This window comes from Dreissena polymorpha, chromosome 12 (genome assembly GCF_020536995.1).
Source record: "Dreissena polymorpha isolate Duluth1 chromosome 12, UMN_Dpol_1.0, whole genome shotgun sequence".
Taxonomy (NCBI): Eukaryota; Metazoa; Mollusca; class Bivalvia; order Myida; family Dreissenidae; genus Dreissena; species Dreissena polymorpha.
Window position 1 is genome coordinate 28,090,568 of NC_068366.1, and position 144,179 is coordinate 28,234,746.

At 35.9% G+C, this 144,179-nt stretch overlaps 4 protein-coding genes across 51 annotated transcripts in view; 2 read left to right on the forward strand and 2 right to left on the reverse strand.

The window, feature by feature from the left end:
* The first annotated feature begins 224 nt into the window (after positions 1-224).
* On the forward strand, positions 225-29,214 carry LOC127854261 (zinc finger protein 37-like). 36 transcript variants are annotated; one of them, XM_052389305.1, is made up of 7 exons: positions 432-470; positions 7,437-7,529; positions 8,061-8,217; positions 14,283-14,765; positions 24,147-25,029; positions 25,089-25,206; positions 25,265-26,099. In XM_052389305.1, exons 1-5 carry the CDS (start codon positions 447-449, stop codon positions 24,467-24,469), a joined length of 1,080 nt encoding a protein of 359 aa, XP_052245265.1. In that variant the 5' UTR covers positions 432-446; the 3' UTR covers positions 24,470-25,029; positions 25,089-25,206; positions 25,265-26,099. The 36 variants fall into 36 exon arrangements, with proteins under 36 accessions (XP_052245284.1, XP_052245285.1, XP_052245265.1 ...); XM_052389302.1 differs by having other exon boundaries at positions 25,089-25,147; XM_052389293.1 differs by having other exon boundaries at positions 24,147-24,970; positions 25,030-25,206.
* A 7,845-nt stretch (positions 29,215-37,059) lies between these two features.
* Positions 37,060-86,636, reverse strand: LOC127854262 (peroxisomal targeting signal 2 receptor-like). Of its 4 annotated transcripts, none has more exons than XM_052389327.1 (9): positions 86,413-86,635; positions 80,690-80,862; positions 79,734-79,769; positions 72,430-72,507; positions 70,298-70,406; positions 68,288-68,394; positions 61,520-61,633; positions 45,770-45,825; positions 37,060-40,034 (listed from the first exon to the last, which is right to left on the reverse strand). In XM_052389327.1, the coding sequence occupies exons 1-9, from the start codon at positions 86,519-86,521 to the stop codon at positions 39,881-39,883; spliced, it is 936 nt and encodes a 311-aa protein (XP_052245287.1). In that variant the 5' UTR covers positions 86,522-86,635; the 3' UTR covers positions 37,060-39,880. The 4 variants fall into 4 exon arrangements, 3 of the variants coding, with proteins under 3 accessions (XP_052245287.1, XP_052245288.1, XP_052245289.1); XR_008037003.1 differs by lacking the exons at positions 37,060-40,034; positions 45,770-45,825 and adding exons at positions 52,482-53,081; positions 53,239-53,534 and having other exon boundaries at positions 86,413-86,636; XM_052389328.1 differs by lacking the exon at positions 45,770-45,825 and having other exon boundaries at positions 86,413-86,636.
* A 332-nt stretch (positions 86,637-86,968) lies between these two features.
* On the forward strand, positions 86,969-121,415 carry LOC127852831 (uncharacterized). 3 transcript variants are annotated; one of them, XM_052386825.1, is made up of 12 exons: positions 86,969-87,109; positions 92,230-92,397; positions 94,050-94,637; positions 97,505-97,619; positions 99,345-99,429; positions 100,571-100,643; positions 104,699-104,829; positions 108,156-108,234; positions 110,018-110,107; positions 111,385-112,203; positions 113,332-116,608; positions 118,783-121,415. In XM_052386825.1, the coding sequence occupies exons 1-11, from the start codon at positions 87,067-87,069 to the stop codon at positions 113,529-113,531; spliced, it is 2,391 nt and encodes a 796-aa protein (XP_052242785.1). In that variant the 5' UTR covers positions 86,969-87,066; the 3' UTR covers positions 113,532-116,608; positions 118,783-121,415. The 3 variants fall into 3 exon arrangements, with proteins under 3 accessions (XP_052242785.1, XP_052242786.1, XP_052242784.1); XM_052386826.1 differs by having other exon boundaries at positions 97,508-97,619; XM_052386824.1 differs by lacking the exons at positions 86,969-87,109; positions 92,230-92,397; positions 94,050-94,637; ... (5 more) ...; positions 110,018-110,107; positions 111,385-112,203 and having other exon boundaries at positions 113,532-116,608.
* Positions 121,416-128,949: 7,534 nt separating this feature from the next.
* LOC127852832 (major facilitator superfamily domain-containing protein 9-like) overlaps positions 128,950-144,179 on the reverse strand; it is a 26,224-nt gene continuing 10,994 nt past the window's right edge. For 7 of the 8 annotated variants that reach the window (XM_052386831.1, XM_052386828.1, XM_052386832.1 and 4 more), the window contains 3 exons: positions 139,506-139,635; positions 136,652-136,861; positions 128,950-133,080 (listed from right to left, as the gene is read on the reverse strand). In XM_052386831.1, the coding sequence (XP_052242791.1) occupies positions 132,368-133,080; positions 136,652-136,861; positions 139,506-139,635 (1,053 nt within the window). In that variant the 3' untranslated portion in view covers positions 128,950-132,367. The remainder of the gene's footprint in view (positions 133,081-136,651; positions 136,862-139,505; positions 139,636-144,179) is intronic. The other variant, XR_008036283.1, reaches the window with a different exon arrangement.

The window sequence follows — 144,179 nt, forward strand, 5'->3', positions numbered from 1 at the left end:
AACAACAAGCGATATTTATAAGATTTACATACATCTGACAACCGGACTCGAGTTTCAGATTGTTTAGGTGTACCGGTATATGCCATTACACGGTTATCAGAGGATACTAGGATTCCCCATCTAGCACGAAACAACTTTTATACATTGTGTTTTCCTTTTCAAATCTTGTAATTTTGTAGCAAATTCAAAAAAGTTTCGTGTATTTTGATCTAAGGATACAGAAACAAGATTCAGTTATATGTAGCCTTTGTCACTTCCTGTCATTACTTTTATGCTTTCGTTTAACTTAACTTTTTTGGATGAGAACTTATTTTCTGAACTACAAACTTAATTGCTGTGTTATACTAGGTATATTTTTTGCATTTACATATCTGCTTTGCACAAAAAATGTTTTATCCATTAAATAACATGTAAATGATAAAATATCATATTGCTGGGTATTGAACATGTCTGACCCTATTAACTATTTGGTGAGTAATTTTCGGACAGTATCCTTCGGCTCCGGATACCGCGTATCGAGCGGTTAGGGAAACGAGTGAAAGAATTTCTGAATTAATTCAAACAATTCAGCAATAAACGATTCATCTTCACAGATTGATTTGATTCCCGTTAAATCCATGTCTAAGAAACTTTGAACAGAAAGTAAAAGATCTCCATGTTCTGTTTTTTACGATCTTATTATACAAAAATCAATACACGCACACTTTCTATGATGATGAACAGAGACACTGAGGCTTCAGAGTGTTGAGTTTACAGTAGAAGACTTCTATTTACCTTACATACTGAAAGATATGGACACAAATATATAATGTTGTTAAAATCATGGCTACATCCGCGGTGCACTCCTATTACAGTGTTTTTTTTCACCGTTTTGGGAATGGGGCCGGGTCCCTTTGGATTGGGTAAATTCATGTCGTCTTGACTAAAGTTGGGCAATTGGTGTTCTTTTGCTAAAAAATGCTTCAAAATTGAGGATACAAGTGTGCCTGGTATTATATTTACTAAGGTTGAACTTATTTGGATGGTAGATGAACAAAATATTGAGATCTAAATAAATTTTTTGTTCTTTCTTTTGAAATCTTCCATTGGGAATTTTTAGCTCCCATTTGGGAAAAATATATACTTTTTCTTATTGGGAATGTGTCTGGTTACCGGACCCGATTTTGAATGAAAAAAAACCCGGTATTAGTCTGATATAAGTAGAATGGTGACCAAGAAAAAGAGTCACGAACTAAACATAAACACTCTAAACACGCTGACGTGATTTTCACGGTTGGCCCATAAGGGCTGTTAATAAGACTAGGAATACAGATGATGTGAAGTTGTACATGTACAGGCCTTTTCCGCCCAATGCCACGGGTCCGAATATCGGCCACATTCCCAATGCAAATCTGGTTGTTTTTTCCCAATTGAAAAAAAATCCCAATTCCGAAAAAAAACAATTTATTTTTATTTTTTATAAACCTTTAAATTTATAAGCTAACCTTATCTGGTGTAGTAAAAAATAATATTGCATAATTGAATTATCTGTGCCTTGAATTCGTTTTAAAAACAGTAAAATATGTTAAATTTATTATTAAGACTTTCCTTATTTTCTTCAAAATCCGGCGATTTTTTCCGCCTCAAAAAGGCCAGGCCCTTTCCCCAAAATCAGATAAAAAAACCTGCACTTATGATTACACATGTTAATTATATTTTGTAAAATGTTAATAATATGTTATCAAAATAGTCGTTATTTATCAGTTAACGACTTCTTTAAAATATAAGAAACACTATTTACATGCGATTATTTTTCCCAATTGAGCCAGTTTTGCGATTTTTTTTTTCCCAAAATGGGATTTTTCATGACGCGAAATTCCAAAAATTTCAGTGTGACGCTTTTCCAAAATGGAGCGGAAAAGGCCTGATGTACGCATAATTTTGGTGTGCTTTTTATCAGGACAAAGGATAAACTTATGCCAAGTATCAAAGATGATACAAAGAATATTAAATAAAAAGATATATATCATACATGCCAGATCACTATCTCTGCGGGACAGTCCCAATATAAGAAAATTTGTCTAGTCATTCCCATGAATGTTTCAGATAAATTTACTTATATTATGTTTTAGACTGATTTTTATAAAATAGTCTGTACATATTGCACCAATCTAAATTTACAGGGGTCCTAGAAGCAGTGCTTGATGCGCACACATAGCATAGAACAATTTACACATGTTCCATTAAGGCCTAATTTGTCCCAATTGAATTTTTAATGGAGGCATGCCCAGCATTTCACTTTTCATGTAGCCTTATCAGGGATCAAGCTAGACTCCAATTTTTGGGAGAAGTCACTTCTCCCTCAGCTCTGGAGAGGGAGAAGTGAGGCAGTTTTAGGGAGAAGTGGATCTTTTGCGATCACCAATGGATCATTGTGAACCATGACCCAGGGGTTTCACTGGCCCAAAAATAGTTGTTGCCACTTTTTCGCAGTGTGAAAACTGTCTGTTATTCCAACCTTATTAATATGAACAATCACTTAGGACAATTATTAAAAGAAACCTTACTACATTACATTAATGTCATTGACTGTATTATCAGTTTAAAAAGTATGGTAATACATAAAAAACTATAAGTACCTTCATAAGTCATACCTTCATAAGTCTTAATAAGCTTTATTTGTATATAAATAACTTTTTTTCATCTTGATAAACAACACAGATAACCAAAATAATATAATAATGTTAACATCGATGTAACAGTATGCTGCATAAATGTTTCAAAATTAACTATTTAATTTTAAACATAGAATCACACCAATTTACATCATTTGAAAGGGAAAAAGAAAACATCAGAAAATAAAGCATCTCACTTCATATTGAAAAACAGTTATATTTGGTCATTTGGACATGATATACATCAGCTTTGACAGCTTCTGTTGTTAAAACGTTTTCTGTAAGTGGTGGATGATATCTAGGCTCAAATAATTGAATGTTTTTAACGCATATTTCTTGACAGAAAGGCCCAGATAATTGCCACCATCCATTCTAGTTGCCTGAAATATCATAAAACATAGTTTTACAAACTATCAACAACAAACCAACACATAAATGTCCGTATCTTTAAATGTCCGAATTTTTAACATATCCGAAATATAGTACAACGAGTGAATGGAATACTTTTTATTTCCGAAATTTTTGGTTTCTTAATCAAACTTCTCCTTTCCCAAAATATTATAATAATGAAACTATTACCGTAAATCTACGAATATAATACGCACTTTTTTACCTGCCGATTTTTTCTTCAAGTAGGGGGTGCGTATAATATACGAGTTTAGAGCAGAACAAAATTTTTCCTGTGCAAATTTTCAACTTAATCGCTGTTATTCACTTCGCGGCAGCCATTTTGAACTACACCATTACATCAAAGGGGTGCAACAGGGCTCGCGCTGCCGTTTGCCATTTGAGTCATTTGCGAAAATATTGAGAATTTGGCTCAATAAAAATCTTATTTGTGAAAATGCGAAAATCTAATAAAATTTCATTTAAAACATCTGCCATTTATATCGAACTGGTTTTCTATATTTGTCTCTTTGTTTTAATGAAAGTGTTCGCAATTCGAACAGTAAATGAAACCCTGTCTGTACCCGATTATGAGACATCGTTTGACCTTATTGTTATTGAAGTGCGCATGGTAGCTGGCCAATCAACACTTGGAATACTTTTTATTTCCGAAATTTTTGGTTTCTTAATCAAACTTTACCTTTCCCAACTATTACCGGTAAACAGAAATGCTCATAAATTCCTGTTGAAACAAGATTTCATGTGTTTTTGTGGAGAAATTGATTTTGTTAAATGCTTTTGCCAGGCCAGTGGTATTGACAGTCACTATTGATTAAATGGTAAAGAAATAGCGGCCCTAATAATCGTTCTAATTTTTATTGTGGTGAGAGTTTGTCACAGTGTTACTTTATTTATTGCTCACTATCATAAAGGCGCTGTTCATCCGATAATAACCCCCATAAAACTTGACAATAGCAGTACAAACACCGTTTGTAACACTTACACGCTTCATTGATTTCACTCTGCTTGGTCAAGAGATTCCTGCCAAATATCCGAATGACGAGCGCTGTGAATGGTTGCTTATCAATTTTCAATAGGTAATTTACTACGCCAGGGGGCGGAGTTTCTTCGATTCGGTCAGTTGATTAACTTTGGTGTGTATTCGGTAATAAACAGAAGCCACTTAGATAGCGCTGCAGATATGATAATTGCCAGATTTTAAGGCGAAGTGATATCGCCAGTGCTTTTGATCCGGGCGATTAAAGGGAAGCCACGGCGATATAATCGCCCAAATCGCCAGTTGCTTGATCCCTGCTTATGCATAGTGCACATGTGTGTTTACTTCCGGAAAAGGGAGAACATTTGTGTTCATGAAGTTTTTGAACAAATTTAGAATCAATATTTGCCAGAAATAGAGTTTTCATAAGTACTTTACTGATTACAAGGAGTTTTTCAGCACTTCAAAAGCAAACGGACCCGATCCCAAACCGAAATTATAAAAAAAAAATCCCAATTAAAAACAAACAAAAACAAAAAAAAACATTTTTTTTTTTTTAAGAATGAAGTGTCTTATAACTTGTGTGACTAACCAGTGTTTGTTTTGGTCAAAAATATCTGCTATAAGGTTTTTGACTGTTCAGTTCTTATCTCAGATTGTAACTGTAACTGAAAAACAAAACTGCAGTACTTGAATAAACGTTGAACATGCCCAATATTGCATCAGTCTGTTAATATAAAGAAGACAAAATAACAAATAAAAACAAATTTATTTGTTAACCACTGAATTATTTAAGCATGATAAATTCACAATTTTTTCCCAAATGAGCTGTTTCATCGAAGCAAAAATTCCCAAAATGGCCAATTTTGTCGATAAAAAATTCCCAATTTGGTCAGAATCCTTTTCCCAAAATAGGCAGAAAACCCCCTGGTTACTCACTACACTAAAGGTGGCATGATTGATCATTCAGGGGTTTTTCTGCCTATTTTGGGAAAAGGAGTCTGACCAAATTGGGAATTTTTTATCGACAAAATTGGCCAAATAATTCAGTGGTTTAACAAATACATTTGTTTTTATTTGTTATTTTGTGTTCTTTATATAAACAGATGCAATATTAGGCATGTTCAACGTTTATTAAAGTACTGCAGTTTTGTTTTTCAGTTACAGTTACACTCTGAGATAAGAACCAGCGCCCTCACACTATTTTGGGGGAAGGGGTTCGCAGCCCTTAAGAGTGGGAATTTTTTGTAAATGGGGGAATTTTTATAACAAAATACAACAACTGTATTGAACTGTTATAAACATATATTTCTATATACATGTATGTTAATGTCTATAGGACAAAAGGGTTGACTTTTACTCAATCTATATAACAGTAATCTTATTGAAAAGTCCAATATTTTGCGTTTGAAGGGGTTCAAAAATCAAGACCTTGATATATCCAGCGCGCGATATAAATTGTCAGGTTATTCATGCATGTTTATATATGCATTAGCATAGTTTGGCAATCTCAAAACATGCTATTTACCTACCTCATTGAAGTATGTGTTATATCCATATGTTATTAGTTGGTATAAAACAAAACATTATTCCAAGTAAGTGTTTTCAAATGCGTATAATTAAATTTGTTATCCGAAAACAATTGCCAAGTTTTATTGTTCAAGAAAGCATGCACAAATTAGACCCCAATGTACAAAATGACGTCATCTTATCCTCATGGAAAACATGGGCTTTATTAGTAGTGCATTTTGACAAACTGATGGAGCTTTACCTCTAAATTAAAAGCAAGTACATGTAGTTTACACTGTATCTTATGCGCTGAGATTGTTGAGATACACATGTAGGTCAGTATTGACTTGTGACATTTACAATTTTAATTGTATACACCTTCATGTGTACACTGGTGCGTTTCGGCAGTTCAAAGCAATTTCAAGAGAGAATGGTAACACACGAAATGATCGGTGATGTTTGGCGAGTGTTGTTATTGTTTATTGCAGTACACAGGTGTTACAGTGATGTACATGTACCATGAAACCAAACAATCTGGTCAAAACTTGATTATGAATGTCTGCTTAAACAGAAATTTTAAGTGGGTAAAAAAAGGGTAAAATACTAGCTTGTACCTGATTTTATCTGATTATGCTCGTCACATTTTTTTTGGGAGCCATAACCATAGCCAATTTGTGATATATTGGACAACGCAATATAACGGACAGTGATGTATTGGAGTCAATTTTGATAGATTGAGGGCCCTGAGAACTGAACAGTCAAAACCATATAGCAGATAAGATATTTTTTACCAAAACAAACACTGGTTAGTTACACAAGTTATAAGACACTTCATTCTTTAAAAAAAAATGTTTTTTTTGTTTTTTGGAAATTGGGATTTTTTAAAATTTTGGTTTGGGATCGGGTCCGTTTGCTTTGGGAGTGCCTCCGTTTTCCGGAGGCGCAGACAGTCCTGAAAAACCCCTGTCATTTAGCTGTCCCACTTTTTGGTCAAATGTCCCAACATTTCTTATGGATTGTCCCGATCAGGATTAAAAAATTATGGCATGTTTGTATTATATGTTTTAACAAATAAAGACTGAAAATTGAATTGCATTATTTTTACTTTAAATTTTTTTTATTTTAGTGCTCACATTATCAGAGACAAGAAACATTAAATTCAGTAAAACCAAGGCAGTCCAAACAATCAGTCCAGCATACAATCGGTGCTCCAGCTAGGATTTGAAAAGGGCAGGGGGGCTTTTTTTTCAAAAGGGCACTTTCGACGCGCAGTATTTTGTCAAAAGGGCACTTTCGACGCGCAGTATTTTGTGAAAAGGGCACATACGAGCGCGCTGGTGTTTCTGGAATGCTTCCTATTGCATGTTAATTTATATGTTATAAATAATTGTATTATTCCCATTATTATTAAACCATTTAAATATAATGTATACAATGCGGATTAAAGTAATTACAATGTAATAAGAGATTTATGAATAATCATATGTAAAAAAAAAAAAAAAAAATTTTAGGGGGTGGGAGGGGGGGGCAGGGCGGAGGTTGGGTGGGGGCAGGGCGGAGGTTCGGGAAGGCAGGGCGCGGCGCCCTTCGATTTAGGCCTAGCTGGAGCACTGTACAATTGTTATTGAGGCCAAATTAGTTCAGGATTTATAGAAAATAGCTAAGGCCAAACATGGTTTATGCTGAAATAGCCTGTTCCTTTGTAAACCCTGGTTTGTTCACATGAATTATTACAGTCAAAATAGTATTGGTTTATGTCGGTATGACCAAGTGGATTAGGCAATCCTTATTATTCTTCTCTTCATCAGAATGCACTTTGACCCACCCCACATTCTGTAGAGTGTCCATTTGCTCACAAATTTTGTAATGATTGTACTTTTCCTTTCCAGGAGAAAATGATGGATGAGTTTGCATCTGTTAAAAGCATCCCTGGGTATGAAGCGGTCCTGAAAACTGTCCTGAAGAGCCAGATAAAGCTGCTGGTCAGTACAGAACTGTACCATCATAATGCTATGCTAGCCTTACAATATTTGCAATTAACTGGTGAACCTTTGTAAGTTAGGGTATTAGAATTTTACAGTTGTGGACTTATGGACATCAAAGAACTGTCAAGGTTTTTATTGCTGTTTGACTGTTTTGCTTTAGGTTTAATGTTTATTTTTACACAAGTATGTTCTGTGACAACGATTTTTTCCCTTCTTTACAAAGTACCGATAAAAGTTACTTTCCCAATTGGGTTAAAAAATTACAAAAATTCCATATTGCTGCCTGAAAATCCCCCTTAAAATTCCCCCAAAAGAAGGAAAGATGCATCAATTTCATTCCAAAAGCGTATTATCTTCAAATGAACAAATAAAACAGCATGTAAAAAAACATTGAGATGGGTGTGTGCAATAAAGGGCCAAGCAATTTAATAGACCAATAGTTCCTAATATGAAGATTTCACAACGCACATTTGAGAGAATCTCCAACTCAAGTCTATTGTGTGTGATGTGTGCATATCCTGTATGCAGGTAGATCAGCTGACCGCCCAGACCGGGGAGGAGGTGATCATGCTTACAGCAAGCCTCCAGGACGGCTCCTTCACCAGCCTGGGGTCACAGGCTGGCAACATGTTCCTGGACAATAACACCAGCATCAAGACACAGTTCTATGGCTTCTGTATGAAAGGTAGCACAGATCACTTAGGATTAATTATGTCAATTTCTTATTAGCTCGGCTGTTTTCGGAGAAACCCCGAGGTATTGTCATAGTCAGCTCGTCCGTTGTCCGCCGCAGGCGTCGTGCTTAAACCTTAACATAGGCTCTAAAATCAAAGTGCTTCCACCTACAACTTTGAAACTTCATATGTAGATGCACCTTGATGAGTTCAACACACCACACCCATTTTTGGGTCACTAGGTCAAAGGTCAAGGTCACTGTGACCTCTAATATAAAACTTTAACATAGGCTCTAAAATCAAAGTGCTTCCACCTACAACTTTGAAACTTCATATGTAGATGCACCTTGATGAGTTCTACACACCACACCCATTTTTGGGTCACTAGGTCAAAGGTCAAGGTCACTGTGACCTCTAAAAAAAAAAAAAATTCTGACAAGCTTTCGCAGCCAAGCGTGGCACCCTTTATGCGGTGCTCTTGTTTTGATTATTACCAGGGATGAGTACACATCTATTCTGAAAAGTGGTAAGATGTCTGGATACTTGATAACTTGAAATATATTTACTGGTAGATACCAATCCTTATGCAACTCTTATTTCCCTTCTGTTTTACTTCTATGTATCTGCCATTTTTAAAATGTGGGTTGCAATATCTGTTTTGATCAATAATAGGCTGTATTTAAGTGTGGTTATAAATAACTTCTTTACTGGTACATTTTAATCATATATGACATGTATACACAGTTAAGAAAATACTTATTCAGGTTATAAACATGAGCTTTATTGAGGTTATTCAACAATCCGCAAACACTGATATGCAACATAAAATTATTAAATTTTTTGACAAAAACTTTGTCACTTGTTATATTTATGTGGGGCACATATTGTTTTTGCCCTGTCTGTTGGTTTGTGTGTTTGTTTGTTTGCCCCAACAATAACTTTTGCAATATTCAAGATAGCAACTTGATATTTGGCATGCATGTGTACCTCATGGAGCTGCACATTTTGAGTGGTGAAAGGTCAAGGTCATCTTTCAAGGTCAAACATATGGTCAAAATCACTCATTTAATGAATACTTGCAATATTGAAGATAGCAACTTGATATTTGGCATGCATGTGTATCTCATGGAGCTGCACATTTTGAGTGGTGAAAGGTCAAGGTCATCCTTCAAGATCAAAGGTCAAATATATAGCTTCAAAGCGGCGCAAAAGGGGAAAGGGGACAAAGTGTTTCTGACAAACACATATCTTGTTATTTCTATGTAATAGTGTGGCAAATTGTTATGAAATAAGGGGTTTGTCGTTATGAAATCGGAGGCAAATCGTTAAGAAGCAAACCATTTTTTTTGGGGGGGGGGGGGGGCGAGTGATCAATTGCGTTGTCTGTTGTGCGTGGTCAAGTTTTACCTAATAAAACTAGAGTACAGATTTATTGTCCAATCTGTATGAGACTGGTTAAGAACATTTGTCCCAATTATATCTTGGCTGAACTCTAAACTGGGTTATGTGATGTCAAAAAGAAGGTCTCTAGGTCAACTTAAAGTAAAAGCTTGATAACATTTTAAGTCATATTTACAGTGCAGTCTTCATGAATCTTGGTCAGAACATGAGTTCTTATGATATCTCAGGTGAGTTCGAAAAATGGGTACTGTCTTTTTAAAAACATAAAAACATTGTCACCATTGGTAGGGGCAGTGTTCCTAATATGGCTATAAACATGAGCTTTATTGAGGTTATTCAACAATCCGCAAACACTGATATGCAACATAAAATTATTAAATTTTTTGACAAAAACTTTGTCACTTGTTATATTTATGTGGGGCACATATTGTTTTTGCCCTGTCTGTTGGTTTGTGTGTCAAATCACTAATTAAATCAAATCTTTCACAAGAAGAACAAGTAGCTTTGAAATCTTTAAGCCAAGATGACAATATTGTGATTAAAAAATCTGACAAAGAATCCAAAATTGTAATAATGAACAGAGAAGATTACATTGCTGAGGCCCAACGGCAACTCAACAACAGCACATACTACGAGGTACTTAGTGAGAATCCACATGAACAGTTTCGAAAAGATATAGAGTATGTTGTAAAAACTATTGATTGCCAAGAAATTGATGTTAAAAATCTTTACCCATCTATAGAGAGCCGTACATCGCTCTTTTATTTATTACCTAAAGTTCATAAAGTGCATGATACTAAACTACAATTAGGCTTTCCAGGTAGACCAATTATATCAGGCTGTAATAGTTTAACTGAAAATATTTCATTCCATATTGACAAAATTTTAAAGCCTTACATGGAATGTTTACCATCTTATGTTAAAGACACTTCTGATTTTATTAAGAAATTACATAGTTTGCAAGGCTTAACAACCGATTCGTACTTAGTTACATTAGATGTATCTTCACAGTAATATCCCTCATGATGATGGTATAAAAGCATGTAACTATTTTTTACGAAAAAATAATAAATCTGAATCTTTTATTACTTCAGTATCAGAACTTATAAAACTAGTTTTAACCAAAAATCATTTTCAATTTAATGATGTTGATTATTTGCAAGTCTTAGGCACTGCCATGGGTACAAAAATGGCACCAAGTTATGCATCTTTATTTATGGGTCAATTCGAAGAAAATTTCTTAAAAAATTGCCAGTTTAAGCCTGTTATATGGCTAAGATTTCTTGATGACATTTTCATGATTTGGAACCATTCCGAAAAAGAGCTTGTAAATTTCCTCAGAGAAATTAATAGTTTTCATCAAACAATTAAATTTACATACAATTTTTCTAAGGAAAGTGCTGTTTTTTTAGATGTTAATATTTCTAAGGATGAAAATGGTTGCATTCATACATCAGTTCATGAAAAGAATACTAATTGTCATCAATATATTGAATATTCTTCATGCCATCCTATGTCTTGTAAAGCTAATATTCCATTTTCACAGGCTAAACGTTATAGAAGGATCACTTCTAATAATGATACCTATACAAAAGAACTGACTCATCTCAATGATATTTTTCTTGCACGTAATTATCCAAAAGAGGTAATAGACAAAGCGCTAAAAAAAGCGTCCATGCTATCTATGGAAGATGCACTAGAAGTTAGTGTTAAAAAGTCAGCTAATATGAAAATTATCCCATTTGTATGTACTTACAACCCTTCACTGCCCAACATTGGGAAAATTCTTAACAATTACTGGAATCTGCTTAAGTTATCTCTTAATGAGAGTGTGAAACAAGTATATAGTCATAAGCCATAAGTGGCGTTCAAAAGACCCAGAAACTTACAGGATATCTTAATACATACAAATCTTAATAATAATAAAAATAGAAAAATCCATTCAGTTATCTAGTGCAACAGAAAACGATGCACACATTGTAATTATATTACAAAAACAAATGGTTTTACCAGCTCTACATTGGGTAAACAATTTACTATTAAGAATAATTTAAATTGTGCTTCATCAAGTGTTATTTACTTGATAACGTGTAAAAAATGTCTAAAACAATACACTGTAACTCCAATATAGTGCGGTCCGTTATAACGCTGTGTCCAATATAACGCGGGGGGTCTTTGGATCCCGTTTTTTCTCCAACCTTCCATTTCTGATTCAAACCAATGTTATGCATCTTCATGTATTTTCAGAAAATTCAAAGATGGCGGCGATCACAGCCTGCTTGCTTTATCCGTCCGTTTAACCGATTTTAATCGATTAGAAGTTAAACGACACGAGAAAGCTAACTGGTGTTAATCTCTTGTGTAATGTCAATAAAGGTCAATAAAGGTGTGAAAACTTGCGAGTCAGTGTTTATTACATGTATTCTCTATCAGAGCGGCTCAGTGCGCTATTTTCAATAAGGTAAGTGCAAGTGGAATAATTATCAAATTAAAGTTATTCAAAACGATTAAAACATTTTTACTTTGATTTGATTGCAGTTTGTCCATATGAAAGGAGCGGCTGTGAAATATACTGCGCACAACTAGTATACTGCGCAGCCAGAGACTCGTACAAGCAGAGAAAGATGACGGAATATTTCACATTTCATAGCGAATAGATGAATTACCTGTTAATGTTTTGTATGTATCGTGTATTGTATAAACTTTGACAGTGTTATCGTTTATTATATGCTATACATGCTTGATAAATAAAAAGATCTTTGTTTATGTTTAATGTTTCTGTTGTTTCTGTACGTGTACGAATAATAAATTAAATAATCCTAACGATTTATTTACGTGCTAACGCAGTATACTTAACAGAGATTCACTTCAATTTTTGCCATTTATCAGAAAGTCCACGGAAAGCACGATTTTTACATGACGCGTATGATGCAATAAAACATTTCTTTGTACATGTGTCGTATTGCATTCAATCTAAATTGAAAGTCGCTCGCCCAATTAAAGCTCTGTCCCATAATGCACTGTACTCTTTTTCTGAAAATTGGCGTCGGCATATGGATGTGCTTATGAATCTCATATTTCTCGTCATAAATGTTAAAGATTATTTTTTTCGTAATTGATGTTGTAATTATATTGGATTATCGGATGCATGTGCACATTAGAAAAGCGGTATGTATTACGTTATCGTTCGATTCGGTTTATATGCAAGTATTTTCGGATGACAACAGAGCATGGCAATACACAGGACCTATATTATAGGCTATACTTTACCTGTTTTTATATCCCCCTGCAATAAATTAGCTCAAAACTTATAACGCTGTCCGTTTATAACGCGGTTGCGTGGCTTGGACCCCGTCATCCGCGTTATATTGGAGTTACAGTGTATGTTGGTCAAACTAATCAAAAATGTAGTCAAAGAATGAATAGCCATAAATTTGACATTAAACATTTTCCCGACTGTTTAACTAATGTCTCAGAACATTTGAATTCGGCTGGATATACCATTGATGATTTTTCTTTTGTTCCTATTGAACAAATACAAAATAACTGGAAACGCCTATTAAAAGAATGTACTTGGATGCATTACCTAGGAACTATAGCTCCCCTAGGTATGAATTCTAAAGTTCTCTTCTAATTTTCTAGTTTTAAGGTAGTTTTTACTGGTTCATTTAACATTTTCGCATTCAAACTGCATTTTTCCAGTAATTTTGTATCATAACTGATCCTACTTTAATAATCTAGTTAATTAGATAACATATACACTGTACATATATGAACTGTATGCTTTTTATAATGATGTTGTATATTATTTTGGTTATATGTTAATTTTAACGCCAAATAGTATGTAACACTTTGACGTTGTTGCAATTGACGTCATGTGATTGTGACATCATTTCCTTTATTTAATAACAAAATGTTTACTCCTGATGAAGGTCTAAATTGACCGAAACGTTGAGTGAATAGATTTTTAAAAAAACAAAGAAGTTGTTTCTCTGTTTTATATAATTATTAATATGGCTATAGTAAAACCTTGTTAACACTCTATAAGTCACATTAATTGTTCAATTTTCATGAAACTTGTTCAGAAGATTTGTTTTAATGATATGCCAGCTGAATTTTGAAATTAGTTCTTTTTCGTTGATGAACATGGCCAAAAAGGAGCAGGGCAATTTTCCTTACATGGTTATAATAAACCTTGTTAATATTGTAGAAGTCACATGTATGGTCCAATCTTCGTGAAACATGGTTGGACCATATGTTCTTTTGATATCTCATCTGAGTTCAACAAATGGTTCTGGTTTGTTGAAAAAAAAATGGCCACCAGGGATTGAGGCAACTTTTTATATTTATATATAGCTTTAGTAAAATAGTCCATTCTTCATGAAATGTTTGAATATTTTTTCTTATGATAGCTTGCTGAATTTAAAAAATAGCACTTAAAACAGTTTTTTTCAATGGTGGCACTTCAATAGTGGTCTATGATATCCATTAAATTATTTAGTACTAAGTCATTTAAAAAAGAGGGTTTATGCTCTTATCTGGCAGAAAGCCATTAAGGCCTGTGTTTTTGATCACTACTATTAAGGTAAACACCTTGATAAGAAAAAAAACTGTGTCCACCACTTGTGAGGAAATTCTCATAAGTGTTACATGTTATCTATTTGTTTCATTTTAGAGCAAGATAAAACTCATGGGAAAAGAAAGTCTGACTCCAAAGCGATACCAGTTATTAAAAAATTTAAAACTCCATTTGAAAGCAACAAAAAACAAACACCAGAAAAAAAAGACAAACCCCAAATTATCATTGTTCCTGTGCAGTCATCAACCCCCAGTGTTAAAGCCACTCAGCCACCTGCTGTGAGCCAGAGCTCGCAGCAGCCCTCGCCAGCACCCAATTCTAGCACAAGCACAGCCAGGTCTGACACAGGCACTCAACTCTCACAAACATTCTTGTACATTGATGACACACAAGGAGAGTCTGCATCCATTGTTCCTTTTGATGAGGACATTGGGGACGAGGGTCAGGATTTCTTAGGAATGTCAGACGATGAGGCTGGAGATCCAAACTACTTTGAAGGTCAAACACCGAAAGTCAAGGTAGTCAGAATCGAGGGCTCATCTGCTCAAGGAACAACTCCTGGGAAGTCACCCGATAAAAGTAAGCAATTCTCTTAGTATCAAATGTGATTTAGTTTTGTTAGGTTCCCACTGTCATGCAATCTGTAATAAACACAACTTTTTTTTAAAATTTAACTAATCTTTCTCATATATTTTAGACTTAGATATGATTTGATGAATGAACTTGGTTATGACAGTCAATGTTTTGAGCTTGTTTGCAATATGTTCACAATTTAACCAACTAAAAGTGCCAGGATCATTTTAACCCTCCTGAGCACAAAGCAATTGTGATTACCCTTTGTTTGTCAGATGGGTCAGATGCGTCTTAAAACAAGGTCACCACGTCAAATCTTGAAAAAAACAAACTTGTTACCACTCAAGGGCCACATTTTATGACTCTTTCTTGATGAATCAAAGTCAGCATAGTTATATTCACAATATAAAGTCGTGGTTCGAATCTGGGTAAAGTGTGGTCAAAACTAGATCGTCTGGTCAAGTCTTTAAAGTTTAACTAGTTATGTAGTCTGGTCAAGTCTTTAACTAGTTATGTCATCTGGTCAAGTGTTTAACTAGTTATGTCATCTGGTCAAGTGTTTAACTAGTTATGTAGTCTGGTCAAGTCTTTAACTAGTTATGTCATCTGGTCAAGTCTTTAACTAGTTATGTCATCTGGTCAAGTCTCTAACTAGTTATGTCATCTGGTCAAGTATTTAGCTAGTTATGTAGTCTGGTCAAGTGTTTAACTAGTTATGTCATCTGGTCAAGTCTTTAACTAGTTATGTTATCTGGTCAAGTCTTTAACTAGTTATGTCATCTGGTCAAGTCTTTAACTAGTTATGTCATCTGGTCAAGTCTTTAACTAGTTATGTCATCTGGTCAAGTGTTTAACTAGTTATGTCATCTGGTCAAGTGTTTAACTAGTTATGTAGTCTGGTCAAGTCTTTAACTAGTTATGTCATCTGGTCAAGTGTTTAACTAGTTATGTCATCTGGTCAAGTCTCTAACTAGTTATGTTGTCTGGTCAAGTATTTAGCTAGTTATGTAGTCTGGTCAAGTGTTTAACTAGTTATGTCATCTGGTCAAGTCTTTAACTAGTTATGTTATCTGGTCAAGTCTTTAACTAGTTATGTCATCTGGTCAAGTCTTTAACTAGTTATGTCATCTGGTCAAGTCTTTAACTAGTTATGTTATCTGGTCAAGTCTTTAACTAGTTATGTCATCTGGTCAAGTCTTTAACTAGTTATGTCGTCTGGTCAAGTCTTTAACTTGTTATGTCGTCTGGTCAAGGCTTTAACTAGTTATGTTGTCTGGTCAAGTCTTTAACTAGTTATGTCCGTGAACTCAGGTGAGTGCTTAAGGGCCATTATTGTTATTTTAAGCTCACCTCAGCCTTCTCAGCCAGGGAGTTGGGCATTTTTTATGGCTATTGTAAACCTTGTTAACTTTCTAGTTGATGTTTTGGCCAAGTTTCAAAATGGTTTCAAAAGCATCTAAAAAAATGCTAAGAGCAGAACAGTTCCCTGGAGTCTCAGGTGAGCGACCTTGGGCCGCTGACCCTCTTGTTTTCTTGCCTTAGATCGACTGTGATCACCACAATTTAAAAGTATTATTTGATATTTATTGTTTGTTTCAATGAAATAATGTATGATTTAATGATAATTATTGACAACTGATGCCAGTTGATCTTGTAAATTGTAGTAATTGTTTAATTGTAAAAAAGGTGGTCATGATAATCACTATTTCCACAATTGACTACTATCTGATTATACCTGATAACATCTAATAGGATCAATTGAATAACTTGACAATTAAGACCAGGATTACTATCATGGCCAGCCTTTTTTTTGGCAAAATTTGGAAAAGTAGCAGTTCTGGGCCTGTTTGGAAAAATTAACAGGTAAAAACCTGAAATTGGGAATTGAGAAAATTCTAATTGGGAAATCCTTGAATAGGGAATTATGGGTCTTTATAATTGCTTAGTTCATTGCTTATACCCTTATAAATATTCTTTCACATGCCTTTTGATGAAAGTTTCAGTTTTAGTCCTCATTTGGGGCGGACACCCATGATGGGAATAATATCATTTATGCAATAAACTGTGTTGCTTTGTGTTGCACTTCTAGAGCCTGTTTTGACACTGACTCAGACAACCTATCATCCACATGTAATGGCTGTTCTTTGAAAATAGAATGCATCCATTTGGCTTATGACCTCGTTTATTTTTTGTGTGTATAACTTTGTTCTTAGTAATGAATTTTATGTACCGAAATGCATTTCTGATAAGTACCGGTCGATGTAAAAAAATTACAACTATCGCAAAATCAATGAAAAATCAAACCAGCGATGACCTGATAGATCAAATGCCCTGTTTAATTTAACCGGATTTAATTAAGCAACGTTATGGTGGTTACACTCAACTAATCGATTTTACTTTTGTACTTAATGAAAATGTGATTTTGGAACCAAATAAACACATCTTTTCATATTTTTTTACATGAATTTGGGAAATTTGTTATTTATTATCTTTGATTTGGAAAGTGCCTTTTATCCGCACTTTATAGAGAAAGAAAAAATTGCGTATGGCATTATTGGTGACAGTGGGAATCTCACCCTAAACAGAGTGGTAGTGATGGGCATTCACGCAATAACTGTATCCTAGGTACCTGTGAGAGTGCTGTCAGGCTCCTGTCTTATGTATTTTATATTTTACAGCCCCAAGAAGTTTAAAAATAAATGCTTGACCATTTCTAATTTAAGAAATAACCATTCCTACTTTAAGAAAAAGGGAAAAACTTAGAATAATGCACTTTGCATATTTTTTATATATACAGATTAAGGCTGATACAGTCAGTTTTGTATAAAGAGATCACAAAAGGGAGTAACCAATAGTGTTCTCTTAATAAAGTAGTCTTTAAAAAAATAACGAATCTGAACTAAAGTAAATTCATCGTCAGTTTCAAATTCATAGACCGGTTGAACAAGATAGTTGTGTCAAAGAATCCGATTCTTTGACACAACTATCTTGTTGAACATTCATATTATATACAATAATCCAGAGATTAGTGTAGTTAAACATATTATTACCTTGCAATTTTATAACTAGTAATAATCCAACAAAACACTGTTGCCGTTTTTGACGATAAATGCGTTTTAAGAATTTCATAATAACAAACGTACGACATTTTTAGCTTGGCTGTTTTCGGAGAAAACCCGAGGTATTGTCATAGCCAGCTTGTCGTCAGCCGTCCGCCGTAGGCGTCGTGCTAAAACCTCTACATCGGCTCTAAAAATCAAAGTGCTTCCACCTACAACTTTGAAACTTCATATGTAGATGCACCTTGATGAGTTCTACACGCCACACCCATTTTTGGGTCACTAGGTCAAAGGTCAAGGTCACTGTGACCTCTAATATAAAACTTTCACAATAGCTCTTAAGTCAAAGTGCTTCCACCTACAACTTTGAAACTTCATATGTAGATGCACGTTGATGAGTTACACCCATTTTTGGGTCACTAGGTCAAAGGTCAAGGTCACTGTGACCTCTAATATAAAACTTTAACATAGGCTCTAAAATTAAAGTGCTTCCACCTACAACTTTGAAACTTCATTATGTAGATGCACCTTGATGAGTTCTACACGCCACACCCATTTTTGGGTACTAGGTCAAAGGTCAAGGTCACTGTGACCTAAAAAAACAAAAAATTCTTACAAGCTTTCACAGCCGAGCGTGGCAACCGTTATGCGGTGCTCTTGTTTGGAAATATACTGGAAGTTAGTATATCAAAACTACTTGCGGAAAGCCGAGACTAATGTATTCATTGTTTCGTAGCTTATGCCTTGTAATTACAATTGCAAATAATATTCAATATCAACACATTGGGTAGATCACTTAACAGTTAACCTTCGTTCTCAGTAAATCATTCAAAAGGGGGAGCTACATGTATGCATTACACGATTGGTTAAGCATGTTGAGTAAGACAAAGGAAGCCAATTTTATTGAGGAGAAAGTGTCGTTTTACGGCTTCTTGACAAGTAGCGGCTTTCATTTTATAACGCCAACATGACGATAAATTGTTGGTCAAGTTTGTCAACGATCAACAGATATTCAAATTTTACCAATTCGATCAATTTTTCCTACCGAACACCATCTTGTGTGCACATATAAAAGAAAACAATAGAGTCCTTTGTAGGTTTCATTTATATTTTTTATTGTCTTCTACCGGTTTCACCGGAGGGGACTTTTGGTTTGTGCTCTGTGAGTATGTCTGTCTGTCTGTCTGTCAAACTTTTCTGGTTCCTGCGATAACTTGATAAGTTCTTCATATTTTTTAATGAAACTTGAAACATGGATTTTTGCCAATGTGGACATTATGGACGTCATTTCATTTTGTTCCTATGTCAAAAATTCTGGTTGCTATTGTAAAAAAAAAGCTGACAAGGGTGGAACCGGTAGGGGACATATATTGCTTTGCAATAGTCTTGTTTCAAGTAATAGTTTTGCAATAGCTTAAGTCATATAATTCATTTTGGCTCTAATTCCAGATCCATTGATGACAAAATGTTAATCATTACTTGGTTAGATCTTTATTTCACACAAGAGAGATATAATATGCTTTTTAAAATTATTGGCTAGATAGAAAAAAAAATTGTCAAACCAATCTGTATCATTTCAGGCAGAGGGGTTACACCTCAATCAAAAGTCATAAAACCTGGATCTGGAATGAGCCCTTGTACGCTTCATGAACTTCTGAAAAACACTGTGTTTTCATGTGAAGTGTGTGGTCGTCTGTATAAAGACAAGGGAGATTACATCGGCCATGTAGCAAGGAAACACAGGGCGAACTCAGGGCCTCAGTTCCATTGTCCAACATGTGATCAGTCATTTGCAACAGCGAATGGTCTTAGAAAGCACAAACATTGCAAAACACACGATGATCAGTGATTTTTTACCATTTTTTACCATTCACCATTTTAAGTTTTGTATGAACATATTTACATGAATAATTTGCAATTAAATACAAGGACAGTGTCATTCTTATAAATGGTAATTATACTCCTTGTTTCATTATATCAAAACCAGAAAAGTTAAAATATGCATGTATTGCAAAGCTTGTTTGAAGCTTGCAACTTATAAGCTGAGCTATTAAATGTATTTTGTTCTCCAGAACACAACATGCACACTGTGAACTTTTGTGATCGCCTTTTGTCGATAGGTGGTTTTGCCTCATCAACATTTACCTTGTTTAAACTCTGTATATAAACAGTCTGCATTAATTGCCCTAATAATATATTGGCAGAGTTAAAAAAAACTGGATCAAGTGAGCTCACTGTAAATTTAAAAAAAAGCTTGTTAAAACTCTAAATGTCACATTCTAAGTCTCATTTCATGTTACTTGGGCAAAATATATTTTCTGTTGAGATCTGGGCTGAGTTAAAAAGTGAATCCAGCTCGATGAAAAAACATGGCCGCCAGGTTGCAGTGCTATTTTCCTTATATGGCTAGAGTAAAACCTTTTTAATTGTAGAGACCAAATTTTTTGTCCAATCTTCTTGAAATTTGTTCAGAATGATATTTTTACTGGGTCATGGTAGGTAAAAAACTATGTCACTTGATTCAATCTTGATTAAAATTTGTAAGAATGCTTATCTTAACAATATTGGGGCCGGGTCAAAATCTGGGTCATGTGCATTCAAAAAGTAGGTCATTAGGTCAAATCTTAGAAAAACCTTGTTGCATTCTATAAAAAAATATAACTCAATCTTGATGAAACTTGGTTAGAATGTTTATCTTTTCATTGTTTAGGCTGAGCTCAAATCAGGGTCATGTGCTTCTTAAAATAAGGTCATCAGGTCAAATCTAAGCAAACCCTTGTTCATACTCATTTTTGACATTTTTGACTCAATCTTGATGAAACTCGTCAGAATGTCTATCTTGGCAATATCTAGGCGGATTTTGAATTTGGTTCAAATGCATAAAAAACAAACAAGGAAACCAGATTAAATCTTATAAATGCCAAGAAACCAATCTAGACGCAACATTAATTACGTAATCTTGATGAAACATGGAAAGACTGTTTATTTTGATTATATCTATAACAAGTTTGAATCTGGGTTACATGTGTGACCTGGTCAAATCTTAAAAAGCCTTTTTATAAATCTAGAGGCTACATTGTTGACTCAATGTTCATTAATGTTTATCTTTGCAATATCTAAGCTGAGTTCCAATATGGGTCATATGTGTAAAAAGCTCAGTCCTAAAGTCAGATCTCAGAAATACAATGTTACCCTTGTGGACCAGGAGGCCACATTTATTGCTCAGTCTTGATAGAAATTGGTCAGAATATTGATCTTGACAAAATGAAGGTCACTTTAGATTCTGGATCAAGTGTGGTAAAAAAACTAGATCACCTGGTCAAGAATTTAATGATTGGTTTCCATGAACTCAGATGGGGGCCTGAGGGCCATCATGATGCTCTTAATTCTAATGATATATATGCAGAGTTCTGATTTCAGCCACCTGCTTAGCAGCCATAATCATAATATGTTGAGGAGACATCATTTTTATGCTAATTTAACCCTTTGCATGCTGGGAAATTTGTCTTCTGCTAAAATGTCGTCTGCTGAATTTCTAAAATTAGCATTTTCTTCGATTTTTTTCAAAGAATACTATCAGAATAGCAAACAGTTTGGATCCTGATGAGACGCCACGTTCTGTGGCGTCTCATCTGGATCCAAACTGTTTGCAAAGGCCTTCAAAATTTGGTTCCCGCACTGAAAGGGTTAAGAACCACATAATTACTTATAGCTTTCTGCAAAACTTACAGTTTATGCAATGCAGCAGATTGTAGTTTCTTTCATTTAAAGAGTTTCTTTTTTTGCCGAATAAACTTCTAAATATTCTTAAGGAACTTAGTAAATTTAAGATTGAGTTCATTATATTGTTTTTAAGTAATAACATACAGTCAATCTTGTGGATGTGACCACTTGAATTAAGCGACCTTTGTCTTATGCGACCACTTTGAATTCCCCTGAGCTTTTCACTATATTTTGATATTGTATTAAGCAACTTTTGTCTTACGAAACCAGCAAATGCTTATTTTCATTTAATTTGATGCCCAAATCTTGGATTTAGTAGCTATTTGCGGGTAATCCTTGAAAATCTGTTGACTGTTAAGGCATTAACTTGATCGACAATTTTTTTGTCAGTTTGACGTCATGATCAAAGGAAAGTAGGTTCCTGTCAAGAAAACATAATTCAATACTTTCTTGCTGATAAAAGGCTTCCATTGTCTAGCAATAAACATTCTAAATCAAGCATGTATAGCTCTGGTTTGGCACATCAAGGTTATAAAACATTTTTCTTATTTATGATAAGTTGTTTTACACTTGTTTAATTGTTTTTTTGCTCTTTCCTTGAATGAGTATGATACTAACAGATGACAATCTAACTCAATAGTGGTCACCAGACTAAAGCAGCCACCTGCCTATAGCAGCCATTTTGACCACTTCACTTAACCAGCTGATATACACAAGTTAACATAATGACTGTTAATTTGATAGGTTTTTTTAAATCAGAAGTTATTTATTTGTTTGACTAAAAAGCTACTATCAAAGAGAAACATTATTTGTATTAATAAAGTATTTTCTCTATAATTTTAGGTTTGGGATTTTTTGTTAAAGAATACTGAAAAAAAATTCCCATGTAACGCTAAAGTAGAGGTTTAGATATTCGTAGTATTTGTATGAATGATATATGCATTCAAGTTCGTTTTAAATCATTGCCACCAGGGGGCCTGAAGAAAGATTGGCAGTTGTCCTTATATGGCCATAGTGAATTCATGTGAATACAAGCTGTCTTATTTCCTCATGAAACTTGCTCAGCATATGTTTTTAAAGATATCTTAGCCAAGACTGAAAATTGTTTTGACCACCAGGAATTGAGACCATTTTCCCTTAAGGTTGTGAGCACTTTCCAACACTTAACAATCTAGATAAGCATGATACTGAATCGGAACATTTGTTCTTATGATGTCTTACATGTATCTTAGTTTAAAAATGGTACTGGACAAACTGGAAAACTGGAAAAATGCGAGTATGAAACCCCCATGCTTTGCACAAATATCACATAAGATGCGTATAACTGTCTCAGTTGAGTGACCTTAAACCTTTTGCCATCTCGTTATAAAGTAAACCACATACAGACATCAGACAGTGAATTAACATGCGCTATGTGGGCATTTACTGACAAGGAACATTAGAGTTTAACCCTTTGCATGCTGGGAAATATGTCGTCTGTTAAAATTTTGTCTGCTAAGTTTTCTAAAATTAGCATTTTCTTCGATTTTTTTCAAAGAATACTATAAGAATAGCAAACAGTATGGATCCTGATGTTCTGTGGCGTCTCATCTGGATTCATATTGTTTATATTGGGAACATCTGAGGGGAAAACAGTGTCATTAACATGAACCAAGTCCTGAGGGTCAAGGTCAAAATTCAAGGTCAAAGATCAAAATTAGGATCTTTGTACTTAACACATTGTCTTTAGCATAATATTGTTCAGCATGGATAGATTCTCATATGACTTTGAATAAGTCATCAGCGTGAAGAGACATAGAATTGCGTGCATGAACTGAATCCCAAAGTTCAAGGTCAAGTTTATAATTTAAGTTAGAGGCCAATTTACCTACAAAAGTGATCTGCATGGTGAAACTTAGTGTCTGACACAAAAAAGCAAGTCCCTAGGTCCAAGGCCTTTTATTAAGGTCCATACTTGAATTGCGGAAATACTTTGTTACGCTTATCTGGAGCATAAGTTTGTCAAGTATGGATGGATTCTCAAATAATTGTGTAAAAGGAATAAGCATGACGTATCATATGCAATATTCTTATCACTTGGTCTAAGGGAAGCGCCATGAATAAATGTCAAAAGTCAAAACATAGTCTTGAGCAAATTAATTATCTTAAAATAACAGTAGTAGTAACAAGCATCCTGAGTTGCTCCCAGAACATAATTTGAATATCGATGTCATAATTAAATGTCAAATGTGAAGTATGAAAAATCAGATTAGACTTTTAACAAATTTTTGTCTGGAACAATTACTGATGTGGGTATCTTTGTGACGATGGCACTTATTTTTTGTCCACTTAGTTAAATAAACCATTCCTCAATTTTATCAAATATACCTATTATATGTGGACAATGATTACAGTACAAAAGGAAAAAAAGGCAGTGTTGTATTGTGGCTTATTGTTGTCCATGAACATTTCTCATGTTATGTAAACAGCTGCAGTGGAAAGACTAGTTCATTGTCCAGTCATAGTTAACTTGGATAATACAGGAATCTATCCTTAGTGAAGTACCTCTTGAGCAGGCTGTGAGAAGCCTGACTATATTGATGAGGCCTTTGTGTGTACTTGGCAGGCCGCCGGGTCCATGACTACAAGTACAGGTACAAGAGCAAGGCCAAGCCCCTGCCACTCATGGAGCACCCCATCGCCCCAGCAGCCAGTCTGAGTGCATCACTGCAGGCAAAGCTGGACAGGCTACACAACACAAATAAGAACAGCTGTGAGAAATGTGGCAAACTGTTCCTGCGTGAAGATCAGCTGGAGATACACATGCGCTCTCATACTGCCGAGGCGCCATTCCAGTGCAAGCATTGTGGAATACAGTTCAGAAACAAGACCAACATGAATAAACATGTTCGAGTTCAACATGGCTCAGAATTTGACATTAGCCTATGACATTGATCATAAATATGAATTAGCAAATGTTACTGCTGGAAACTCAATAAAACATTATTGTATTAGATCAACTATTAAATTTTGATAACCAGCCAGATCCAAGGCAGTTTGTTGGCATATAATCGCCAGCAAGTTTTTTAACAAGCACATAAGCATGAAGCACTTATGTATATTGGCAGTTGAATTATCCCCAATTTTCCAAATTACTGTTGTCTGCTATCTGATGGGTAGTTTTGGTCAATAATTTGCATTAACCGATCTTGATGACACTTAGGACATAGCAAGCTTGGATGGAGACCTGCTTATCATTGTTATGGAGCTATTCGGGTCAAGGTCACCATTTTTAAAGTTTGGATGGAGGTTTTATTGCATTTGAATTTTGTTCACGGCTAGCTGAATGGATACCTAACTTGGTATTGCATTTTAAGCTGTTCAGATCAAGGTCATTTTTACAAAGAATAGAAATACATTTTCCCCTTAGTAACTCAAGTTTGCAATCAGGTCACTGTTACAAAGAATAGAAAAACATTTTCCCCTTAGTAACTCAAGTTTGCAGTCAGGTCACTGTTACAAAGAATAGAAATACATTTTCCCCTTAGTAACTCAAGTTTGCAGTCAGGTCACTGTTACAAAGAATAGAAATACATTTTCCCCTTAGTAACTCAAGTTTGCAGTCAGGTCACTGTTACAAAGAATAGAAATACATTTTCCCCTTGGTAACTCAAGTTTGCAGTCAGGTCACTGTTACAAAGAATAGAAATACATTTTCCCTTAGTAACTCAAGTTTGCAGTCAGGTCACTGTTACAAAGAATAGAAATACATTTTCCCTTTAGTAACTAAAGTTTGCAGTCAGGTCACTGTTACAAAGAATAGAAATACATTTTCCCTTTAGTAACTCAAGTTTGCAGTCAGGTCACTGTTACAAAGAATAGAAATACATTTTCCCTTTAGTAACTCAAGTTTGCAGTCAGGTGTTAGAAATTGTAAGTGCAGGTAGCTTACCTACAGACCAAGCTTGGGATTGCATAGCTTACCTACAGACCAAGCTTGGGATTGCATAGCTTACCTACAGACCAAGCTTGGGATTGCATTTGGCATCAGTCAGGGTAAGGTAAAGGTCACTGATACTAACAATAGAAACAACTGTTGCCGCTTAAAAACTTGCATTTGGATAGAAGTTTTGCATGGAAATTGTGTGTGTAGGTTGCTGTCATAGACTTTGGTGGGGATTGCATTTTGGTTGAGTTTGATGAAGGTCAACGTCAATTGCTAAAAATAAAAAAAGTTTCTGCACAATTATTTGAGTTAAGATACAGGTTTTATTCTGAAATTGTATGTGAAGGTAGTTTAAATGCATAGCATAATTGAGATTGCACATTAATTATTTTAATTAAAATAGTTTAAACATTAAAAATGTTGAAGACCTCTTTTCTTTGTGGTACCATGTTTCTTGCATTCATTATTTTTTGTGCCCTCATTGGAACAGCAACTTAATACATTGTTTGCAGATCAATGTGACACAGGCCTTTAAACAGGTGCATTCTGTGACAAGTTGGCAATTTTGCATACTGGTATACAACTTTATATTGCCATGTCTGCCAAAAATATTGAAATAAATCTTAAATTATGTGTTTATGGTCTTTATAAACAATTACTGACCAAGACCTATACTGTGACCTGCCTATAGCAGAATTATCCTTCTTGTGCTAATAAGTTTAGGTTTAGATGTGCACGTAATTTCAAATTCAGGTTCAAGTTTGCGTGCAACAAATATATATCTTTGTAATAAGAACAGATATTCCATTGGAACTTCTCAGATGTCTGTGGGATTGTCATGCAATGTCAGTGATCTAGGCCCATAACTCTGAGTTGCAATTGAGCAGTATTATGTCCCTTTTTTGTGAGAAAATTCAGGAAAACTTGTGTGTGCCAAAACTTCTTTCTCTAGATGACATGCAAACCCAACATGGGTATACATATGGGGCCAGTTAGATATGGTCAAGGTCAGTGTTGGTTCCTAAAAATGGTAAAACAGTTTAGTTTGGATGGAGATATTGTGCTGTAATTGTGTATGTATGTAGCCGACCTATGGTGGACTGTATTTGGGACCAGTTGGGTCAAGGTCACTGTTACTAAAAATAGGAAAAAATAGGGATTTTTGTTTTTGTTTTGGTATTAAGCTTTGATTTTGTGTGTATACAGTTTTCATGCAGACATTGCTTACAAAGTATAAAATTCTAATAAATTAATTTTAGTTTTAAGCTAACAGGTATTTTTTAATTACTACAGATATTCAACTTTAAATATGTCTCGAATATAGTGTGCTGTCTTGTGAGAGCTCTTAATATCCCCCTCCATAGGCGTAGGGAAATTGTTTTGGAGTTGTCCGTCTGTCCTTCCGTCTTTCCGTCCGTCCAGAGCCATATCTTGGAAGTGCTTTGGTGGATTTCATTGAAACTTGGTATGAGTATATATATGGATAAGAGGATGGTGCACGCCAAATTGCATTGTACACCATCTGTAAATAACGGAGTTATGGCCCTTTGTATCTTGAAAAAATGCTTTTTTGAGAGTCAAATATAACCCTTTTGTGTCCAGAAGCATATTGGCGGGGGATATCAATTCAATGAATTCGCTTGTTAACTCAAGATCTATGGCTCTGTTACAATATTTTCGTATTTGGTATTAATGGCAGTCTTTTGCAGTAATTTGTACATATGCCATGTTTCTTTTGTATGATTTATATTTATGCCCCCCTTCGAAGAAGAGGGGTATATTGTTTTGCTGGATGTCGGTCGATCTGTCGGTAGGCCAGTTCATTTCTGATCAATAACTCATCAATGGATTGACCGATTGGCTTGAAACTTCACATGCGGATTGGCATTGGACAGTAGATGGCCCCTATTGAAAATGGGGTCATTAGGTCAAAGGTCAAGGTCACTGTCACAATAAGTGTGAAAATTATTTCCGATCAATAACTTTTCAACAAATTGACCGATTGGCTTGATTCTTCACATGTGCATTGGCCTTCGAAAGTAGATGACCCCTACTGAAATAGTGGTCACTAGGTCAAAGGTCAAGATTACTGTCACAATATGTGTGAAAATCATTTCTGATCATTAACTAGTATATGAATTGACTGATTGGCTTGGTACTTTACATGTGCATTGCCTTTGACAGCAGATGACCCCTATTAAAATTGGGGTCACTAGGTCAAAGGTCAAGGTCACTGTCTCAATAAGCATGAAAATCGTTTCTGATCAATAACTCGTCAATGGATTGACCGACTGCCTTGATACTTCGCATGTGCATTTGCTTTGGACAGTAGATGACCCCTATTGAAATTGGGGTCATTTGCTCAAAGGTCAAGGTCACTGTCACAAATGTGTCTAATCGTTTCCGATAAATAACTCATAAACGAATTGACCGATTGGCTTGATACTTCCCATGTGCATTGGCCTTGGACTGTAGACAACCTCTACATAAATTGGGGTCACGAGGTCAAAGGTCAAGGTCACTGTCTGAATAAGTGTCAAAATCGTTTCTGATCAATAACTCGTCAACCAATTAGATTGATACCTTCCATGCCCATTAGAAGTAGATGACTCCTTTTAAATTAGGGTCACTAGGTCAAGGTCACTGTCACAATAAGTGTGAAAATCATTTCCAATCAATATTTCGTCAACAAATTGACTGATTGACATGTGCATTCGCCTTGGACAGTAGATGGCCACTATTGAAATTGGGGTCATTAGTTCAAAGCCCTGTCTGGGGGGGGGGGTCATATGTCCCCGACCGTGGAAATCTTGTGAATAATGGTTTTAAGCTCCCTTAGCACAAGTGTTAAAGGTGAGCAATTGAAATCAGTCTATGTCTGGCGTCATGTGGTGTGTATCTTCAACTTTAAACTTTTACAAATTTGGCTCAATATTGGTGAAACTTGGTCAGAATGTTTATATTTACAATATCTAGGCCAAGATTGGATTCAAGTGGGGTTAAAACTAGGTCACCAGGTGAAATCTTTGAAAACATTGACACAGCTCTAGGACTTACATTTATGATTCAGTCTTAATGAATAATTTTTTGTTTGACTCCCTTAAGGGCAAGTTTGAAATTGAGTCAGACAATGTTTTAGTTTATAAAAGTTTTTAAACATGTTACACTTTTACTCAGGTTTGCATTTAAGGGCCATCATTATCATCTTGTCCATTTGATTTGGCATGTTTATTCACAGGAACAAAATCAGGCAATAAGCGTCAGAATCCATCCCAGACTAAACCCCGGCGCATAGCCAATATCCCTGTGAGTCCGTCAGCTACCATCAGTCCCCAGCTGCAAGCCAAGATAGAGCGGCTCCATGACAAGAAGCACCACTGCTGTGAGGTGTGTGGCCGCCTGTTCCTGAAGCCCAGCCGCCTGCAGGAGCACATGCAGTCCCACATGACTGGCTCACAGTTTGAATGTCGCCACTGTGGGGCCTCATACAGGCAACTCTACTGCTATCAGAGACATCTTAGGGAAAAACACAATGATGTAGCTGAGGTGAAATGAAACTTTTCTACCAATACAATATGGCGTATGTGTTTCCATTGTATATATTCAGTTATACAGCAGAACAGACTATTCATCAAGCACATATTTGTGATCTGGACCTGTAATGTATTTTTTGTGTAATTTAAGTGTAACATGTTAATAGAATGTATTAATAGTGTGTTCTGTTTTGTAATAAACCAGGACCATTTTATTTTTTGACTGCAAAAGTAATGCTTGTGCTTTCACCATTCCAAATATTTTAAAATGTAGAGCATTGTCAGACTCTGAGGTACCAGCCCTGGATTCTGAGCATGTTCCAAAGTCAGAAGTTGCATATATTTCAGTCAGAACATTATATTTACACACTATTAACCCTTTGCATGCTGGGAAATTTGTCGGCTGCTAAAATGTTGTCTGCTGAATTTCTAAAATTAGCATTTTCTTGGATTTTTTCAAGGAATACTATCAGAAAAGCAAACAGTTTGGATCATGATGAGACGCCACGTTCTGTGGCGTCTCATCTGGATCCAAACTGTTTGCAAAGGCCTTCAAAATTCGGTTCGAGCACTGAAAGAGTTAATTTACGTTTTAATTGTTATGTATTTATCTAGGCTTCTGGAAATGTGAGATCATTTGTAAACACCATCCTTTTCAGAGACCTATTGTTTTGATGATGGAGCCAGTTCTTTTTGTCGAGCCTGCTGGCTGAAAACTTGATATATCAGACACAGTGGTCCAATGTATGTGTGTCTGTCCGAGCGTGTTGGGACTGTACCTTTGTCAAACTAACTTATCACACAGGACCACCATGAGATGGTGTGTCATGTGTAGCTCCTGTTTCCTTGACAACTACGCTCCCGATAGGGAAAAACAAAAAAACAACAACATATTTTTTGGTAAGTCATTGGTATGACCAACTGACTGATACAGTGAGGCAACTTATAAGGCAGCCACGCCTATCAACGTAGACTACTACAACGCCAGACATACTGTATGCCGGCATGAGACCCTCCTCGTAAGCAACAATAAAGGCAGCCATGCCTATCATCTCTTCCGGAAACCAAATCCCACAGTGGGATAAATAATAATTATTATGATACTGGTATACATGTATAAATTGAATACATCAAATGCATACTCAATGTGAATAAACGCATGACCTGTTGTAAAAAACATAATCCTAAATTTCAAATATTAGCTCGTACCAGGGTAAAAGCATGTAGATTACACATTTAAACAACAACATTTTTAATGTTACTCTTACTGCTTTTCAAAACAAATTAAAAATTAACACATGTATCAATCAGTCAATCCCAACGCTGAATGACTGAACAGAGTTACAGAGTTGCACGTTTTCAAACGACGAAAACAATATTTCCCTTTACAGCTACGCTCCCAAAGGGAAAAACAACAAAAATAGAACATATTTTTTTTTAAGTCATTGGTATGACCGACTGAATTAAAAGAACGGGCTTGTAAGTATAGTACCAATAATAATTGACTTATTATAAAATGCATTTATGGTTATAATCCAAGTGACATAGAAACCCTTAACCTCTCATCAACAGAGCTTTTAACATAGCCGTCCTTAGCTGTTTTACTCAGCCATCTACCATGACGTTTAAACAACCTGTCAGGAATGCCATTATTAGCCGCAGCAGTTGCGCCACCAGCTCTCAAAGAATGAAGGCAATATTTGCTTATGTCTGCGGTTTAAAGGCAATCAAAAACAATTCTCTAAATGTACTATATGACAAATACTTATTTTCCTGTCTGAGCCTATGTCCACATTTCGTTGAACTTAACCGACGAAACATGTAACATTCAGATTCCGAAGAAAAATATGTCCAATTAGTAAGGTATTTATGTAAATTGACTACTGGACACAACTGTGTGCCTGTCCTAGCAATAAGCACCCATACCCCTTCACGGAACTTATCTGTCTTGCTAGATTCAATAAATACACTTTAGTAACTACTGTTAATACGAACATCACTCCTTCTCAACTTTAGTAACTCTGCACTTCTTAAAAACCCAGCATATGATAAAAGGCATATACAAATAAATCTTTGATTCATAACATCATTTTCAACATACATATGTGTGTACATTTGTTGCAGTAAATCAACAGTCATTGGTTCTTTCTTATTCACAGGTTTCTCTAAACACCGTTTTGCAGCTTCTAACATATTAATAACAAGTCTTGAATCAGTAGGTGATACATAATCAAATAAATCATACTGTAAAACGCATTTATAATCGGACTTGCACAACTAGCTGTTTGTATAATTGACGCTAAATATAGCGCAACTTGAAAAGCCTTGGCGGGCAAAGCATCCCCACTTGAAAGCCCATTAGCATACCCCCAACGACGCTGCGTCCATCGATTGAAGCCCCTTTTGTAACTGAGGTAGGTTTTTTCCGCTTTGGTGACTTTAAGCAACTCGGGCAGCAAGGATACCTTCTCCGTCAAGACCTCTGGCAAGTCATCAACTTCACTTCCGTATCTCTTAAAAAATAAATGTGCAACAGCACTAAAAATGACACAGTTTGTTAATTTACACATTACATTTACAAACATTAAGCAACGATATCAATGTTAATGATTCACACATGATATCAAAAGTGCTAACATGCGAAATTTAAGATCTTCAACACCAAACAACCCAGAACCATTCTTACAAGGTATGTAATAACTTTTTTCTGTAGGTAAAAAACCATACAGTCTATTACAAACGACTTAAAATGTCCATCACTTGTCCAAATCCTAGGCCAAAAATTAGCCGACTTCCATTCTGGAACAATCGAAACACCTTTTGCCCCACAATATTGCATTTTTAATAATACCCTTGGTATAAATATTATTGGTGGTACAAATAAACCAAAATTATACGCCTATGGGTAAGTAAAAGCACAGGAGGGAAGCCCATATTTTTTATTTTTTTTTCAATTTTGTTTTATATATATGCTATAATAGAATATAATTTCTATTATAGCATATATATATATATATATATATATACTATGGGCTTCCCTCCTGTGAGTAAAAGCATCAACTCCTTCCGTTCAACTTCCAAATGAATAGAATGAACTAAAGAATACCCAAATATTTTAATTGCTAAATCTTGTTATTCAGGCTTCATGGAGCCCTTTAAAAGCAACAATGCTGCATACACCTGTGTTATCAGTAAACCACTTAACTCTTTGATTTACCAATACATGCTCAAGCGACAACAGTACTCTAAAAACAGCACACAATTCTCTCCACGTGAAGGATTTTGCCGCTTCCGACGGCGACGTGTCGTGCACTACACCGCTTTGCATTTCGACCTCATATCCTGCTTAACCAGTGCTGCTAGCATCACTATATACACTTCTAGTACAGCCATGACTTATTGCCAATGATCTAACATTTATAATTTGTAAATGTTCATTCCAAAACGAAAGTTGAACCTTACTTTCTTCAGACAACTTAATATAAGAGTTCCAAGTTTTTGCTTTCAGTATGTCGATGCTTATACACCTAGTCATAATTTGAGAAAGTGTCTGTAGAACTTAATGGATTCTACACCCCGATATACACACGGTAAAATTAGCTGTATTTAACTGCGATCCTAGCCATTGTAATTCTTGCACTGGCTCCCAGCATGATTTATCAACTTTTGGCACCAAGCCGGATAACAACAAACCTGATTTAATTTCCCGTGACATAATATCTGTTTTATCGTATGTCTCTCTGGTGCCAAAACCATCATCTAAAAACATAATGATCTTTTTACCTTCGCCTCTCCATTTTGCAATTAATGGCCTCATTAATTTTTTTATAGATATAACAAGCAGACAACAAACCAAAAGGAAGAACCAAAAATTTGTTATAGACCAGAATACTGGAACAATCTTTCCAGTCAAAACCTAAATAATCTTGTGTGTGGCAGAAAAATATCCACAAAGTGATATGCAGACGTTATATCAAACTTAATCATCCAACAATCTTTTTGGATATACATCAATGCTAATCGCAAGTCTTCATACTTTACTGATTGCTTCCAAACCTGTAGATTAACCTTTCGTTAATCTAAAATAAGTCGTTTTTTCCCATTATTATTACTAGAAACTGTCAGCGGATTAACGTTTGGAGCATTCGTACATTTCACAATAAGACCGCGATCTTTTTATAGCTTCAGTCACAAAATTATTTTCATTTAAAGCTGAACGATTGTTTCGACAATGTACATGGTCTGGTAAAAAAAAGAATGGAATTTTATAACCATTTTGAATAGTGTCTAAAATGAATTGGTTAGCTCCAATATCTTTCCAAAATTGCACATGATTTTTCAGTCTACTTTTAACCAGTATTTCTTTCTTGCCTTGTTTGTACTCATAATAGTCGTCAGTAAATATTTCCTGACTGTTCGCAAAGTTATCAGTAAACGATAAATACTCATCTTTTAATGACTCGCCAGGTGTAGGGGCAGTGGGGTCTGAGGTGGGTGGTTTCTCCACAAACGAAACAGGGACCAATTCTGTCTCTTGCATTGCCCTTGAAGTAATGGGGACGAAAAGTATGCAGTTGCTGCATGGGTTCTGGGCGCTGCTGTTGCACCGGAAACGTGTTTCCGCCACGTGGCAAGCTTCCGGAAGTGACAGTAGCGGAAGGCTTGAAACGTTTCGTTGACTTCGCCTTCTTCTTAGCTGTTCTCGCCTCCTCTCTGTTGATCCTGGATTTGTCACTCGAGTCGCTAGCCACGGGGTTTGCCTCATATTGGCGAACAGTCTCCTATCCGCCCTCAGACAAGCGTACTCTTGTTTGCTGTTTTCAAGTGCCCAAAGCACCTGGCTAATGTTCTCGTGCAATTCCGACTTGAAATCGTGCTGAATTTTGTTGCTTTCGTATGGCCATTTAAGTTCATGTTCCGTCTTCAATTTTTTAACTTCTGAACGCATGGAAAGCGAATTCCCCCAAACTTCTTCTTTTAAAGAACTTATTTCTCTTTTCTGTTCACGCACTTCTACTAAAAGTTCCCTAATTGAACTATTCATGTCCATGTTTTCCTGAGAAGCACACTCTTTGCCGAACCGCGTGGTCATTTTCATATGCAAGTTTACCCAGTGCAAATTAACATATGTATCAATCAGTCAATCCCAACGCTGAATGACTGAACAGAGTTACTCGGCCACGAGTATTACGCTCTCTTACAGAGCCACCTATTGGAAACTACATTGACTGGAACTGGAACTGCTTCATGCAATATTAAAATAACTAAAATGAAGAGACCTTATGCCACGTGGAATACCTTTATCGGTAGCTCCACATCAAGAGCTTGTGTGGTCAAAGGTCAGGGCTGGTTTTTACCTTTTTCGAAATATGACACATACCACTCAACTTCAGTGACTGAAGCAAGGCATTTTTGGATCAATTTACTTATTATGTCCCCCACTATAGTAGTGGGGGACATATTTTTTTGCCCTGTCTGTTGGTTGGTTGGTCTGTTGGTTTGTGCCAACTTTAACATTTTGCAATAACTTTTGCTATATTGAAGATAGCAACTTCATATTTGGCATGCATGTGTATCTCATGAAGCTGCACATTTTGAGTGGTGAAAGGCCAAGGTCATCCTTCAAGGTCAGAGGTCAAATATATGTGGCCCAAATCGCTTATTTTATGAATACTTTTGCAATATTGAAGATAGCAACTTGATATTTGGCATGCATGTGTATCTCATCGTGGTAAAGGGTCAAGGTCAAGACCATCCTTCAAGGTCAAACGTCATATAGGGGGACATTGTGTTTCACAAACACATCTTGTTTTTTATAAACAGAAAATCGGTTACATAAAGATATCACTTCAATCTATATTTCAACTTCAAATTCTTTATTTCCATACTTGACAGCTCTATTCCCATCTTCTAATCCAAATGTGTCAAAGTTAAGGTCATGTTTTAAAATCGAATGTTTTTTATGTCCATTTATATATAATGTCCCCTATATATATTTTCATGAAACTTGCCTTAAAAGACACATTGTTGATTATATTGGGAAAATGCGCAGTAGGCATGTGGCAGTTACACTTGGAAGGTCTGAAGGGGGATACAGCTGCTCTTAGTTACACTTGGAAGGTCTGAAGGGGGATACAGCTGCCCTCCGAAGGGGGATACAGCTGCCCTCTGAAGGGGGATACAGCTGCCCTCTGAAGGGGGATACAGCTGCCCTCTTGATATTTTGGTTATTAAACTGACACTATTATGATGTATTGTCCTATTATATCATGATCAACTCTGGTTTCATTAACTGTTTTATTACATTCCATTGCACATTAATTATACCCCAACAAACGAAGTTTAGGGGGGTATATAGGAGTGAGCTTGTCGGTCGGTCTGTCGGTCCGTACTAAGTGTCCGCTCTCTAATTCAAGTAGTTTTTATCCGATCTTCACCAAACTTGGTCACATGTTGTATCTAGATGATGTCTAAGTCAAGTTCGAATATGGGTCATGCCGGGTTAAAAACTAGGTCACGGGGTCACTTAGTGCGTTTTAAACATCGAGCATGTTGTTTGCTCTCTAATTCAAGTAGTTTTCATCCAATCTTCACCAAACTTGGTCAGAAGTTGTATCTAAATGATGTCTGGTTTTGGTTGCTTTCGTTGTAAAACAGATCCACAAATTTAATAAGACTGAATCACCATAACCAGCTGATTGAAATATTTTCTGCACTTTTATAACAAAGAAATAAAAGCATATTGATTAATATATTATTATAATTTTTATTTTAATGACATTAACTATTATCCAGAGTTTATTGTCAGAATTTAAATTTTTAAAATTCATTCACAAATTTCTGTCTCATGTACTTTTTACATGTTTTAAAGGGTTTAATGCAAACATAAACCATACACACCCAAACCCATGTTTTTTTACTTACCAACATGATGTTGAGTTTATGATTTTAATATTGTTATCTGTAAATATTCTTTTTACAGCTTTTTCAAGAGGCGTTTTATTGAGATAAAAACCCACATGCTAAAGAGGTTCTAGTTTATTTCACATATCACTTATGGTATACTATAATTTAACTTTGAAAATTGCATTGACCAAGCTTGTTTCTTATTTAATTGTATGTTCTTGAATTTATTAAAGCCACATAAATACTCAGAATCAACGAAAATTTTATGAAAAAAGTTCAACCCTTGAAAAATCAGTGTTCCTTATAGAAAAAGCCAAAATTTCAAACGCTAGATGTTGTCTGGTAACATAGATTTAAGGGATCTTTTCACTTTTTGGTAAATTGACACAATTGAAAAGAATTTTTTAGGCTTTGCAAATTTTCGTTGTAGTTATGATATTTGTGACGAAACAGTAATACTGAACATTTACCATGCTTTAAAATATCCATTATATGATGAATCTTTTGATAATTCAATTATAAAGCGTTGCAAAGCGAAACGATTGAATAATTTGGAAAGTTCTGTTGTTGTCGTTATATTTTGTGATACTGCAAGGAATGCTTATATAAAGTATAAAATACATCACTAATTGTATGAGCACGGGTGGCCGAGTGGTCTAAGCATTAGACTTGTACTACAGTGGTTCAAGCCCAGTTGAGGGTTACTTTTTTCTTTCTTTAATTTTATTCTTTTTTTACCGGAGCTTTTGAGATCCAATGTTTAAATTTATCAATATAAAGCATTTAATGACAAACTTCAATACATGCCAAAATCCGTGATAAGGCACCTTCAACAAGATACAAAATGCTGGTTTTTGTGTGACAATATATTCCATGTGAATTTCCTGAGACGATATCCGAACATTTACGAGCAAATGCAAGATTGGCTTTGGGCAGCTCATGAGAACTACAGAGTGCTTCTAAAGCTCAAGAAGCCAATCTCAGGTTTGCTTGTAAATGTTGGGTTATAGTCCCAGGACATTCACATTGAATATATTGTGATATTGCTTTAAATACAAACTCACACAGTTTCTATTCCATACTCACATAAACAACTAATGTTCAGTTGTTTTCATTTTTGAAAAGGGATATTCTCAATGTTCTGGCAACATTAGTTGAAAGTATAATTTTATTCAGCAAACACTAAACAACAAAGAAAAAACATTTACAGTTACAAAACAAAGTAGCTGCTTCACTAAACGAATCTTTTCTGATGCCAGTCATGATCAACCCCATATCATTTGTGAATGGTAGGATATCGGCCATTCTGCATGGATCAGTTTCAGTGTCAATGTGTTGAGGTTAATGACTGCATTTATGTCAAACACTCGTTAACAATCATTCAGTACCACTAGTTGCTAATCATAGCAATGTGCTAGTTAGTTGGCATGCAATAAAAGGGCCAGTTACTATCACTTATACAACGGACTAATTAATTGGCATGTGACTCCAAAGTGACCCCTTCTCCTTCTCTGGTTTATCGCTGACAAGTATTACAAACAAATCAAAAATTGACACAAATTCCTACTTTTTTATTGCCAAAATTCAAATTTCCATGATTTGACATGTTCAAAAATAAAATAGTGTTTTAAACCCACTATTTTTTTCAAGACGAAATATAATGGTTGCACAATATTGTCGTTTCAATAAACACATCTTAAATTTTTGGAATTCTAATTTTTGCCATAAACCTTAAAAAACATGTGTTTTCTTCTATTCTAACACCACTTACGCCATCTTTATGTATCCAGTAAACAACATTCATGCCACTGACTCAAATGTCTGATTATTATTTTCTAAATATTGAGATAATCTGTTCTAGTGTTACATAAAATATGTTAAAAGCCATATATGCAATGTACCAGCTCTGCAGTCAAATTAGTGGTACTCGTTTTGAGTAATTCAAATAAAAACAGTAGTAGTGGTATATCGTCGCTGTGGTTCTCAAACCTCGTAGCTCCAAAATTTTCAAAATATTTTTTTCGTCTTGTCCGAATATATGAAGTCTGGCGCGTGTTTTGTGCTATATCTCGTAGCTCTACGCCAATCAGAGCCCTTGAAAAAGCCACGTGACAAAATGTTGTAGAATGATTGTTGGCTTTTTTCCCGGCGAAAAGTCGTAGCGACGCCATTTCACCTATAGGTACGTCGTTTCGTTTGGACAAATTTGACAAAAACGTTTTATAATTTTTTTTATTTGCAACTACGAGGTTTCCTATCAGGACGAATTGTCGTACCTCATAAGACAAAACTGTGGTGACAAAATATCGTAGCTACCATGTCTGACTGTCAGTATGACTTATCAGTATGACTTACGCGTCTACGGCTTATACCGTATTTTGCAGCTTCATTTGTTTGGTATTTTTACAGAATTTTAATTTCTAAAACATCGTTATAAAAAAACGAGACGGTTTTTTCTCTCTCCTGAAAAGTTGGCATTTTGTAGCTACGAGGTTTGAGAACGACAGCGACGATATGACACTTTGAAATGACCTCAGTTAAGTACGGAATCCGGATAATGCCATATATAATCTTGCACTTCTTTCATCAAGTGCGACACTAGACACACGAAGCGATACTTGATCTCTTTCTTTACAGTCGCAGCGATACTTGATCTTTTTCTTGACAGTCGCGGCGATACTTGATCTTTTTCTTGACAGGCGATATATTGTGTTAAATATATCGTGCGTCACTGTCAAGAAAAAGATCAAGTATCGCTTCGTGTGTCTAGTGTTGCCCTTGATGAAAGAAGTGCGAGATTATAGATGGCACTATCCGGATTCCGTAGTTAAGGGCATTACACTTATGAAGAAAACAACAGCAAATTGATATGTCCTGACAATAAAGCTTCCTACACCTTTAAGATACTTTGTAATCCATTTATTCTAGAAAATAACATTGTATATTTAAAGTACAACAAAATAATTCCAGTCAAGAATAAACAGACTAATATTGAAATGTTGTGTATTTTGATTGTAAAATCACATTTTCCCATCCCTATATGTGTGTTCAGCAAGGCCCTCCTAAACCTAAAAAGAGCAACTCGGGGTTTTTATGTCCCCCACTATAGTAGTGGGGGACATATTGTTTTTGCCCTGTCTGTTGGTCTGTCTGTTGGTCTGTTTGCGCCAACTTTAACATTTTGCAATAACTTTTGTTATATTGAAGATAGAAACTTCATATTTGGCATGCATGTGTATCTCATGAAGCTGCACATTTTGAGTGGTGAAAGTTCAAGGTCAAGGTCATCCTTCAAGGTCAGAGGTCAAATATATGTGGCCAAAATCGCTAATTTTATGAATACTTTTGCAATATTTAAGATAGCAACTTGATATTTGGCATGCATGTGTATCTCATGGAGCTGCACATTTTGAGTGGTGAAAGGTCAAGGTCATCCTTCTAGGTCAGAGGTCAAATATATGTGGCCCAAATCGCTTATTTTATAAATACTTTTGCAATATTGAAGATAGCAACTTGATATTTCGCACGCATGTGCATCTCATGGAGCTGCACATTTTGAGTGGTGAAAGGTAAAGGTCATCCTTCAAGGTCAGAGGTCAAATATATGTGGCCCAAATCACTTATTTTATGAATACTTTTGCAATATTGAAGATAGCAACTTGATATTTGGCATGCATGTGTATCTCATGGAGCTGCACATTTTGAGTGGTGAAAGGTCAAGGTCATCCTTCACAAGGTCAAACATCATATAGGGGGACATTGTGTTTCACAAACACATCTTGTTTCTAATGTTTGTCTCCAAGTTTGATGATGATGCAATTAAATCTATTTTAAGTAAGAGAACTGACATAATCATCCTGAATACCAACTTTGATGACTTTTACAGTGAGTAAAAGTTGCATATACTTCAGTCAGTAACAACAGTGCCGTTTCATTCCCCACAATACAGGAGACTGAATAGTCACTTCAGTCCCATCATAAAGACTTGGGTCTATGCACGTGAATGAGGGAGTCCCAGCCACAGTCTGCCAGCTGGCCTGGTAAGTGGAGGTTGAAGTCCAGCCCATAGACAAACTCTGTGTGGTGCTCTATAATCTCCATGGCATGTGGCTGCTGAATATCCCAGGTTCTGAAAGTACAGTGCAAGTATGGGACACTGCATTCCTGCTTTATATAATACCGTAAAACGCTGTGTATAACGCGCATCTACTTTTTGAAGCAAAAAAATCGGGAAGAAAAATTTTTGGAGCAAAAAATCGGGGAAAAAATTCTGTATCGTAGGAAAAAATCTCTTGGCATGGCTGTTGTGGTGTATAATGCGCATTAAGTTTTTAAAATTACATTTTGGGGTAAAAAAAAGTGCGCGTTATACACAGCGTTTTACGGTACTATACTTGGACAATTAAATAATGTAGAGCTACGTTGGACTTGACCATTGGCAGCTATATAGAAAGTGCCGATTATTGACATATCAACCTACTCGGCTGTATGTTATTGTTTATAACAAACACCTAACTTTGTTACTTCACTAAAATGTATTTCGAAACCAGCTTTCTGCAGTATTTTTATTTAACTGATTATGCAAGTTATGACTAACTCACAGGACATAATTTCTGAGAACAAACACCAGTTTATACTGGACGGATACTTTGTACAATTCAGACGTGATTGTTTTTTTAAACCATATATTTTTTTATTTTATAAATTAGCATTGCATGGAATCTAAAACATATTTGGAATTGAAACATATCATTAGTATTGCATACAAGCTTCCTGCTACATATTTTACAATATATATAATTAGTTTTGGAACAAAAATCCTGCCAATTAGTTTACTATACATATAAGTATTGGACGCAAGATTCCTGCTACACATGTACATAAAACTAAACAAATTAGTATTTTTAAAAAGCATTACTGCTACATATAATAAAATACACACAATAAGTTTTTAAAACAAGCATCCTAACATTTTATAATAAACATATTATTAATATTTGACCATAGCATTACTGCTTCATAATACAATACATATCATTATTATACGCATAAGCATCCTGCTAAATATTTTACAATACATATCATTAGTATATACGACATAAACATCCTGCTAAATATTATACAATACATATCATTATTATACGACATAAGCATCCTGCTAAATATCATACAATACATATCATTAGTATTTACGACATAAGCATCCTGCTAAATATTAAACAATACATATCATTAGTATATGACGTAAGCATCCTGCTAAATATTAAACAACACATATCATAAGTATACGACATAAGCATCTTGCTAAATATTATACAATATATATCATTAGTATACAACATAAGCATCCTGCTAAATATTATACAACACATATCATTAGTATACGACATAATCAGCAAGCTAAATATTACACAGCAAGGCTTAGAATAAAATATGATTATTAGCTCGGATGTTTTCCGAGAAAACCCGAGGTATTGTCATAGCCAGCTTGTCGTCCGCCGTCTGACGTCCGCGTCGTGCTAAAACCTTAACATTTTGTTAAGATTTTGAACATTGCCTCTAAAATCAAATAATTGCTTCAACCTACAACTTTGAAACTTCACATGTAGCTGCACATTGATGAGTTCTCCAAGCCACACCCATTTTTGGGTCTCTAGGTCTAAGGTCAAGGTCACTGTGACCTTTAAAATTAAATAATTTTTTTTTAATTTCTGACAAGCTTTCGCAGCCAAGCGTGGCACCCGTTATGCGGTGCTCTTGTTAAATTATTTTATTTGTGCCGAGCCATTCAGAACCATCGGGCACATTGTGCTCAGGTGGGCTAAATATATTGTGCAACATTTCATCAGGTAGATATCATAGAAGTTGTATGATAAAATACAATACTGCTACATATTATTCTATATCATAAGTAATGGGCAAAAGCATGTCTGATACATATTATACAATATCATAAGTATAAGACATAAGCATCCTCCTACATATTATACAATAAATATCATTAGTATACGACAAGCATCCTCCTAAATATTATATAATAAATATCATTAGTATAAGACATAAGCATTCTGCTACATATTATACAATAAATATCATTAGTATACGACATAAGCATTTTTCTGCAAAATGAATTCATGCTATGCACATGAGGTTAAAGTAACTGAATAAATTTTGAGCTAAATATGTAATCACATTTTACTGATAGGTGGATTGACTCATCATCACCTAACAAAGGTTTATATAAAAGTGCTTTAATCACATGTCCACCTAATAAGGACCTTAGAAAGTTTTATCAAATTAATATCAACAGTTTCTAAGATTTCGCACTAAAATAAAATGTATATATATATAAGGTGTGACACACGGAAATACATGAGGATAGAAAGATGGATGGCAGACATCAAGGAAAATGGAAAAGCCATCTGGAGGAATACAAATTAACATCCCTGCAAAGTCACTTCCATTTAACCCTTTGCATGCTGGGAAATTTGTCGTCTGCTAAAATGTTGTCTGCTGAATTTCTAAAATTAGCATTTTCTTCGATTTTTATACGCCCGTATAAAATACGGGACGTATTATGTGAAACCCCTTGGCGGGCGGGCGGGCGGCGGGCGGGCGGCGGGCGGAAGGCATCACTTTGTCCGGACTCTAATTCAAATTGTATTCATCCGATCTTCACCAAACTTGGTCAGCAGTTGCATCTAGTTGATATCTAGGCCAAGTTCGAATATGGGTCATGCCGGGTCAAAAACTAGGTCATAGGGTCAATAAGTGCATTTTCAAAGGGGCCACTTTGTCCGGACTCTATTTCAAATTGTATTCATCCGATCTTCACCAAACTTGGTCAGCAGTTGCATCTAGTTGATATATAGGCCAAGTTCGAATATGGGTCATGCCGGGTCAAAAACTAGGTCATAGGGTCAATTAGTGCATTTTCAACGGCGCCACTTTGTCCGGACTCTAATTCAAATTGTATTCATCCGATCTTCACCAAACTTGGTCAGTAGTTGCATCTAGTTGATATCTAGGTCAAGTCCGAATATGGGTCATGCTGGGTCAAAAACTAGGTCAAAGGGTCAATTAGTGCATTTTACTTTGTCCGGACTCTAATTCAAATTGTATAAATCTTATCTTCACCAAACTTGGTCAGTAGTTGCATCTAGTTGATATCTAGGCCAAGTTCGAATATGGGTCATGCCAGGTAAAAAACTAGGTCATAGGGTCAATTAGTCCATTTTCAACAGCGCCACTTTGTCCGGACTCTTATTCAAATTGTATTCATCCGATCTTTACCAAACTTGGTCAGTAGTTGCATCTAGTTGATATCTAGGTCAAGTTCGAATATGGGTCATGTCGGGTCAAGAACTAGGTCATAGGGTCAATTAGTGCATTTTCAACGGCGCCACTTTGTCCGGACTCTAATTCAAATTGTATTCATCCGAAACTTTTAAACAACTTTTTATCCTGCGTCAAAGTGGTATGGGGGTATAAGTCACATTCAGTGACAAAGCTCTAGTTCAAGTTGAATTCACCAAACTTGGTCAGAGGTAGTATATAGATTATATATCAGTCAGGTCTGATTGGAGACATGCAACCGATTAACACATGCAATATTTTAATGCAATATTTTTATCCAGTTTTATTTTGCGATATTTTCATCGGGTTTATTTTTTTCGCGATTTTTGAAATTTTTTTTTGCTTATTTCCAAAACAAATACATCAATCATCAGTGTATCATCTCCAATGGCACACGAATCGGGCGTATATTGCTCCGTCATGCGGCGCTCTTGTTTCAAATGATACTATAAGAATAGCAAACAGTTTGGATCCTGATGACACGCCACGTTCTGTGGCATCTCATCTGGATCCAAACTGTTTGCAAAGGCCTTCAAAATTCCGTTCCAGCACTGAAAGGGTTAAATTTGGTCACCCAGACCAAGCAGCCAATGTACACTGCAACTCCAATATATCACGGTCCGTTATATCGCGTTGTCCAATATATCGCGAATCAGCTATGGCTCCCAAAAATCTGACGAGCATAATCCTTAAATAAAATGTTTTTATCTGAGAATTTGATGCATTAAAATCCGTTTCAAGCAAGTATTTTTCCCTTTTTTTCACCAACTTTAATCCAACAGTCATAATCCAGTTTTGACCAGATTGTTTGCTTACATTGTACATCACATTAACACCTGTGTACTGCGATAAACAAAAGACCCATTTGTCAAACATGACAGGTCATTTCGGGTGTTACAATTCTCTATTGAATTTGCTTTGAACTGCCGAAACGCACCAGTGCACACATGAAGGTGTACACAATTATAACAGTAAATGTCACAAGTCAATACTGACCTATCTCAACAATCTGTGTGCGTTAGATACAGTATACAATATAGATCAGTTAGTCACAATGCTCTACTATTAAACCCCATGCTGTGCATGCTTTTCATGAGAAATGAATGACGTCATTTTGTACATGGGTCTAATTTGTGCATGCTTTCTTGAACAATAAAACTCGGCAATGTTTTTCGGATTAAAAATTTAATTATACGCATTTGAAAATACTCACATGGAATAATGTTTTGTGTTATACCAATTAATGACATATGGATATAACACAAACTTGAATAAGGTTGGTAAATAGCGTGTTTTGAGATTGCATAATGATGCTAATGTATACATATACATGCATACATAAACTGACAATTTATATCGCGCGCCGGATATATCACGGTCGCGATCTTTGGACCCCTTCAACCGCGATATATTGGAGTTGCAGTGTATATATATGCTCTCTGGGATCATGAAAACATACTTAACATTTCATTAGTAATGAAAATTGTGTATTCTAGCTATGAAAATCAATTTAACACTATATAGATAACATGTTTACATATTATGTGACTAATTCACCACATTGTTGGAATAATTTAAATAAGATTGTTTAACATCTACTGTTGGATAAACTCAACAGTTATTTCAGTGTGTGATTCAAGGGCTTAGTTAATGGGCGGCAGTTGGTGTCCAAATATTCAGGTTAGTCACTTTTAATGTCTCAAAATGTACATGGTGGGGGCCCCCCAATAATCTTTAACCAAGTCTCTAGGTGAACTAAACACTGATTGTTGCTCACAGGTATGTAAATGTGCATGTGTAGGTGTCATAACCAGTGCTAGCTTACACCTGTGATTGAATATCACATGCAATGCATTATATCACATGCAATAAGTAATATCAAATGCAATACGTTATACCACATGCAATAAGTAATATAACATGCAATAGGTAATATCACATGCAATGAGTAATATCACATGCAATAAGTTATATCACACACAATAATTAAGTAATATCATAGTCAATAAGAAATTTGAATCAAAGTCAAGTTCGATTCAAGAAAAAATGTTTAATTTAATGTTTAGATTGTATATTTTAGCTGCTTATGTCAACAAATTAAGTAAATTTTAATCTCCAAAAGTAAGTGGCAATTAATGGAGGACATATAACCAATATTATAATCTTTCATTCCAGTACCATTTGAAAATTGTACATGTCTATTTGCATAAGGTTTTTCACTGCATAATTATTACAAGAAATGTAATACCAAGAAGATCTTAGCTTCATGGAAAAATACCAGAAAAATTCCATTATGAACATAGTGATTGTGACAAGAAACCCTCTACCCTAACCCTAACTTTCTAATTTAGCTCACTAATTCAATTGACAAACATTTTTGCCAGAATAATTTGTATATTTTTACAAGTGAATGCCTTTTTTTAGATATACAAAGTAGTCCAGGTACGGTATATGAGCCTGGTCCATTCTTAACAATAAAGTGCTGTGAACTGTCAATTGTTAACTTACCTGACTGTAAAATCATATGAACATGAAGCTAATCTGTTTCCATCAAAAGGTGATGTCTGAAATGAAACATGAAGCTTGCTTCACAGGAGGAGTGATGGTCTGATGACAACAAGAGATGTGTTTGTCAGAAACACAATGCCCCCTAATGCACCGCTTTTTGTGTGTGACCTTTGACCTTAAAGGATGACCTTGACCTTTCACCACTCAAAATGTGCAGCTCCATGAGATACACATGCATGCCAAATATCAAGTTGCTACGTTCAATATTGCAAAAGTTATGAAGAAGGTTTAAAGTTTAGGGACACACACACGGATACATACAATGACAGACAGACCAAAAACAATATACCCCTGATATTTCGATCTGGGGGGATAAAAACTAATAATCATCCGTCACCTCATCCTACTTGTATACCACCCCAATTGGCTATAGATTCAATGTAACCCGAAAAACAGGCCCTTTCTAAACTCTAAACAATGACAACATATAAGAGCCATATAATTCCATAAAATAATGGAGGTTGTCGTCCTACACACTTATCTAGTAATGCTGAATAAGTAAACATTCCAAAACTGAATTCTAAATGTCCAGAAAATTGAAAAACAAATATTAAAGAGAGCCAACATGGCCCAATATTGCTCACCTGTTAGGGGCATTCCCAGTTTGAAACCTAGGGTTATAATTTCAATTTCTTTGTAGAGGACCACAATCTTATGTAACCAAATATCAATTCAAGTTAACCCATTATTCCACACAACCTCAGGCAGGGCCTATTTTAACCCAAGGGGCATGACCTACAAAAAATAGGACATAACTAGTGTATGTTTCATGCCAAAAATTACACCTTGTTTATTTGTTTTTGTTTCCTAGATTTTTAGCTAATCAGAGCACACAGGGCATCACGTGTCGTAAACCATTTGCTTCAATCAACAACTCCAACTTATTACCAGCTTAGTTCGTTCCCTATCAATTGAGAACAGTCGCAGTGAACAGACAGTTCAGTAAGGGAAATTTCACATACTTTTCACAACTTCGCCTCAGCTTAAGTTGTTACCTCAGCTGAGGTTTCAGACATACAATTATTATTAATTCTTACAATTTATTTACAGTACAAGTCTACACTATCAATCAGGTTACATATGGGGCATTGCCAAGTTTTAAAATAGGGTCATGATTAGAACAGGCTTGGACCAGTATACAATGTAACACACACAAAATTGTATAATGACCCTTGCAGTTTTGAGTTATTTACTATACAAGTCTCTATGAATCATGTGACCGGATGGCGTGGCCTGTAGGGTGGAGGCATGATATATAAATATCTTTATAAAAGCCTTTAATCTACTGTTTCAAATAGAATATCAAAGTTATGGGACTTTTGATTTCAGAGAAGATTTTCTGAAGTTATTTACTGTGCAATTTAATATAAAACAAGGGACAAAATTGTCACAAAACCAGGTTTTCAATTTGAAAAACAAGACATGTGTTTGTCAGAAACACAATGCCCCCTATTGCGCCGCTTTTTTAAAACCTTTGACCTTGAAAGATGACCTTGACCTTTCACCACTCAAAATGTGCAGCTCAATGAGATACACATGCATGCCAAATATCAAGTTGCTATGTTCAATATTTCAAAAGTTATTGCAAAACTTTACTGTAAGGTTAAAGTTTTGGGACAGAATGACGGAATGACAGACAGACAGGCCAAAAACAATATGCCCCCGATCATTCGATCCAGGGGCATAACAAGTTATGAAAATTTATATTTGTTATTTTTTGACCTTTGACCTTGAAGGTTGACCTTGACCTTTCACCACTCAAAATGTGCAGCTCCACGAGAAGTAAGTAAGATATTTAATGGAGAAATGATTTATTTATTTTTTTACCTTGAAGGATGACCTTAACCTTTCACCACTCAAAATGTGCAGCTCAATGAGATACACATGCATGCCAAATATCAAGTTGCTATGTTCAATATTTCAAAAGTTATTGCAAAACTTTACTGTAAGGTTAAAGTTTTGGGACAGAATGACGGAATGACAGACAGACAGGCCAAAAACAATATGCCCCCGATCATTCGATCCAGGGGCATAACAAGTTATGAAAATTTATATTTGTTATTTTTTGACCTTTGACCTTGAAGGTTGACCTTGACCTTTCACCACTCAAAATGTGCAGCTCCACGAGAAGTAAGTAAGATATTTAATGGAGAAATGATTTATTTATTTTTTGACCTTGAAGGATGACCTTAACCTTTCACCACTCAAAATAAGCAGCTCCACGAGATACACATGCATGCCAAATATGAAGTTGCTGTGTTCAATATTAAAAAAGTTATAAACATTTATGTTTTTAATATTTGACCTTGAAGGTTGACCTTAACCTTTCACCACTCAAAATGTGCAGCTCCACAAGAAGTAAGTAAGAGATTGAATGGAGAAATGGATTATTTATTTTTTGACCTTTGACCTTGAAGGATGACCTTGACCTTTCACCACTCAAAATGTGCAGCTCCACGAGATACACTAGCATGCCAAATATGAAGTTGCTGTGTTCAATATTAAAAAAGTTATGATAAAACTTTAACGAAGGGTTAAGTTTTAGAAAGAAAAATACAATTATATTTGGCCTTTGTCCTTGAAGGATGACCTAGACCTTGACTTTTCACCACTCAAAATGAGCAGCTCCATGATATACACATGCATGGTAAATATCAAGTTGGTATGTTCAATATTGCAAAAGTTATCAAACTTTAACCAAGGTTAAAGTTTTGGACAGAATGATAGACAGACAGACAGACAGACAGGTCAAAAACAATATACCCACGATCTATCGATCCGGGGGCACACAAATCATAGTTACCCCCCTTGTTTCAAAATAAATCTATTTTTAGTCGTGGCGACCTTAACCTTGGAGATATTGACGTAATTCTTTCGTGTGACACACCGTCCAATGATGGTGAACAAATGTGCCAAATGATTTTAAAATCTCACAATCAATGACATAGTTATGGCCCGGACAAGCTAATTTATGGCCATTTTTGACCTTTGAACTCAAAGTGTGACCTTGACCTTGGAGATATCGACGTCATTCTTTCGCGCAACACACCGTCTAATGATGGTGAACAAATGTGCATAATGATTTTAAAATCTCACAATGAACGACAAAGTTATGGTCCGAACAAGCTTGTTTCGCCCGCTGCAGCCCGCCGACATTCGCCAATCTAGTAACCAGTTTTTTCCTTTGGAAAACCTGGTTAAAACCTAAACCCTGTATTGTTGCTTTTTTTACCCCATGAGCAGGATTTGAACAATGTTAGAAGAGGAATAATATACAAGAGCACCGCATAACGGGTGCCACGCTTGGCTGTGGGTGCAGTTTTAAATAAATGAAAGCTTGTCAGATTTTTTTGTATTATTTTTAGAGGTCACAGTGACCTTGACATTTGAGTGGAATGGGAGTGGCATGTAGAATTCATCAAAGTGCAGCTACATGTGAAGTTTCAAAGTTGTAGGTTGAAGCACTTTGATTAAAGAGCCAATGTTCAAAACCTTAACAAAATGTAAAGGTTTTAGACGACGGACGACGAGCTGGCTATGACAATACCTCAGATTTTCTCTGAAAACAGCTGAGCTCATAATTAAAAAATATATATTTAAACAATTATTCTTACAGTTTCATAGAACAAAAGCTGTCAGAGGACAGCGCGCTCGACTATTCGAGTGCTTGACAATATAACCTAAGCCATCATGGGGAAATTGTTCATATTCAATAATTTATTAGACGATCTTTCAAAAATAAAAAAAGGAAAAAAAAAAAAATTTTTTTTGGGGGGGGCGATTCTGGGTAGGGGCGTTGGGTATTGTTTGGGTGGAATCCATTGTGGTATTCAGGTAAGTGTTGTTTTGTCAAAGTAATAATAAAATGTGATCATAAATAAAGAAGTTATGGCAATTTAAGCAAAATGCTCAATTATCTAAGTGTAAAAGGGGCCATAATTATGTCAAAATGCTTGATACAGTGGTCTCTCTTGTTTATAGGTTGGGGTCATGTTGGTAAACAAGTATGCAACAAAAAAAAGCAATATGTCAAAGGATATAGGAAATATTTGGGGTAGTACGCAAACTTTAACAAAGATTTATCAATAATATGCATATTCTAAGTATAAAAGGGGCAATAATTATGACAAAATGCTTGATAGAGTTGTCTGCTCTTGTTTATAGGTTGGGGTAATGTTGGTAAACAAGTATGCAAAATATGAAAGCAATATGTCAATGGACAAAGCAAATAGTTGGGGTAGTACGCAAACTTTAACATTTGCTGCATATTCTAAGTGGAAAAGGGGCCATAATTATGACAAAATGCTTGATAGAGTTGCCTGCTCATGTTTATAGTTTGGGGTCATGTTGGTAAACAAGTATGCAAAATATGAAAGCAATATGTCAACGGACAAAGAAAATATTTGAGATAGTACAAAAACTTTAACATTTGCATGCTAACGCAGACGCTAACGCTAACAGTAACGCAGACGGTCACGCCGACCCCGGGGTGAGTAGGATAGCTCCACTATATCGAGGGCTGAACAGAAAACTGAAGTATCTCCTTCTTTATTTAATATAAGATACAACAGTCTTCCGTTCACCCCTCGATATATATTTCATATATAAAAGTCGAGATAAAAATGTTTGTTAATTTATTTATTATAGAAGTGTTCATAAATATTGTGACTGTGGTTCTTTTAGTTTGTACCCAAAATACATTATTTGAACAAACTTAGTCAAAGACCAATGAATGCACTTACACACCAAATAGGGAGCCCTTGAGCCTTGAAGTTCCAGTGAAGATTCTTAAAGTAAGATGTTTTTACTGTTTATTTTATGCTTTCCGGTGGTTTATAGAGAACTATCAGTGAAATAAAAGTGGTATTTCACTGTTTTAAACAAATCATGTCAACCCTGGGGTGCCAGTTTTTACCCCAGGGGCATGATTTAAAAAATCTTTGCATAGGACCATTAGACGATGCAACACACCAAATATTAAACCTCTGAGCCTTAAAGTTTTAGAGGATATGATTTTTACAGTCTTCTCTTCAAAATTATCTTTTTAGCTTTGATGACCTCCATATGCAGAGGACTTGAACAATTTGAACAACTTTAAAAGAGGGTCATCCAAAAATCTTTCTTGTCAAGTCCATCCCCGTAGAGCTTCAGTAGAAAATGTTGTTTGAAGCAAATGATTCACAACAAACAATGCCGCATGCCAGTGGACCACCTACCACAATAGCTCATCCATGAGCACTACATGCTTAGGTGAGATAAAGCAGATGAAAAAACAGACGTGCATGTGGAAACCAAGTACCAGTACACAATGATACAGTATTCTATTTGTTGCAATTGAATGCACCTTATGCACTCAGATGTTACATTTATTACATCAACTAAGACAAACAAATTGTGGGGCTCAAACAAGTGAAAAAATGTCTTCGGGTCGGGTAGGCGGGTCAAAATAAAAAAAAACGTGGAATTTCAGTTTGGTTCCGGTCGGGATTAACGTAAGTTTATACAGAGACGTTAGTAACAGAGATAAGCAGCTTGCCAAATATCGGCAAACACTCACATGTCGCAGGTTTCGGCGAGATAAGCGCGCAACTGTTAGTCGGTTGCCACGCTTGTTAACACGCTTATCAACATTTCTGAAACACTCTTTCCCATTTCAGTTGTTGCGATTTGAAACAAATAAACTGTAATGTTTTATTAAAATGAGAATGTATGCGGTATTATCACACAATTGTAATGTGTCAATTAAAATAATTCACATGCCGCATTGTTGTATTTAGCGATTTTATTCGCCTCCAGTTTGAAAAAAAAACACACACCATGATAACCGGTATTTAATGATTGCCTTTGAAATACGATAAATTCAAATTAAGAAGCAATCAGAATCTTACTACAAACAACTAATAATTGGTTGTTTTACTTAGATTTTTGTTTTTCAATTTAATTGCAGTGTTTAAATTTGATAAATCCGACTGCCATTTACGTGTAGTATAATTTGAATAAAGCTCTGAACAAATTTGTTCTTCTTATGGAGAGCATCTATTCTTGGTCTGCTCTAATCGACTGTTTGTGTTAATTGTTCTCTTTAATTACCGCTAAATTCAATGCACGATTTTACCAATAATAACAATACCACTTGGAGTATATGTATAGAAATCTTCAGACCCGTATACTGTGCCATTCTCCGTAATTAAGCATATTGATCCAGTTATTTAGTTACTTTTCTGAGTCTTTTCACCATATCTGAAACGGATTTGTGCCATGGGATGATGAGGATTTAAATCTGGATTTACTTCTAGGTATACCGATTATGATGAATATTGTGATAGTGAATTTGCTCAGAACATTACTCAGTTGTGTATGAGTGCCCAGAATGTAAAAGTTAATGAAAAGAACATATGGATTCCGTATGTTGTAAAATAAAGCATCATCTAAACTTGAAAATTATGTCATCTTATGTATATTATGATTAAGTAAATGGAATGTGTCCCGGCTTCTACAGAGGAACCTATGCAACCATTTATGTGATAAAGTCTCTTCATAATCCTCTGTAGTAGCAATTTTAGTCTGTGCAATAAAAGAATGCATGAACATAATTTTTACAGTTTAATGATATTTATCAAAACTTCATAATTCATGGACAAATATATCAATACACCTGGCATAACAAAACTTAAGCAATATGTAAAAAATAACACATATTAAGCAAGTTTTTGATATTACAAATAACATATTGCAAGAAAACAGCTTATATTTTGCAGTTATGCAGTCAACAAACATGTAAGCATAAGAGCCATTATCGTATGAGGCAGGGTATTAATGTTGCTGAAGAAAAATCATAATCACGTAAGAATTTTTGATCATGGAGATTGGACTACAAATGTGACAAAGAGTGTTGACATAATTTTATCATTGCCATATAAGGAAAAAAGCCCCGCTGCCTGGCCATGTTTTTAAACCAACCGGAACCATTTTCGAACTTGTCCGAGATATCATTGGAACACATTTTTTGACCAAGTTTCATAAAGTTGGGAAATAAATATGGCCTCTATAGTTAACAAGAGTGCCAAACTATAACAAGATACGCCCGTTTGAAGGTTTTGGACAACTTGATAACTTTACCATGACCCATATTTGAACATGACCTACATATCATCTAGACAAAACTTCTGACCAAATTTGGTGATAATCAGATGAAAACTACTTCAATTAGAGAGTGGACACAATGCTAAATGCTTGAAATGCACTAAGTGACCTTGTGATCTAGTTTTTGACCCGGCATGACCCATATTTGCACTTGACCTAGATATTGTCTAGACACAACTTCAGACCAAATTTAGTGAATATCGGATAAAAACTACTTCACTTAGATAGCGAACACCAAGATAAATGCTTGAAATGCACTAAGTGACCCCGTGAACTAGTTTTTGACCCTGCATGACCCATATTGGAATTTGACCTAGATATTGTCTAGATACAACTTCTGACCAAGTATGGTGATTATCGGATGAAAACTACTTCTGGTTCTGTTTTTGATGATGACGAACCACACTGAGTTGCTTTGTCTTCATACAATGCAGTGTTAAAAGAGAAGTATCATCCTCCGTTATCAGTTATGGATTCATCCTCATCGAGCAGGAAATGTCAAGATCGCTTGTGCTGCTTCTGCACCCCATAACTCAGTCGCTTCCTCCTGGGCATGGCCAAACTGAAAATACAAATGAGCATATCAGATGAACACCAAATTGTATGATATGTATTATATGCTATTCTTAATTTGATAAAAAAATATTAAGGCCTCATGGAATTAATAAAGAATGCATATAAGCATGCATAATATAATGTTTCATAGGTGAATTCTTTTTCTTTCTATCAGCAACCCGACAACATTCAGGCTGTTCAATTGACCTGTTACTGCATATTTTAATAATCGCAATTTCTCCATAAGATATATCAGTCTACTGCAGTTGACTCCCTAAAAGCCAGTTATCTTTAAAATAGGATTTATGTTACATGAATATTACATTGTAACCTAAAAACACTTCCATAATAAAGAAATCCTTTCCTTGTAATAAAATCAGCCTAATTTTTATAAATTCATTGTCATATTTTAGCAAATGAACACCAAACAAGGGACAAAATTGTCACAAAACCAGGTTTTCATTGTGAAAAAAAAATCTGATAAAGGAAGAAAACTCAAAATGAACTTTTGAAATGAACAAACAAAATTAACCCCCTTTGTAAGTTTGTTTTTTAAAAAAATCTATTTTTAGACGTGGCGACCTTGACATTTGAGATATTGACGTGATTCTTTCGTGCGACACACCGTCCCATTATGGTGAACAAATGTGGCAAATGATTTTAAAATCTCACAATGAATGACATAGTTATGGCCAGTACAAGCTCATTTATGGCCATTTTTTACCTTTGAACTCAAAGTGTGACCTTGACCTTGGAGATATCGACGCAATTATTTCGCGCGACACACCGTCCAATGATGGTGAACAAATGTGCCAAATGATTTTAAAATCTGACAATGAACGACATAGTTATGGCCCGGACAAGCTTGTTCCGCCCGCCCGCCAGCGTAAACCAAGGTTTTCAAATGAGAACCTAGGTTGTCATGAGAAACCTGGTTTCTTGGGATTTCATAAACCTTGGTTCTCATGAGAACCTAGGTTCTCATGAGAACCTAGGTTCTCGTGAGAAACCTGGTTTCTTGGGATTTCATAAACCTAGGTTCTCATGAGAACCTAGGTTCTCATGAGAAACCTAGTTTCTTGGGATTATGCGTCGAACCGCTTGCCATAATTAACCTCCAGTTGTCTCTCATTGCTTGGTACACGCTGGCGGCATATGTGTAAAATGAATAGAAATAGGCGTGAAACCGTGAATGTTTCTCCCCAAGAGCATTTTCTGAACAATGTTCAGACAATGCTCAGTAATATTCTACGAAACTTATCTGTTTAATATTTGTGACAACAGGCATTAGCCGTCGGTGACCGCTTCTTGTTCATGTTTCCGTGCATGGGTGTTCTTGAGGAATGAAATTAGGAAAGTAATCGGTCGACATTGGTCTGAACACGTTAATACAAATTTGAACTGTTTATGAAATACATCTTTCATTGTAAATATTATTTTGAGACTAAAAATTCAGATCAATCGTTACATAATACATTGTTACAGCATTGAATGAGTTTCAAATATTCAGTTCCCTTGTTCGGGCCTCAAACGACTGTACGGTACAGTTTTCTATTTTAAGTATGTCTGTGACCTACATGTAGGAAGCAATCATTATGGTATAAAGTTTTATCTCTATTGATTATGTGTAATAATGTATCATTCAATCGTAAGATTTCGGCAACACTGCAAGAAAAACTTATGCGCTAAAGACTTTGCAAACATATTTCAATAACTTGAGATATCTGCAAAAATAAAGTTCTTAACGGCGTGTTTTCATTCTGTCCAGCCCGTGTGTAATCATATGTGAACCCCATTGATCCTGCGCCCTGAATAATGTGTCCCGTATTCCAAACGAGCAAGTTTACGCCGTCCGACGCGTAATTCTGAAAACCTAGGGATCTGAAAACCTAGGTTCTCAGAGAACCTAGGTTCTCATGGAACCTAGGTTCTCTGAAAACCTAGGTTCTCTGAGAACCTAGGTTCTCAGAGAACCTAGGTTTTCAGAAAACCTAGGTTTTCAGAGAACCTAGGTTCTCAGAGAACCTAGGTTTTCAAAGAACCTAGGTTCTCATGAGAACCTAGGTTCTATGAGAACCTTGGTTCTCATAATGAAAACCTAGGTTCTCAAAAGAACCTAGGGTCTCTGAAAACCTAGGTTCTCAGAGAACCTAGGTTCTCAGAGAACCTATGGTTCCCAAATGAAAACCACGGATATGGCAAGCAGTTAGACGCATAATCCCAAGAAACTAGGTTTCTTATGAGAACCTAGGTTCTCATTCTGAGAACCTAGGTTCTCATGAAAACCTAGGTTTTCAAATGAGAACCTAGGTTCTCATGAGAACCTAGGTTTTCAAATAAGAACCTAGGTTCTCATGAAAACCTAGGTTCTCATTTGAAAACTTGGGTTCTTGACGTCATGTGCAATCTTCAAGCGAGAACCTAGGTTCTCATTCTGAGAACCTAGGTTCTCATTTTGAGAACCTAGGTTCTCATGAGAAACCTAGTTTCTTGGGATTATGCGTCGAACCGCTTGCAATATAAAACCATCTTTAACTTATAAAACTGAAGCACTCTTTACTTAAGCACATTCTTCAACAGTTTTAACTACACTACATGCTTAAGTTCTATTTAGGTTATGATCACACAGAACGTTCCCAGAACGTTTTCAGGACGTTGTAACAAAAATCAAACTGTCATTATTTGTAACTTATTTTAGTTATATGAAATATATATTATGAAAGTCACACGTGAACAGTATATTTTTACGATCCTAGGATGTATTGGTGGACTTTAAAAGTGTAACGTTCCTGTAACGTTTTTTTTGTCAGAACGTTTTCGGGAAACCAAATTTCAAAGTAACATTCCAAACGTTTGCAGAAGGTTATAAGAATGTTTAAAAATCACACAATATAAACATGTACATTAAATTGTTACATGTTTTCATAAAGAATTTGACGTTTTTTTATGTTGTGTTTTTTTTACAAAATACGTTTATAAGTAAATTTGCATTTTGACCCGTTTGTGCATCTTTGAATGTTTGCAAGCGCGATTCTCTTGTTATCTAAACCAGCATGTTTTTGGTGTACTACATGTATTGTTTATAAGTTTATTATACATCCATAATAAATAGATTATCAGGCAACTTAATAGTGCGCGTGCATGTGGTGAGCGCTAGCAATAGACTGAGTAAACTGCGGCGGCATGTATGTATATACTAACAGAGCGGCACTGCGTATGACTCATGCATTAAATTTAAGGCCTATGCTGTTACACAGCAGATCTCCCTCGTGCGCGCAACTTGATTCTTTTGTTCACTGCCCTACCAAGTGCTGGCTAATCGGATTTTCAAACTTTGCTGTTGTTGAATGTTAACTTTTTTGTTCATTTATAAGAGAAGTAACTGTTGGAACCTACAATTGACGATAATCAACAGTTTGCGAGGTAGGTTTTATTGTTATTTCAATTTCTAATATTAAAATTGATATCATTATGCACTTGCTTTAAATTCAAATTTGGAATGATGGGGAAACTTGTACCATGGAGACTTCGTACCACATTTATATATACTTACGTTCACTTGGCCATTTTTTGTTACAATTTGTTGTTGGCAACATTCTTGAAAACACATGTAATAATGATTCACTTCAACACCGTTATTTCGAACAACGATAATCCGAATTCACCGTTAATTGAAAAAGGAATAAAATTCAAAAATGTATGTTAACCTCAATTATCATATCTAATTTTATTAAGTTCTAAAATTAAAATATATAATTACATACAAAGTAGTTTATGAAAAGTGTTTGTTGGTCATGACATGATTAAAATATTGATCTTGTAGGTTAATTTCAAATTTAGTTATGAATTGATACAGTCATAAAATACATTATTAAATTTAAAGATGTTGTAATGCTTGATTATTTTACCATGTATGAAAATTTGGTTTCATTTATGTGTATGTTCAAGATGACGCATATATGTGTGTGTTATTCATGCGGTACAAGTATGTCTTGTCATATTTTCTCCGTTTTATGTAAAAAAAAAGAACAGTTGGTCATTCTGATATTTTTTGTACTTCCAGGACAACTGGGAAGACATCCGAACCGATCCGGATTCAAGAAAAAAAAAAACAACAATGATATATATTTGTATTAATTACATTCATGCAATAAACTTGTGTATAATAAAGATGTGTTGGTTTTCAACCTCCATATGACAATTAGATTTAGGTTCGTTTTAGGTTAAATGATAACGTTATTCTGCAACGTTTCGGGAACGTTAAGCAACCATACATTTTAACGTTAGGAGAACGTTGCCGTGCAATGTTTATGGAACGTTTGGGCTAACGTTAGGATAACCTTCTAAGAACGTTTTTGTGCTAGCTGGGTAGTAGCCATAAACTTTGTCAACTGTCATCAAAATGCTTGAAATTAACATTTTCCCATAATCTTTCTCCTTAAATAGCCAGCATGAGTCCATTTCTTTGTAACAAATTAATTTTTTTATTCATTTTTGTATAATTTCAATCTTATTGAAATATAATTGTTTATAAAAAAAGCAAGTTTGACACAGTCTTCATTACAAGTTTTGTTGCAGAAAATCTAAATGGCTGAATGAAAATGTCTGAAAAACTGGATCAATTAAAAATTGCACAATTTCGTTATTTGAAGGAATATCACAATGAAAATATGGGCAGCCATAAAACTCAATCTGCACTGTAAAATAACTAAGTTTATGTCACAGGCCATAGTATATATTTTAGGTTTTAGTGGGTAAAACTATGAAGGAGTTGAATTAAAACTTTTTTTGGAAATGGGGTGTATAAAATATGGTGTAACTTTTTTATGCAAAGGAATATCACTATGAAACTGTAAAGCTAAATAAAGTACAATTAGCACTTAAGAAAAATATCATGTGAAGAAATGCACCCTTTTTAGCTTTGGTCACTCAAAATATGCAAGTTCTTTGCGGAAAATCTAAACGGCTGAATGCAAATGTCTGAAAAACTGGATAAATCACCAATTGCAATATTTCATTATTTAAAGGAATGTCAACATGAAAATATGGGCAGACATAACACTCAATTGGCATTCTATAATGATACCATATTTGATGTGATCAATAGTTTATATCTGATGTTTTAGTTGCTACAACTATGAAGAGTTTGGATTTAAACAATTTTTGTGTTAAAGAAGTTACCTGCAAAGTGGGGTAAATAAAATCTTTTGTAATTTTCTTATGAAAAGGAATATCATAATGAAAATGTGGGACTATATAATTTACAATTAGCATTCTTTAAAAATATAAGTTATGATATGATGCAATGCACCCTTTTTAGCATTGGTCATGCAAAATATGCAAGATTTTTGCGGAAAATCAAAACGACTGAATGCAAATACCTGAAAAACAGGACAAATGGAATTTCGGATAATTTCATTATTTAAAGGAATATCAAAATGAAAAGAAGGGCAGCCTCAAAACTCAGTCTGCACTTTACAATGATACCATTGATGATATGATCCATAGCTCATGTTGTCAGTTTAAGTCGCTAGAACTCTGAAGAGTTTGGATAGAAACAATTTTTGGCTTATAGCGTGCACCCCCAAAATGGGGAAAATAAAATCTGGTGTAAATTTCTTATGCAAAGGAATATCACAATGAAAATATGGGACTTAATAAATTACAATTGGCACTTTAAAAAAATATAATTTATGATATGATGCAATGCACCCTTTTTTAGCTTTGGTCATGCAAAATATGCAAGGTTTTTGCCGAAAATCAAAACGACTGAATGGAAATACCTGAAAAACAGGACATATTAAAACTTGGATAATTTCATTATTTAAAGGAATATCAAAATGAAAAGAAGGGCAGCCTCAAAACTCAGTATGCACTTTAAAATGATACCATTGATGATATGATCCATAGTACACGTTGTCAGTTTTAGTCGCTAGAACTCTGAAGATTTTGGATAGAATTTTTTTTGGCTTACAGCGTGCACCCCAAAATGGGGAAAATAAAATTTGGTGTAAATTGGAATATCACCATGAAAATATGGGATTTAATAAATTACAATTATCACTTTAGAAAAATATCAGTTATGATATGATGCAATGCACCCTTTTTTAGCTTATGCCACTGGAAGTATGCATGTTTTTATGGAAAACCAAACTGGCTGAAAGCAAGTACCGGTATGTGAAAAATAGGGTAAAATTACAACTTGCACAACTTCATTATTTAATCGAATATCACAATGAAAATATGGGCAGACATAAAAACCAATCTGCACTTTAAAATGATACCACATATGATGTGATCCACAGTTTATATTTGATGTTTTAGTCGCTAAAACTATGAAGAGTTTAAATTGAAAATCAAATGCATCGGCAAAATGGGGTAAATAAAATCTGGTGTAATTTTATTATCTATCAGAATATCACTATAAAAAAGTGGGCAGTCATTTAACCGAATCAGTACTTAAATAAAAATGTCAAATTCAATAATATCCAGAGCATACTTTCTTAGTAAAATTTGTCACAAGTTTACTGACATTGCAGTAAAACGTGAGTTTTCCGAGAATAGCATAAAAATGCAGCAATGTTTGTAACGATTCTTACCGTATCATCCGATGATGTCGATTGTTTTCTGAATTGGTCTGGTGAAAACATTACCCAGCAATTGAAATATAACATATTCAACATGGTACTCGCTCTAAATTCGCTCTTAAGTTTGTAGCTTTTATCCGCTTCGCAATAAAAATAGCATCGTTCATATTTTTCTTCAAGTCTCGCAAAATCCCGTAACGTGTGAGAACTCGGCAGTGGGTTATATACTTTAAGAACTGACCTGCTTATCTCTGTTATCTACATCTCTGGTTTATACAAACAATTAAGCTGCATTGAATAATGCATTTCCATGTTTAATATGTAAGAAATATAGACAGTTTATCTATTAGAAGATTAGAAGAAATTGTTTTGACAGTTAATCTATTAGAAGATGTAGTATAATTTATTAAATAATTATTAAAATACACATGTACTGAAGCATACTACAATTTATTAAGCGTACACCATATTGTTGAAAATGAATGTTAGTATTGTATGGCATTAATGTCACTATTTTAACACTATTTACTGGCTAGAACCATAAAAACCCATAAAAACTGCATACACGTATTTTCAACATATAATACAGCTTCTCTTACTTAAACTTGAAGGCAAGCAAATAACTTAATAATGTGCGCTCTAGATGCAGTTCAAAGTCAATATACATTTTAAAGACAAGTTCCATTTTTTAAATTCGTCATGTATTTCTCGAAAATATTTTCTCTCTTTTCAGAATAGCACAATCGACTAACTTGTGATTGGTTTGTGTATTCTCTTATTATGGAATGAGAACAAAGCATGCAATTATCAAGGAGACAATGTTACTCCAATTCTTTAATCTATCTACAAATAAACCCTTTATGTTTCATTTTATGTACTGGCGACCCAACCCGGTATTGCTTGCTTTGTTCCAGATCTGAGGGCAATGTTTTGAATGCAAATCCATCTTGTTTGCGGATAACCATTTGAGCCTTACTTAACCCTTTGCATGCTGGGAAATTTGTCGTCTGCTAAAATGTCATCTGCTGAATTTCTAAAATTAGCATTTTCTTCATTTTTTTTCAAAGAATACTATCAGAATAGCAAACAGTTTGGATCCTGATGAGATGCCACATTCTGTGGCGTCTCATCTGGATCCAATCTGTTTGCAAAGGCCTTCAAAATTCGGTTCCAGCACTGAAATGGTTCAAAGTGCCCTAGTGCTCCACATTTTGTATGTCTACTTTATATAATCAGGTGAAGAATCATTGATTCTTAATGATATTCTTAATCCATATTAACAAAATGCCTGGGTAGCTAAAAAGGAATTTACAGTTGCCAGTTTTTACATTCGGAATTTTAGCGTTGCATGTTAAATATCTAATCCCTTTCTCACAGGGTTAAGTAAGGGCAGCATATACTGTACCTTGATTCTGCGTACTGCAAATCTGTGGCCAGTAAGTTCGCATGTCGGTCTGCTGGGATTGCGGATGTCCCACCCACGAATGCTGCAGTCAACCGACCCCGTAAATAAATAGTTCTAAAAAGAGAAACAACACGACTTGAATATTTTATGTTGCATGCATGAATTATTATCAATTGTTTTGACAATGGGATGATACTTGTAGATAAATGGGTGCAGAGACTGTTTAAAAGGTATTTAAAAGGTTTTTGTTTCTAGGTTATTTTAGCCTTTTTTATATCATAAGCTCAAATGAAAATTGTTCAAACTAAGTGAGCAGAAACATCTAAAAAAACAAATTTCATAATTCTATGACCATAACTCAATGCTTCCTTAGGCTAAATGGCTGATTTTCAAACGATGCCTCAATAGTATACTACAATTATTTTGGTGAGAAAAAAACTATTCTGATTACAAATTGCAAAAAAAGATTTTTTTTTTAATGGCTGTCGGGCCAAGACAGTGGTTGGGTTAAGCACTTTTCACCTAGGGGACCCATGTTCCATACCCATTCCTGAAAGCATGTAAGTTTGGTTAGTGGTCACCATACCGGACAGGTGGGGTTATTGGGGTACTCCAGCTTCCCCCCACAATACAAGACACATCAAAATTGAAAATCTTTAAGAAACAACTAAATAGCAAGGGATTGTAGCCATAACTACAACTTCAGTCCAACTTTTGTGAGTCTAGTAAGTTAATCAGATAGGAGTGTTATGACACACTCCGGGTCCACATAGTAAGTTAATCAGAAAGGAGTGCTACGACACACTCCGGGTCCACATAGTAAGTTAATCAGATAGGAGTGCTACGACACACTCCGGGTCCACATAGTAAGTTAATCAGAAAGGAGTGCTACGACACACTCCGGATCCACATAGTAAGTTAATCAAATTGGAGTGCTTCGACACACTCCGGGTCCACATAGTAAGTTAATCAAATTGGAGAGCTTCGACACAATCCGGGTCCACATAGTAAGTTTATCAGATAGGAGTGCTACAACACACTACGGGTCCACATAGTAAGTTAATCAGATAGGAGTGCGACGACACACTCTGGGTCCACAATGTAAGTTAATCAGATAGGAGTGCTACAACACACTCCGGGTCCACATAGTAAGTTAATCAGATAGGAGTGCTATGACACACTCTGGGTCTACATAGTAAGTTAATCAGATAGGATTGCTATGACACACTCCGGGTCCACATAGTAAGTTAATCAGATAGGAGTGCTACAACACACTCTGGGTCCACATAGTTAGTTAATCAAATAGGAGTGCTTCGACACACTCCAGGTCCACATAGTAAATTAATCAGATAGGAGTGCTATGACACACTCCGGGTCCACATAGTAAGTTAATCAGATAGGAGTGCTATGACACACTCCGGGTCCACATAGTAAGTTAATCAGATAGGAGTGCTACAACACACTCCGGGTCCACATAGTAAGTTAATCAGATAGGAGTGCTATGACACACTCCTGGTCCACATAGTAAGTTTATCAGATAGGAGTGGTACGACACACTCCGGGTCCACATAGTAAGTTAATCAGATAGGAGTGCTATGACACAGTCCGGGCCCTCATAGTAAGTTAATCAGATAGGAGTGCTACGACACACTCCGGATCCACATAGTAAGTTAATCAGATAGGAGTGCTATGACACACTCCAGGTCCACATAGTAAGTTAATCAGATAGGAGTGCTACAACACACTCTGGGTCCACATAGTAAGTTAATCAGATAGGAGTGCTACAACACACTTCAGGTCCACATAGTAAGTTAATCAGATAGGAGTGCTACAACACACTCCAGGTCCACATAGTAAGTTAATCAGATAGGAGTGCTATGACACACTCCGGGTCCACATAGTAAGTAAATCAGACAGGAGTGCTACGACACAATCCGGGTCCACATAGTCAGTTAATCAGATAGGAGTGCTACGACACACTTCAGGTCCACATAGTAAGTTAATCAGATAGGAGTGCTACAACACACTCCAGGTCCACATAGTAAGTTAATCAGATAGGAGTGCTATGACACACTCCGGGTCCACATAGTAAGTTAATCAGATAGGAGTGCTACGACACAATCCGGGTCCACATAGTAAGTTAATCAGATAGGAGTGCTACGACACACTCTGGGTCCACATAGTAAGTTAATCAGATATGAGTGCTTCAACACACTCCGGGTCCATATAGTAAGTTTATCAGATAGGAGTGCTACGACACAATCCGGGTCCACGTAGTAAGTTAATCAGATAGGAGTGCTACAACACACTCTGGGTCCACATAGTAAGTTAATCAGATAGGAGTGCTACAACACACTCCAGGTCCACATAGTAAGTTAATCAGATAGGAGTTCTACAACACACTCCGGGTCCACATAGTAAATTAATCAGATAGGAGTGCTACGACACACTTCGGGTCCACATAGTAAGTTAATCAGATAGGAGTGCCACGACACACTCCGGGTCCACAAAGTAAGTTAATCAAATAGGAGTGCTACGACACACTCCGGGTCCACATAGAAAGTTAATAAGATAGGAGTGCTACGACACACTCCGGGTCCACACATAATGCAGCATAGGCGTCGAAGGACCTCATTAACCTCCAAAAACCAACAGAGGCTAGAAATACATTCTGATTATTCAAGGGCCATTTCTAAACAATTTATAAATTAATTTGGCTGGTTAACATTCTTAGCTAAAATATAATGCACATAAACAAATTCACAATGTGTGCTAAAGACTGTACACAACATGTTGGACTAAGAAAGCATAAATGGCTAACATGACAGCACTGATGACACTGGGATGCACTGTGAGCCTTGGAATTTCCGAGAAGTTTTCATATTTAAATGTTTTAAGCTCAAAAAGGCTAACATATGCATCAAACCATAGCAATTTGCCAGCTAGTAAGAAAATCATAAACAAGAGCACCGCATAGCGGGTGCCAATACTTGGCTGCGGGAGCAGTTGTGAATAAATGAAAGCTTGTAATAAGTTTTATATTAGAGGTCACAGTGATTCTGCAGCAATTCTGGCCTATTTCTTAAAACAATGCAGTTATGATTTATATGAGTGGACAACATGTTGTCTGCAATTTTATGAAAACAATAAAAACATTCAAAATGTAAACCTGTCTCTACAGTGGTGCACTTGCCTGGTAATAAATACTATAGTCACATGTGTACTTGCCTGGTTGCCTGGTAATAAATGCTCTAGTCACATGTGTACTTGCCTGGTTGCCTGGTAATAAATGCTCTAGTCACATGTGTACTTGCCTGGTTGCCTGGTAATAAATGCTCTAGTCACATGTGTACTTGCCTGGTAATAAATACTCCAGTCAAATGTGTACTTGATTGGTAATAAATACTCCAGTCATATGTGTACCTGCCTGGTAAAAAATAATCCAGCCACAGGTGTACTTGCCTGGTTGCCTGGTAATAAATGCTCAAGTCACATGTGTACTTGTCAGGTTGTTTTTTTCCAGTCACATGTGTACTTGCCTGGTTATGTTTACTACAGTCACATGCGTACTTGCCAGGTTATATGTACCCCAGTCACAGGTGTACTTGTCCGGTAATATTTACTACAGTCACATGTGTATTTGCCTGGTAATAAATACTCCAGTCGCATGTGTACTTGCCTGGTAATAAATTATCCAGTCACATGTGTACTTGCCTGGTTGCCTGGTAATAAATGCTCAAGTCACATGTGTACTTGCCATGTTATATGTACTCCAGTCACGTGTATTTGTCTGGTAATATTTACTACAGTCACATGTGTACTTGCCTGACTTTTTTTATCTCCAGTCAAATGTGTACTTGCCTGGTAATGTTTACTACAGTCGCAGGTGTACTTGCCAGGTCATATGTATTCCAGTCACATGTGTACTTGTCTGGTAATAAATACTCCAGTCACAGGTGTACTTACATGGTCATATTTACTCCAGTCACAGGTGAACTTGCCTGATCATATTTATTCCTGGCACAGGTGTACTTACATAGTCACATTTACTCCAGTCACAGGTGTACTTACATGGTCATATTTACTCTAGTCACAGGTGTACTTACATGGTCACATTTACTCCAGTCACAGGTGAACTTGCCTGATCATATTTACTCCAGTCACATATGTACTTGCCTAATCATATTTACACCAGTCACAGGTGTACATGCCTGGTCATATTCACTCAAGTCACATGTGTACTTACATGGTCATATTTACTCCAGTCTCAGGTGTACATGCCTGGTCATATTCACTCAAGTCACAGGTGTACTGACATGGTCATATTTACTCCAGTCACATATGTACTTGCCTGATCATATTTACTCCAGTCACAGGTGTACTTACATGGTCTCATTTACTCCAGTCACAGGTGTACTTGCCTGATCATATTTACACCAGTCACAGGTGTACTTACATGGTCAGATTTACTCCAGTCACAAGCGTACTTGCCTGATCATATTTAGTCATCCACATATGTACTTGCCTGATCATATTTACACCAGTCACAGGTGTACTTACATGGGCACATTTACACATGTGACAGATGTACTTGCCAGGTCATATTAACTCCAGTCACATATTTACTTGCCTGGTCACATATATTCCAGTCACAGGTGTACTTGCCTGATCATATTTACTAAAGTCACATGTGTACTTGCCAGTCCATATTTACTTACCTGATCATATTTACTCCAGTCACAGGTGTACTCACCTGGTCATATTCACTCCAGTCACAGGTGTTCTTACCTGGTCATATTTACTCCAGTCACAAGTGTACTTACCTGGTCATATTTACTCCAGTCACAGGTGTACTTCCCTGGTCATATTTACTCCAGTCACAGGTGTACTTACATGGTCATATTTACTCCAGTCACAGGTGTATTTGCCGTGTCATATTTACTTCAGTCACAGGTGTACTTACATGGTCATATTTACTCCAGTCACATGTGTACTTGCCTGGTCATATTTACTCCAGTCACAGGTGTACTTAACTGATCATATTTACTCCAGTCACAGGTGTACTCACCTGGTCATATTTACTCCAGTCACAGGTGTACTTACATGGTCATATTTACTCCCAGTCACAGGTGTACTTGCATGGTCATATTTACTCCAGTCACAGGTGTACTCACCTGGTCATATTTACTTCAGACACAGGTGTTCTTACCTGGTCATATTTACTCCAGTCACATGTGTACTTGCCTGATTATATTTACTCCAGTCACAGGTGTACTCACCTGGTCATATTTACTCCAGTCACAGGGGTACTTACATGGTCATATTTACTTCCAGTCACAGGTGTACTTGCCTGGTCATATTTACTCGAGTCACAGGTTTACTCACCTGGTCATATTTACTCCAGTCACAGGTGTACTTGCCTGGTCATATTTACTCCAGTCACAGGTGTACTTACATGGTCATATTTACTCCAGTCACAGGTGTATTTGCCGTGTCATATTTACTTCAGTCACAGGTGTACTTACATGGTCATATTTACTCCAGTCACATGTGTACTTGCCTGGTCATATTTACTCCAGTCACAGGTGTACTTAACTGATCATATTTACTCCAGTCACAGGTGTACTCACCTGGTCATATTTACTTTAGTTACAGGTGTACTTACATGGTCATATTTACTCCCAGTCACAGGTGTACTTGCATGGTCATATTTACTCCAGTCACAGGTGTACTCACCTGGTCATATTTACTTCAGACACAGGTGTTCTTACCTGGTCATATTTACTCCAGTCACATGTGTACTTGCCTGATTATATTTACTCCAGTCACAGGTGTACTCACCTGGTCATATTTACTCCAGACACAGGGGTACTTACATGGTCATATTTACTTCCAGTCACAGGTGTACTTGCCTGGTCATATTTACTCGAGTCACAGGTGTACTCACCCGGTCATATTTACTCCAGTCACAGGTGTACTTACCTGATCATATTAACTCCAATCACAGATGTATTTACCTGGTCATATTTACTCCAGTCACAGATGTACTCCAGTCATAGGTGTACTTGCCTGGTTATATTTACTCCAGTCACAGGTGTACTTGCCTGGTCATTTATACTCCAGTCACAGGAGTACTTACCTGGTCATATTTACTACATTCTCAGGTGTTCTTACCTGGTCATATTTACTCCAGTAACAGGTGTTCTTACCTGGTCATATTTACTTCATCAACAGGTGTTCTTACCTGGTCATATTTACTCCAGTCACAGTTGTACTTGCTGGTCATATTTACTCCAGTCACAGGAGTACTTACCTGGTCATATTTACTCCAGTCACAGGTGTTCTTACCTGGTCATATTTACTCCAGTCACAGGTGTACTTACCTGGTCATATTTACTCCAGTAACAGGTGTTCTTACCTGGTCATATTTACTGCAGTCACATGTGTAATTACCTGGCCATATTTACTCCAGTCACAGGTGTTCTTACCTGGTCATATTTACTCCAGTCACAGGTGTACGTACCTGGTCATATTTACTCCAGTCACAGGTGTACTTACCTGGTCATATTTACTTCAGTCACAGGTGTTCTTACCTAGTCATATTTACTCCAGTCACAGGTGTATTTACCTGGTCATATTTACTCCAGTCACAGGTGTACTTACCTGATCATATTTACTCCAGTCACAGGTATTCTTACCTAACCATATTTACTCCAGTCACAGGTGTACTTGCCTGTTCATATTAACTCCAGTCACAGGTGTACTTGCCTGGTCATATTTACTCCAGTCACAGGTGAGTACCTCTGTCTGGTGGGCTGGAATCACACACTGTGCCTTGCCGAGACGTCTGTCCCACACTCTCAATGTCTTGTCTCCTAAACAAGTACATTCACATTATGCAAATGCATTAAAACCTAAAACCTACTTTAAAAATACATAAACAATTTAAAATATATATTTAACAAGCACTCAACTGCAGTTATATCCGATATTTTGAAAACATTTATGAGTAAATAATACACATACAACACCGTAAAGATTACAAGATGTATGGATATTAAACATATACTTATTACTGTTAAATCTTCATCATTTTTGGGACATTTATTTTTAGTTTATTTATTGAACTCAATGATCCAATATGTAACACAAACACCTGAGAAAATGACTGACACAATTTTTTCATGCTTTTTTTCCAAAATAATATTTAATTTACTTGTCCACAAAAGTCATTTGTGAAAAATTACAAAATTTTATGCTGACCAATACAAATCATTTTACAGTTTTTGAAGGGCAGAACTTAATTAGCTCAAGGATGCCGATCATTTTATATTTATTTAAACATGAATGTTCCTTGACCTTTGAGCTTGGGTTACAGGCATTATGTGCAACAAAAGCTCTCAACAGCATAGGCAAGTGTGGAAAAGCTGTTTCATGCCCATATTTTAATTACTCACCTTTAACTACTTTATTGACCTTTGAGATAGGGACACAGGCAATGCACACAACACACGCATCATATTTTGAAGATTTTTTTTTGGCATGTAATTGCGAAATAACATGGAGAATGAGTCAGTTACAGTCAGGAACAGCTGTATAATGCCCTACGACCCCTAAGTGTGACCTGGATTGTTAAGCTAGAGATATGGGTCTTACGCATGATGTCTCACCATGGTGATCATTGGTGGCAAGTAATTTTAAAATTGCTTCATGGATGTTAAAGTAACAATCCCAAGAAATTGTTTAAAAAATGTTTACCTTTGACCCCAAAATGTGCCATTGGCCTTTCAGCAATGGACACAGGTTGTCCAAGTGACATGCTGAACATTGTGATAATTTATTGTAAGATATTTACACAAGCATGCCTATACATATAACTCAGCCTTTACTGAGCTTACTACAATCAGGTTTGAAAAAAAAGTGTTGTATTTTTAGTAATGGTTACCTTGAATTTGAGTAAATATAAAATGTACGGTGTTTCATCGAAATATCTTGATTGAAAACCTAGGCATTGAGTAGTAAGCATTAGATACATTTTTATTACAAGTGATCTTGACCCCCCCCCCCCCCAATGAAATCCAAATTTTGTAACAGTGACACCCTACCCATTCATATATAATATATAACAAATTCCCACTTAACGGTACCTAAAATGATGTTCCATGATAATAATATTTTTTTTGCATCGACATTGACCTTTATGCCACCCACCCCATATGCAATTGAAAGTTCATTCTATAAGATATTTATATCTATAGCTGCATCAACGTAGCTCAACAGCAATTACATCCTCACAACAATCCGATAAAGAAACAAGTGGTTAAATTGTTATATTTTGATACTGATAAAAACCATTACAATTGTAACCTTTTTTCATACTGTCGTGACTACAATTCCTTCCAGGCCTAAAGAATGATAACAACAGCTCATGAATATAATAGGACATTAGAAGTTGATGTAATGAATACTTAATTGAACTGTTATAACAAGACTATTGTCAAGCAATATGGTCCTCTACCTGTGAAACTCCACCATTGTCAGATTTTAAAAATATATTTGTTGCCATAGCATCCACAATTTTTGACAAAGCGAAATGAAATGACATGCATAATCTTCATATTGCCATCTATCCATGTTTCAAGTTTCATGAAAAAATATTAAGAACTTTTAAAGTTATCACAGGATCCAGAAAAGTGTGACAGACTGACTCCCCTCAGGTTTCACCAGTAGGGGACAGCAAGAAACCAAGAGCCACTGTTAAGCAATAACATGCTGTACCTGATGCTGATGCCAATATTCCAGGTAACCGAGGTGACCAGACAACGCAATAGACAATACTCTCATGTCCAGCTAATGTTGTCAGGGATCTTGGACTTTCAACTGACCACTGGAAACAAAGGAAAGAACAAGAAAAGATCCCTGACATATAAATATACTCTTCACTAAAAACTAACTGTGGTGCCAATTTTTCATATTCATTTTAGTGTTTCCTATGAAAATGTCAAAATGACTTGAACTATGTTACCATCAATTTATAATTAAGTTACATGTAAAAATCATCAACAACATGACTTGAACTATATTACCATCAATTTATAATTAAGTTAAGTGAAAAAAAAAAAAAACATGCAGCAATTAAAAGAAATGATGAATCGTTGTCATTTCCAGCTCACCTGATCTCCTGTTTAACCAGTTTCACAGAGAAGCACCAAAACCAAAATACAATCAGGTTCTACTGTCTAAACAGTTTTACAAACAAGTCCCAAACCCCAAAGACAATCTAGTTCTAATGTCACAAGTTTAACAGAGCAGTGCCAAATCCCGAATACAATCAGGTTGTACTGTCTTAACAGTTTAAAAAAGCAGCCACAAAAACCCAAATACAATCAGGTTCTACTGTCTTAACAGTTTCAAAGAGCAGTCAAAAACCCCAAATACAATCAGGTTCTACTGTCTTAACAGTTTCAAAGAGCAGTCAAAAAACCCAAATACAATCAGGTTCTACTCTCTTAACAGTTTCAAAGAGCAGTCAAAAACACAAATATAATCAGGTTATACTGTCTTAAGGTAGCGCACCTCTAATGGGCACATATCCAAATATAATCTAATTAATTATATTCTTAATCAGCATCATTTCACTGAACTACATGCAAATTTGTAGGTAGGCTTTCCATGCTTTTTAAAAAAATATACCGATTTTTTCAAAACCACCCCCAAGCTCGGCTTTTGTCCAGTTTATTTTCACCCCTGGGGTATATAAAAGTTCCATAATTCATTCAAATTTCCAAATATGGGCATGCAGTTGGTGTGTACAGATTCTGTAAAGGTGTTTAAAGTTTAAACAAGATGAAATAAGTATTCTTTTACAGACATTTATTTTTAACAAATTTTTATCTATGGTAGAGCGCCATGAAATGTAAGTGATTTCAGCCAAGTAAAAATTGGGTCGGTTAAAAACAAAGTGTCATAAAATTCAAAATAATATCATTTAAATCATATTTTAAACTTAGTTTTTATAGAAACACTAAATACAGCAAAAATACCAAGAACTAGACGGATTTACCGTTTACTTTTTGAAATATAAATAAAAATGCAATATGCATGGTTCGTATTTTCAACAGTAAATCACCCAATTTCGCCATAACGTTGTTTTAATTTTAATAATTGAAGAATTGCATAAAAATTGCAACATATTTAACAATAAATATAGCTTATATGCCATATTAAATCAAATTATGTTAGAAAATAAGTAAAACGCGTCGCAAAAAAGTATACGTCGTCGGCAGGATTCGAACCTGCGCGGGAATATCCCAAAAGATTTCTAGTCTATCGCCTTAACCACTAGGCTACGGCACCTAATAGTAGGCTCTTCAACCTTCGAAGAAATCGCGGGAAATCATTAGAGGTGCACTACCTTAACAGTTTCAAAGAGCAGTTAAAAAACCCAAATACAATCATGTTCTACTGTCTTAACAGTTTCAAAGAGCAGTCAAAAACCCCAAATACAATCAGGTTCTACTGTCTTAACAGTTTCAGAGAGCAGTCAAAAAACCCAGATACAATCAGGTTCTACTGTCTTAACTATTTCAAAGAGCAGTCAAAAACCCAAATACAAGCAGGTTCTACTGTCTTAACAGTTTCAAAGAGCAGTCACAAAACCCTAATACAATCAGGTTCTACTGTCTTAACTATTTCAAAGAGCAGTCAAAAACCCAAATACAAGCAGGTTCTACTGTCTTAACAGTTTCAAAGAGCAGTCACAAAACCCTAATACAATCAGGTTCTACTGTCTTAACTATTTCAAAGAGCAGTCACAAAACCCTAATACAATCAGGTTCTACTGTCTAAACAGTTTCAAAGAGCAGTCACAAAACCCCAAATAGAATCAGGTTCTACTGTCTACACTTTACCAGTTTTAAAGTGGTGTCCCAGGACCCAGACACAATCAGGTTTTCCCCTCGTGTTTGGCTCCAGTCAACAGAATTAACCTATATAAGAATGCACAATTCATACATTTATTAACATGATTACTGTGAAACCATATATTTTTGCTAGCATAAAATGTCATCATTTTTCGAAATATATTTTTTGTAGATGTGTCAGTCAATATCCGATTATCTGATTTGTTTGTAATACAAATCGTGGTGGGGAAAGGGGGTGGACACTTGGGATTCACTTGCAGGAGATGGGGCCTGTTTGTCAAATGCCAATTAACTAGTCTTTTGTTAGCAGGCGATAGTAATGGACCCTTATTATAGCATTCCATTTACAAGTTCATTGTTAACAACCAAACACATTACATGTGTTCTTTAATATTTTGTAATAAATGCGCAGAATCTATAACATTCAGTTGTTGATTACACGATTTCATCTTTTAATTCATTTATTGTCTTTGATACGGATATGCTGCGTGATGGCTGTATAATCTGCAATACCCCCGAAATACACAATACACACAATGGGTAATAAATTTGTTAAAATTAGCGCTTATCATTACTATTCTACCTAAACAAAGTCAATGACGTCAATGTGAATAGGTACTCTGCTTGTGACAATGTATTAGGTTGATTGAATTCGATTTGATGGACAAACTTTTTCACATGGAATTATGTTTTATAAGGTAGAGCTGTACATACGTATTCATAAAAGCTCAGATCATTCAAGAAGAACTTTTCTGAACTAGTCTCCAATATACAAACTCTCGTTCTGTGAAATTTGATACACAAATTTCTAAGAGTGTGTTATCTGTATCTTTAACATACTCTCCATCGTTGAATGACACATGATTTTATTTATCTATACTACATTGTGTAATTATATGATGTCTGGCGTTAATTCCTTTGTTATTTGTCATTTTTGCTGATACCCCCCCCCCCCCAGGTATTGGTTATTTCCTTTTTATTGTCCGCCATGTTAAATTGGTATAGTATCAGAAAGGCTGTTTACCAAGAAGGCCTTCCCAAACGGGCAGCACCAAAAAGACCGCATAAGTGAACCAAAAAGGCCTCATGGTATACCAGAAAGACCATACACGTTACAAACCTAGGCTACACGTATTCTGTAAAGGTAAACGTTTAAAAAAAAACAGTTAATTATTATTTCGGATATTTATCTTTTATAACTTCAAAATAACATTGTTTTATTTTTAGTATTTTAATTATTACTTTCATTGTTATTAGCATGTGTTGTTATATCATTTGTTTCAGACTGACAACAAGAAGTCGGGGACAGTGACCTGGTGATGCTCGTCTCGCAGCAAAGCCGTACGTTGCCCAGTCAACGTCAGCCAGAGAGGTGCCCACTTCGTCCAGAAGGAGCACTTGCATGCTGCAGTGCCAGACCAACAACTGCCACATCTGGCCTACTCTAAGGTAATGATTTGTTATAAAACGAAAGCGTTATCCAGTGTTGGTGTGTTTATCAGATCAAGTACGCTCAACGTTTTGATGTTATATATTTAATAACCTATGTTGAATCCTCAGGTCCAAACATCAGCGAAGACGGGCGTCTTCATTCCCGCCCGCACCATCGCCAAGAACATCCTTACGGAAGAGTGTGGTGAGGAGGACGTCCCTCGGCCCCCGAGTCAACCTTCTAAACAGAGCGGTGAACCACGCCTGCGCCCATCTGCGTCCTAAAGAGCCAGAAACTCTAGACTTCGAAGTAAGTGAAAATGTAATTAAAAGTAACAAATGTAGCTATAATTTTAGATATTCAAAATTCATATATAAAGCAGCAAAATGTTAACATAAATAAAACTTTCCCTATTCAGGTTGACGCCGACTTCATCAATGCGGATGTGTTCCTTGTGAAGGACATTGAGTGGGATTCTCAGCGGCACTTCGTCTTGGCAACTGATTATCAGCTTAACATCCTGCGTCAGGCGAAGAGATGGTTCATGGACGGAACATTCAAGGTAAGTTATTATATATATATATATAGTTTATATATATTTTTCCAGTAAGCCAGATGCATCTTGAGGTTGATTGAAGACGGGACAGTGGGCCTAGAAGGTAATTTCACTAATCTGTACAAATATGTTAATAATTTCAATTTTCATGTTGTTGGCGAACCCTTCAAGAGAAGTGGGCAGCTGTTTACGATTTACGCATTCCTTGAGAGAGAAGGTGCCAGCAAACGGCTACCACAAGTCTTCGTTCTGATGAGCCGCCGCACACAGGCTGACTACGCACTTGTCTTTCAGGCCGTACTGAAACCTGTAGGCAACGTCAAAGTAGAAGACTTTGTTGCAGACTTTGAAGTTGGTAAGTATCATTTTAAATGGTTATATTACTTGTATATAACATTTAGCAGAATCGCGGAAGGTCAAGCCAGTGAAAAATACTACTAAACTCTTCATGCAAAATTCTATATTAAAATTTTGATAATGTTTGTAACTTAAACATTTTATTTAAACCGTCTGGAAAGCTATTCGGTCAGTATTTCCCGCCCGGGACATGAAGAGCTGCGTCTTCCATTGGAGTCAGGCAGTGTGGAGATGGGTCCAGCATGAGGGCCTGGCTGAGGTGTACAGGCAGAGGCGCATTGAAGTACAATCGCATGCTGATGGCCCTGCAGTTCCTTCCCGCTCCACACATACCACGTGCCTTCAAGACGCTGGAACTGAGGGCAATGACAGACGCGTCACGTCACCTGGTCGCCTACATCAGCCGGCAGTGGGTCAACGGCGGGTCGTTTGAACCCAGGGACTGGTCTGTGTTCCGACAGGACGTCCGGACAAACAACGAACTTCAAGGTTAATAAAATCAACACATATATGTACTTTCCATTATACATTTATAATTATATATATAATTAAATTAAATAATTTATTTATTTTTGTTAATATACATACACATTTGTTTTGATATTTCATATTATATTTCCAGGATACCACAACCGCCGGAATTCAAAAGCCAGTAGCGGTGTCGTTTCAACCGACTGGTTCCTCACCCGGTCCTCGACAAGAATCGGAAATTGTGAGGATGCTTGTTGAAGGCAGCGACCTCCACCGGATCACCACAACGCGACCTGCTAATGTCCAGAAGTCCCTGGTGTCCCTCTGGGACAAGTATGAGGCGAAACAATGCACCACCTCCGAGTTCCTGGCAATGGTCGGTCAAGTGTAGGGTGTTGTGCTGGAGTAATGTTCATGTATATTCACTGTATATTCTCTATAATTTTTGTTGTAAATGTATTTTTTGTAATAAAGAAAATAAAAAAGTTCATACATGTATTTTTTATTATGTAGTTTAAATTCTGTTGTATTTTGTCACATTCACTCTATATTCTCTGTAATTTTTGTTGTAAATGTATTTTTTGTGATAAAGAAAATAAAAAAAGTTCATACATGTTTTATGTCGTACTCCATTGTGCTTTAATAGAAAATAAAATTTACATGTTAAACAATATTATTATGTTATTGAAATTAATTGAAATAATGTATATTTTGTAATACAGAAAATAAAAAAATTCATCCATGTTTTATGTTGTCCTCCATTTTCAATTAATTGAAATAATGTAAATTTTGTAATAAAGAAAATAAAAAACTTCATACATGTTTTATATCGTACTCCATTTCAATTTAATAACAAGAGATGTATTAGTCAGAAACACAATGCCCCCTAATGCGCCGCTTTGTTTTTTGACCTTTGACCTTAAAGGATGACCTTGACCTTTCACCACTCAAAATGTGCAGCTCCATGAAATATACACATGCATGCCGAATATCAAGTTGTTATGTTTAATATTTCAAAAGTTATTGCAAAACTTTACTATAAGGTTAAAGTTTTGGGACAGAATGACAGACAGAAAGGCCAAAAACAATATGCCCCCGATCATTCCATCCGGGGGCATAAAAAGTTATGAAAATTTATGTTTTTTTATTTTTTGACCTTGAAGGTTGACCTTGACCTTTCACCACTCAAAATGTGCAGCTCCACAAGAAGTAAGTAAGAGATTGAATGGAGAAATGAATTTTTTATTATTTTTTTACCCTTTGACCTTGAAGGATGACCTTGACCTTTCACCACTCAAAATGAGCAGCTCCACGAGATACACATGCATGCCAAATATGAAGTAACTGTGTTCAATATTAAAAAGTTATGATTTTTTTATTTTGACCTTTGACCTTGAAGGTTGACCTTGACCTTTCACCACGCAAAATGTGAAGCTCTTCTAGAAGTAAGAGATTGAATGGAGAAATGATTTTTTTTTAAATTTTTTACCTTTGACCTTGAAGGATGACCTTGACCTTTCACCACTCGAAATGTGCAGCTCCACGAGATACACATGCATGCCAAATATGAAGTTGCTGTGTTCAATATTAAAAAAGTTATGATAAAACTTTAACAAAGGTTATAGTTTTTGGAAAGAAAAATACAATATTTGACATTGAAGGATGACCTTGACCTTGACTTTTCACCACTCAAAATGAGCAGCTCCATGAGATACACATGCATGGTAAATATCAAGTAGGTTTGTTCAAAATTGTAAAAGTTATCAAACTTTAACCATGGTTAATGTTTTGGACAGACAGACAGACAGACAGACAGACAGACTGACAAAAACAATATACCCCTGATCTATCGATCCAAGGGCATAAAAATAGAATTCACATGTTTAACAATATTATTATGTTATTATGATGTATTTTGTCAGTGTGACTGTATATATCTTCTGTAAATGTTTGCTTGTAACTGTATATTTTGTTATATAAATAGTGTAACTTTGCATGAACATTGACTGTATATTTAGTAAATGTATATTTAAACATAAACAACAAATAAAGAAAATAATAAACTTCATACCTCTTGTATGACTTATTCCATTATTCGATTTATGTGTATTTGTTTGTAAACACAATTTGAAACCTAAAATAACAATATATGCTTTAAGGCATTTTTGGTTCTTTTTTTGGCCTTTTTGGTTTGCTTTGGGGCCTTTTTGGTATGCGGCCTTTTTGGTATGTGGCCTTCTTGGTTTTCGGACTTTCTGGACCAAAACCCTTAAAATAACGTCTGCAACGCAACGTAAAATGGTATATCAACTACTTTCGCTAACCAATAGTTAACTAGAACTTAGTCAGACATGACGAATACCCCCACATGCCGCATTAACACAGAATATTTTGCATGCTGTCTTCACAAAAAACAGCAGACACCATGCTCAATGTTTAAAACGCACTAAGTGACCCTGTGACCTAGTTTTTGACCTGGCATGACCCATGTTCCAACTTGACCTTAAGATCATCAAGATACACTTCTGACCAAGTGTGGTGAAGATCGGATGAAAACTACTTGAATTAGAGAGTGGACACCATGCTGAATGTGTAAAATGTACTAAGTGACCTAGTGACCTAGTTTTTGATCCGGCATGGCCCATGTTCGAACTAGGCCTTAAGATCATCTAGATAAAACTTCTGACCAAGTTTGGTGAAGCTCGGATGAAAACTTCTTGAATAAGAGAGCGGACACCATGCTCAATGTTTAAAACGCACTAAGTGAACCCGTGACCTAGTTTTTGACCCAGCATGACCCATATTTAAACTTGATCTAGCCATCATCAAGATACAACATCTGACCATGTTTAATGAAGATTGGATAAAAACTACTTGAATTAGAGAGCGGACAAAATGCTAAATGTTTAAAATGCACTAAGTGACCCAGTGACCTAGTTTTTGACTTGGCATGACCCATATTCAAACTTGACCTAGACATCATCTAGATACAACTTCTGACCAAGTTTGGTGAAGATCGGATGAAAACAACTTGAATTAGAGAGCAGACACTTAATACGGACCGACCGACAGATCGACAGACCGACCGACCAACAGACAAGCTCACCCCTATATACCCCCCAAAACTTTGTTTGTGGGGGTATAATTACGATGTCGTTCTGCAACAACATGAGAAATTCCGTTAATATTTCAATCACTCTTGCAATTTATTGATATTGAAGTGTACTACTGACGGTTGTTACAAAATTTGACGAAAATTATCTTTTGGTTTCCGGAAATATCATGAACCTGTAAGCACAAAATAATGTTGCAGTGAAAACTGCAAGAGGGTTACAATCTTTTGAAGCAACAAAATTTCCAAACAGTATGTCAGACGATCTTGCATTTCATCTTAAGCCTTTTAAAATGTTTTTCGGCAATGCCCGACAGGCTGACAGGATTTTGCCATGTTTGAATCTATGGCCCTGAAGTATGTGCAAATACATGTTGATTGGTGTTTGATATTGGCCAATAGGCATGGGTGACATAAGACATTAATGGAAGGTGACAAATCCTGGACCGCCCAAATACAGCTATACTGGGCTGAACCACCTGATATGGCAATACTAGGAGAAAACCAAGAATGGCCCTTACATATTTGGAATTTCTCTACACGCCCATAAGGCTATTTGTGAGACCCTACTTTCAGGACATCACACGTCCACCACTTACAGATTGACAGTTTGGCTTTCTATGGACACTAAATGCACTTCATTAAGGAATTCTTGAAGTACTGCTCCTATGAACTAATAAATTTACGTTTTATTATGATAACATTTTGACATTACTGAGATTAAACAGTATATATGGTTAATGACACTTACATTAGCATTATGTTAACGTGATGGGCGTGTGAGAATCCAATAACAAATTCTATGAAGTCAACATCCTTTTTGAACATTTTGCAATGTTTCACTGAGGCATCTACCACTTTGTTACAAACCTTATGACTTCAAATGAAATGTACAATAATAAACTCTTAATACCAAAATTCGATTTGTTTGTCACTAATACAGGTTTTGTCATGGAAAAGCACAAATAATTGTTGACAATAAGAAGCATTCCAGATTATTAGTACATTTTCTCAGCTTAGCAACTGTGAGGTCACCGTGGTGTAATGGATATGGTGTCCGTCTAGCGACTGTGAGGTCACAGGTTCCATCCCAGCCATGGGAGCGTTCTTTAGATCTCCCCCAAAGACACCAAGTACTGGTTCTAGGCCCAGGAAACGGACTCGATAGCGTTTATATAAGCCTTAGGCTTTTGATGCAATTGAGCTAAAATAGATAGGTTTAAAACTTAGCAACTGTGTATAATCCTTTTTTTTCAAATACATATATGTAAGTATTTTATCATTACAATTTCAAAAGGTTTTCTTCTTTGACATCATTTTACAAAATAAAATATTAAGTACAACTGACACTTGTTTATAATGACCTCTTTGCTGTGTTCTTGATACACTCTCAGAGGGCCCTGAAAATGAGACAATGAACATTTTCAGTAATGCTTGCATATAAGTGAATTCTCATACAAAATCATCTTTGTTATAATACCAATTACCAATTATGTCCTGGAGTCTGGCTTATCAAACACCATTTGACACACAACACATTGGATTTCATTTTTGAAATACGCATACAATTTAATTCTTTGCACCAATAACTTCCCTTGCAAAGAGGATCCTATGTTCTAGGGATGATCCAAACACACACACAGAAATTTGATCATAAACTTTAAATGTCTGACATAGTATTCTCTATCATTGGAAAAAAAATATTTCTTACATATTGCAAATATTCAATACTTTGAAACGTTGTTATTTGTTAGTGTAATGTCATTTCAGATGCATAGTAACATGCACCCAGCTCATAGTCTTACAGGGCAATAGATCATTGTAAAGTTTGTCAACTTTGTTATCATATAAACGTGGAATAAACCTGCAAAATATGAAACATTATATATGCATTGTATCTGACAATGGTGACTTAATAGTGTTCAGCATAATTAATATATTTTCCAATTTGGATGAAAACGCCTTTAATTTGACCAATTTGGCAGGTACCAGTACCATTATCAAAGTGGTGAAGAAAAACACAGTTAAGTCATAAGTTTGGCATTAAGTGATTCCGAATTTTGTAACTATTTGACCTTCTAAGCTAAAGCTTCCATGATAAAAAACACTCTTTGCCATTAATTGATCCAGGCTTGTTAAAGTTTATTTAAGTTGATGGCATTTAAAGCAACTCGTATTTTTACTACAATGTTCATATGGGCACACTTGTCAAACACCGCAAGTAGAGCATTCAGCAGTCATGTGAGCCATTTTTACTCTTGACAAAATGCCAGTCAAGAGGAGCAAAACAGGTCTCAGATTATTGCAACATCGTGTATACCTTAGGATTGTTTGTGTCATAGAGTAACAATGCTCCATCCCCAGCAGCAGCAATGAGGACATGCTCATTGTTCTCGGCCCATGTCACGTCAAACAATGCATCCTTCCAGTCATAGACATGGAGAGGCTGCACACCAGCCGGGTTTACATCACACACATACAGTGTACCCTGACCTGAAACAATTAACCATGTACTATTCTTGATTAAGTTAACCAAACGTTAAACAACAATTACTTAACACTTGATTTATTGGTAATAAAAAAAACAACAACGACTACAGGGCACTAACCTGAGTTAAAGGTACATGTATGATGGCTTTTCAAAATTTAGTGTTAAAGCAGTCACATAATATTTTGTTGTTTTTGTTGAAATATGTGTTGACCACTAACAACAATGTAGCTAAAACTAAAACCAAGTTTAGAATTTGTGAAAGAAATACTTCAAAATCATTATTATTCGTGTAATACTAGTACTATGGGTCAACTGATTCACAAGTTAAAGTTACTGACAAACCATTATTCCCAATATTTCATTAAAACAAGAGATGTGTTTGTCAGAAACACAATGCCCCCTTCAGCGCCGCTTTGAAGCCATATATTTGACATTTGACCTTGAAGGATGACCTTGGCCTTGACCCATCACTCAAAATGTGCAGCTCCATGAGATACACATGCATGCCAAACATCAAGTTGCTATCTGAAGCAACATAGAAGTTATGAGCATTTTTCGAAACCTAAATGCCAAACCTAAATGCAAAGTGTGACGGAAAGACAGACAGACGGACAGATGGATGGTCCGATCACTATATGCCCTCCTTCTGGGACATAAAAACAAAAATTAACGTAGGCAAAAAAGACAATTATATGTAATCCACACATTATGTGTTAGTTTCACAATCTAAACACTAAACTTAAGAAAGTTCATTACAATGTGTACTATGATGACACTTCACATTTCTTAAAAAACGCTAATGAAGTAAAGCTGTATTGATTCCTTTTAATAGGTAGATAAGTAAGGATTAGCGCTAATTGTAAAACGCCATTCATACACAGTGGGTGTATTGTATTTTGATCAGCCAACACGTGGTGGTTTAAACACTGTTAACACATGATTTAATGAGTTTCTGTGCGTTTAAGAGGAAAATAAAAACACATTGACATGTATTGTTTTGTTTTGTCACAACAATGAACTAGTTATACATATGCTCAAAAGGTCCCCCTCTTGTAGTCACTACCTTGCCACGATTTATCGCACACACTTGTTACAATCACATCAGATAAGACAAATTAAAAAGTAGTTATTTAAAAAAAATCAGAAATACACCAATTTACACTTCAAAATGATTGTTGTTTTACCATTAGAGTTTGCGCTGATGAATATAAATGATTTTGCAGTAATTAATTTTGACAAAATAGTATGGGACAGTTTTCTGTTGGTTGGAAAAATTATGTGGTAGCATCTAGTGTGTTCACAAATTTCCATGTGGCCAGGAATTCCCGGTAATTGAAAAACTGGACCCCTTCATTATAATGATCATAAACCTTGGTCATTACCATTTTAAAACTAAACCAGGGACCCGTCATCATCATCATCATCATCATCATCATCATCATCATCATCATCATCATCATCATCATCATCATCATCATCATCATCATCATCACAGAAAACATGTTTTGAGCAAGTTTAAAGACTAAAGGCAAAAATATTACTAATAAAGTTTAATAATAGGATTTTGTTCTTCCTTTCAACCTAGTGACCTAGTTTTTGACATAGTATAACTATTATCTTTAATTATACACCAGTAACACCACCAGTAAAAGCAGTGACAAAAGTCACTTAATAAAGAAATATGTTGACGAAATATGCATGTGAATGTAAGATCAACAAAGCTCCTTCTGATCCAGTGGGACCACTGACAACATAATGATTTGGTTGAGAAAAAAAAATGCCAAAAGGAATCTACCTAAGAGTTTTGAAGGATACATCTTTGATGTGTTTTAATAAATCGCTGCATACATTCATAGAAACTCATCAATCATCAATGAGTTTTCATTTTTCCCAAGTGATATTGTGATGTGGAACAAACTTCCTGCCACTACAGTTTTACATCCTGATCTTGAAGGGTTTAAGCAGTCTCTGCTTTCCCCTTCTGCCCCTTGAACTCCAGGAGACGTGTTTTTATCAGTTTTTAACCTTAAATCACTTCAATTTATAATAAATCTAACATACTTTTATCTTTCTCACTTTTTCACTTTTAACACTTATCTGCACTGACTGCGCACCTGTCAATAATACCCGCAAGGGAAGTTAGACAGGACAGACAGAGGGACGGACAGACCGACAGACACACAGACAGACAGATAGTGTATAAAGACACAAACTTCTCAAAACAATCAACACAGACAGAGCTTTTTAATAAGGGATTGACAGCTGGGTGTAGAAATATTACGCCTATGGAGCAAATGGGTGCAACATGACACATTTTGAAAGCAAACAGAATAAATAATTTACATACAAAAGGAGTGATACAAAATGATTGATTAAACAAATAGACAAGCAGGAAGTTTTAGATAACTAAAGTTGTATATTACAATACAAAAAATCATGGGAAGAGAATGATCAATTATATGCAGTAAAGTAAAATATTAAAAACAAGCAAATTCGTTGAATTGATATCCTCCACCACATACATTTTGACGTACGGACGGACAGACAGAGGGACTGAGGGACAAGCCAATTTTATATCCCGCCGCCATTGGCAGAGGATAAAAAGGGAACCAAAGCGTTGGTCACTGAGAATCCGATTATTGCAACTACTGTAATGGCCTACACTGTCAAAACAAGTTATATATTATGTGAAACGAAATACCTGTTTAATATGAATTATCACATATCAGATAAAGATCAAAAGCATTGACATCTATACACATATAAAAATAGACGTTATTACACTGGATGCTGAAGGAAAGCAAAATCAGAGATTGTTAATGGTCCCTTCTTAGTACAATTACTCGGACTACACCAGAGCCCCACCATATCAAACAAATACTCATCATTTACACCTTTAATCAAACGCAATATTTAACAAACAAACCGACAATCAATGCAATTAAAAGCCGGCACAATTGAACAATTAAAACAATTACATACATTGGTAACAGTTTGTAAAACGATAATGGTTTGCAATTAAAAAACTTCATTTAATCATTAATAATCAAAAGCAATACAAAGGAACAAACCGACAGCACAATATATAATTTTAAACAACTTTATTCAATCATACACCCACTGTAAATAGGTGTAATAAAATATAGGGCCGAATGAGCCAGGTCGATTTGGGTCCGAAAGAGCCTGAAATTTCGGTCTGGGCCGAAAGAGCTTGGGTCCGATAGAGCCTGCTACCCTAGTCCAAATTTTTGACGCTCTTAAATATTAAGCTACTTTTTATATGGGTAATATTTGGAGCAAAGAATTTAGCCCATATAAAAAGTATCTCTAAATTCTTTGCGCGTCTTATAAATGAGACTACCGGGTGGCAGACGTTTCTCCCCCAAGACGTTTCCTCCCCAGACATTTCACCCCCAAAATGGGGGTGAAACGTCTGCATAATATGTAAATGTATATTAGCAGTAGTTATTTGTAATAAATTGAAAATAAAGTATTAGTATATTAATTGAGTGCATTTTATGTGTAAAAAAACGATGTTAGTTGAGTCCTGACTAATTAAAATATATTCCCAATTCACATAATGCAGTGTTATAATGAAGATAAGCCATAAGTTATGATTTTTAAGAATGAATAATAACTATAACATATTTAGATTTTTATTTTGAGTAAATAAAGTTGTTATATGACATTAAAATTATAATTTATTACAGCAAGTATTGAATTGTAGTTCTCAAAAATAATTTTGATAAATAACTATCAGTGTGTCATAGATCTTTATTAATACCATTTACCTTCCAATTTAAAAATTAATTTAATTTGTAGCCAAAAAAATGTGACAGCATTTTCATCATTTGGCTAATATTAAATAACAACCACACCTACCATTATACAAGATATTAGGCACTAAGGGTGCAATAAACAAGCATTGATAAGATTAGCAAGTGTAGTACACAAGATAACAGCTAGATTATGGGTGCAATATACAGGCCTTTTAATCAGCATTGATGAGATTATGTGACAGGGGGATAAGATGAGATTAGCACATTATTATGCAAAAAACGTTTTTAAATAGTTTATCACTGTATTAAATATTATTAATGAATAGATTTGATTTGACTTAATTGATAGTTTTAAATATAGAACAGAACAGAACAGAACAGAAAGTTTATTCATATAACATTTACAGTTCATCGTTACATATACACAACTGACAATATATAAGCAATAAGCACATGCATAGTAATGCAAAAGTGACCAAACTAGTACATAAAAAGGTGTTAAAATGCACTCAGGCCATCGAATTACTCAACGTTTGCATTCAATATATCAGTTCTCATTTTAAAAGCATTTTTACAATATATCGCGAGTTTATTTAGGACTTTGGTTTTTAATATTTGTTAACAAAAGAATAAATTTATGCATACTAGGTCGGTTATAATAGAATTTGTCAATATACATTTTCCTTATATCTGTATAAAGAGGACATACAATTACAAAATGGTATTCGTCTTTAATATCATTTGAGTTACATATATTACATTTGCGTTCGTTTTTAGAAATATTTGTATGTCTCCCAGATTCAATTTTTAACATGTGGGACGAAAGTCTTAATTTTGATATGTATTTTCTTAAATTAAAGTTTTGGATTATGTTAAGGTTATCAGATAGTTCAATTCGATGTTTCAATTCTTTGTATAAGGTAAATGAACTTTTACCGTTTAAATCATTTAGCCACAAACCTATGTACATATCAATTAGTCTATTTTTAAATATAGGAATAAATACATTTGCATTTACTGATTCTGAGTACATCCAAACATCTTTAAAACCAGTGTTTTGAAGTAAGTCTCGTACTTTGATAATCCAATTATTACATCGTATTATATTTTCAGCACCATTTCTCATACAACACAGTGTACTATATAATATACAATTAGTTTGTTTAACAGTATACAATTTTATGAAATAGTCTGAACTAGTTATTAGTAAAAATTAAAATATCAGTGACATCCAATCATTTTATTATATACATACATATAAATGCATGAAAAAAAATAAAATTGTTGACAATTATATAGTTTATTTATTTATCATATTTAACTGTTACAAGGAAAACAGTTTTGAAATTAATATAAATGTGATTTAACCATTTAATCAATTCACCAATTGACCCTATTTAATTGGATTAATTGGATTAAAAACAACAAACAACTACAGTTCCTCAACACTAATGATTTACATGCATTCCATTCACAGTTAAACCAAAAAAATAATCAAACAAGCTGCTTCATAAATAAAGTTAATTGAAAACTTCATAAACAAAATAATTATTTTGATAATAAATCAAGAATAAACTTCAACCAAACAATCATACATTTATTGGGGGGGGGGGGGGGGGGGGGGGGGGGGAAACGTCTGCACTTAAACCAAAGTGGGGGGGGGGGGGGGAAACGTCTGGGGAGGAAACGTCTTGGGGGAGAAACGTCTAGGGGAGGAAACGTCTTGGGGGTGAAACGTCCGGAAACCAGACTACCTGCTACCCCAGTATATACCTGCAATGCCAAAATTTTGTGATGTACAGCAAGCGAATCGTGTTTCAAAATATGGCGAAAATTTAACAGAATACCCATGCCGGTTGTTTGTTTTAAATGTGACTTTCATTGTGAACTTATTAACATTTTTCTAACCAAGAGGGGTTTAGTTTAAAACAAGATAGTCCGTGACCGAAACATAAACACAACCTTTGACCCCGGATGTCGTAAATTAAGGGAATGCCAATTTTAAGTGTGCTATCGAGCAATTTAGTGCATGCCTCAATGCTTATATTTCATTTGTTTCTCAAATGAATAAAACTAGCAAAAATGACAAGACTAATCAGGGACCTAGAGTAATCGATTGTTCTTTTGCGCCTTCGTGACGATCTAGATATGTGAGTATCGTAGTTTTAAAAATACTAAAGTACATAAATTATATATAATCTTTTCTTTTCTTTTTTTTAACCGAATGCAAATACTATCATCATTATCTTTATCGATAATAAATATATCATACTGCATCATGAGTGTAGCGCATCCTTTGCGATACCGGTTGAACCCTATCGGTTCAAACAAGACACCCAAGATGCCGTAAAGTGTCAAAATGCCCGCCATCGCAAAAATAAATAAATAAAATATGTCATCTGCTTAATTTCACGCCCAATCGCTATTATGGATTTTTATTTGCCATCGGATATTGCAAGAGTGGTACTTAGTAAGTTTTAATTTGATATAATTTGATAATAGGTGATACCTATGTTACGGGCAAAAGCTTAGTTGAAAATAATTTGGACAAAACATTTTACTGATTTAATCGTTAAAATTGGTTAAACCGGTCCGTCTAAAATGCGTATATGACTGATATCCGCGGATATGAACGAAAAGTGCGAATATGAACGAATATAGGCAATATTTTTGCGTTTTGTGCAGTTTTCTTTATATAAACAAATCACTGTTGATTGAAAAATTCTCAATATTGATAAATTAGTTCTGGCTACCATAACTTTAAATGTCGCTTTTTATGATTTTTGACAGGCGCAACTTTATAGTTATGGACCAACCCCATTAGGAAAGTCAACCAGAAATTCCCGAAAAGTTGACAGTTAACAAAGACCGGTCCGAAACAGCTTTTAAATGCAGTTATTGGCCCAAATCAACCACTTGATCGGAAAGATTGACATTTTTCACATTTAACTGATATATTCTTTCACAAAATACTATATTAAACATTTAAAATTTATCTATTCTGCTCTTACATATCGAAAAAAACAGCGATGTGACAGACTTTCTTGAAATGCGAATCTCCCAAGATTTCACAGTCATATGATGTTATTTCTATTTTTAGTAACATACAGTACACTCCACGCGTTTTCCCCAAAAAACGCGCTCCCTCCGTTCTTTTTTTCTGCCAGCGAGTGTTCACGCAGCGTTGAGAGAGCGAGGTGAACTCAATAAAACGCTCGGCGTTACGCTGCTTTCACTAATTCCCGCGGCGTGTATTACTTTAGCCTAGTCGGTAAATGCAGACAATTTCCGTTCTTATCAGTGACCGCCGCGCAACGCCGCGTTAGCAGTGTGCTACTGGGCATGCCAAAAAAAACAAAACATTGTTATAATAAATTTTTTAAAAATTGTAGTACATGTACATCAGGGATGTATAATCTATTATACATCCCTGTGTACATGTATAAAAAAGATAATTGTATATAAAAAATTATTACGTATAAAAATTATGTTTTTTAATTCACAGGTACGTCTACAATATGAATGAATATAAGACATTTTACAAATTAATATTTAAATCATAACACATATAAGACAATAATAAATGTTCCGTAAAATTTCCAAATGAGAATAATAATTAGTAATCCGAAACACACTACGAGTTTAAATGTTAACACGACGTTTACAAATGCTTCCAATATACAGTCATCATGTATATTTCCCGACAAAAGCGCGCACAATTATGCTGCAATGTACAAGGTCAAGGTATACTCCTGCCGCGTGTATTGATTTTTTTAATACAAACTTTGTAGCGCAGAGAACATTGAATTTGGTTGATTTCGGTTAAAAGTTTCTTTGGTATTTTTTAACAAAATTATATCGCGAATAAGTTGATATTTCCTCCAAAATAATTTCAAATCGAACACGCTGAATCTTTATTGTTACGGTATTTTAGTAGAGTAATTATTTTAACAGTTATTGTACTGTAAACTGATTAAAGAAGACATCTGGGCGGAACTGGATTTTAAGTGTTTGACGTTATGAAAACACGCAAAGCTTGTCTACTGACCTATTGTGTAGTCTGCTGTCTGCGGTGTTTTGACAAAAGAGATTAACATGTGTGAATGTCACTCTGCCGATTTGGTCCATAATTACCGGTAAACATTGTTTTGAATGTCGACGCAACAAGAATACAACTGTGAATATTAAATGCAACTATCAACTCAATAGTTACCACCTTCTTTTAGCAATCAATGGAATAACCTAACTTCAAAGAGAAAATAAATGCATAGCGAGCAGAGAATTAACTTTGTTCCGACAATTAAAACCATTCCTTATGCATTCGTTGAAAGTGTTTACTTGAGTAAGTTAATTATGCCTTTAGACAGGAAGCGGCTTTTCTTTGATTACGTCAAACTGTCAATTCACACAGATTTGCGAGATTTTTAGGGTCCTTGGTCATTTGTTTACATGTTCAGCATAGAAAATCACCTGCTAACATGAAAACTTTGGATTAAATTATCAAAATAAAAACAATGTTGCAAACTGTGTTTATATTAATTGGTAAGTATAAGTTAAAAGACGACGTTTTGTTTGTCGTAAATCAACGAGTTTTCTATACAACAACTACTTCTACAACCACGTCGGGATCAATCTATCTTGGTTGTTTTTTTTTAATTGTAAATATTATACTACATGTACATGTATGTACTTGTAATAAATGTAATTTTATTTGAAAATCAGGAAGTCAAACAAAATTAAATTGATCGTTATCTCGTAAAACGCGGAGTTTCCCCCCGCGTTGCCAACGCCGAGGGTCGCAGCGTCGGATGATCAGTTTTGCCGATCGTTTACCGCAGCGTCCAAAATCATGCAAACGCCGCGTCTCGCGGGATTTTCTTAATCTCCCTCCAGGTCAATCCCCGCGGAGTATGGAGGGAAATTTGGGGAAAACGCATGGAGTGTACTGTACCATGTGCTCAAGTGTTTTCAAATTCAGAATGACATTTCCCGGTCTTTTAGATTATTCTGGCTTGTTTTGTAAACAAATTGAAGTATTAATACAAACTCAAGGTAAATAGTATTTAAAACTACCTGATTCACATTGAAATCAGTCTTATAATCCACCAGAAGTAAGTTGTTAATCTCTGTCAACTACTGACTGGACTTCGATGAAGCTTTATGGGAAGCTTAACTACCTTGAGGAGATGCGCGTGTTATTAGTGGGTTCTGGTTAGATGATTTATTTAGAGAGTTATGGCCCTTTGAAAATGTTAAGTTGCTAAACCATCCATCATATTATTTTGTCCAAAGTTATGCCCCTCAAGACGTTTCCTTTTATCTGAAAATATAGTGCAATATTGTGACAAAAAAACCTTTGGGGAGCATCACCCGTCTCCGATGGTTTCTTGTTTTTCAAAGCGGCGTTATCATTAAGCTGCACATTTTGAGTGGTGAAAGTTCAAGGTCAAGGTCATCCTTCAATGTCAAAGGTAAAAAAAAATATATTTTTTTTTAAAGCTGTGTTATCATGAAGCTGCATATTTTGAGTGGTGGAACAGGGATTTTTTTGCCCAATTTTAAAGCCGAAATTCGGCTATGTTCCCAATCCCAAAAAGTATACTTTTTTCCCAAAATGTGGCAAAATTCCCAATTTAAAAAAATCTTTTTTTTTTCTTTTTTTTTAAAAAGAAGTGTCTTATGCGTATTTTATCTCAATTTTAATTCAATTACATCTAACAAAGTATTATATGATTTTGTTTTTAACCAGGTTTTCCGAAGGAAAAAACTGGTTATTAGATTGGCGAATGCGGGCGGGCTGGCTGGCTGGCGGGCTGGCTGGCGGGCTGGCGGGCTGGCGGAATAAGCTTGTCCAGGCCATAACTATGTCGTTCATTGTCAGATTTTAAAATCATTTGGCACATTTGTTCACCATCATTGGACGGTGTGTCGCGCGAAATAATTACGTCGATATCTCCAAGGTCAAGGTCACACTTTGAGTTCAAAGGTCAAAAATGGCCATAAATGAGCTTGTCCGAGCCATAACTATGTCGTTCATCGTCAGATTTTAAAATCATTTGGCACATTTGTTCACCATCATTGGACGGTGTGTCGCGCGAAATAATTACGTCGATATCTCCAAGGTCAAGGTCACACTTTGAGTTCAAAGGTCAAAAATGGCCATAAATGAGCTTGTCCTGGCCATAACTATGTCATTCATTGTGAGATTTTAAAATCATTTGGCACATTTGTTCACCATCATGGGACGGTGTGTCCCACGAAAGAATCACGTCAATATCTCCAATGTCAAGGTCGCCACGACTAAAAATAGATTTAAAAAAAAAAAAAAAACTTACAAAGGGGGTTAATTTTTTTTGGTCATTTCAAAAGTTCAGTTTGAGTTTTCTCCCTTTATCAGATTTTTTTTTCACAATGAAAACCTGGTTTTGTGACAATTTTGTCCCTTGTTTTAATTTAAATGATTATAAAGAGTTATATCAAATTTAGTATTTTCCTAATCAGTGAACTTTTCGTGTGGAAAAAAAGGCTAATGAATTTATTTTCCCAATTTCATGAAAATGCCGATAAAATTGCCAATTCCAAAGCCATGGGCTATCTTCCCAAAAAGTGGGGGAAAAAAACCATTGGAAGTTCAAGGTCAAGGTCATCCTTCGAGGTCAAAGTCATCCTTCAAGGTCAAAGGTCAAAAAAGTAATTATTTCAATGCGGCGTTCACATGCAGCTGCACATTTTGAGTGGTGGAAGTTCAAGGTCAAGGTCATCCTTCAAGGTCAAAGGTCAAAAAATAATTTAAATTTCTAAGCGGCGCAATAGGGGGCATGGTGTTTCTGGCGAACACATCTCTTGTTTTTTAGCGAGGCTGTTTTGGGAGAAAACCCGAGCTATTGTCATAGCCAGCTCGTTCGCCGTGCGCCGTGGGCGTCGTGCTAAAACCTTAGCATTGGCTCTAAAATCAAAGTGCTTCCACCTACAGCTATGAAATTTCATATGAAGATGCACTTTGATGAGTTCTACACCCCACACCCATTTTTGGGTCACTAGGTCGAAGGTCAAGGTCACTGTGACCTCTAATATCAAGCTTTAACATAGGCTCTAAAATCAAAGTGCTTCCACCTACAACTTTGAAACTTCATATGTAGTTGCACCTTGATGAGTTCTACATGCCACACCCATTTTAGGGTCACTAGGTCAAAGGTCAAGGTCACTGTGACCTCTAATATAAAATTTTAACAAAAACCTTAACATTGCCTCTTAAATCAAAGTGCTTCCACCTACAACTTTGAAACTTCACATGTAGATGCACCTTGATGAGTTCTACACGCCACACCCGTTTTGGGTCACTAGGTCAAAGGTCAAGGTCACTGTGACTTCTAAAAAAAAACACAAAAAATTCTGACAAGCTTTCGCAGCTGAGCGTGGCATAAGTTATGCGGTGCTCTTGTTTTAATTTGGGACAATTGACATCTCTGAATACTAGTCATATATTTTTTATGTTAAATGTTTAGTTTTGTTCCTTATGGCCGATTGTCTTTTTGTTATACTGTTTTTATTTCAATTAAATAATCAGAACTATGAATCTTCTTTCCTCAGGTTACTTGAAGGAGAATAGTTACACTAAAACATACAATTGTTTTATGGAAGAATGCTCTTTACTGCAAGAGTATTGCATGCTTGTGAAGACTGGACGAACTCCAAGGATTACTCATCTTCCTCAACTGGGCTCCATTTTGGATGAGTGGGGAAAGCTGAAACAGAGTGGTAGGCTGTTCTTTTCATTCAAAAAAAGTTAATGTAAAGACTGATTCTGTTGCATTTTATCTGGCATGGGTCCAACTGGCTGCTTATAGGCCGAGCAGTGGTTTTTTGTGCGCAAAATTGGGGCAGGGGCCACCATTCCCATTGGAAAAAAGTATATATTTTTCCCAAAATGAAATGGGACCTAAAAATTCCCAGTTGTAGTTAAAATTATTTTTTTTATGAGCAACATTTTTTTCTCATTTTTTAAGCATTTGTTTGTAAAAAAACAACAACACCTATTTCCCAATTCAAAGGGACCCGGCCCCATTCCCAAAATGGTGAAAAAAACAAAAAGTACATTTTTAGCTCGGCTGTTTTCGGAGAAAATCCGAGGTATTGTCATAGCCAGCATGTCGTCCGCCATGCTAAAACCATGACATTTTCCTCTAACATCAAACTTTGAAACTTCATATGTAGATGCACCTTGATGAGTTCTACACGCCACACCCGTTTTTGTGTCATTATGTCAAAGTTTAAGGTCACTGTGACCTCTAAAAAAAAAAAATCTGACAAGCTTTCGCAGCCGAGCGTGGCACCTGTTATGCGGTGCTCTTGTTGTGTATTTCAAATAATTTTGTTGTGCATGATGGATTTTAAAATGCCCCGGTAAATTGGCACCAATGATCAATAAATCAAGACAACTTGTTGCCTGCAACAACCAAGTACAGCTTGTTTATAGGTCAAGGTCATAGTGGAGTTTGTGCAAATTAAGTCCTTACATTGCAAAGAACGTTGTTATGAATTACAGGATTTACAAATGAATCAGCACAATGAATATCTGAATGATTTGTATAGTGAAACAACCATGTGGTTCATGTCAAAATCAAATCAAAGTGGAGTATTGAAGTTTGTGCATAGTTGTCCCCACGCTTTTCGAAAAGCGTGGGGATTATGTGGTAATCTCCGGCATCTGTCCATCCGTCCTGGCCACTATCTCCTCCTACACTATTAGCACTAGAACCTTGAAACTTACACACATGGTAGCTATGAGCATATGTGCGACAGTGCACTAATTGGAATTTTGATCTGACCCCTGGGTCAAAAGTAATGGGGGTTGGGTGAGGCCGGGTCAGAGATTTTTACTCATTTTTCTAGCAACATGTGCAATGGGGATACGAGTAGGCCGAGGGCCTCCGCGCCAGCTTATCAATTTGCCAATTTGTGACCTCAGAGACCCCAATCATGCAAACTCTGCGTATCCGGGACGTTCTTCATCTCCCTCCATAAGCGTGCCCATGGAGTAGGGAGGGAAATTGGGGAAAACATGTGGACTGTACTGTAAATTGCCTAAGTGTAACTTTTGGAACACTCTACATGTCATATTTTAACCCTACATCACGACACTTGCTCAGAACATTTGTTGTTATGAATATGATATATTGGCTTGTTATGTAAGTGCTTCACAAAATCTCAGCACAGTTCGTGTCCTTCAGCTGCAGGTGAGCGACAAAAGGCCTTTGTCCTTCATGTTTATATTGATCAACCTAGAGGTGCAGGAAAGGGGAACCAACAAATAGCAGCCTTAGCAGGACACAGTTTCCTGCTGTTTAACTATAGATTTTTTCTATAGATTGTTTTTTATGTGTGAATTTAATTACCTTCTTTCTTTGCAGAGAGAGTCTTTGAGAAACAGGACCTTTCAATTCAGTGCAGTCTTGCTCAAGAACACCACCTTCTGATCAATGATGTGACTAAATTAACAAGTGTTTCACCTTTGAAAAGCATTTCCAATCAGCCAGAAAGGCAGACGTTCTCCAAATGCAGGGCACCTTCAGGTGAAAGAAGTGACAAAACGACACCACATAATGGCAATATAAGAGCTACTCCACAGTCTAAAAAAGTTCTTTTTTCACCAATACCAAAATCTGCAAGTGACTTAAAAACCTGGAATGATGACTGTGATTCTACAGCGGAATCTTTAACTACAAACTCTTGTCTGAAAAGTCATCATGTTGTATGCCCATCATCTACTCTAGAACTGAATGGTAATGTGGATACTGATAATGACCACTGTGCTTCTAGCAGAACGGCTGAGAATTTTGCCATAGTAAGAACGCCTAGTATTGTGAGTGCGTTAGACAGGTCTGAAGTGTCATTGGCTAACCATGAGGAGGGCAGCCATGATGAGGGCAGTCTGGATAAGAAAAGCTCTAGCCACAATGCACCCTGCACTCTTGCAGACAACACTTCAACTTCTATAGGTAAACAAGCACTTCCAAACAGTGATTTCCACAGGTCATTTAACGGTCCCTGTCCTTGAATTTCAAAATCAGAGTCCGCGGGGCGCTTTAACTTTTCCGATATATGTATTTTTGCAGTTTCTGCAACTAGCTATTCTAAAGATCAAAGCAATAACGTCTTTGCTGAAAACTTTGAAAACCTATTCACGATTTCTTTGTCAATTACATGTATCGCTTTACCCAACTAAAGCCCGCCTAAATGCGAAGCGTCATTGTATTGGTCAATCAATATTGACCAATGAGAGCGCACGCTTTATGATTGACAGTATTCGGCATGCAATACCTGTAGTTAAATCATGCCAACAACTCGTGATGTACATGTTATTGCCTCAGAAATCTTGGCCAGTTAATTAGAAGTATGATGATGCCAGCTCGCTTTAATCCTCATGGAAATTGTGCATTTCGTGAATTATACTGTCAAAACATTTATTCTACACGTAAAGGGTTTTAACAAATTATTATGTTGAATTCATTACGCAGCTTTAAATGTTTTTTTTAAATCTCCAATAAACATACAATAATGTGTTATCCGAAACCCACTCAAGAATGATAACGCAATTGTAATACAAAACACACTTCCGAACGCGATGTTAACAAAATCTAGCTTCATATGCACAGTGCTAATTTATTTCCTGTTGTTATTTGTCTCAATAAAAAGGGCGCGAAAATTATGCAGCATGTACAACATAGTGTCATTTGCACAGATAGTGTGGGCGTATTGATTGTTGTAGAAACATGCACACATCACGTCAAGTGAATTACGCTTGTTCAGTGGGTATATTTCATCAAATCTTTAAATAGCCACATATGCTGAAATTCATTTTATACTTTAGAAAAAAATGTGTTTATGAAAGTCTTGGACACTTTTATAGTCAATATTTACCGGAGTTTGCTGTGAAAGAAACCTTTTCACGTTTAACCACTGACACAGTGTGGTTATTTGACAAAATTGAAAAAAATTGTTTCAGATTCTCAATTTTCTTTGTAGTTATGATATTTGTGAGGAAACAGTAATTCTGAACATTTACCATGTTCTAAAATATCCATGATATGCATCTTTTGACGATTTAAAAGACCTGAAAATCATAAAGCATTGCAATGCAAAATGATTTAATTATTTGGAGAGTTCTGTTGTTGTCGTTATTTTTTGTGACACTATGAGGATTGCTTCTATAAAGTATAAAATACATCATGTCCTCTATGAGTATGACTTTGCCGGGATGCCAGATTAGACTGATGGTGCGGTTATTCTCGCACAACATGAGGTTGCCCTTTTTTAAGAGGGGTATGACCAGTGACTGGGGTCACTCCTTGGGTCACTTCTCCTACCAGATCTTTTGGCATAGTGCCGTCAATGCTGCAGTCGTTGTAAATAAACACACCAAGAATCAGAGCCCTCCCCTGCCTTTTGCACAAACAAGAGTTTAAAAGTCAACAACATTAATCAAAAGGTCAAATCTCATGATTCATCGTATTCTAACATGTGCGCATTCCATCTTACCCAGACTGTAAATTTGTCCTTCTTTATGCAATTTTAAAATAACTTAAAATAAGTAGCCACAAACAGTGGCCCAGCTAGGTCTAAATGAAAGCCAGCTCAGCCCTGCCGTCACGATGCCCCACCCTGCCCTTCTGAGGATTCGCCCTTGCCTTCTATGACTCCTGCCATGTCATTTAACCCTTTACCACTTAGATACGTATTTTCACGCATTTGAAGTCTCTTAGAAATTTATATTTAATTTAAGACCTTTCGGTCGAGATGCAAGTTTGTTAAGCTTCATCTCCAAACCTTAGATACTGACGAGCAGCAAACAGCATAAAACCTGAACAGACTGCAAGTTACTCGCAGTCTGTTCTGATTTTATGCTGTTTGCACATGGCCATTTTCACTTTGCTTTTAAGTTGGAAAGGGGTTAACCCAGACCTTGCAATGTACGAGTTTCATAACCAATAGACATGTACTCAATATCGTCTAGCTGTCAACCGTTCATTAAAGTCACCAAACTGATGCACCTGATCCAGTTCCAGCCAGTTTAAATGTCGACAATTTAGTTTGCTACTGCTTTCCTATTTGTTCAATAAACATGAGGCACTGGAAGGTCATTATCGACATAAAGGCCTTTTTCTGACCATTCTGGGAACAAATGAAATTTCGGGATTGGCTTTATGTACGAATAGTCCACTGTTTTAGAAAGACTTATTTAAAATAACCCTTTATTATAATTAAAATCAGAAGAACACAATCAAATAAATTGTAGTTATAATTTGTTTGATGTAATTACAATAAAATTGAATACTATATATACACAAATATATCCTAAAAAATCTATGTTTGCTATAAAGCTGTTACAGTGTAAAGATTGATCCCTTAAAAAATTTGGCTTCCAAAAGCCAAATGAATGAAAACTTTAATGAATAACTGTAATTGATAGAAGGCAAATCATTCTGCACATTACTTGCCAAGTGTCTGAATGATTCCAAGCATGCCTATGTTCCCTGTGCATATAATTCTTACCATCCCAAGTGTAGAAGAGGTTTGATCGTCCAAAAGACTTCTTTGCTATAGAAACATAACTGTCACATTGTGGGGCAAAAGGTACATTTGTCGGCCTGATAGCCATAATAGATTTAATTTTCTTCGGTCATTTACATCATATACATGTATCAGCTCTTGGCTGATGGGCCGATCCAATCTGAATCGCGGTTTATCATTAAAGATAAGCCTTTTATGCATTAAACAAGAATTAATAACTTTCCTTCCATGAATTGTGTATTTGCAGGGGGTTAGATAATGCATTTTCTGGATATAATGTATTGGTGTCTGTTAGCAGTGGCCCCAGATGTTACTCCTAAGAAGGCAGAGCTGCCTCTGGACAAGGCATGGGTTACACCTGTCAAACTACTGCTGCAGAATGAGGCAAACAAGTCGCCAAGAAGAAAGAAGTAAGTGTTCCTCAATTGATACATGTTGGTCACCATATTACGTGGTTAAGCATCAATGAATCTGATCTAAGTTTATGATGCACAAGAGTCAGGTAACATGTGCTTAAGAGAGTAGCATCCTACCTATGTTTGCCCACCTTACCACAACATGCCCATGTTAGCTGCTTGTATGATCACCTATGTGGTTTGTCATTGGCAGTTACTTTGTGGACACTCAATAGGCCTCATGTTTTCCAATTTTCTTGAAACTTTGTCAGGACATTCTTCCAAATGATATCTCGCCAAAAGTGTAAACTTGGTAATATGGGATAAAATACACTAGGTCCAGTTGGAGAAAAACATTCACAAGTCCCATTTTTTCCTTGATCCGTATTCTCTTAAATTAAAAGTATTAATTTATTCAGTTGGTATGAAATTGAAATATTTATATTTGATTTAATGCTACCATTATTTAACATCTTCATATATATTGATGATAACTTTTGATGTAATTATATCATTATAATTTGCTGGAAAAATAACACTTGTAACACTAGGTTTATTTCTACAACTAACAACTTCACTACAGATTAGTTAGATCGCAGTTCTTGCAGGATTTAAGGGATTGCAATTTAGGTAGATAAAACTGATCAGGTCATTCATGCACTCTAGAGGCCACATTTATTGTCGGATCATCATGAAACTTGGCCTACAATTTGTCTCAATGATATCTTAGATGAGTTCGAAAATGGTTCCGGTTGGTGGAAAAACATGGAAGCCAAGGGGGCGTGGCATTTTTCCTAATATAGCTATAGTTAAACCTTGTTAACACTCTAGAAGCCACATTTATTGTCCGATCATCATGAAACTATGTCAGGACTCAGAAGATTTATCCCAATGATATCTCTGACAAGTTCGAAAATGGTTCCAGTTGATTGCAAAACATGGCCTCCAGGGGGCGGGGCATTTGTCCTTATGTGGCTTCATGAATCTTCATGAAACTTTGTCAGAATATTTGTTTAAATGATATCTTGGATGTGTATGAAAATGGTTATGGTCTGTTGAAAAACGTGGCTGCCAGGGTTTTCACTAGTCATGAAAGTTGGTAAGAACATTCGTTCTAATGACATCTTGGGCTGCACAGAACAGATCAGTTCCTTTGAATCTCAGGTGAGCGACTTTGGGCCTTTCAGGCCCTCTTGTTAAATGTATCATCTTGTCTATTTTATGTATACATAAACATCTATATAAATGGTTGGTCTATACATGTTTGTGTGTGTACAGTTGCTGCAAATTATTTCAGCTAATATTTGAAACAGACAATACATATGCATATTATCTGTTTCATTTATCAGCTGGTATTTTTACAAAACCTTATCATACCCATCTTTTAAATACAACAAATGACAACTAATAATGCTCATGGTTAGTAATGCATTTAATTTGATAGTGGGTATGTGAGGTGTCTCTTGACTTCACCCAGGTATATTTCACTTGATGAAAATGGACACATTTGATGCCCCCGAAGAAGGGCATATAGTGATTTGACTGTCCGTCCGTCTGTCTGTCTGTCACACTTTGCGTTTAGGTTTTGAAAAATGCTCATAACTTCTAGGATCTGCGCTTAGGTTTCGAAATCTGCGGTTAGGTTTCAAAAAAAGCTCATAACTTCTAGCAAGCGTTTATAGGGGGCATAAGTCATCCTATTGTGAAAGCTCTTGTTTATTGTGTTGTTTGTCATCCCAGGCCCAAGACTCCTAGGAAGCGTGTCAGTGACGGCCATACACGGAGCGCAGAGGCTGCTGCAGACAGGCAGGTGGACACGCAACCCGTATGTAAACATGCAGAAGTCAAATCCTTCAATCAAGTAGCAATTTTGGATAGTACTTATTTATTCTCTTGAAATGTTAATTATGCCCCCCTTCGAAGAAGAGGGGGTATATATTGTTTTGCACATGTCCGTCGGTCTGTCTGTCGGTCGATCCACCAGATGTTTTCCGGATGATAACTCAGAATGCTTAGGCCTAGGATCATGAAACTTCATAGGTACATTGATCATGACTGGCAGATGACCCCTATTGATTTTCAGGTCACTAGGTCAAAGGTGAAGGTCACAGTGACTCGAAACAGTAAAATGGTTTCCGGATGATAACTCAAGAATGCTTAGGCCTAGGATCATGAAACTTCATAGGTACATTGATAATGACTGGCAGATGACCCCTATTGATTTTCAGGTCACTAGGTCAAAGGTCAAGGTCACAGTGACTCTAAACAGTAAAATGGTTTCCGGATGATAACTCAAGGATTCTTACGCCTAGGATCATGAAACTTCATAGGTACATTGATCATGACTGGCAGATGAACCCTATTGATTTTCAGGTCACTAGGTCAAAGGTCAAGGTCACAGTGACAAAAAACGTATTCACACAATGGCTGCCACTACAACATTCACTGTAATCTGGTTAGACGCAACAGACCAATAAATATGATTTGTATTTGACACTGTTATGGCTGTTCTAAACTTTGATTGTCATGGTGCGTGGTCCGTTAGTTTTTAAAAATACAGATGATATTTAATAGCATTGATTTTTTCTGTGTACACTTTCAAGACACCAACATAGGCATTACCTCATTTTTACCTTGACTTTGCCCATATTTTTGGACTAATTCTGAAGGTAAAATGTCTTGATCAACTGAAATGGACTGTTTGGAATTTCCATTTAACACGAAGTGCACTAAAATCAGCTGACCTCATTTTGACATTGACCTAATTTTGGATGTCAATGCCTTATTGACTAGGCATCCAACAAAGGCGTGTATTGAAGTAACATCTTGTTCTTAACTATAGTTGATTTTATATGCATGACTGTTCATTTGTCAATAGAGATTTGCCAGTGATACCATTTTGAAGATGTAATTCAAGAGTTGAATGGGCTGCCATTTTACAGCTCTTGTTTCTTTTTCCATTTCAGTTCTTCCAGCAAATTCTGTCTGACACTCGACTTCATGAGAAGATTGCAGAGACCTGTAACTCCTTAGTCTCTGGTGAGCTAACATCCATGTTGTACATCCAGCGATTTTCCTTGTCGAATTGGGAAAAGTACCCGTACCCGTCCAATTGGGAAAAATTGAGTCGTGAAAACCTCAAAATTGGGAAAAATCGAGTCGTGAAAACCTCAAATTGGGAAATTGGTGTATTTGATTTTTTGCTCCCAAATACTTTAAAATTGATAACCAAGTGTTTTCAAGCTGTCAATATTATATAAACCTAGGTTCAAGCTATAGAACTGCAAAGGGAAACTAACTAAATGTTGCTTAAAACAAAAAAAAACAAAAAAAATTTTTTTTTAATTTTTTTTTAACTTCAATTGGGAATTTAAGGACTGCAATTGGGAAATTTGTATTTTTTTCGTAATTGGGAAAGTGCCGTTTACCGGTACTTTATAAAGAAGGAGGAAAATCGCTGGTACATCTGCCAACATCCATGTTATACATCTGCCAACATCCATGTTATACATCTGCCAACATCCATGTTGTACATCTGCCAACATCCATGTTATACATCTGCCAACATCCATGTTATACATCTGCCAACATCCATGTTATACATCTGCCAAAATCCATGTTATACATCTGCCAACATCCATGTTATACATCTGTCAACATCCATGTTATACATCTGCCAACATCCATGTTGTACATCTGCCAACATCCATGTTGTACATCTGCCAACATCCATGTTATACATCTGCCAACATCCATGTTATACATCTGCCAACATCCATGTTATACATCTGCCAACATCCATGTTATACATCTGCCAACATCCATGTTATACATCTGCCAACATCCATGTTATACATCTGCCAACATCCATGTTATACATCTGCCAACATCCATGTTATACATCTGCCAACATCCATGTTATACATCTGCCAACATCCATGTTATACAACTGCCAACATCCATGTTATACATCTGCCAACCATTAGCCAACATCCATGTTATACATCTGCCAAAATCCATGTTATACATCTGCCAACATCCATGTTATACATCTGCCAACATCCATGTTATACATCTGCCAACATCCATGTTATACATCTGCCAACATCCATGTTATACATCTGCCAACATCCATGTTATACATCTGCCAACATCCATGTTATACATCAGCATCTGAAATGATTCGCTCAGCTTATGTTTTTTGCACAAGAAAGTGACATAGCTTGCAATGTAACACACACGTGGTTGTTGTACCTCTTGTTTGAAAGTACACTGTAATGTCCATGGTTGTTGTGTCTTCTTTGAATTTGTCCGTAGGTTTTGCCCTACATTTTAGCTCACCTGATTGCTCAGGTGAGCTTTTGTGACCGGTCTTTGTCCGTCGTTTGTCCATCCGTCCGTTAATATTTGCTTGTAAACACTCTAGAGGCCACATTTCTTGTCCCATCTTCATGAAACTTGGTCAGAAGCTTTGTCCCAATGAAATCTCGGCCGAGTTCGAAACTGGGTTGTGCCGGGTCAAAAACTAGGTCACTAGGTTAAAAAAAGAAAAACTTGTAAACACTGTAGAAGTCACATTTCATGCCCAATCTTCATGTAACTTAATCAAAATGTTTGTCTTAATGATATCTTGGTTGGGTTCAAAAGTGGTTTCGATCCGTTGAAAAACATGGCCGCCAGTGGGCGGGACAGTTTTCCTTATTTGGCTATAGAGAAACCTTGTAAACACTCTAGAAGTCACAATTTTTGCCCAATTATCATGAAAGTTGGTCAAAACATTGGTTCAATTGATGTCTCGGACAAGTTCGAAAATGGTCGAGATCAGTGAAAAAACATGGCCACCGTGGGCGGGGCATTTTTCTCTGTATGTATATAGTGGCAGTTTTCCCTATTTGGCTATAGAGAAACCTTGTAAACACTCTAGAAGTCACAATTTTTGCCCAATCATCATGAAAGTTGGTCAAAACATTGGTTTTATTGATATCTCGGACGAGTTTGAAAATGGTCGGGATTGGTGAAAAAACATGGCCGCCAGTGGGCAGGGCATTTTTCACTATATGTATATACATGTAGTGAAAACATGTGAACACAGTAGAAGTCACATTTTTGGCCCAATTTTCATGAAATTTGCTCAGAACATTTGTTTCCTTGATATGAGAGTTGAGTTCAAAAATGGTTCCGGTCAGTTGAATAACATGGCTGCTGGGAGTGCTGCAGTTTTCTTATTATGTCCCCCCTCCTTTCGAAGAAGAGGGGGTATATTGTTTTGCTCATGTCGGTCCATCCGTCCACCAGATGGTTTCCGGATGATAACTCAAGAGCGCTTATGCCAAGGATCATGAAACTTCATAGGTACATTGATCATGACTCGCAGATGACCCCTATTGATTTTCAGGTCACTAGGTCAAAGGTCAAGGTCACGATGACCCGAAATAGTAAAATGATTTCCGGATGATAACTCAAGAACGCTTATGCCTAGGATCATGAAACTTCATAGATACATTGATCATGACTCGCAGATGACCCCTATTGATTTTCAGGTCACTAGGTCAAGGTCAAGGTCATGCTGACCCAAGGCAGTAAAATGGTTTCCCGATGATAACTCAATAAGGCTTATGCCTAGGATCATGAAACTTCATAGATACATTGATCATGACTCGCAGATAACCCCTATTGATTTTCAGGTCACTAGATCAAAGGTCAAGGTCACGACAACCCAAAAAAGTAAAATGGTTTCCGGATGATAACTCAGGAATGCTTAGGCCTAGGATCATAAAACTTCATAGGTACATTGATCATGACTTGCAGATGACCCCTTTTGATTTTCAGGTCACTAGGTCAAAGATCAAGGCACGGTGACCTGAAATAGTAAAATGAATTCTGGATGATAACTCAAGAACGCTAATGCCTAGGTTCATGAAACTTCATAGGTATATTGATCATGACCCGCAGATGACCCTTATTGATTATCAGGTCACTAGGTCAAGGTCACAGTGCCAAAAAACGTATTCACACAATGGCTGTCAAGGTCACGGTGACTCAACTTAGAAAAATGGTTTCCGGATGATAACTCAAGAATGCTTACGCCTAGGATCATGAATCTACATTGATCATGACTCGCAAATAATGAAGAAACTTGACCAGAATGTTTGTCTGGACAATATCTAGGTCAAGTTTGACATTTGATAAAGATTGAATGAACCGACTCCTCTCAGGTGAGCGAACTAGGGCCATCTTGGCCCTCTTGTTTCAACATACATGTACATCATTGAACTTGCTCGAACTGCTTCTTATAATATGAGGTTGTGCATGTGTGATTTTCATCATGCTATGTGAATTACAAAAGTAAAGCCCCTTTGTTAGCTTAGACTTGCTGTAACATTATGACCATTTATATACACGTTTTATTAACCCCCGCCAAAGGCGGAGGGATTTTGTTTTAGCGTTGTCCGTCCATCTGTCCGTCTGGCACTTTTGTGTCCGGAGCCATATCTTGGAAGTGCTTTGGCAGATTTCATTGAAACTTGGTACGAGTATATATATGGATAAGAGGATGATGCATGCCAAATGGCATTGTACACTATCTGTTAATAACAGAGTTATGGCACTTTGTATCTTCAAATTATGGCACTTTGTATCTTGAAAAATGCTTTTTCTGTGACAAAGCTCTAGTTTGGCGGGGGATATCAATTCAACGAATTTGCTTGTTTTCTCTAAAATCACATGGCCAAAGGTGTTATGTTTGGTATGTAATATTGAATTGTAGTCACCTACACAGTTTTCTCTAAGTATGACCCACGGGTAAAATTTTGCGACACCCTGGGGGTCACAAGTTCAATATACACAATAAAACAATATATTTTAAAATGTTCCTTTGAAACTAGGAGTTCTGGCAAAAGTTTACTACTTGGTATTCACCAGACCGAGGTCACTTTGGCTTGTAACTAAGGATCGTATAAAGTAGTATGCTGGGTAATATTACGAGTAGAAAGACCTTATCAAATTTGAAATCAATGCGCACATGCAATATTGAGAAATCTCCTAAATTAGCACATATTGGCTACTTTGATGTAATTTACATGTTTTACTTATAGGAGGTTTAAAACACAGCTCACGCCATGGTGACAAATCTGCAATTAAAGAGAGTGCTAATCTCCGGAAACTGTCAGCTGAGGAACAGGAGACCTTGTTTGCATGCAAGTCATTGGAAGAAGTTCTTGAAACGGTATATTTTTAGTGTTTTAATATACAAAATAACTTTTTTGGCTCACCCTCGTTCCCAAGAGACGGCTATTTTGGTCATTCACTCTCCATTTTTTAGCGTCAACAATATCCCATAAAATGATTGGCGGGTTTTAACCCAAGGAATTTCCCTTGCCTGAACCTTCACCAACCTCTTCACAGAGACAGAAGAGTACTCAAAGAATCTTTTAAATCGGCTTTGTCTGAAAGATATGGAAATAATAAAAAGAAATATGTATATGTATCCTTGAATATGTCTATACTATTAGTGCAAACAAATGATGAAGTTCAGTTTTATTGTTGACATGTCCTTAATTACTTACTGTTGATATGTTACTACTGACAGTTTTTTAACCAGGTTTTCCGAAGGAAAAAACTGGTTATTAGATTGGCGAATGCGGGCGGGCTGGCTGGCGGGCTGGCTGGCGGGCGGGCCGAACAAGCTTGTCCGGGCCATAACTATGTCGTTCATTGTCATATTTTAAAATCATTTGGCACATTTGTTCACCATCATTGGACGGTGTGTCGCGCGAAATAATTGCGTCGATATCTCCAAGGTCAAGGTCACACTTTGAGTTCAAAGGTCAAAATTGGCAATAAATGAGCTTGTCTGGGCCATAACTATGTCATTCATTGTGAGATTTTACAATTATTTGGCACATTTGTTCACCATCATGGGACGGTGTGTCGCACGAAAGCATCACGTCAATATCTCCAATGTCAAGGTCACCACAACTTAAAATAGATTTATTTTGAAACAAACTTACAAAGGGGGTTAATTTTGTTTGTTCATTTCAAAAGTTCAGTTTGAGTTGTCTCCCTTAATCAGATTTTTTTTCACAATGAAAACCTGGTTTTGTGACAATTTTGTCTCTTGTTTTGTTAATGATTTCATTAATTATGTTACAGGCTATTGCTATGGTTAAAGTTGACATGCCCTAACCACTAGTTGTTCGATCGTTACTGCTGAAATGCCTATAATGCTGTCTGAAGCTACTGCTGACATCCCTTTACTGCTTACTGATGCTTTAGTAACTGCTGACATTCATTATATGCCAGACTGTTGCTATACTAGTGACTGCTTATATGTCCTAAACAACTGAAAGTTCCTATAGTTACTGCTGACATGCGCAGTACGCGCATATTGTTGCTGATATGTCCTATACTATTGATTGTTCCTATAGTAAATGAAAATATGCTGTATTCTACTGACAGTTGCTTTAGTTACTGCTGACATGGCCTACACTACTTACTGTTACTATAGTTACTGTTGACATACCCTATACTACTGACTGTGGATATAGTTACTGTTGAAATACTCTACTACTGACTGTTGATATAGTTACTGTTAAAATACTCTACTGCTGACTGATGCTATAGTAACTGTTCAAATGCGCTTTACATCTGACTGATGCTTTAGTTACTGTAAACATACCCTATACTTCTTACTGATAATAAGTTACTGCTGACATGCCCTACACCACTGTCTGTTGGCATGCCCTTTACCAATGACTGTTGACAGGGACTACCCTAGGCCTTAAAAATAGGGAGAAGTGACTTCTCTTTTTTTCTGAAACAGGGAGAAGTTTGGAAAATAAGGGAGAAGTGTGTGCGAACAATATCAAAAACAAAACATGTTTATTTCACAACTTTTATTATTTATATACTAATACTATGTTTATTTGTAAAAAAAACAATAAATGCTCATTGAAATCTACTTCTTCATAACACATTTAAGTCATTTAACACATTTAAGTAATTTAAGATATGTACCGGTAGCACCTTTTCATCACATATTTATCGTCTTTATATTATCATCATCCCTATGACTACTTCTGTAACAAAACACTATCCAAGTATATCTATTACTGTTTATCCGAATACTATACATGTCCGAAATATGTACACTTTAGAATGCCTTACCTGTTTAACTTAGTAATCCAAATTTTCCTTGTTGTTATCTGGTTTAAAAAACCTTATCAAATGTTTGTTAAATCCAGTTAATGCTTTCTCCATTATTGAAACACCATTACTTGTAATTTGAATCGCCAGCTTAGAATTGAACGCGGATTGAATGTTACAATACGTCCGCCATTTGCAATGTCGAAGGTCATGACGTAGAAATTTAATTCTACTCGGATAATTTATATCTAATCGAGGAAATGTGTTTTCTCAATGTTTATATGTAGTATTATGACTTGTTAGTATGAAAAATGAACTGTGATTCCTGTTTATATAAGATGGGTGTTTAATACTCGTAATTATCGGTGGATTAACAAACTGACAAAACTCGCTGGACTTAGTATTAATAGTGGATCTACGAAATTAATAGACCTTTGATCAATTTTGTTTTTCTTTAATTATTTTTGCCGACTTTCTTTAACCGTGCGGTCTGCCAAAAATCCTGTAATTATCGGATGGTCAATCAATTATCACGTTATCATAAGACATTTTACGGCACGCGCGAAGAGACACGAGTGTGTTGTTATAGCACCAGTAGTAAGGGACTGCTTTGTCACGGTCGATTAACGATCCGTGCGGGGGGTAAATTGTGTAACCGTTAGATAAACAACAAACAATAAACTTGATAATCGCCTGCGGGCGGTAGAACGCCTTAGCAAAAATAATCGGGCGACTTGATTTTCGCTTTTCCGGTCTTGTTTACTAAAAAATCGGACGACTTGATCTTCGCTTTTCTGGGCTGGTAGGGCGATATCACGGAGTACGAGCGAAATTATCGCTCTAGTCGCCCGTAGGGTAGTCCCTGGTTGATATGCCGTATACCACTGACAATCGACATGCCCTATACCACTTACTGTTGACATGCCCTATACCACCAACTGTTGGCATTCCCTTTACCACTGACCGTTGACATGCCCTATACCACTGACTGTTGACATGCCCTAAACGACTGACTGTTGAGATGCCCTATACCACCAACTGTTGACATGCCCTATACCACTGACTGTTGACATGCCCTTTATCACTGACTGTTGACATGCCCTATAACACTGACTGTTGACATGCCCTATACCTCCAACTGTTGACATGCCTTATACCACCAACTGTTGACATGCCCTATACCACTGACTGTTGACATGCCCTATACCACTTACTGTTGACATGCCCTTTACCACTGACTGTTGACATGTCCGATACAACTGACTGACCAGACTGTTGCTTTAGTGACTACTTACATGTATATGTCCTAAACTACTGATGATGATGATGGTGATACTTCTGTTTCTATATTTACTGCTGACTTGCCCTATGCTACTGACTGTTGCTATAGTTATTGCGATGTTTCAGGGTTCCGACCTCGACATGCTTGAGAAGTTTGATATGAGTGATCCGGTGTACGAGACCTTGTTCAAAATGTTTGGCACAGGTAATCATCTACAAACATAACTTTATGTTAATTAAAATTAACTATTGCCAGGGGGCAGGGCTTTCTTGTGTCACTTGAATAGTGTCAGAAGGGTATTACTTTTGTAATTTGTGGCGCCCCCTTCACTTTTGTGGAGCATACACTTAGACTATGAAATATCATGGGTATATTGTTATCATTTGAGGAAAGTGCAGTGTGTCAAACTGCTAGTCTGTATCTTTAACTTGCCCTTTGTTTATTGTCATTCATAATTTTTGTCAGGAGCTTACTTTCAAAACCATAAAAGTTTCGTTGTGAAACGTAACATACATTTTGTGTTTTGTCATTGTATATAGCTAACACTTGTAAGTGTGCAAGTTGTAGTTTACAACATAATAACCCACATTGTGCAAGGTGTGGTTTACTTCATTTTTACCTACATTATGTAAAGTGTAGTTTACAACATAATCCCCACATTATGTAAAGTGTAGTTTACAACATAATCCCCCACATTATGTAAAGTGTAGTTTACAACATAATCACCAACATTTTGTAAAGTGTAGTTTACAACATAATCACCCACATTATGTAAAGTGTAGTTTAAAACATAATCACCCACATTATGTTAAGTGTAGTTTATAACATAATCACCCTCATTTTGTGAGGTGTAGTTTACAACATTATAACCCACATTGTGCAAGGTGAAGTTAACATCATAATCTACCCACAGTGTGCGATTTGAAGGGTACAACATAATCACACACATTGTTTGTGTAAGGAGTCGTTAACAACATAATCACCAACAGTGTGCAAGGTGTGGTTTACTACATAATATCCACATTATGTAAAATGTAGTTAACAACATAATCACCCACATTATGTAAGGTGAAGTTAACAAGATAATCATCCACATTATGGAAGGTGTAGTGAACAGCATAATTACCAACATTATGCAAGGTGTGGTTTACTACATAATATCCACATTATTTAAAGTGTAGTTAACACCACCCACATTATGCAAGGTGAAATTAACAAGATAATCATCCTTATTATGGAAGGTGTAGTGAACAGCATAATCACCCACATTATGCAAGGTGTGGTTTACAACATATTCACCCACATTGTACAAGGTGTAGTTTACAATATCATCATTGTATCATAACTCATTCAGGTCACAGTTGCATTTTGCCCCCTTGATAAGGGGTATAATAGCCTAAAATAACATCATTTTAAAAATCAGATGACAGTTTATTAAAAGTGACTACAACAAAAAAGTGCAATACATTGAAAAATATGAAAGAAAATATAATGAGCATGAAACTTGGTATATTCATTAAAAGCAATGTGTGGTAAACACTGACTTGTTTCACCAGAGGTCACATGTATCATGCATGTAACAAAAATAGGAAAAACTACTTACGGTGTAAATATTAATAGTGCTATGAAATGAAAATTAATTTTGTCATGGATATATAATTTGAAAGTATTTCACAATATTGTTCAGGCCGTGGTTTTGTCAGAAGGGTTTTCCTGTATTGCTTGCAATACTGTCAAAATACGTCTTGTTGGCAAAAATGAACATGTTGACTATTGTCACATGGGAAGTTTAATGGCTAGAATAATGAAAATATAGGAGACATTTATCAGGATGTAATTTTGATGACGATTAGCGAAATGTGGGGGCATTAGTGTAATTTGTATTCATGTCTAGTTTCCTTGTTAAGAAACACACATTTTTAACTGCCCTGTAAAACAAACATTTGTTTGTGTTTGTTGTAAAGATTAGGCAAATTCTTCACTACAGATAGAACCACATTCTTAGAGGGCTTGCGTAAGGAGAAGTCTGAGTCTGAAATACAGGCAGAAAATGAAGAACTGGAGCGGAGCATACATGGTAAGTGCCCATTGGACATTGGGATGACTTTGGCAATTGACTCAAAGTGCCAGGCTACTGTTGTTCTACATGTATATTGAAACTAATACATTTCACTTGTTTGTTTTCTCTTAAAGGGGCCTTTTCACAGATTTTGGCATGTATTGAAGCTTGTCATTAAATGCTTTATATTGATAAATTTAAACATTGGACCAAAAAATCTCCAGTAAAAAACACAAGAATACAATTAAAAAAAGAAAAAAAAGTAACCCTCAACAGGGCTCAAATTACTGACCCCTGGAGTCCTGGAGTATAAAGTCTCTTGTTTAGAACACTCGACCATCCGTTCTAATGCTATGAGGGGATGTATTTTTTACCAATATAAGCAATCCTCGTAGTTTCTTAAAATGTAACGACAACAACAGAACTTTCCAAATTATTCAATTGTTTCGCGTTGCAATACTTAATAATTTTCAGGTTTTTAAACTGTCAAAAGATGCATATAATGGATATTTTAGAGTATGGTAAATGTTTCATAGGTACAAACCAGACTTATGATAAAAAATATGAACATTACACTATATGAATATATATTACTGACATGCCATAATTAAATGCATTTAATCATGAAAAAATCCTGTATCTGCTGTTTTATAAATTAATTACTCATTTTGACATTATTATAAAGCCATGCATGTTGTTTGTTGTTTTTTTTTTTTTGGGGGGGGGGGGGGCATTAATGTATTATATACACCTATATGAAGGCAAATGCACAATGTTATGAATACAATTGATTTTGTTTTGTATATAACATTACAGTAAGTACAAGTCTGGTTTTAGACATGTGTAAGTCACATTGTTGCATATTCACAACAATAATATTTTAACAAAAATGTATTTCTTTACACAAGAAAATGCACTGTTGGTCCTGCATCATGTTTATTCTAATCATGTCTCTTGGGTCGGCAGTGGACAAGCCCTGAGGGTAACATAGAACATAACAATTTATATATTAAAATTTCTTAAGATATTGTCTTTGCTGAATCAAAGTATATACATGTAACTCAGGTGAGTGATCTAGGGTCATCTTGGCCCTGTTGTTTGTTTATATTTACCATTTAAAAATACTGGATATTTACCTGAAAAGACAATAAAAAATAATTTTTTATCAAGGAATAACATGGACCTTTCAGTTCTTCTTCAAAAAGATCCTTGAATGATACTAATAATAATTTAAAATGGTAACATTTTGGGTACTTAACTGTTTTACAAACGGTTCTTGTTTCTTTTCATTTCAGAGATCTACGAGGAATGTGCAAGCATGGCAGCCAACTCTCCCCACTTGGTTGCCTCCCAGCAGGAGCTACTGGGCGCCACTGCCCCATTCACCCCATTGCTGAGAGTTCACAAACTAGTCTCCAAGGCTCCTCATACATCTGCCTCTGAGGGAAGCTCCCCAGTCTACCATCCTGAGAGCCCTTTTAGGCACAGCAACCCTGCAACACCAATCCAGCATGATCCGTGCCAGTCATACTCGGACTCAGTGCAGTTGTCAAGTCCAAACTCCCATCATCATCTACACTCAACACCACATGGGCCCTCTGCTGTGAAAAAACATGCAAACCACAAAATATGTAGTGAAAACATTCTCTCCAACTGCAGTCCTCTTGTTAAAGGTGACCTTTGCCCAGGTAGCCCAATCATGATGCAGACAAATGCTCCACGGACTAGAAAGAATATCGTGTTTTCTTCTGATAACAGTGGGTCATACTTCAGTTCAATTGCTGCCAGTCAGGCTCAGACATCAGTTGAACAAAGCCAGCCCTGCTTTGCTGCCCTGGCTGCCACAGGGCCCTCCCAGTCGGGTGTGGCCCAGCAGGAGATGCACACTGGATTCCTCCAATTCCTCGGGGAGACCGTGGAGCAGATGGACCTGGGCTCATCAACTCTGCCTGGGACTTTGGTAGCACAGCCCCCATGCTCTACCATAGAGAACTCCATCGACTGTATCAGCCTACCAAAACCCAACACTACTACTGTGGGGGCCAGAGCTCATGGTCAGGGTATGGGCAAAAAGGGGGGAAGGAGAAAACAGTCAACAAAGAAATCAAAAAAAGGTTACGGATACTTTGTTACTTTCATAATAATCCTTATCAAACTTTATATCAAATTGTAACTCTTAATTTACTGTGAAGTTTAAACCCAAATAAACGAGACTTAATTGACATTTTTCTATAATTGTTTACATTTAGCATAAAATGTATGGCACTCCCTTTTCTTAGAGCACAAAATGGTCCATTGCTACTTGTTATTTTTTTAATTCTCCACGGACATGAAGAGAAGAATAAGCCTTGTGTCAATCTTTCCTTAACATGTTTTTGTCTGCTCCATATTTTATACACCTAAAGTGGGCTATTTAAGATCATCTATTTTTCATTTTTTTTTTTTAATGAGCTATTGGCATCACCTGTGCGTCTGCATTGGCGTCTGGTTAAGTTTTGTGTTTGGGTCCACTTTTCTCATGAAGTATTAAAGCTACTGCATTCAAACATGGCACACTTACTATCATGATGGGACTGGGCAGGCAAAGTGAGAAAACTCTGGCTGGCATTTTGACAGAATTATGGCCCCTTTTGTACTTAGAAAATTGAAAATTTGTTTAAGTTTTGTTTTTAGGTCTGTGCAGGCAAAGTTATTTTACTCTGACTGGCATTTTCACAGGATTTTAAAACAACTTGGCACAAATTGTGAACTGTATGAGTAAATGTGTCACCCACAACAACCAGGTGGCTTCTTTCAAGGTCAATGTGATAATTAGACGACAAACATCCATCTTCAGCGATTTTTTAGAAAGAAGACTGTCAACTCTATAACTTAGGAATTTATATTTACATGGCTTAAATGCTAAACTATATGAGACATTTTTAGTGCACAAAAATTCAAATAGGTCAAAGGTTATACCTGGTATGAAAAGTTTAAATGTAGCACAGGATTGTCATTAGTTACTGATGGCCGATAAAATTCATGGTTTCAATTCATTAGAAAACCTGTTGTTTTCAGGAACTGTTGTTGGTTATATTACTTACTTGTCTTTTACTTCAAATGGCTTCAGTTTGTATGGAAATCACATGTTTCAAGTGATAATGACACGCCCGTAAATTGTCAAGGCTATGTCAGTGTCGTAGCCTGGATTATTCACTGTCAGTGATGGCTCTCATGAGATGTCTCTTTTGTGTGTTTTTCAGGTCAAGTGAAATCCGAGACTCAGTCCTTCTCTACTCTGAAGGGTCTACTGGAGAAACCTCAGCTATCTCGCAATGTGTTTCCTTTGTCACTGACACCCAAGAAAAATGAGCCTTCAGCATTCACCAATCAGAACATAACAATCGTGTCCCCAGGGGTTCCAGAATTGACATTCCGTTGCTGGAATGTGCTGATGCAGTAACTAATAAAGCAGCCACAACTCAGTCACTTCAAACTATTAGTATCTGGAACCAAAGCTGTACATCAACTGCACAGTGTATAGTAACCCAGAATGTGAATCTACCCAGTACACATGATGTATACACTTCTGGGCCAGCTGAAATTTCTGTTAGTGAATCAACAGACAGTATTGTTTCTAACACTGTTGAACTGTCGAGTGTTCAAGAACGCAAGAAAAGTTACAGGGGAAGAAAGGACCATAGTATGTCCTCAAGTCCAAGAAGTGGAAAGTCTGTTGAACTTGATATGAGTGACAAGCTGATAGCTACACCTATTCTTCATAACAGTGTTGTGGACAGGGCGCATGTGAGGAGTTTACACTTTGGAGCATTAGCTGATGATCCCAATATAGCACAGTTCCGAAAAATTAAACCAAAACTTGCTGAGGACAGTATTGCACCAAGAGTGATAATTGTGCATGCAAGCCAGTTTGTGCCTACTACCACCCCTGTGCTAACTCATGCAGTGCCACAGCTGATTCCTGTACCAACTAAGCCTGATGAAACCATACTAACAGGCAGTAACAAGTCATCTGAAAGTCAGAAAAGCAACTCTGAAAGTAAATCACCATTAAAGACACCAAACAAAAATAGCCACAGAACAGGTGTCTTTAAAGGAGAGGTTTCTAGAAGCAATGGTGACACTTTAATGAATATTAGTTCTGTTATACAATCAAAAAGTCCACAGACCATGTGTGAAATTAAGGACTGCCAAAAAGAGCAAAATTCAAGTGTTGAATCCTGTGCAATTGGGATTTATGAAAGCAAAGGTGTCAATAAGGTTGCTGCAAAGGAAAAACAACATAAAAAGACATCATTTGAAAACAACAGTAAAGAATTAAGAAACACGAAAATAGAAGATAAAAAAAATCAAATTATAGGTCACGATCAAGTGCAAATGGAAGACCAGAATAAAAGTGAACATGATTCTCAAAAACAATGTATTAGCCAAGGTTTAAATCAGCCCAATGAAGTCACAAGGAAGGAGTCTAATGATGAAAAACAAAAAGAAACAAATAAAAGTGGAATAAGGAAAAACAGAAAGAGTGTAAACAAATTAAAAGTAAAGATTCCATCTGTATCAAGAACTAATGTAAATCTGAAAAGTCCTGAAATTAAAAAAAGTCTAGTAGTGTTCACCAAGAAAAAACATGCTCCTGTGGGTGATGTTGAAAGCAACTGTGCAACTGCAGATGATTTGCCTTTAGCTGTGCTAAGAAAGCAAATTAAACAATCTACAAATGGGGTTAAGAAAAGTGGCGACATGGTTGAAGGAAGTCATGCCACTAAAGAATGTGATAGCAGTAGAAATAAAATGGGGTCATTTTTATCAAAACAACAAACAAGTTACAAGACACATACAGATAAGGACTTTGGAAGCAATCAGAATACAAAGATTAAAAGAGAAACTTGTTCAACAAATGGTGATCATGATCGTAATAGAAAGTCAAATGATAATAATTACACAATCAGGAACATAAATAGTAACAATAAATTGACAGCTGCTATTGTTAAAGTAGAAGACATTACTGATAAGGTCTGCTGTTTATCAAAACATCGCCAATATAGTGAACCTTCTACTCCAAAGAAGCAAGTGTCGGAATCGGAAGAAGTAACCCCAAGCAAGGAACAGATGTTAGAAAAAGTAGGCCTGACACCTACAAAGTCAGTTTCTGCGACAATTTCACCAAAAAGGGCAAGTGTACTGGAATTCCTGTCTGATTGGAGAAGATCACCCTCAGCTAAAACCAAAACTCCAAACACTAGGAGTAAACAGAGAAAGCTGGAGGAGATAATGAAGTATCCTTTAACGCCAAGAAGAAGGTCTTTGTTCAAATCTCCTACAAGCAGTACAAATGAAATAATCACTGAAAATATTGATGACAAACAAAAGTCTGAAAAAACTGTTAAAAGAGTAAACAACATATTAGGAAAGCTTCATAAAAACAATCCAGAGGATAATCTTATTTCATGTGTAAAAGACAGAACAGAAATTGTGAAGGAGACTCTCCTTGCTGACAGTGATCAGGCATTAGATGGTCCATGCCAGAGGTTGTTTGCGATTGATACCAATACGGCAAAAATCAATAAAAATCTTAAATATAACAGAGTAACCATATCAGATGACATCAAATCTCCTGAAAAAGAATGTGAAGATGAAAGCTTAGTCAAGACCATAAGTGAATCTGTTTGTAGTGAAAATAACTTAGGAGATATTGATGAACTTGAAACAAGTGTTAATAACTTAGTTGACATTATGGAAAAAGATGTTCCAACCAAAGCGGCTGCTTCTAGCATTATAGATACAGATTTTAGGGAAAATAGTTTTACTGACATGAATTATAAGTTTACAATAGTTAAAGAGACTTCTTCTCAAGTGCCATTAGTAGAGGGGGGTAAACACATTTCTAGTGAATTACACACTGTTGAAATATCATTGAAAAATACTTCAATTTACCAAAAAACGTTGATCATGGAAAATGCTGCCGCAAATTTGAACAAGGAAAATATTGGTGGTAACCAAGACAACTGTGATCATAAATCATGTGATTTATGTGAACCAACAACATCAGAACTATTGGAAGAGATCTCTGTCAACAGTAATAATAGTTTGAATACAAAGATTTTAAGAGAGGTGCCTGAGAGGCATCATAAAAAGAAGAGCAAACACAAACACAGACATAAACATTCTCATGACAAAAGTAATGATGAAAACAGTGAATTTACCAATCACAGAAAACATGTGCTCAGTGTTAGTGAAGAGGGCGAGCCGAAGCACAAGCCTCGCCCCAGACAGTCCAGGAGTGATCCACATGGAACGGAGCTAGACATGGCCAGTTCTGAGGGCGCCAGGCAGTCAGCTCTGGTGGATGAACAGGGGCATACACATGGACAAAACAGTCACAAGGAAGATACTGGGCTAACCTCAGCAGATGCTGCAAGGGACAGGCTGAGAAACGACCATCAACATGGTGATGCTGGACCAGGTTCACATAGGGCAAAGAGAAAGAGAAGTCATTCACCACCAGGAAGTCATACGGTTAGCTGATTGTCTTACTTAATATTCTTTAGAAAAAGATAGGTAGTGCGCCAAAATGGTACAGGTATGAGTAGAAAGCTTACATGGGATTGAATTTCTGGTCTGTCAGGTCAAGGTCACCGTTCATGAAAATAGAACTGATTCAGCTCAGTAGCTAAAGTTCGGATAGAGTTATTGTGCTTTAATTTTGGTTTTGGTAGCTTTTATGATCACATTTGCTTAAACTTGCACAGATAAGTTCTAGATTGGTAAAAAGTTAAATATCTGGATTCCTGGCATTGTCACATTTCAAGTAATTTATTAATTTCATATTTTACATATCCTGGTATACCTCATGCAACTACAGTAAACTTTGAATATTTCTTTGCAGTCATTTTATCAGGTTACTGATAGAAAATGTACATTATACTATCATAAGGGAAGAAAAGATGAGCTTGCTTTCCTTTTACAGTTCCTGTGAACTTTGATTATAAGCTTAAGGTATAGTTTCTAAATTCATTATACCCCCATTACCATTGGTAATGGGGGCTAGTATATAGGAGTCACTTTGTCGGTCTGTCTGTTGGTCGGTCTGTCCCGAAATCTTGTCCGGGCAATAACTATGTTGTTCATTTTAAAATCATTTGGCAAATTTGTTCACCATGATTGGACGTTGTGTCGCGCGAAAAATTACGTCGATATCTCCAAGGTCAAGGTCACACTTTGAGTTAAAAGGTCAAAAATGGCCATACATGAGCTTGTCCGTGCCATAACTATGTCGTTCATTGTGATATTTTAAAATCATTAGGCACATTTGTTCACCACTATTGGACGGTGTGTTGCGCAAAAGAATTATGTCGATATCTCCCCATTACCATTTGTAATGGGGGCTATATAGGAGTCACTTTGTCAGTCTGTATGTCGGTCGGTCAGTCTGTCTGTCGGCCTGTCCCGAAATCTTGTCCGGGCAATTACTATGTTGTTCATTGTGAGATTTTAAAATCATTTGGCACATTTGTTCACCATCATTGGACGGTGTGTTGCGCTAAAGAATTATGTCAATATCTGAAAGGTCAAGGTCACACTTTGAGTTCAAAGGTCTAAAATGGCCATAAATGAGCTTGTCCGGCCATAACTGTGTCATTTATTGTGAGATTTTAAAATCATTTGGCACATATGTTCACCATAATTGGACAGTGTGTTGCGCGAAAGAATAACGTCGATATCTCCAAGGTCAAGGTCGCACTTTGAGTTCAAAGGTCAAAAATGGCCATACATGAGCTTGTCCCGGCCATAACTATGTCGTTCATTGTGATATTTTAAAATCATTTGGCACATTTGTTCACCATTATGGGACGGTGTGTCGAGTGAAAGAATTATGTCGATATCTCCAAGGTCACACTTTGAGTTCAAAGGTCAAAAAAGGCAAAACATGAGCTTGTCGGGGCCATAACTATGTCGTTCATTGAAAGATTTTAAAATCATTTGGCACATTTGTTCACCATTACTGGACAGTATGTTGTGCGAAAGAATTACGTCGTTATCTCCAAGGTCAAGGTCACACTTTGAGTTCAAAGGTAAAAAATTGCCATAAATGAGCTTGTCCGGACCATAACTATGTCGTTCAGTTTGTGATTTTCAAATCATTTGGCACATTTGTTCATCATCATTGGATGGTGTGTCGCGTGAAAGAATTACATTGTTATCTCCAAGGTCAAGGTCACACTGAGTTCAAAGGTAAAAAATGGCCATAAATGAGCTTGTCTGGGCCATAACATTTTTGTGACATTTTAAAATCATTTGTTCACTATCATTGGACGGTGTGTCGCACAAAAGAATTATGTCGATATTTCCAAGGTCAAGGTCACACTTTGAGTTCAAAGGTCAAAAATGGCCATAAATGATAATGGCATAATAATTCTTTAAAAATCGCCATAAATTAGATTCTCTTGTTTTGTGAAGACAGCATGCAAAATAGTCTGTGTCAATGCTGCACGTGGGGGTATACGTCACGTCTGTGACAAAGCTCTAGTTTGTAATATTCATAAAACAGGTTCTGAGTTGATGATTAAACATAATGGTACTCCAGCACAATAATGAACACATGCTCATAAAAATGCATAGTATTGTCAAATTGGGTAGTGTCAAGCAGATGCTCATGTGTAACTGTCTGCAATGATGTTTTCTTTTTTCAGACCAAACGACTAAGAGAAGAGAAAAGCCTGGCAGAACTGAACATTGATGAGGCACTTTCAAAACTGTATTCTACCTAACATTCGTGCTGTGGCAGTCAATTTTACAGAGACATGTTGCGCATCAACACTAATTTCAAAACGAAAATAGTCATCTTTGGTTCAGAATTTGAAAAAATTGTGGTTAAATCAAATGTGCAGAAAATGCTTAAAACCAGAAATTGATATTATTTGAACAACAAGTCAACATAACTTGTAATTTCATTTATGTGTTATGTTGTGTTCTTGGTATCACACCATGTAACTATAGTTTTAATCTACAAAATTAACGTTTGAGGTTTGTTGCAATGCAGTTTTGTTATATGATAGTATATTGGTGTACACATTTTTAGGCCTCCCCTTCAAAGAACAGGGGGTGTAATGTTTTTGCTGGATGTTAGTCGGTCTGTTGGTAGACCTCTTCTTTTCCAATCAATATGTTGCCAACAAATGGATCGATTGGCTTGATACTCCACACATGCATTGGCCTTGGACAGTAGATGACTCTTTTGAAATTGTGGTCACTAGGTGAAAGGTCAAGGGCACTGTCACAATATGTATGAAAATAGTTTACGATCAATAGCTCGTCAATGAATTGACTGATTGGCTTAATACTTCACACTCAACACATTGACCGATTGGCTTGATACTTCACATGTGCAATGGCCTGATATAATGGAAGTAGATGACCCCTATTGAATTTAGGGTCAATATCACTGTGACAATAAGTGTGAAAATCATATCCGATCAATAACTGTCAACCAATTGGCTCGTGAAAGTGGATGACCCCTATTAAAATTTTGGGTCACTAGTTCAAAGCCCTGTTTGGGGGGAGGGGGGAAGGGCATGTCTCCCAACGCGGAACTCTTGTATTTTTATGGTCAGGAAGTTTAAGCTGTTGAAGAAAGTAAATTTATGTTGTCTTCAATTTTGCTGTTTTATTTGATATTTTGTTGTCTTATTCATGATAATGCCTATTGAAAAGTATGAAAATTGTATTTATTGTATACTTTCTGGTGGTTTATTGAGAAATATCAGTGAATTTTTAACTAAACAGTCACTGTTTAAAGCAGTGAAAATTGTCGTAAATTTTCATTTTCAACAACAATAGGATTAGCTTCCTTTGATTATACATGTAATGACATTCCAGAGCGCCCAACAGGGAATAAGATTGTTTGGGATGGCAAAAATACACAAATGTTATTTGTAAGCATAAAATAAAATTAGTTGGATCCGGTGAAATATCAATTTTAATTCACTAATGATCAACAATAATTTTTTTCTATGTTCACGAGTGAATTTAAGTTGATATTCCAAAGAATCCAACATGTGTCCTCTATTTATTCTAATTTTGCAAATCATAGCTTTAAAATCACAGAAATAACCCTAAATCATTTATCATGCAAAGTTTACATAAGACTTATAAAACATTAACAAATATTTACTGTAATTTGTTTTTAGCTTACCTGAGCACAATGTTGTGATCGCCTTTTGTCCCTTGTGAATTGTACCGCGTCAACATTTGCCTTGTTAACACTATAGAGGCCACATTTAATGTCTAATCTTCATGAAACTTGGTAAGAAGATTTATCCCAATTATATCTTGTACAAGTTCCAAAATGGTTCTGGTTGCTTGAAAAACATGGCTGCCAGGGGGCGGGGCATTTTTTCTTATATGGTTATTGTAAAACCTTGTTAACATTCAAGAGACTACATTTATTTCCAATCATCATGAAAGTTAGTCTGAAGATTTGTCCAAATGTTAACTTGGACGAGTTGGAAAATGGTACCGATTGGTTAAACATCTTTGACAATCCTACCACTTGAACTCTGGTCAGCAATTTTAAGCCAGCATGTCACTATTTTTTTTATATGAATTTTAAAGGTTTGATTATATGGCATATGATTGTATTAAAGTTGGAATTCAATTGATCAGTTGTCAGTGTAGCCCAAGAAGCTCAGTATTCAATGGGTCAGTGAAATTTGTTTAAAACCTTATTATGTTTTATATAGTCACCTGAATAGTGTGTGTAAAAGGAATGTGTTCAATACATTTCAAAATGGAACATACATGTTATATATCCTCCTAAGGAATGTTTAGTTATGCTACATTTGCATATTTAGTTGTTGCTTGATATAAAAGATTCTATTTTATACATCATAACGAATCAAATAAGGCAGCCTTTTAAAAATTCAGCAATTATTACCACTGGCATTGTCATCTCTTATGTTAATATTGCTGGTTAAGTGATGCCAAACAAAACATCCGTATATGGTATCCTTCATTACTTGAAAAATATACTCCTTAAAATTTGCTAAAGATCACTTTTTGTTTTCACATTATCTTCAATTCAATTTAATTTAATTTGTTATTTTGGAGGTTTTGATATTAGAATGTGTGTTTTGATTTTATTTTTATGTATTGATTTATCATTGATGCGTGGTGCTGGCTAGGGGTGAACTTCAAATTACACATACTATAAAAAGTGATCCTTAGCAAATTTTGAGTAGTATATAATAATGTGTCAATTATTTGTTTTGTGCAATCCAAATAAATAGATTATTTTGCTTAACCAAAATAAATGTATAAAATTTAATATTGTTTTGTTACAGATTTTAGTCAATACATATACCGGTATTTGCTCATTTTCATGTGAAACATAAACAAGTTGATGTCTACTAAGATATTTACAATGAGAGGCTCAACATAAACATACAAATTACTGACAAATGAGCGGTTGAGAAGTAAGCAAAGGTTGCTGGTCGACATGAGAGCCACGAACTTCACAATAGAATTACATGTAGATCATGGACAATTACATGTAGATCATAGACAATTACATGTAGATCATAGACAATTACATGTAGATAATAGACAATTACATGTAGATCATAGACAATTACATGTAGATCATAGACAATTACATGTAGATCATAGACAATTACATGTAGATCATAGACAATTACATATAGATCATGGACAATTACATGTAGATCATAGACAATTACATATAGATCATGGACAATTACATGTAGATCATAGACAATTACATGTAGATCATAGACAATTACATGTAGATCATAGACAATTAAATGTAGATCATAGACAATTACATATAGATCATGGACAATTACATATAGATCATGGACAATTACATGTAGATCATGGACAATTACATGTAGATCATAGACAATTACATGTAGATCATAGACAATTTTAGATCATAGACAATTACATGTAGATCATAGACAATTACATGTAGATCATAGACAATTTTAGATCATAGACAATTACATGTAGATCATAGACAAGTACATGTAGATCATATACAATTACATGTAGATCATAGACAATTACATATAGATCATGGACAATTACATATAGATCATGGACAATTACATGTAGATCATAGACAATTACATGTAGATCATAGACAATTACATGTAGGTCATAGACAATTACATGAAGATCATAGACAATTACATGTAGATCATAGACAATTAAATGTAGATCATAGACAATTACATGTAGATCATAGACAATTTATCAAAGAATTCATAGCCAATGCATATTAATTTGTATATAATAATTGCATGTAATAAATGCAATAGCATGACTTAAAAGTATTACTTTCACTAAGCAAAATATTAGCCATGTTAATGCATCTGCAAAGCAATTTATTGCTATACATGTACATCTATTGAACATTTGTACATTTGTTGTACAAAATGAATATAAAAGCTGTGGAAACATGGATAGTGGCTAACTACATGTATAGTGTTGGACAATTCACGAGTTCAAGGGAAACAAACACCCAGGATCATTTTGTACAGGATAGATTTACTTTAATAACTTTTATTAAAGATACAATTGGCAAGATTGATACATTATATACCTAAAATAGCTAATCTGCTGCTTATTAATTGATTGATTACTTAATTTGTACAATGTGCCTAGACCATGTACAGTTAGGTACACACATGAAACTTTAAGGAAATTCAGTATATATAAGATTCATGTAAATGTCTATTTGGTTTAAACAAAATATATATATATATATATATAACATTTTTGTAAAAAAATACAAATCCATTGCATGTAATTGAGTGGCCGTGACTATTTTTATGCCCCCGGTAGTTTGGCATATAGCAGTTGAACTGTCTGTCAGTATGTCAGTCCGTCCCGAAAAAAACTTAAACGTTGGCCATAACTGTTGCAATATTGAAGATAGCAACTAGATATTGAGCATGCATGTGTATCTCATGAAGCTGCACATTTTGAGTGGTGGAAGGTCAAGGTCATCCTTCAAGGTCAAAGTTAATTTTTTTTTTTTTAAATATTTCAAAGCGGCACAGTAGGGGGCATTGTGTTTCTGACGAACACATCTCTTGTCTTTTTAGCTCACCCGATTGCTCAGGTGAGCTTATGTGCCCAGTCTTTGTCTGTCGTCCGTCCGTCCGTTAACATTTGTTCGTAAACACTCTAGAGGCCACATTTATTTCCGATCTTCATGAAACTTGGTCAGAAGCTTCGTCCCAATGAAATCTCGGTCGAGTTTGGAACTTGGTCGTGCCGGGTAAAAAACTAGGTCACTAGGTCACAAAAAACTTGTAAACACTGTAGAAGTCACATTACATGACCAATCTTCATGTAACTTTGTCAAAATGTTTGTCTTAATGATATGTTGGTTGAGTTCAAAAGTGGTTCCGGTCCGTTGAAAAACATGGCCGCCAGTGGGCGGGGCAGTTTTCCTTATTTGGCTTTAGAGAAACCTTGTAAACACTTTGCAAGTCACAATTTTTGCCCAATCATCATAAAAGTTGGTCAAAACATTGGTTTTATTGATTTCTCGGACGAGTTCGAAAATGGTCCAGATCGGTGAAAAAACATGGATGCCAGTGGGCGGGGCATTTTTATTCAATATGTATATAGTGAAAACATGTCAACACTCTAGAAGTCACATTTTTGGCCCAATTTTCATTAAATTTTGTCAAAACTTTTGTTTCCTAGATACGTGAGTTACGTTTGAAAATGGTTCCGGTCTGTTGAAAAACATGGTTGCCAGGGGAACGTTGCAGTTTTCCTTATATTTATATAGTAAAAGGCTTGCAAACAATCATGAATTAAGGTCATGTAACATGTGAGACAACTCTTCTAAATATTGCATTTAAGAATACAGTAGTTACTCCCCTTTGATTATTAATGTTTTTATAATAATACAGTGTAGTTGTGTTTCATTTATGTCTTAATTGTTATTCGAGTTTGGATGTTTTTATGCCCCCTTTCAAAGAAAAGGGGGCATATAGTAATCGGACTGTCCGTCCGTCTGTCTGTCTGTCCGTCTTTCCGTCACACTTTGCATTTAGGTTTCCAAAAATACTCATAACTTCTATGTCCCTTGAGATATAACCTTCATATTTGGTATGCATGTGTATATGGACAAGGCCTTTCCATATGCACAACAATTTTTACCCCCGTGACCTTGACATTGAACTTAGGGTCCCCGTTTAGGTTTCGAAATCTGTGTTTAGGTTTCATAAAATGCTCATAACTTCTATGTCCCTTGAGATATAACCTTCATATTTGGTATGTATGTGTATATGGGCAAGGCCTTCACATACGCACACAATTTTTTACCCCTGTGACCTTGACCTTAGGGTCCGCGTTTAGGTTTCAAAATCTGTGTTTGGGTTCCAAAAAATGCTCATTACTTCTATGTCCCTTGAGATATAACCTTCATATTTGGTATGCATGTGTATATGGACAAGGCATTTCCATACGCATACAATGTTTTACCCCTGAGGACTGTACCTTGAAGTTAGGGTCCGTGCTTAGGTTTCGAAATCTGCGTTTAAGTTTCGAAAAAATGCTCATAACTTCTATGTCCCTTGAGATATAACCTTCGTATTTGGTATGCATGTTTATATGGACAAGGCCTTTCCATACGCACACAAATTTTGACCCCTGTGACCTTGACCATGAACTTAGGGTCCGCGTTTAGGTTTCGAAATATGCATTTAGGTTTCAAAAATGCTATAACTTCTAACAAAGTGTTTATAGGGGGCATATGTCATCCTATGGTGTCAGCTCTTGTTTTTAGCTCACCTGATTGCTCAGGTGAGCTATTGTGACTGGTCTTTGTCCGTTGTCCGTCCGTCCACATTTGTTCGTAAACACTCTAGAGGCCACATTTATTGTCCGATCTTCATGAAATTTAGTCAGAAGATTTTTCCCAATGAAATCTCGATCGAGTTTGAATTTGGGTCATGTTGGGTCAAAAACTAGGTCACTAGGTCAAAAAAAGAGAAAAAGCTTGTAAACACTGTAGAAGTCACATTTAATGGCTAATCTTCATGTATCTTTGTCTATATGTCTGCGTTAATGATATGTTGGTTGAGTTCAAAAGTGGTTCCGGTCCATTGAAAAACATGGCCGCCAGTGGGTGGGGCAGTTTTCCTTATATGGCTGTAAAGAAACCTTGTAAACACTCTAGAAGACACAATTTTTGCCCAATCATGAAAGTTAATCAAAACATTGGTTTTATTGATATGTCGGACAAGTTTCGAAAATGGTCCAGATCGGTGAAAAAACATGGCCGCCAGTTGACGGGGCATTTTTCTCTATATGAATATAGTGAAAACATGTGAACACTCTTGAAGACACATTTTAAGCCAAATTTTTATGAAATTTGGTCAGAACATTTGTTTCCTTGATACGAGAGTTGAGTTGGAAAATGGTTCCGGTCAGTTGAATAACATGGCTGCCGGGGGGGGGGGGGGGGGGGCAGGGGGGCAGTTTCCTTATATTTATATAGTAAAAAAAAAGCTTGTGAACACTCTAGAAGTCACATTTTTTGCCCAATCATCATGAAACTTGGTGAATGGATTTGTTTTATATATATCTCAGATGAGTTTGCAAATGGTCCCGATGGGTCAATAAACATGGCTGGCATATAGAGAGAAACCTTGTGATTGAACACTATAGAAGTCACATATTTTGCCTAATCATCGTGAAACTTAGTCAATACATTGGTTTTATTGATTTCTTGGACAAGTTGGAAAATGGCTCAGATTGGTGAAACATGCTTTTTAGCTCACCTGATTGCTCAGGTGAGGTTTTAGGATTGGTCTTCGTCCGCTGTCCATCCGTCCACATTTGGCTTGTAAACACTCTAGCATTCACATTTCTCAAGCATTCTTTATCAAAGTTGCTGAAAGATCTCAGTCAAGTTTGATGATGAGCAAAATCACATAATTAATGCCATAATTATTGACCTTAGATTGTCCAAATTTTCAATATATTATACAAAATCCTTGTAAGCAAAATTTTGATGTTTGGGGGGTCAACTCAAAATATAGGTCACCATTTCAAATCTTACAAAAACACTCCCTACAAGTTATGGTTCAATAATGATGAAACTTGACCAGGATGTTTGTCTGGTCAATATCTAGGTCATGTTTGACATTATAGGTAAAGATTGAATGAAAGGACTCCTCTCAGGTGAGCGAACTAGGGCCATCTTGGCCCTCTTGTAATATTTCGTTGCAAGTCGTTCCATATAACAGTCAGTACTATGTAGATACCTTGACGGGTGTTTTGCTAGTCAATACAGAATCCTAGCAAGAAATGGGAATGTATGTTGGACTGTGACTTAAAGGGAATTGTTGTTATTAAATCAGTCTTCACGCTAACTATAAGCCCGACAGCCCAGGAATGGGTAAATGTTAATCGGGCTACTAGAAATTAATAATTTATATAGTTGGGCTATTGGATTTTTTGTCTGTTTCCAATAAAGCATCATAATTCGGGCTAGTGGTTGAAATATATTACCGTGAATACTGTATTAAATACTTCAAATGGATGAATTTAAACATTGGAACTGAACATGTCCAGTATAAAACAAGAATACAATTGAAGATTTTGTTTGTTTGTTCTCACCTGGGTTCAAACAACTGACCCTTGGAGGAAAAGGCTAGCCCCGAAAACACTCAGTCATCGCTGTTACTATAGAAATCAATGTATTTATACTTCATATAAGCAATCCACGTCTTGTCAAAAAATATAATGTTAACAACAGAACTTTCCTGTTAATTCAATGGTTTTGCATGTGTAGGGCTTAATAATTGATATCAATTTTGATTAAATGAGTTTCAAGTATGAGTCTGTTATTAGTGTAATTTCGCTCAACGATGTACATCAGTCATTTACTTTTTGAATCTGTGACAAAAAGTTGGAAAATTCCCATTTTGATAAAACTGTGAACAAGTCCCTTTAAGATAAATTATTATTAAACCTTGTATTGGTGTTACAAAAGGCACGATCAGGCAAAGAAAGCAGTCTTAGGCTATCCAGGAGCATGCTTACCCATGTGTAACATCTATTGTGTGGTGGGGCTGTATTTTAAACAATCTTTGACCCGAAAAAAATGCTACACAGTCATGTTATGTTATAACAGATTTTATCAGTAAAAGCGTTTTAACATACATGTATATTATCCTTTTGTGATAATGATTGTTTTACGATACAACAGGGAACAATCAAGGAATTACAATAGAGCAATTTGATAGCAATTTATTGTCCAACATGGTTGTACACATGATAGATGCATTTTATTTGATACCATTTACGCGTGTATGTTTGTGCAGGGTGGCATAAATAGTACCAACATACAGTCCAACCAAGCTGAGCGTTCCCTTCTTTGATCTTACTTAGTTTGTTCAAGTTACAGCGATTTGTGGTGAGGAAGCAGTCCTGCGGTGTCTTAGTGACAACACTAAAAATTCCCACGGTAACATAAAAAACAAATCAGAAAGCCGACTAGCATACATTCTTGTTCTTTTCAAGGTTTTCCAAATACCGGTATATATTACGGTTTTAAGTCACGGTAAGAAATCATTTTTGTGTGAGGCAGGTATTTAGGAATCCCTTAAATGACATGTTGATGCGACAAAATAAAATGTGTGATTTTTTTTACTATCAAAGCAAAACAAAAGGCATGTGTCTTTGGTGTTCATACATGACCATGTTGCAAAATTGACAAAGACACTTTTTTATTTACAATAACTTGTGGATACTCTTAAAACAAATTAAAATATTACATTGATTTAAAAAAAATGTGTATCCCATTTCTGAGAACTTATTTAAAATTTAAAAGAAGTAGAAAAATGCCATAAAAGCATTAAAACAGGCGCACTTATGGCCAGGATTAACTCCGGCAACTGTAGAAGATAATTTAATGTATTTGTCAATTATTTTTTTTTATATGTAACCTTTTGGAATTGAAGCTGTTTTGATAGTTGTCTGATTAGATTTGGCTTTTGTCCACAGTGACATGCCTTTGTTCAGTTTTGAAACCGATTTGATCTTAGTGGATTAAGAGCGTTTTTACTTGTGACCCTTTAATATGAGGCCATTCTGACTTGAAAATTCGTGGATTGTGACAATTTCGTTTTGATATTGTCATGTGGTCATTTTGATTTTAGGCCGTTTTGACTTTCGTTCTGACATGTGATTTAATTAGCTCGGCATTTTCGGAGAAAACCCAAGGTACTGTCATGGCCAGCTCGTCGTCCGCCGTCTGACGTCCGCGTCGTGCTAAAACCTTAACATTTTGTTAAGGTTTTGAACATTGCCTCTAAAATCAAAGTGCTTCCACCTACAACTTTGAAACTTCATATGTAGATGAACCTTGATGAGTTCTACACGCCTCACCCATTTTGGGGTCACAAGGTCAAAGGTCAAGGTCACTTACCTCTTAAAAAAAAAAATCTGACAAGCTTTCATTGATTCAAAACTGCACCCGTAGCCGAGCGTGGCACTCGTTATGCGGTGCTCTTGTGTTTTTAGTCCATTTTGACTTGTAATTGTTTGGAGTTTAGGTCGTTTTGACTTTTCACTATAGACAGTTTAGTTTGTAGTGGATTGTCTTGTTGTTTTTAAAGTTTTCCATTGACCGTTTTCATTTGTGGCTTTTTAGTTTCGACTGTTTTGACATGTGCCCCTTCTTTTAATGTTCTAATTATCTTTTGCAACAAATAACTTTTTAAAGCATTATAATCATTTCATCCTGCATTTAGAGCTGATTATTTATGGTAAGCACCTAGCCCTAATTAAACAATAAAGACAACATCTTCATTTTAAATAAAGTTTATATGAAAATGTAGCTTACACTTTTCTTCTTGCCGAACAGAACTTGTTACTATCTTTTAAACTATCCTTTACTGCAAATTATATAAATACATGTACAATTATACAATTATTATTATAATTTAAGTTCTCATTTCTGCAATGATATTTAAAGACATTATTTTTATGTATATATGTCTATATAACATGTTTCTACAATACCAAGGTAAAGACCCTAAATAACATTTTTAAGAACTCAAGGACTTGCACTACGTCTTGCGCAATTTCTGCCATACACATCGCATCACTGTGATTCAGCCCAGACTGGACAATAACTATCTCACCATGATACACCGTTGAACACGGTGATTTCGCTGTGGCGAATTGCGATGTCAGTCTCTGTGTTCTCGGGAAATTGATCTCACGGTGGACCACCGCAATCACGGCGGACCACCACGGTCTAGGTGGTTCGCTGTGAAATACATGTGCAACAACAACATATTACAAATGTACGGTCTGCAATATCGAAATGTACATGTTCATTCAAATTGCAGATCGTATAATGTTGTTTTTTAAACTTTGTATGTACATGTATTACATGCACTTCATAATAAAATCACCGAAATGTTCAACTCTTTTCTCTCGTGTTTGCCCTCGATCTTTACAGAATCATTGACATGTCTTACATCGAGCGTGAGTATTGTTTGCGTACATCATGCTTCAGGTTTTGTTTCAATTGTTTCTGCATGAAGTTTCCCTTGTTGTTCTTAATTAAAGATTTGTTTTTTGTTAACCTTTCGAAAACCCTTGCTCGTTTGTGTACATATATAGCTCTCCAACAATAACATACATATGTTACATGTAATTTGATTTCAGACTATTTTTGTGATTTCCTGTTTCTTTTGTTATATGTATTGGATCAAATAAATGAACATGTACAAATTCGAGACATCCGTAGTAAGTATTAAATTCTGCGATATTTTAATATCATATTCATTCGAAAAGATCAGTTGTCATGTTGGTGAGTGACTATTTGTATAACAAATTCATTTTGAAACATACACTGTATGTAAAATAACGTAAAAAAAGAAATTGTAATATTATGGTAAATATCGATTTACTTATTGTGTTACAATAATGTTGTGCATTGAGCAAATAAAATGTATATCAAATTTATAAAGCATTGATAAGAAGTGTTGTTAAAAAAATTGCGGTGAATTTAACGAGTCATAATTTCACATTAAGCTTTTTAGCTCACCTGAGCACAACGTACTCATGGTGAGCTTTTGTGCTCGCCTATTGTGATCGTGCGTTGTCCGTTGTGCGACGTCAACATTTGCCTTGTTCACTCTCTAGAGGCCACATTTATTGTCCAATCTTCATGAAATTAGGTCAGAAGATTGGTTTCAATGATATCTTGGATGAGTCGAAAATGGTTACGTTTGCTTGAAAAACATGGCTGCCAAGGGGCGGGGCATTTTTCCTTATATGGCTATATATGGCTATAGTTAAATTTTGTTAACACTAGAGGCCACATTTATTTTCTGATCTTCATGAAACTTGGTCAGAAGATTCATCCCATTAATATCTTGGACGAGTTCGAAAATGATGCCGGTTGGTTGAAAAACATAGCTGCCAGGGGGCGGGGCATTTTTCCTTATTTGGCTATAGTAAAACCTTGTTAACACTCTAGAGGCCACATTTTTTTCCTGATCTTTGTGAAACTTGGTCAGAAGATTTGTCCCAATAATATCTTGTTATCTCAGGTGAGCGACTTTGGGCCTTTCAGGACCTCTTGTTTAAAACTGTTTTACTCTTTTATTTTAGATACAACCAAGAATATGGTTTTCGAAAAATAATGAACATAGTAACAACGCTGATGAGTTTCTTATTATTAATATTATAAACATGCATTTAAATTCTGAATATGTTATAAATATGATTTTGTTATACATGTATATGTATGTCTATTTATTGTACATGTGCCGTATTACAATACGAATAAAACGCTTGTTTTCTTACGAAATAATGATGGAGAATGTGATGTCTACATCCATTTACTATATCGAATAAAATAGAGAATTTGATGTCTACATTAATTTGCTATATCAAATAAAATGGAGAATTTGTTGTCTACATTTATTTACACATAACAGAACAGATGGTATATGAATGCATCTTCTCACTTCTGTCTGTATTTTCTATTACAATCAAAACAAATATTCACTCTCTCATCTACTCGATAAGACAGCGATATATTTTGATATAGTTAGGTTAATTGGTAAATAAAGAAACTCTAATTTGACATTCACAGAAACTTATTACCAATGAACAGATCTTTTATAATAAATAAAGTAATTATCAACTCTACATGGGAGTCACTAAAATAGTCAGAATCAAATTACACGTAACATGTTGATATGTAATTATTGGCAAGCTATATGTGCACAAACGAGAAAGCATTTCCGAAATTTTAACAAAAAACAAACAATTCTTTAAATAAACAATAAGTAAATCTTCACGCAGAAACTGTAGAAACAAAACATAAAGTACATCAGGCTCGATGTACGACATGTCAAATGATTCTGGAACAAGGGTAAACAATAGAAAATAATGACGATTGTTAACAATCAAGTTACAATGTATACAAATGTACATACAAATGTAACAAAACATTCTAGAACTTTGCAAAAATTACATGGTCTGCAATATCGAAATATACGTGTTCATTCACATTTACCTGTATTTCAACGTGAACCACCTAGGCCGCGGTGGTCCACTGCGATCACTGTGGTCCACCGTGAGAATGATTTCCTGATAACGCCCGCGGTGTTCAGCCAATTTCGACGCGATCTTTCATGATGGAAACACCTTCTGATCGCGGTGATTTTCCACGCTCACGAAAAATTGTCCATGATGAGAGTGTGGTTGATGGCAGAAATCCCGCTAGACGTAGTGTATCCTTTGTACAATATGCTTGTAAGGTCTCAAATGTACAGATTCAAAACAATCTTAATATTTATTTAGAAATAAAATATATTTTAAATAAAACTAAGATATTGCTTGTTATCATTGTTTATTTTGTGAAAGTGTTGGATTAAAAAAACTTTTCAATAAGTAATATTATACAAAATTTAATTTGCAAATGAAACACTAACTAACATCAAAAGTAAAAACAATAATTTCAATTGCAACAAAATGATTCAATACGATTTACATGGCAATGGCTGGTTATGTGCAGGATTTATAACTGTATATGTGTATTTAACATACTTACAATCTTTGTAACATGTAATCACCCTATTGCACTAAAAGTTAGTGTTACTTGTATCATAGTATTGGTTGACAGTTGTTTTCATGACAACAATTAGGATAGTCCCCATGTACTTTGTGTTCAGGTATTGTACTTGTACATTTCTGCTACTATTGCCATTTGGTCCTATTTCGTGGATCCTGTGGTCTGATGATCATGATGCTGACTGCAGCCAGTGAGAGTGCGGCCCCCAGGCATGCTGGGGCGGCTGGGGTCAACTCCTGGGCCAGGCCTGCAATCAGCGGGGCCACCATCCGTGACATAGACAGGCAGCTCTGCTGAAAACCGATCAGAATCCCTGCCTCCTGTTTCCTGCCTCTCTCAAGCATAAGACTGGTAGCAGATACCCTCGCTATGGTCGTCACAAAACATAGAGGAATCAAAAATATGACAAACCAAAACAGTGTTGGTGATAATGCTAAACCGAGCAAGATAAATCCTTGTAAAATTGCCAAGTGTAAAACCAGTTTAGCATGGCTTGAATAAAAACTTGCAAAATATCCCGTGAACAATCCCACTAAGGCAGAAATGACCCCATTAAATGAAATAATATAGCCATTTATTACAGGAGTTGTTTCATATTTTTGCATCAGAATTAAAGAAAAATTGCTCCTAAAGATTATCACAGCAGCAGCAAGCAGAAATTTGATGAAATACAAGTCCCACAACTCCTGCCAGTTTAGTTCCTTCGCAGTCTGAATAAATGTCTTGGGATTAAAGTTGATTTCATCTGACTGAAGCTGCTTCAAGGAAGCTGAGGATTCCAAACCTTTTTTCATGGCATGATGAGCATTTTCATTCGGCAATGTAAGCCACATCAATACTGAAAGTAAAGTGTTGAGTTATAAAACAAATGCATACCAATTTTGAAAGAATAATTCAGCTCACTACGTTTTCACAAAATGTCTCAATTGAACAGCGCTCTTGCACAAGGACATCTGATGAAATTTAAATTAACCCTTTGCATGCTGGGAAATTTGTCATCTGCTAAAATGTCTTCAGCTGAATTTCTAAAATAAGTAGGGATGGCATCGAATACCAATATCGGTATTCGAATGTTTGCAAATTCATTTAATCGAATATTCGAATATTCGCATAAAACGGCTTGATTGATTTTACCTTGTTATGTGTTAATTTCCATTGGTTTGTAAGTTATATCCGTTTGCTAAATACGAGGCTGTTTATTAACGTTGCTATCGAATAATTGTATCACTGTCGACTAATACTATGACCGATACTGTGATCGGGCACAAATAGAATGAAAAACATCGTGTCATAGAATTTTATTTTTTAATGATTCCACAGATTTGTAGCAGACCGCGCATATGTAAAACTAAGTTTACACACATTACACGTTGCGGTCTTCTAATTCACAGACCGTGTAAAGCATTCCATACTGCAAAAGGAGCTTGTGGCATTTTCAGATTTGAATTATGATTCCTTGATGATTGTTTAATTTATATCATCTGTTACTTTTGAGTAATTCACATATTTAAATGTCTGTTCAAACTGTGATCACAAAAACTAAATTATTATTCGCAAGTAAATTGAAGCCCTTAATTGGTACCTAATTGACAAACAACAGTTCGGGCCCTTTCTTATAGTAAGTATGCTGCATACGCGATTTGAGTAGTTCACACATTTTAATGTCTGTACATACTGTGATCACAAAACTTAATTATTATTCGCCAGACAATTGAAACAGTTAATTGGCACCCCATTGGCAAACAACAGTCGGGGTCTTTCTTAGAGCGTGTATATTGCATTGCGCAATCAACACTGATACGGGCCGCGTTATCAGTTTGGCACGAATAACGTCACGTCAAGCATGTTACTCCCAAGTGATTTCGATTGCTTTTTAGTAAGCGGTTCGCAGGTCATTAAATATTGGTGAAATTACGTTTGGAAAAAAATGCGAATATGCGAATATCATTTTTATTATTCGAATGCTGACCATTCAATCGAATATTCGATTATTCGAATAATTTTGCCATCCCTAAAAATAAGCATTTGTTCAACCAACCAGAATAATTTTAGAACTCATACAAGATATGATTGGGTCACATGTTCTGACTAAGTTTCATGAAGATTGGAAATAAATGCAGCCTCTAGAGTGTTAACAAGGCAATGTGATGGCGCACAACTGACAAAAGGCAATCACAAAATTTGTGCTTCTCGTGTCAATACATTTTTTGCTATTGCGGCCATATTGTGCATTGAACCACGTGCATATTGTTGGTAGAGGAACCTCCACGGAAAATTTGACTAAAACTTCAAAAATAATGGCCAAGACATTTAGAAAACATAACATGAGTACAAAACTTCCGCCCGCTCATCCGTTTTTGTGTAATCTATAAGCTGTAATGATTTGTTGAAACATTTGGCTAACAAGAGCACCTCATAATGGGTGCCACGCTCGGCTGCGAAAGCTTGTCAGATTTTTTTTTTTTTTTAGGTCACAGTGACCTTGACCTTTGACCTAGTGACCCAACAAAAGATGTGTTCGTCAGAAACACAATGCCCCCTACTGGGCCGCTTTGAAATTTTGAAAGAAAATCTCCATTTAGCATTTGGCAGGTAGAGACAACCGGGGGGGGGGGGGGGGGGGGGGGGGGGAATTAGAACAGGTAAGAAATGATAATTATATCATTTAAAACAAGAGATGTCTTCGTCAGAAACACAATGCCCACTATTGCACCGCTCTGAAATAAAATTGCTATTTATCATTTGGCAGGTATAGAAATCATCTCCCTTTAAAGCTTATTACTTCCTTTGAATTTTGTCCAATCCAACCAAGGGAGGGGGGGGGGTCTTACAGTCAATTATGACTATGTCAGACATCACTGACAACGGTTTAAAAGTTGAGTTATAAATAATCAAAATAATAATTACAGTAACTGTGAAAGAACCTCAATTCTTGGTAAGGAAATATATAATATGACATTTATAATTAAATAAATTACTTCCCTTGAAAATAATTATCTTTAACAAATCTTTTTTTTTAGTAGCAAATAATTAAAAGCCACTACCGTGACTGTAGATTCACCCCTCAAAATGTGCAGCTCCATGAGATACATGCCAAATATATCAAGTTGCTATGTTCAATATTAAATAGGTATCTCCCTTTAAAGCTTATTACTTCCCTTGGATTTGTATTTTTACCGTAGTCCTTAAAGGATGACCTTGACCTTTTGCCATGATGTGTTTGTCAGAATCAAAATGCTACCTACTGCACCGCTTTGATTTATTTAACAAAAATATATACATAGGCAGGTCAGATAACTATGTCCATTTAAAGCTTATTACTTCCCTTGGATTTGTTTTTTCGACCCTAGACCTTGAAGGATGATGTTCAACTTGAAACTTTACCACTCAAAATGTGCAGCTTCATGAGATACACATGCATGCCAAATATCAAGTTGCTATCATCAATATTTAAAAAGTTATGGCCAATGTTAAGGTTTTAGCACTACGCCTACGCCGGACAGCGGACGGCGTGCTGGCTATGACAATAGCTCGTGTTTTCTCCGAAAACAGCCGAGCTGAAAATTACTCTGACTGCAAGTGATCTAATAAATGTAAGAAATCTGGTACAGAACTTACTTAAGAACAGTTATTTGAAGTTATCAAGTCCAATGAGTTGTTTTCTTATTATGAAAAGATTTGTACTTGTCAATTTACAAATAATGACACTATCAACTTATTTTCACCGTGTTTGGTAGATATAAACCAGAGAACGATTTCTGTAAAACTATTTCAAAATGTATCCAGCATTAAATTACAAAAATATTAATCTTCATAGTATTTGATCAGATTGTTCATCCCAGTCATGTCAAGCCATCACCATCTATTTGACCCACAGCACATATCCCAGTGTGTGTGTATTGAGGTGACAGCACTAACTGCACTAGAGATGAAAATTCCAATAAGATGTAATTATCTCATTCAGCCATGGTCCCATTCAAGGGTAAAATATTGTCAGGTACATTTAGTTAAGCTATGATCTACAGACAGACCAATATTAGCAAACAGGTGAGAAGTTATAAGTTATAACTCTTCAACTTCAATGGTGGAAGTGGGCTTGAGAAAAATGTGTTTTTCCACATTTGTTGTTATCTAAAGGCTTCTTTAAAATGGGAAAAGATGGAAAAAACTCTTAAGCAAGCAAACAAACTCTACAACAATGTATGCTAACAAATGAGTCAGCCCAACAGTAAAGAAATGTTACTTGAACTTCCAAGGAAGGACGTTTAAGTGTCACACTAATTGGATGAAAACTGTGACCTACAGAGAGACATATGTAGAAAAGAGACATCTCATGTTCACCAGTTATCTGGTATAAAATGCAAGGTGAGCTACACAAGAGCCACATGTGACAAATACTTAATACTTACTGAAGTTAAGGTAAAAGAGAAGCCCTGCTGATAAAGCCACCAGGTAGAACCCTCCTGGTCTGTCTGCAATGTGACCGCCAAACACAGGACCGACAATGAAACCAAGACTGGAGGCTGCATTGAAGTTCCCAATCACTTTAGACCGCTCAGATTCCTGTACAATGTCCACCAAGTAAGCTTTGCCAATGCTCTGGCTGTGTTTGAAAATACCTGAAACATGAACAATTCATATGCTTATGAAATATGATTCAACAAATCAGGATGTAAAAAACCACACATTCCAGACAGCCTTGCACGAAGGTATCGAGATATAAGTGCATATATTTCTATTACTATTTTGACAAAGGAGGACACAGGTTACTTTTTAATGTTTATTTCTATGTTATTTTGACAGCCCAGATATTTGTTCCTACATGATTTTGACAGCCCAGACATTAATTCCTACAATATTTTGACATCCTGTGCATTTTTCCTACATTATTTTAACAACCCATACATGTTTTCTTCATTATATTGGCACCCGGGACAAAAGTTCCTAGGTAGTTTTGGCACCCCTGACATTTGTTGTTGTTTCCAAAGTTAAAAATCTGCAACAGTAAAATTAAATACTGCATAGTAAATAATGATATATGCAGTATAAAATGCAGGATTTATTGTTTGGGATGTCAATATAATGAGGGAACTAATGTCCCAGTGGTCAATAAAAAAAGACAGAAACCAATGTCCAGGCTGGCAAACAAGAGGGCTAAAGCTAAAGGTCCAAAGATGCTCCAATGAGACTAAAATTAACTTTAATGTTTCTAGCAGGTTTAACATATCACTAAAGCAACATAATGACAAAATGCAAACACACCCTAAGCAGCCTTTTATTATCATAAGAAGAAATGTTCTGTTCTCATGATGTTTGCGAAAAAATATGACTTCTAGAAATTTAAAAAGGTTTCACTATAGCAATATACAGCGAAATGCCCAACAAACTGACAGCCTTGTTTATCAACAACATTTTTATACTAGGACAAGATATAATAAAAATGAATGTTTTTAACAAGTTTCATGAACATTGAGCAAAAACTTTTACTAGAAGAGTGTTCACAAGGTTTCACTACAGCCATTTAGGAAAAACTGGCCCATACCCATAAGGGCAATGTTGTACAACAGAACTGAACCAATATCAAACTCTGCTGAGATATAATTAGAAACAAAAATTAATGTTCAAAGCAAGTTTCATGAAGATTGGACAAAAATGTTATATCTTTGTGTTTAGAAGTTTCCAGGATAGCAACATAAGAAAAACTGTCCTGGCCTCATGCAGTATTATTTTTCAAAAGACCAGAACAACTTTCAACTCAGACAAGATATATTTCGAAAAAAGTTCTGAGCAAGTTTCATGATGATTTGGCAACATTTGTGACTTCTAGAGTGTTCACAAGGTTTAACTCTATAGGCATACTAGGAAACTGCCCTGCCAGCTGTCAGTCCTGACTGGAACAATTTTCTAACTCAACTGAGATATCATCTTAAACACTATTTGCTAACTTACAAGTGAGAACCCTAAACAACACAGATGAGGTGAACTATAAATACTTATGATTTAAAGCCAATCAAATTATCAATGAAATACTTTTACTTTTTCATGTTTGTCTGAACTTGACTTATTACATGTTTCATTTTAAAGTCAGTTGTCAACTTTTCATCCTAATAGAATCTAACCATTACATGATGCACGCATTTCACATATGGTCATTAACATTGTTCAGTGGGAATACCCACGCCCCAAATTTATGGACATCTGTTTAAAAAGTAACATTAATCAAAATTCATTTGATACTTCAGAGAAACGGCAAATGGTTGTGTTTATGAACATTATATATAAAGTTACATGTAGCGACATTAATTGTCAGAATTAAGTTTAGAAATTGAAGTTGTCATTCCGAGGGATTATTGGAAGAGACGGGAAAAAATACAACTTATGGATTAAACAGAGTCAGGTTTATAAACATGTTTTGGGTAATCTCTAGACTGGGGATTATAGTTATTTACTGTTCTGGGGGGCAGGGATAAGCACATTGTGCTCAGGTGAGCTAAATATTAACATTCCTAATATTTTATTTTAGGATTAATTTGAGAGTTGTGAATGACCAAAGTTCACGAAATATATTTAATAATTCCTTATTATTTGATAATACAAGACATAAACAAGTAGGATTCCTTTTCAAAATATATGACAATTAAGAGAGCCATGGTTGCCTTGGTCCCTCACCTGAGTAGTATTAATGCTAAATTGTAAGGGTTGTTAATGTTGTTTTGTGAAAAGAAAGAGTTTGTTGTTTCCGCAGATATATTGATCATTATTAGCCGTTTTCTGTGTACTTATGTTGTTTATAATTGACATTGTGTTACCGATTGCGACAAAGCTACATATTTGAAAAGAGTGTTACCAAGGTTTTACTAAAGCCATATAAAGAAAAATGCACCGCCCAAAGGTGGCCATCTTTTTCAACGGACTGGAACTTTTTGAACTCAGCCCAGATATCATTAGAACAAATGTTCTGACCAAGTTTCATAAAAATTGGAGTGTTAACACCGTAAATGTTTATGACGGACAAATGGCGATGACTTAAGCTCACCATGAGCAGGTTGTGCTCAGGTGAGCTAAAAACTAAAAATATAATACATTATAGATGATCCCTATTATATAGACACAAGGTGCTTCAAAATCTGTCAAGTTATGTTCAGTAAAAAAAGTGAACAAGCCCAAAGACATCATTGCATATAAAGGACATTTAAAACCTGAATCCTGACCATGTTTGTATACTAAATAAACAGCGGGTATGAATGCTGGGTTCTGGTTCACCTAGTGGGATTCTGGCAATGAACATGAGTGTCAGGGTGGTGGCCCAGCTGAACATGCAGTACCCAGTCGCAGAAATCAATAGACACATCAGCAGTGTGAACCTGCGCCCAGTCCCATCACTCCACTGGCCCTGCAACACAACACAGGGCTGGTATTCATAAAGCTCCTAAGGCAAATTTTTACATAAGCTGGATTTAAGGGATAATTTAAAATTCAGTTTTCTATTGAAATTCTAATGATTTCAGTTTTGTAATGCTAAAATACTGTTCTTCTATGCAAAATTTACTTAAATAAACCAATTAAATGAAACAAGAGGGCAAAGATGGCCCTATTTCGCTCAGCTGAGAGGAGTCAGTTCATTCAATCTTTACCAAACGTAAAACTTGACCTAGATATTGTCCAGACAAACATCCTGGTCAAGTTTCATCATCATTGAACCAAAACTCTGCCGCGGCATTTGGAGTGATTTTTTGTGTGTATGATTTCACCTGGTGACCTATATTTTGAGATGACCCCCCCTTACAAAACATCAAACTTTGCTTACAAAAATAAATATTATGACCAAGATTCATAAAATCTGAAACAAAATTGTGACTTCTATAGCGTTCACAAGGATTTTGTATAATATAATAAAAATGTGGACAATCAAAAGGCAATAATTATGGCATTAATTATGTGATATATATAAAACCAATCTTTTCACCAAGTTTCATGATGATTGGGCAAAAAATGTGACTTCTAGAGTGTTCACAAGCTTTTTTTACTATATAAATATGAGAAAACTGCCCCCCCCCCCCCCCCCAGCAGCCAAGTTATTCAACTGACCGGAACCATTTTCAAACTTAACTCTCATATCAAGGAAACAAATGTTCTGACCAAATTTCATGAAAATTGGGCCAAAAATGTGACTTCTAGAGTGTTCACATGTTTTCACTATATACATATAGAGAAAAATGCCCCGCCCACTGGCGGATATGTTTTTCACCGATCTGGACCATTTTCAAACTCGTTCGAGATATCAATAAAACCAATGTTTTGGCCAACTTTCATGATGATTGGGAAAAAATTGTGACTTCTAGAGTGTTTATAAGGTTTCTCTATAGCCAAATAAGGAAAACTGCCCCCCCCCCCCCCCCCCCACCCCCCCCCCCCCCCCCCCCCGCCCCCTGGCAGCCATGTTATTCAACCGCCCGGGACCATTTTCAAACTCAACTCTCATATCAAGGAAACAATAGTTTTGACTAAATTTCATGAAAATTTGGCCAAAAATGTGACTTCTAGAGCGTTCACATGTTTTCACTATATACATATAGAGAAAAATGCCCCGCCCACTGGCAGCCATGTTTTTTCACAGATCTGGACCATTTTCGAACTCGTCAATGAAACCAATGTTTTGACCAATTTTCATGATGATTGGGCAAAAACTGTGACTTATAGAGTGTTTACAAGGTTTCTCTATAGCCAAATAAGGAAAACTGCCCCCCCCACCCCCACCCCCGGGCAGCTATGTTATTCAAATGACCGGAACCATTTTCGAACTCAACTCTCAAATCAAGGAAACAAATGTTCTGACCAAATTTCATGAAAATTGGGCCAAAAATGTGACTTCTAGAGTGTTCACATGTTTTCACTATATACATATAGAGAAAAATGCCCCGCCCACTGGCAGCCATGTTTTTTCACCGATCTGGACCATTTTCGAACTCGTACGAGATATCAATAAAACCAATGTTTTGACCAACTTTCATGATGATTGGGCAAAAATTGTGACTTCTAGAGTGTTTACAATATAAATGAGTGAAACTCCAGCTGCTAGAGCAGTATTTAATTCTTATTATAAACAATTAGTTGTTCCTTTATTTAAGGCAAGTGACCGATTGCCCAAACAGTACAAAACATCACAAAACAGCACAATGCAAAACAACACAAACACAATCATATAAGAATAAAGCCTTGGAACGGTCAATGCAAAGCATTGGGGGTTTTAACCGGTTATAGAGCGCTCAACCTCACACTTGGCCCAGCAATATTCATGATACATTTACGTGTAATAAAATTTAACCTCATAGCATTGTACCTCAAATTAAACAATAATAAAAGGGAATTAAAACGCATTCAATTTAATTACCATTTAATTACTCAATAGTAGGGAAGATACCAGAGCAACAGAATTACAACTTTTTGAGGAACGATGAAATAAAACTATGAACAAGTATCAACTACATTCCTTCTTTATAGAAAAAGATTTTAGAATATAGCGTCATGAAGTTAATATTTCAGATCATCATCGCTCACATACAGGAAGAAGCAGCAATAATGGGTGTAAAAGATCCATATTGCATAGCTTGGTTGTTTATGTGACTGCAAAAAATAAATCAAACAAGAAACGCCTGTTAGAGAGAAAATATACTTTAAGTAATTAAAATTGAACGTTTTAAACTCAATGGCCTATGCATGTAGATTAAAAAAGTTAAAGTATGTGGTATTAAGCATTATAAAAGCGATGACGTCACAAAAATCAATGTAGCCAGAAACAGAGAGAGAGTATCATATGACGTATTTGACAAGCAAAGACACGATGACGTGAACGAAATCCAGGGGCAGTACTGTAACATTAAAATAAAAATATTAAAGGGATGGTACTGTAAAATTGAATTACCAATGAAACCAGCTGCGATGATTAAATATTTAAGAATCAAACGTATAAAATGGTAATACCATTAATGATTCCAAATTTTAAGAGAAGAAAGTATAGTGAATCGAAAACTAACAAGCACGTGTTTTTAAGTACGTTAACATCATATCCTTTTGATACAAATGAGTTTATTAAATTGAAAACTTTAATATTAACATTTCCTTTAAGATATTTTAATTTGCGAACACGCTTCAAAACATCTCCATAAAATGATGGGTGTGAAATTCCATTAGTTAAATGCCATTTTAAAGAAACATTATATTTAGAAATTAAATCACCATACTTTGAGTGAAATTTAGCGAATTTATTTCTAAGGTTATGATACAGAAAACCTTTTTTTAGCAATTTCTTTGTTAATATGCGATTACAATCATTAAAATCTTTAATACATGAACATACTCTGGCATAACGTACCAACTGCGAAATGTAAATACCATAGGATGGACCTTTAGGGATGTTGCCATCTAGGAACGGAAAATTCACAATTTCAAAGTGGCCATGTTTTTCAACGGACCGTAACCACTTTTAAACTCAACCAACATATTATTAAGACAAACATTTTGACAAAGTGACATTTAGATTGGGCATGAAATGTGACTTCAACAGTTTTTACAAGTTTTTTCCTTTTTTTGACCTAGTGACCTAGTTTTTGACCCGGCACGACCCAGTTTCAAACTCGACGGAGATTTTATTGGGACAAAGCTTCTGACTATGTTTCATGAAGATCGGACAATAAATGTGGCCTCTAGAGTGTTTACAAACAAATGTGGACGGACGACGGACGGACGGATGGACGATGGACAAAGACAGGTCACAAAAGCTCACCTGAGCAATCAGGTGAGCTAAAAAGACACCAAAATGAAAGAGCAAAAGACTCAAGGAATTTTTAATTATTTAAGGAATTTTCTTTAGTTAACCCTTAGGAGCTTTATGAATACCAGCCTTGTCAATTATGTATTACTAGCAACAAGGGATGTTGCTCCTTGAGGAGATAAATATGTCCATAAACCTAACAACTAGGCTCCGGTTATATACATTTTCAAATCTGTAATATATATTTTTTATTTGTGTCCAACGAATTTGATTCACAGAAATATTACCTTAAGACAGTGTCAGAAAATCTCAAGTCTACCTATAAACAATATACAAATTGCATTGACATTCCAATACTGCTGTGTATAATGTTACCTGCCAAATGATATGTATCAATGACAGCTTATGCTTGTAAATGGCACTGGCTAAAGTTGTAATAACATGTACTAAAAGATATGCTTCGAATAAATTTAAAATTTATACAAGAGTTCCGCGGTCGGAGATGACCGCATTGAAGCCGGATTTTTGATTTAAATGACAGGAAAGTACCTTTCGTGTTTTTGTCAATGCAATACTTAAATTACTGAAATATTGTTCAAAGGTCAAAATGAAATGTAAGTACTTTTCAAGGCATGAGCAAACCTTGTGTTATGTTTTGAATGCATGCATATACATGAACAACAATAACATTTAAGGTCACAAATATGAACTTGAATTGACAATTAGGAAAGTTTGATCTCAATTTTTTTATTAGCAAATTAGTAACATATTGTTTGAAGTTTCCATCAATTTCATTATCAAATGTAAGAAAATAAACTTAGATGAAATAATACTATTTATTGTTTTGCTTTCACATACCTACACAGAAATCCAGACATTTTTACATTCAAGGTCACAGTGACCTTGACCTTAGAATGAATGACCTTGAAATGACCAGTGGTCATCTAAGTGTGCTTGCAAACCTTCATGTCAAGTTTGAAGACTCTATGTCCAAGCATACCAAAGTTATAACAATTTTAACATTTTAACATTTAAGGTCACAGTGACCTTGACCTTCAAATGAATGACATTGAAATGACCAGTGGTCATCTTCTAGTACTGGCCAATCTTTATTTCAAGTTTGAAGACTCTAGGTACAAGCATACCAAAGTTATAACATGAAATAA

Coding starts and splice junctions, on each gene's coding strand:
- LOC127854261 (XM_052389291.1), top strand. CDS start 447: ATGTCTGACCCTATTAACTATTTG. Junction 7,530..8,060: donor AGAGCCAGATAAAGCTGCTG/GTCAGTACAGAA, acceptor TCCTGTATGCAG/GTAGATCAGCTGACCGCCCA. Junction 14,766..24,146: donor TGGGAAGTCACCCGATAAAA/GTAAGCAATTCT, acceptor TGTACTTGGCAG/GCCGCCGGGTCCATGACTAC.
- LOC127854262 (XM_052389327.1), bottom strand. CDS start 86,521: ATGAAAGTCACATTTAAAACAAACAACCGGCATGGGTATTCTGTTAAA. Junction 72,508..79,733: donor ATCAAGAACACAGCAAAGAG/GTCATTATAAAC, acceptor ATTCTTATATAG/GTTAATTCTGTTGACTGGAG. Junction 45,826..61,519: donor TTGCAGTACGCAGAATCAAG/GTACAGTATATG, acceptor GTTTCATTTCAG/ACATCACCTTTTGATGGAAA.
- LOC127852831 (XM_052386824.1), top strand. CDS start 113,774: ATGTCCTCAAGTCCAAGAAGTGGAAAGTCTGTTGAACTTGATATGAGT. Junction 116,609..118,782: donor CACCACCAGGAAGTCATACG/GTTAGCTGATTG, acceptor TTCTTTTTTCAG/ACCAAACGACTAAGAGAAGA.